Consider the following 109,677-nt stretch of genomic DNA (forward strand, 5'->3'; position numbering starts at 1 on the left):
GATCCCAGGAGACCGCGGGACTGCTACGGTCGCAGGTTCGAATCCTGCCTCGGGCATGGGTGTGTGATATGTACTTAGGTTAGTTAGGTTTAAGTAGTTCTAAGTTCTAGGGGACTTATGACCTAAGATGTTGAGTCCCATAGTGCTCAGAGCCATTTTTTTGATCCCAGGAGGCGTTGGTATCCATGGAAACGAGGCGGCCGATATAGCGGTCAAGGCTGCAGTCTCTCTTCTTCAGCCTGCTGTTAGCATGGTTCCCTTCACTGATCTACGGAGTGTTTTATGTCGTCTTTTTGCTCTTCTATGGCAAGCAAATTCGCCTACACTTCACAATAATAAATTGCGGGATGTGAAACTCGTCGTCGGGAGGAGGTAATTTTTACTTGACTCCGGATAGGGCACTGTCTTTTTAGCCATCGATATCTTTTAAGCGGCGATCCTCCCCCACTCTGTCCCCACTGCTCGCAACTGTGGACAGTGAGACACCTTTTACTTGAGTGCCCGTATTTTACTCCGTTACGCGGCCGTCTACAGCTGTCTCCTGATATATCTTCCATTTTAGCAGATGACACGCGCTCAGCCGATCGCGTCCTAGAGTTTGTGTCAGTGAGACGACGTCGGTCATTTGAAGTTCTTTTTGGGGTTTTGGTTTCCTAAGCTTTCCTTCTGTTTTTTAGTTTCCCCAATTTTTGAGTTCAGCTCCCAGTGCTGCTGATTTCCATTTTTTTTTTTTTTTTTTTTTTTTTTTTTTTTTTTTTTTTGCCTTTCCCTAAGCCACAGACTGGGCGCTAATGACCGTAGTAGTTTTGTGCCCTAAAACCAACACATAAAACTACCACTGGGAGATCTATACACACATAAAATGATTAATTTCTTGGTGATAAGCCCTGTCAATTCAATAGCTGATATTGCCAAGTGATTGTCTTCACTTGCTGTACTGAGGTCATGTCTTGATTTGAACTGTGTTCCTTTTCTGATATAAATGCATGCTTCTCCACCCCTTGAAGCAGTTCTACAGAAAGAGTTTGCCCTTTCATAAGATAACACTACGGCAGGATTTCTGTCTCTCTACACCAGTGCGCATTAACACAAACTACAGTGCAGTTCAAGGACTGGGGCTCAACTTCTATTAGTTGTTCGGGATTTGAACTTGTTCGGGATTTGAACTTGTTCGGGATTTGAACTTGTTCGGGATTTGAACTTGTTCGGGATTTGAACTTGTTCGGGATTTGAACTTGTTCGGGATTTGAACTTGTTCGGGATTTGAACTTGTTCGGGATTTGAACTTGTTCGGGATTTGAACTTGTTCGGGATTTGAGCTTGTTCGGGATTTGAGCTTGTTCGGGATTTGAGCTTGTTCGGGATTTGAGCTTGTTCGGGATTTGAGCTTGTTCGGGATTTGAGCTTGTTCGGGATTTGAGCTTGTTCGGGATTTGAGCTTGTTCGGGATTTGAGCTTGTTCGGGATTTGAGCTTGTTCGGGATTTGAGCTTGTTCGGGACTCGCATTACTCACAGCAAAATAAGCTATCACCTTCTAGTCGAACATCCCATATTTTCTATTTACTTATTTATACAGGGAACATTTCAGAATGATACAGGATTTATTGTAATACAAGGAAAAATAGATAGCCCAAGTGTACATACACATAGAATGTAGCCTATAGAAATGTTCTTCTGTGAGGATAGGTCAGATGGTCTGCTGTGGCCTTGCTGAAGCACTTATCCTGGCATTTGTCAGAAATTTCTGAAAACTTAAACAAGGATAGCCAGACAGAACAAAATCCGCCCTTCCAAATATGAGGTTATTGTCTTAACGATTGCACTGCTTCATTCGATTGCTCTATTGCGCAACATTCTCTTGATGATCCATAATCTTCACAAGACAAACTGCAATATCAAATATAGTTTAGTGCTCCGTTACGGTATATATTTTGGACACCTGCTGGCGACTTCAGGATCACAAGCATGCTGCAGAACCGCTTACAATTCCTCCAGTCCATCCAAAAAAGTGCAGGCTCATAAACATGCTATTAGCTTTATGCACGTCTGTCTTCCCTTCAGTCTGTGTAAGAGTATCAGTAGCCCTCCATTATGAGTAAAATGTTGAACTCATGAGTGACAAGACGAACATATCATGCACTACAGATCTTGGCATATTTTCTTGTAAAAACAAGTTGTAATAAAGTGCAGTGATGTGATAATGTGTTCCATTTCACCTTTACTTGCTATCTCTTAATGAGTTCTCTAAGTGATATTTCTATGCTATATACATGTAAAGTATGTTTCAGATGCCCCATTTAAAGAAATATGTTTCATCTCCTTTTCCCATCATCATCGTCGTTAATCCCCTTCTGAAATGGCCTGTAGATCTTTCTAATTTTTCAATCTCCTGGATTTTCTTTCTTTCATTGACTACTATCGTAACTGAGGCATATAAGGCCTGATGGAAATACTTATTGTGTTGTAATAGTTTCATCTAAGTCTGCATGGTTTTTCAGTCCTGTGATCCTTCCTTTATGGGGTGTACAGTTCAGTCTTGTTTTCTGTGTTATCTCCCCCAGGTATTTGAAATATTCTAGTTGTTACCTTTCTGTACTTCGTTACTAGTGGATCTCTGTGGATTTTCTGTCCATGTTTTTCGTATTTTCATAAGAGATCTGTAGTCCAGTTTTAGCAAGGATTACGTCTAGTGTCTCTGGAGCTTCTTTGGCTTCTTTCCTATTATTTATGATTGCTGTATCAGCAGCAAAGGCCAGACGTTATATATTGACGGTTCTATCCTTGGGCCCGCATATTTACCCCACTGAATCCTTTGTCCCACATCCTGATTATGTTATCCAAAACAGGCCATCTCCCTGTCCCACTCCTGGCTTAATTTCGAATGGTCCGGAGATATCTCCCACAAACTTCACTTTGGATGTTACATCTGTTAATGTTTCCTGGATTAGCTTTTCCGTCTTGCTGTTCACCTTCATTTCTTTCAGTGTGCAGAATAAAATTTATCTATGGAGTCGTAGGCCTTCTTGAAGTCGACGAATGTTACTGTGGTGTTCCTGGACATTCTTGTTCTTAATATTGTTCTCGTGCACTAGTTCTGCTCATTGCATGATCTTCCTTCTCTCTGAATTGAGGCTCTACCAGATTTCACAGGAATTTGGATAGAACTTTGAATGCCACAGACAGTAGAGATACTCCTCTGTAATTACTAGGGTCTCCTTTCTTGTGGAGGGGGTGTATTATGGTTGACTACCACTCTTCCGGTAAATTTTCTGTTTTGGAGATGCGTTCGATGACTGTATTTTGGGTGTAATGTTCTCACGGTCTAATTTCCCTGTCTCCGCAATCTTTCCAGATTCTCCATGTGCTGCTATTTTACAATATTATTTTCAGGATCCCTTCGTATATGGGTTTGGAATCGAGATTAGCTTCTGGCATTTGGAAATCTAGCCTTTGCATCGGTTTCTCAGTTTAGAAGGATGTTGAACTATTGCTCTAATATTTCAGTTCTTTCTAGGGTTTATATCCAGTGTTCCGTCTTGTCTTTTGAAGCATAAGCTCGGTGGCTGACATCCAGTCACATTTTCCCTGACTGTTGGGTAAAAATTTCGTGTGTTGTTTTTGTTGAAGTACTCTTGTATCTCTTTGCCTGTTATTTCCGTAACCTCTTTTCTTCTCAACGGATTATTTTCGGACTGGTCTCCTGTATTCAGTCGATTTCTTTCTTTTCAAGATCTTCTGGCTTAATTTTTTTACAGGTTTGTATTCACTTCTATTGCTTTGTCACATGTGATGTCAACTACGTATGTTTTATTTATCTCGTTGGTTTGCCCAATTTTATGAGTTCCTTCATTTTTTTTCTGACAGTTCCGCCCAGTCGTTACTGTGGATTTTCTTAATGTTTTTCGGTTATTTCCTTCCTACTTCTTGTAGGTACTCTGGATCTGTTCTGAAAGTTCTGTTGGTTCTCTTGATTTCTGTTGGATACAAATTTCGCTTTGGTGTAGGTGGTGACCCGGTTCGAACAACCCTTTCCTTGATTTTGTATTCATAATTTCTCTAGTGTTTTTCGTAGGTATCGCTGTGTGGTCTGTTTGAAATTCTATTAGGGTGGTGTTGGGGATTTCGAAGTTGGTAATTTCTCGTATAGTTTCTACAATTGCATTGACATGATTTTGAGGTAGAGATTCCTGCAGAAGTTCATTAGACCCCCTCCATTCTTGTTTGTCCTTTTGTAGGACGTGTTTTTCCTGTTTTGAATGTTTTCGTTCCCTGCCCAACTGGACGTTAGTCTCCTAGTAACTGTCACGTGGTTCGTGAGCACTTCGTTGGCTTCTTCCCCATCTCCCCTGAAATCTTCTACCATCTGTGAGTTTTCATGTGGTAGTTATCTGCGAGGTCATGAGCACTTAGTCTATAGGCCTTGTTTTCAGATCGTATCGTGAGGTAGATTTTTGTTCTGATTTTCACGTGAAATCTGTTTGAGTTCAGTACCAATTTGTTTACTGCAAATCCAGCTCCGAAGAGTTTGAGATTATTTCCAGGAAAGTCTAAGTGTGAGTTCTGTACTTTTCCGAGTCAAAGTTGTTCCCGATCTGAAAATCGTACTTCCTAGATTTCCAGAATTTCGATATTGAATTTGTCCGTTCTGTTTGTCAGTTGTTTCAACATATCTGGTTTCAGTAGGGTGTTCATGTTGTGTTTTCACATAAAATATTCTTAGTTGTTAGGGTTTTTGAGATACTCGGATTCTTATATTAACGATATGCCTGATCCCAACACAATCAGATGATCGGCTCTTTTACCGGGTGTTACCGACTTGAGCCCGGGATAGTTGATTCTTTCCCATTGTTCTGCCATGATGGCTGGTTTGTGTTGGGTCTGTGAGGTCGCCTGTGATTGAATCTTCTGGAACTCAAAACTCCAGTCGAAGTGATCCCTGAAGATTCAATTACAGCCGAGCTCCCAGTCAACAGACGCTGGCCAGAGTACTGGTGACTACGACACAGACTTGTCTGGATTTTTGGGTTTCAACCGTAACTCTAGAAAGGGGCCCCACAAGCTGCTATCACCTGGAGCCAAATGTACCCAGTTTTCTTTAACGTGGCTGTTACTTCTCTCCACTCTTCCTCACTTTCAAGGTGAGATCCTGGCTTTTAGACTGAGTTCCTTTGCCAAATTGACACAATTTTATTTCTCGATAGAAAGAGCGATTTTGAGTTTGCCCCTCCTTGGTATGTTCAAACTGACTCTTACTCCGCGATTAGCACCGTATAAAACTGAGATGATACTAAATTTTCCGTGATTTGCGCAGCAGATTTTTAGATCCTGAAAATAAACTCTTTCATAATCGCAGCACTCAGTATTTAGATCTTGTTCACAAGGCTTGTAGAAGACATGTAAATGTGGTTGGCACTAGGACGATATCTTCATCGGAATGCAAACGCACTGACGCACTCAATTAAGTAGGAAAAAGTAAACCTTTTTAAAACAAACTACTGCTAATTGTTTAAGAACGGACTTTAATTTTAGTTACAAACTTTACTTTAGCATTGGTATGTAGTACAGCTATTACTTTACGAACTACTGTACTTCCAAACTGAGATCGTAAATAAGTTTAATAACACTACGTGTGGAACACGTAGATATTTCGCAAATGCTGCGGAACCCTGGATACGAATAAACAGAAAATCATACATAAATTTTTTTCACAGCATTATGAACTGTCCGTCCGGTCACTGAAATGTTAGTAATCTTTCTGTAGTCTTGGTAGCTGTCTAACTACAAACTGGTTATAGAATGTGAGTCATGTGATATGAAGACGTTACCGTCGCAAGTAAATGTGATGGAATAGTGAGAGCAGACGAGATGCCACATACACGTCTCACTGAAGTGAAAACAACAAATAAAAGGGTGTAAACCCTGTTACTACAAAGGAATTCATGAGTCAAGATTTCCAAAACCGAACGCAACTTCAAAAACGTTAAAAACATATGTTTTAACAGAGCATAGAGGAAACTGTGTGATTGTGAAACTTGCGTTCATTGTTGTAGCTTATGTGACAAACTAAAGCTATGTGTCTTCATAATTTCCCTGGTAGTGATCACATTCACATTACACGAACATCTATATCAGACAAAGAGGCATATCTCACTCACTTACCAGTCGTACAAATTAGGTGCGTCGGTAAGAGATTCCTGTCATATGAGACACGTACTATAGCTAATTCCGCGTATGGCACACACTAGACATGTTTCCCGGTGGAGGATTCGTTTGACCTGTCGCCGTTTCATCAAACTTTTGCGGTTCCCATTCGAAAGTCACTTCCTTACCGCTGCTACTAGAGTAGTTGTGCAGAATCAACTGTCATTACAGGTGCCTACCTTACACCTCCATGTGGCAAGCGGACGTTACACCACGACACCGATACAAATCTGAACAAAGTGACAGGTGAAAAAAATTGGCACGGTAGCTATTTGAACACGGTTCGCCCGCTTACCCACTACGCCATTTTATCTGTTGCTCTACGCTACACTTCCTGTTCTTGGATCTTCACGTCTTCAATTATGCCGTTTTTTCAGTATATCATCTTCCTGTTCTCATGCTTGATTTATGTTCAGTATTTGTCGGTCTGTCCACTAAATCTGAGGAGCGGAGGGATGGGAGTTTGTCTTGTTAAGACATAACAAGTGCTGCACTAGTACATGTGCTTCTCAACCGAGGTTCAGTTCTTCGAGCCTATATGATATTACTAAGAGAGCGCCAGCCGTCTTAGGAGGGTAATGCGGTAAACTAGGGCACTACATGTGGTGAAACTCGAACGCTGTACAGGCAGCACTAAAGACATTGCGCCCAAGTTTTAACTGTCTGCCACTTCCTGATGGAATGTCCATTTTTTAACTGTTTCCTTTCCCGCTTGGGTTTTCCACCTGAGTTATCGTCCTTTTAACAATTGACGCGTGGGCTGTCAACCGCGTTTTACTTTTTATCCGCCAAAGCAATATGGCGAAGGCCATTGAATTTTTAGTTTAGGACCTCTGTTTCTGTATCGTCTTTTTTAGCCCTTTTTCCACAAGCCTGTTTCAGCTGTCTTCTATTATGTCAGTTGGGACTTACGTATAGTCGTTTTTAACTCCTCTGTCTTCATGTTCTATAGTTTTGACTTGGGCGCGTATGCCCCCCCCCCCCCCCCCCAGTTGTTTTTTCGCCCTAAAGCAAAACAAAACCAAATAATCATCGCTACAGCAGATAAGTCATCTGGACTGGGTTGATGGTGATGTGATGGAGAACATTTTTGCTTTTTTGTTATGTCAATGGAAGCTCTTCAATGTTCACCCATGTATGATTAGGGAGATGCGTGCTGCAGCCTCTCTGTCGGCATAGTCTTGCAATGACGAAACAAATCCTCTAACGTAACATTTAACCCACAATTCTGCTGCCCATTTCACCATTGTTTGTTCGGATATGGGAGTATGGATAACAGCATCACAGGACATTACTGGCTGTCACGTCGAAGCTGACCTTTGTCAGTTATGACAAACGAACTACATACGTCGAATAAATGGCCTGCTTCCAGTGGTCTTGGTGTATCAGAGGTTTGACCAACATAGTCCATGATCAATGGCTGAGCTTAATTTCAGCTTGTATTAAGAGTATATCTCTCTTCCCAGTCACAAGAAGTTCTTAATATTGTTAACAGGCCACGTATGGAGTATCCTTCAGTTGTATTTACATACCAGATCGTTCCAATCATAACAAAGGAGCAGCGCAAGTAAATTACATATCCCTCTTCATCTTTTTTGCATGCTTACTCTGCCGTTATGGCTCACTCCAGTCCTCAGTCAGCAAGTGTCACAAAAAATCGGAAGCTTTCGGTTAAATAGCATATGTATTCGTCACAGCATTTATCTGCCTGCTGACTATAGACGTCGAAGTAGCAGCAACTACTCAGCTGCTGAACGCAAGCGAGCGGTATTTGCAGAAAATGTGGGAACCGAGCACACAATTGGCACCCAGACCATTTTAGCGATAAGAGTCTGCTCTTTCTTGTGCTGGACTAAATGACTCTGACAACAGCATTTCTTCTCGTAGGCAGAATGTAGGTACACGGGGAGTTGGAGAAGTTACGTATCTGTCCCAGTTTTTAAATCGTCTTCCCTAATGTTTTGCTTTCCTCGTGACTTTTCTGCAAGCCATATGTGGCATTTCTCGCCACTCGTTCGGTACGACCCTCCTCTAATGACCACATCGTCGACGCACGTGCGACACCCCTCTTGACTGCAACGCTAGCTGAATCGGACTTAGTCCTAGCCGAGACGCAACCTTAAGCTCCCAATGCTGCTCAAATGTTCCGGGGATTTAAAAAAGTAAGCTAGATTGCAGTCCTAGGATTGAATCTTCAGGTGATGAATCACAAATTTTGAATTGAATGCGGATGAGGGAAACGCTCATTAATGGAATAAGAGGCACATTCAAATTTAACTTAATAGTACGTTACAATCAAAGCAAGACAAGTGCAAGGTAATGAAACAAAATTTTAAGCTTTACTCTGTATGTACAATAAAGTTACTTAAGAAAAAGGGCAAGTTCCGTTGAAGCTAATATTAGGCAAAATTATGAGAGGGGTATCTAGGTGGCAGGGGTAAAATACAGGGAGCGAAAGTCTATTTACAATTTGTACAGAAACCAGATGGCAGTTACAAGAGTCGAGGGACATGAAAGGGAAGCAGTGGTTGGGAAGGGAGTAAGACAGGGTTGTAGCCTCTCCCGATGTTATTCAATCTGTATATTGAGCAAGGAGTAAAGGAAACAAAAGAAAAATTCGGAGTAGGTATTAAAATCCATGGAGAAGAAATAAAAACTTTGAGGTTTGCCGATGACATTGTAATTCTGTCAGAGACAGCAAAGGACTTGGAAGAGCAGTTGAACGGAATGGACAGTCTCTTGAAAGGACGGTATAAGATGAACATCAAAAAAAGCAAAACGAGGATAATGGAACGTAGTCGAATTAAGTCGGGTGATGCTGGGGGAATTAATTAGGAAATGAGACACTTAAAGTAGTGAAGGAGTTTTGCTAGTTGGGGAGCAAAATAACTGATGATGGTCGAAGTAGAGAGGATATAAAATGTAGACTGGCAATGGCAAGGGATGCGTTTCTGAAGAAGAGAAATTTGTTAACATCGAGTATAGATTTAAGTGTCAGGAAGTCATTTCTGAAAGTATTTGTATGGAGTGTAGCCTTGTATGTAAGTGAAACATGGACGGTAAATAGTTTGGACAAGAAGAGAATAGAAGCTTTCGAAATGTGGTGCTACAGAAGAATGCTGAAGATTAGATAGGTAGATCACATAACTAATGAAGTATTGAATAGGATTGGGGAGATCAGAAGTTTGTGGCACAACTTGACCAGAAGAAGGGATCGGTTGGTAGGACATGTTCTGAGGCATCAAGGGATCACCAATTTAGTATTGGAGGGCAGCGTGGAGGGTAAAAATCGTAGGGGGAGACCAAGAGATGAATACACTAAGCAGATTCAGAAGGATGTAGGTTGCAGTAGGTACTAAGAGATGAAGAAGCTTGCACAGGATAGAGTAGCATGGAGAGCTGCATGAAACCAGTCTCAGGACTGAAGACAACAACAACAACAGTGCCTGGTCACCTGTTAGTTGAAGCTAAAGTGAAAAGAGAGTCATGGAACTTAACGTCTGCTGCAAATGCGTGTCCTAAACCCTGATTGATTCTACCTTTGAACTTCCTGACTTGCCGATGCTGCATACACGCTCGCCGTAATGTTTGTCACGGTGTGATGCGCTCGATGATACGGAGACGGTATGTAATCCGCTGTTATGACCGCATGATGGAACTGGACGTCGCGTTGCACGTGTCGAAGTCATGCCCGATCTGCCACCGTGAAGTTGTTTCCTTTCTGGCGTGCCGGAAACGAATCACCATTCTCCCTTGTTCTGAAATTGCTTTAAATTTCTTCCCCTTCACATGGTGCGAGATCAATCAACGTCTCCTACGACCATATGACGTAACACGGCAGTTCACCAGATCAGTGCCGTTCGTATATCTTCCACCCTCGCTATATTCCGCCAGAAAGCAGGAGGCTGGGTGAGATGTTTGTACCACACAATCCCTGCACTACCCATTCTCTTACTGTGTTAGCCGTCCGTGGAAAATATTCAGACTACAGATGTCACTGCAGGGGTGAATTCATCACGCCGCAGTTTCGTGTCCCAGAACGAGGGCTCTTTCATACAAAGCAGGCCGCGGCCGCTGTACCAGACAATGGCCCGCATATTCCCGGATCGTCTCTAGCGAGGCCCTTTCACTAAGCAGCTCTCCGCCGTTCCATTAAGCTCGTTTTACACGAGCGACTTTCTGGTCAAAATAGACTACCCGAAGTGCGTGCGCCTTTCGTGCCTGCGTGAAAATCCGCGACCAATCACGACACGTGTCAATGACATCAGTGACCTATAGATTGTGCCGAGTGTGTTGTAAATTCCAGTGTGTGCTGCACGCTGTGTGTGCTGTCTGACATCGGGCGTTCTAGCCTGGTAGAGCTCACAAGTATTATAGAAATGGATTTCGTGTCGTCTTAATCTTTATTACGTTGTTGCTTTGCTTTTGTGGCACATCGAAAGTTACACAAGGTCCTGGTGTTTTTTCCTGCTAATATGGTCTACGAGAGATGAAATGTCTGAAACCTACACTATGCGTAAATAAAAACTAAATAGAAAAACGTGTTTTAATGAAAATTGTTTGAACAGTGCAAAAGTGAGAATTATTGAACGAGATATTGTTATTTAATACTTAGCAATAAAACAAGATACAAAGCACAAAACAAAAAGGCGTTACTTCCTGGGTTCTGCATATTGTCTGATGTAATATTTTCTCGCGCAAATAAATGTGTGTGTTCTGAAATTTTTGGATGATTCTTTCCCTATTCTTTTAGTTCTTAGGATTGTGAACAATTTACAACACGACTTCTGACAAGAACTTACACTATGAATTCTGCTCTGATCACTAACAAAAGCTTTTGCCATAGCTTCTTCCTACATATTGTTAGTACATATAGATTTTCCGTAAAAACAATAGTCCCTCCTAAAATCAGCGTCACAACTCATATGCCAAACTGCACAGCAGACAGCTCTCTCAACTCCGGCAATTTCGTCGCCGACGTGTAAACAAAAATAACTCAAAACAGACGAGATCCATTACGGGAATAAAACGCCAAGGACACTACAGTAGATGCACTTGTCTAGTCAACTGACAAGCCTTTCGTGTAAAAGGGGCTTTAAGTGCCCCGTTTTCAGCGGTCACAGAGCTCATGGCTCTCCTCCAGATCCAGAAGGAAAAGTACACAGCACCGAGTTTGAGAGGTGTAAATCATTTGGCCAACCACTGTACGTAAGCATATCATATAAGTAGACCTCACAATCTACTTTACAATCCCATTGTACAACCAAACAACGATGGTGCAGACATAATTACGAAAAGGGACCGGCCAATTGGCATGCAGCTTTTCACACATTAAACCCTAATCTTCGTTCTTTTAGCTCATACAGCCTTAAATTGACGGGCTTGGCTCGACGGGCTTGGCTCGACGGGCTTGGCTCGACGGGCTTGGCTCGACGGGCTTGGCTCGACGGGCTTGGCTCGACGGGCTTGGCTCGACGGGCTTGGCTCGACGGGCTTGGCTCGACGGGCTTGGCTCGACGGGCTTGGCTCGACGGGCTTGGCTCGACGGGCTTGGCTCGACGGGCTTGGCTCGACGGGCTTGGCTCGACGGGCTTGGCTCGACGGGCTTGGCTCGACGGGCTTGGCTCGACGGGCTTGGCTCGACGGGCTTGGCTCGACGGGCTTGGCTCGACGGGCTTGGCTCGACGGGCTTGGCTCGACGGGCTTGGCTCGACGGGCTTGGCTCGACGGGCTTGGCTCGACGGGCTTGGCTCGACGGGCTTGGCTCGACGGGCTTGGCTCGACGGGCTTGGCTCGACGGGCTTGGCTCGACGGGCTTGGCTCGACGGGCTTGGCTCGACGGGCTTGGCTCGACGGGCTTGGCTCGACGGGCTTGGCTCGACGGGCTTGGCTCGACGGGCTTGGCTCGACGGGCTTGGCTCGACGGGCTTGGCTCGACGGGCTTGGCTCGACGGGCTTGGCTCGACGGGCTTGGCTCGACGGGCTTGGCTCGACGGGCTTGGCTCGACGGGCTTGGCTCGACGGGCTTGGCTCGACGGGCTTGGAACATTTAAATCAGTAATTACTATTCCTATTGTGGAAAATTAACTTAAACAAAGAGACTTGAACTCTAAGCAGCAACAGTGTGTTGACAGGCGCTCCCACCAATGGAGAGGGCAGACTCGTTCGCCACCCCGACTACCCTGCAGCGGCAGTTCCTGTCTGCTGTGCTGGACCGCCTGTGGCCAAAGCTGGAATGGCAGATGGCCAGCAGCGCGGTGCTGGACGTGGGCTGCGGTTCCGGTGACGTCACAGCGCTCCAGCTGCTACCGCGGCTGCCCGTCGATGTGCGCGTCGTCGCTGCCGACCTGAGAGACTCTGCAATAGCCCATGCTGCTTCCAGATTCGTCGGACCGCGTCTTTTTTTCCTTAAATTGCACATAGGCACGCGTCGCATCCAAAATACAGCTGTCTGGCGCCTTGGACCATACTCGAAGGTCTTCTCCTTTTTCTCTCTGCAGTGGGAACAGCGTCAGGGGTAAGCATTCTCATGATACCTATATTATTAGAAACCATGTCATACTTAAACAGTTCCACTTACTCAGGTGTGTAAAGAATTTTTCACCGAAAATTAAGCCTCGGGCATGGATGTGTGCAATGTCCTTCGGTTAGTTAGGTTTAAGTAGTTCTAAGTCAAGGGGACTGATGACCTCAGATGTTAAGTCCCATAGTGCTCAGAGCCATTTGAACCATTCTGAACCGAAAATTAAAAATTGGGACAATAATGGTAAAGACTGCATTCCTTTACTACATACAAGTCCAAAACTTGTTTCATCTAGCTAAGGAGAGGAAATGTGTTTCCATAACCAATGAAAGACAACGATCAATGTTATTTTAGAGGCGAAATTAAAATATCTAAATATTTTTTAGATTGTTTTTTTGCGCCAAAAATTTTGACAGGAAATGCAGCGTAGTTCTAATTTACAGTTGGACTGGGATTTAAGAAGTCAGGTGGAATTGACGGAACGCAAGCTAGCCCCCACTCGTTGAGAAAATTGACGACTTGTTACTTCTAAGTCGTGGACTAGTTAACGACCTGACGGCAAAGTATGGCTCTACAATCAAGGTGCGTCGTCCACTGCCGTGCACCTGCTCTAATAATGGCACTAACTATCTAATATCAGGTTTTTCCGAAGTACGCTTAGCTTTACACCGAAAGTCCCGCTGTCAGTTTCAGGTTTATCTACATTTCTGTACAAAGTATCAAGATTTCCGTTGTCTTTTAGGATTACTTCGAGCTATGGGACTTAGTTCGCCCACAGCATTAGGCGTGCATACTCAAAAGACGGTTAAGGTTAAAGGTTCTATCTGCATAGCACACTGGGAAGCTGATGCACGGTAAGTTTCTTAGATGAGAGTATGAATCCCTTCCTGGAACTCAGCCTATCAACCGCTGATAGCTTCCAGTTTGAATAGTACATAGTGCTCTCTTCGTCTGCAAGCAACAACTAGAACCAATGTTGTAGTTTCAAAACGTCACAATTCACCGTAAAGAGTTACTGATAAAAATTCATTTATTATACTTCCTAATTTGGTCCGGGAACCATCGTCACGTATCCTGTATAGCTATGGAAAGAACGCTTGAAAACCATTAAAGACTTAACTATCAATATGACGCTAACAGGTGTACATGATGGCAAAAAACTCGCAGCATTATACGTCACACATTCATTTAAAAACTTTATACCTGGATTCAAGACACTGCAAAATCAGTGGTTCCCCATTGGAACTAGAAGTAAGACGTATAACGTAATGTAACAGTATGTCAATGCATATCGTGAAGTATTTAAGTACATACATTAAATAGCAAAGAGATCCCTTCGCTGAAAACGTCGTCTAAAGTAAATTAAAATTATTTAGTAATCAATGTGAGTTAACTATATTTTATGATTTACTTTAGACAACGTTGTCAGTCAACGACCGTACATGAGATGCAACTGTTGTTCTAATCAGCTGTATGAGGTGGGGTTTGAGCTATCTGGGTCTGTTCTATACGAAATCCAGGCACACTCCGAGCATGTCAGAAGCCTGAATAACCACCTTCTTGCAACGCGGACGTGCAGGAAGTGTCTGCGAGGTACTGGAAGGTACAAGCAGGGGCGTGGAACCTTACTGACTCCTGTGCCGTGGGTAGCTGCCCTGAGTTTCACGGTTGAGGACCAATAGCGTGAACAGCCCCACCGGTCGAGGTGGTCCCACGGATTCTCGATTGGGTTTAAATCCGGGGGATGGAGGTGGGTGGGGGTGGGAACCTTCGAACCACGCACTTACATTGCGAGCTGTGTGACACGTTGCATTGTCCTGCTGGTATATGTCATCGTACCGAGAAAAACAAACAGCAAGTAAGTGTGAACATGGATGGATGCTCACTCACACACACACACACACACACACACACACACACACACACACACACACACACACACACACACACACACACACACTTGTCTTAATAGACTGTGTCTTCGAAACGACGAGATCACCCAGGAAATGCCATGGAACCATTCCTCAGACAATAAAGCTTCCTCCTCCGGTCTGGACCCTTCAGACTGCTGTTACAGGGCCTTATATACCAACGGCCATCTATCTGATGACGTGTAAAATATGATTCATCTGAAAACGTCACCTATCGCCACTCCGTGGAGGTCCATTTGTGGTATTGGCGAGCGAATTCCAGCCTTCGTCGCCGATGAACAGCAATCAGCGTGGCTGCGTGAACCAGGCGCCTGCTGCAACGACATTCGGCTGTAGCTCCTTCGTTCATCTGGGTGGTTTGTTGGTCAGCAGTTTCAAATCTCTTCACCCGTACACGTCTTCGCAGCCGCCGTTCACCCTTGTCATCTATAGCCGCTGGTGTACCACAGTTGTCTCGGCACCGGGTTTGGATCAGTATACTTCTCTTACGGCGGCACGCAAACAGTACAGACTTAGCCCCTTCTGGAATGCTTCCATCATCGGCCCGAAAGCAAATGATCATGCCCATTTGTACTTCAGATAAATCGCTCTGTTTCCACTCTACGTCAACGACCGCACTGTTTTTTTTCTGTAGTGTTTTTTTATCAATAATAATAATTATACATCATAACCTACTTCCTTATATGATTAGTGGGTCTTACTTTCTAAGTATGTTAGACACAATTAGCAGCTAATTACAGTGTAGTGGGTTGTGAGCTACAGCTATACTCTAATTACAATGGGCAGCTATTCTTACACTTATTAGTTTTTAACTTCTGAGATTTTAACTAACTCTACTGCCTGCAGCGTCACAGATGTGTCAGAAACGTATATAAACCTACTTTAGTGCTTTGCCCATCGAGCTAATCCCGATGGGCGTGCCCTTGACACTGGGCAGGCCAGGATGTTATTCGCTGCAGGTTCCGAATACTAGGTTCCGAATACTAGGTTCCGAATACTAGGTTCCGAATACTAGGTTCCGAATACTAGGTTCCGAATACCAGGTTCCTAATCTAATTTCTGCTAACTAATTCTAACCTAAGTCAATTCCGGTGCATTGTCTAGTCCTTGATGTTATTCCCCACTCCCCCCTAATCCCGCACGTGGCGGATTCCAGACTGTGAAGGTCGGCCTGTCCACGCGCAGGCGGTATGGGAGTAGGGCGCGTATTTAGTACTAGCATTTCTCTAGTTTTATTGTAATTTGTGTTGATTAGTTTATTTCCCCCATGTATTCTTTTAGCACTTTTCGTGATACCTCGTCTGCAAGTTTATTTAGTGTTTGAAAAGTGTCTCGTTGCCTTACGAGGTGGTATGTGTCATGGTCAGGTAGTTGGTCACGTAGTGTGGAAGCAACATCATTGAAGAGGGGACACTCGTAAATCACATGATCGGGAGTGCTCTCCGGTTCACCACATTCACACGCGGGTGTGGCCCTCTTCCCGAACCGACATAAGTATGTCGGGTAGGGCCCATGTCCAGAGAGAAAATGTATTAGTCCTCTGTTGGGTTCAAAGTATTTCATTTTTAGTCGTTCCCTAATGTTTGGAATCAGTTCATATGTCCTACGCCCTGTTTCGTCAGTCTCCCATAGTTCTTGCCATAGTTGTTCTCCCCTTTGCCGAATCTCACCCTTGTCCCTAGCCCCAGTGCCTAAAATCTCTTCTATCTTCGTTGCATTTCCCTTCTTAATCCAGAACCACGCGGCCTGCTCTCTGATTTTGATGTCCAGGGGGCAGAGCCCCGTTATGACCAATAGCGCTCCCCCTGGTGATGTTCTATAAGCCCCCACAGATCTAAGTATCATGTTCCTTTGAACCCTTCTCACTGTCATGGCGGGCACAACCCTCGTGAGCTTGTGTGCCCAGACTCCCGAGCCGTAACCCACTATTGATGTTAATATGGTATTATGGTAGAGTCTTATGAGGTGAGAGGAAAGATGAAATCTTTTATGTCCGATGGATATGAGAGTGTTCAATGTTTGAAGGGCTTTCTGAGTTACGGTTTCAATGTGTTTCCCGAAGTTCCACTTCTCATCAATGATGATGCCTAGGTATCGTGTGTCACGTCGCCGAAGGACCGGCGGCGCTCGATTCGTACAGTCGGGTTACAGATTAATTGTCCCTTCAATAACAAGTAGGTAGACTTGTTCGGTGATATCGTCATTTTAGTGTTTTGGCACCATAGTTGTAACTTGTTTAGGGCACTTTCTATTTTGGGTTCCATGTCTTCGCGGCTACGGCCCGCATCCCTCCACCACGACACCCCCCCCCCCCCTTCCGCTCCCTCTGACATACTTGATACACTCTACGCTACTAATGACGCCACCTGCTGCCTTTCAACGGTTTTTGCACGTTGAGGTCGAATGTAGGCGGTGGTCACATTAATGTGGCTGCAGTGTGCGCATTCAGGCAGTTCAGTAGGCATGCAATGTAGTGTATTAGTTCAAAGTGTTAAAGGTTTAGTCAAATCACATTAGTTGCGCACTATATCGAAGTTATTTTAATCAGCAAGTATGTGATGTTTTATTTTCAATGACCCCATTTTAGCAATAACGACAAACTTAAATGTCACTACATTCCTAAATATTGTCAGCCTACAAATTATAGGTTTATTCTTTCTTTCTTTCACTACCGCCTTTATCCCGCATTGTGCGCAGGGTCGGTATGGTTAAGTGTAAGGGGTGGCCGGATGCCCTTCCTGCCGCCACCCATACCCCCCAGGACGGAAAAAGTGTAACACAGTGCTGCTACATGCAACGTATTGAACGTTAAAGTCTTACGTCGCACGTATTCTCATAGTAACGTCTTACACGTATCGTGTACAATAATAAGATAGTAGATACTATTCATAACGTACTGTAGTTATCGATATATGCAGATCTCTGAAACATCTTCGGTTAGACGCCATAAAACTTTCCTGGGTGTGGTACCGCGTCATAATGTATAAAACTACTGCTGCTGGAGGAAAACTTAGACTTAATCAGCTGGGCAGTCAGGAGTAAATGAAGTGCCTGCACTGGCAACGTTGTAAGTTGTCTAACATCGAGAACCAGTCCCTAGTACATTTCTACTGCTGACTACGTAATTTCCATTGCTATTTGGCAACAGGTAACAGTTCTTAAATGCTATGTACCTAAGGATTTCGTAATATATATTCTCTCTTAAATCACTTAGTGTCGTATCTAAATCTCCAGTGTCGAACCGTGGATCTTATATTTTGACACCACTGGTTTTACTTATATTTTGCCGTGTATGCTATTTCGAATAATTTGTGTGTGAGAGAGAAACGTATATTGTGAGACTTTGACAAAGTGTGCACCAGATAGTGGTATACAGACAGTTAAGTTTGGAATGCTTTCCATGTGACTTCTCAGTTGGTTTGCGGATCTAAACTGATTGTATAATAGTTTTATCAAGAGTTCTTCACAGTGAATTTTGATTTTTTAAAGTATTAAGTGTTGGGTACCAACTACTCAAAGCAATTCAATAGTCATTAATAGAAGCTAACTGAATGTTAAAAAGAATGGTATGGTGGTGTTACACACTTATGTCTACCTTTGTCTCGGAAAAGTTGCGACGGCGACGCACCGTAGCATAGAAGCCCTGAGGCCTTGGCAGGTCAGTGGAGACAGTTGGCGCCACTTCTACACACACGTTGAGCTCCGTTCAGTAACATCCCACATTAGTTCGATAGGGTTCGTATCCGGCTATTTGAGGTGGCTATCTCACAACCTGGAACTCGCCACTGTGTTCCTCGAAACACTCAATCACACTCCCGGCCTTCTGACACGGTGCATTATATTGCTGAAAAATGCCACTGCCGTCGGCAAACACGATCGTCATGAAGGAGTGTAAGTGGTCTGCAACCAGTGTACGATCATCCTCGGCCCCCATGAAGCCTTGCACGCATGGACTGTGCGGCTGGTCCCGGCGGAGGTTAGTCCTCCCTCGGGCGTGTGTGTGTGTGTGTGTGTGTGTGTGTGTGTGTGTGTGTGTGTGTGTGTGTGTGTGTGTGTGTGTGTGTGTGTGTGTGTGTGTGTGTCCTTAGGATAATTTAGGTTAAGTAGTGTATAAGCTTAGGGACTGATGACCTTAGCAGTTAAGTCCCATAAGATTTCACAGACATTTGAACAAGCCTTGCACGAGCTCCACGGTACCCATGGATGCCCAAGTGAATGTCCCCCAGAGCATAATGAAGCCGCGGCCAGCTTCTCTCCATCCTACAGTAGAGATTTGAAGCAACTGTTCCCCTTGGAAGACGACCGACTCGCTCCCTCCCACCGGCATGGTTGAGGTATCGGGATTCATCACACCACGCAACAATCTCTCACAGCGCCAGCGTCCAGTGTCAATGGTGAAGTACACACTTCAGTCGCAGTTGGAAATGTAGTGTTAGTACTGGCACATGTGTGGGTCGTTGGCTGCGGAGTCCCATCGTTAAGTGTGTTCAGTGCACTGTGTGTTAACACACACTTCTACTCTACCCAGCATTAAAGTCAGATGTCAGTTCCGCCACAGTCTGCCGCCTGTATGTTTTACCTGTATGCTCAGCCTGTGACGTCAGACATCAGTAATGAGGGCTGGTCGCCCAACCCCACGACGTCTGGACGTCGTTCCACCTTTGTTTCGCCACATGCTGAAGACTCTCGCCACAGCACACCTCGAATACCCGACGAATAGAGCAGTTTCCGAAATGCTCGTGCCAAGCCTCGGAGCCATCACAATCATCCCTCTGTCAAACTCAGGTAGACGTCGTGTCTCTTCCATTCTACACAAGGACAGCACGCTCACTTACATGCATCGTGCGTATGTCTGACTAGCATTATTCGTCGCCAGGTGACACTGCTATGCCTGGACGATTTCATATGGATACTAGGCTGGTAGTCATAGTGTTCTGGGTGATCAGTGTACATGGGTAAAAAGAGGGAAATGGTATGGTGCGGCAGACAAGCTACTAAATGGGAGTAATGAAAATGTAGGATCAGGAAGATTCCCTGTTATTAACGCATCAGCTTTTTGAATTATCCAAAGGACAGAAAGAAAAATTGTGAAAAAATTGTGAATATGAGAGGTGAATAGACAAAGTTCTGCGCCCATTTAGCATTTCCCTCATTTCACCTCATAAAAACCTCTGTTGCCGAGTTGCGTCGTGCTATTCCTCTTCGATCCAGTTCACCATCATGGAATCCGTTTAGCCACTGATGCCTTCCACACTATCGTGGTCAATAGCCTTCTGGTTGACCGTGGGATACCTCCCCTCCTGGTTTGCCGGTACCAGCTCCTGGTTTCCAGTGTCATCACGAACTAGGTGTACCAGGGGAAGGTAAAGGTCAGCACAAGGGCTGTGGTGTGGAAGGGAAACCCCATGGGTAACACAACAGCAGTACCATTCACAGTTAAAACTCTTAAAAAGAAAATTTATGTAACAATTGGCAAGCTTAATTTGATAAACCAACATTAACTAATTACATGTATTTTCTTTAAATCTCTCAGCTTGAACAATCTGATATATTTAAAATAACAATCTCTTTAAAAAGGCTAAAAATAATTTAATTAATGAAGACAATAATTTTCTTAAATACCTTGTATCATAAGTAGCTTTCACAAATACCAAGAAAATATTCAGAATAATGGTATTAATAAGTAACATATTTGCTTTACATATCTAGCAATTATTAAGGCAATCAAAATCCTCAACTAATAGGAACTCCCTAATTTCGTGCCAAAATTTAAGGCTCACAAATATTGACGTTAAGATAATGATTGATCAAGTTTATAACATCAATAATACCAACACAATTAAGACCATTGGTCACTTCGTCTCAGAAAAAAATTCTCATGGCACACAACTGGCTAAAATCATAGAACTAACATTGAATAAATATCTGGTAATAATTTACAGAGATTAAAACGTGATTAAACGATTTTCGTGCTTGCACACAGAATGTAAAAAAATGCTGCTAGGCACACACTGAAATACATTTCAGTTGCAAGGTGGTAAGTTAATTAAGCGATGCACTTTAACAGACCATTAAACGTAATAATTTTAACACAAGTGTTATGTACATAACTTTGTCCATAATAATACAAGGTGCCCACCTCCTTCGTCACAACAATATTACAAACAAGTTTACCGCATTTGGCAGTTTCCTCCCTCCATCAACTGACGGGCCCAGACCATTTGGACCACCATATGCAACTTGAAATGCTTTCCCAACAACATGGAGGGAAAGGTGACCAATTTCAGGACCCGAGGAGCAGCGCACTAAAACAGGCTAAGTTTATAACATTACCAAGGAGCATCATTTGGTCACACCAAAGCTTATATTGTTTAAAGGGGCGCTTCGTATATGAGCGTTGACACAAGGTTAAACTCCTTATCTGACAAGAATGGAACCTGAAAGTAGCAAGTTCCTACCAGTTGCACTAACAAGGTCCAATGCATGTAATTACAGCAAGCGCTACACGGTAATGGAGCACATATAGTTGCGAATACTAACGGCTTAGCCCATGTAATTCAGCTGCCCAAGCTGTACTAGTCACACGCAGACTTAGGCTTGAGACTGCTACACTTCTGATACCTTAAACCATCATACACAGTATCAAGGATTCCTGAGAAACATTCACAACCAGCTTGTGAATCAAATCGCCACTTTACAAACATTCGTTACTCAGATTTGTCTGATCCGCAGCAAGGATAACCGTTTTGAGTCGCTGGAATTGGTCTCATTGGGCGCCGTACATAGTGGTGGCAATAGACAAGAGGCCGCCGTTTCACAGCTCCACGGACTACCTCAGTGAAGGACAATCGTATGCGACCACGGCAGCAGCAGCCGATTGACTACGGGCCGATCTCTATACCTCATGCAGGCCACAGCACTCCTCATCTCCCTCTCACAACTGCCGTCTGCACTCGTCTCCCCGTTCGCGCCACAACCCCAACCTCTCGTGCCTAGTTTCTCTACTCACTCTCTCGAAATTCTCGCAAAGACTTCCTTGCCGATGGAAAGCGTCCCGTCGGACTGAGCTCCACGGCTAACGCTCATCTCCTGCTCAACCTTCCTATTCTACTTCTTTTTGCGGCTTCGGGACGTCGCCTTCACGCTGGGTTTACCGATTGGGCTCCGCCTTGCTTATCTTTCCTTGTCCTCTTCCCCACATTCTCTCCCGACCACCCCTCCTTGGTTAGTTCCTCAGCCCAGATTCGAATGGAGCGGTTCTAGAGTCTGAGAGTCTCCATTGTTTGTTCTGCCTCCTGTTATGGGAGTTACAGGACGCTAAAGTTTCTTCACATCGATGGCCCTAAATCCGCCGATCATGTGGGATATGCCTTCGCATCCTCTGTTGGCATGGAACACTATACCTTGCCTTCCATGTCTGGGATGTTTATCATGTTACTGATGTCCATCTATCAGGCGATCTGCGTTATCAAACGGTCCTCCTTTTGACTTTTTTTATGTCCTTCAGGGTTTTCTACTCCACACTTTGGTCTCTGCCATTCATAACCTTCTCGTCGATCTTGGCACTCAGTTGGTAGAGCTCTTGTCTGCGAAAGGCAAAAGTCACATGTTGGAGTCTCGGTCCGGCATACAGTTTTTAATCTGCAGGAAGTTTCATATCAGCGCAAACTCCGCTGCAGAGTGAAAATCTCATTCTTGGCAATGCTGTTTATTGGTTGGTTTCCTTTTCCACAGCCATGTACGTATCCCAGGTAATGAACTTGCCGATTGCTCGAACAGTCCACGGGTATACTGCCGGTTCATAGTGTCCAACGGGCATAGAATTTCGGCGATCAGACATGTCGCCATCGTCTGGTGCGCTGACGAACTGAGCTCCTGAGGGCGGGCGGCCGATTTAAATCCCCTCCCCCCGCGGGCCGCTGTCTTCGCCGTCTGCGCCCGCGCGCCGGCGGTCGCGGAGACGTGGGCGTCTGAATCTGTCGTAGTGTCGATGTGCTTGCTACGTCCGCCCTGGCCGCCAGTTCGTACTTCTTGCTGAGAGTCTTCTTAATTACATTCAGTGCCGGGTCCCAAGCCTTGCTGAGATTGTAGCCGCAATCTCGGTTGATCCTCCCTGGTGCGAATTTCGGTAGCCTCCCTTATTACGCTGTCCCAATATTTAGAGGTCTGAGCCAGGATCTTGGTACGCTCATAATCCATCTCGTGTTTCTCGGACAAACAGTGCTCTGCTACCGCCGACTTATTTGGATATTTCAGTCGAGTGTCCCTTTGATGTTCTCGGCAACGATCTTAGATGGTGCGTACTGTTTGTCCGATATGAGTTTTCCCACACTCACAGGGAATTTGGTATATACCGGCCTTCCTCAAACCGAGGTCACCTTTCACACTTCCCAGTAATGCCCGTGTTTTATTGGGCGGGCAAAAGACGATTTAACTCGGTGTTTCTTTAATATACGGCCGATTTTCCCCGCTAGTGCGCCATTGTACCGAATAAAGGCAGTGGCTACCTCTTCTTCGGTGACTTCATCCGTAACCACAGGTTGTGCTGTGGTGGTGGGACGGAGAGCGCGTCTAATCTGCCATTCCGAGTACCTGTTTTTTCGGAATACGGTTTTGAGGTGTTGCAATTCCTGGGGCAGATTCTCTGCGTCTGAGATGCTGCGCGCCCTGTGTACTGGTGTTTTTAGTACTCCATTCCTCTGTGAAGGGTGGTGGCAGCTGTCTGCATGCAGTTGCAGGTCAGTGTGCGTTTTCTTCCTGTACACACCGTGACTCGGGGTACCATCAGCTCTTCTCTTGACCATGACGTCAAAGAATGGTAATCTTCCTTCTGCTTCGGTCTCCATAGTGAATTTGATGTTTGGATGTATGGAGTTTACGTGTGTAAGGAAATCCAGGAGCTTGTCCTTACCATGGGGCCAGATGACGAACGTGTAATCGACATAACAGAAGAAACAAGTGGGTTTCCAATTGGATGACGCCAAGGCTTCCTTCTCCAAGTACTGCATGTACAAATTCGCTACCACCGGAGAGAGTGGGCTGCCCATTGCGACTCCATCCGTTTGCTCATAGTATTCCCCATTGAACAGAAAATACGTTGAGGTCAAGACATGCCTAAAGAGTTCGGTAGTCTTCTCGTCAAATTTCAGACTGAAATACACTGATACCCTTATGAGCTTCGACGTGGTTTCACTATTCACCAGGATGCCTCTGAGAGTCAATCGAGCTTATTGAGCATAAATGGCTGTATGCCTCTGTACGAGCCCTAATCTCTCTTATCTTTGTGTTCTTTCCACGAAATGTAAGTTGGCGGCAGTAAAATTGTACTGCAGTCAGCCTCAAATGCTGGTTCTCTAAATTTCCTCAGTAGCGATTCACGAAAAGAACGCCTCCTTTCCTCTAGAGGCTCCCACCCGAGTTCCTGAAGCATTTCCGTAACACTCGCGTGATGATCAAACCTACCAGTAACAAATCTAGCAGCCCGCCTCTGAATTGCTTCTATGTCCTCCCTCAATCCGACCTGATAGGGATCCCAAACGCTCGAGCAGTGCTCAAGAATAGGTCGTATTAGTGTTTTATAAGCGGTCTCCTTTACAGATGAACATAATCTTCCCAAACTTCTACCAATGAACCGAAGACGACTATCCGCCTTCCCCACAACTGCCATTACGTGCTTGTCCCACTTCATATCGCTCTGCAATGTTACGCCCAAATATTTAATCGACGTGACTGTACACTACTAATGGAGTATTCAGACATTACAGGATTCTTTTTCCTATTCATCTGCATTAATTTAAATTTGTCTACATTTAGAGTTAGCTGCCATTCTTTACAGCAATCACAAATCCTGTCCAAGTCATCTTGTATCCTCCTACAGTCACTCAACGACGACACCTTCCACTGTATCATCAGTAAACAGCCGCACATTGCTATCCACCCTATCCGAAAGATCATTTATGTAGATAGAAAACAGCGGACCTACCACACTTCCCTGGGGCACTCCAGATGATACCCTCACCTCCGATGAACACTCACCATCAGTTATAAGGTTTTGCTTTACTCCTGAAGCAGGGGCATGGTGGCTGTGGCTGGGGCCCCTCTTCCAGTTTCCTGGAACTGGGACCCATGACCGCTCTCCCTTGCAAAGACGCTCTTTTATCCCTCTGTTTTTTCAAGTTTTTAGATTTGGCCTACCCTTTCATGCCTTCTCCCTTTATTCTTAGTTTCCTCGCTTTATAGTTTGACCCCTCTGACTGGATCCGCCCACTTTCAGCGGACACCTCTATCTTACGCAAGTAACTTTCGAATCAAGAGACTGATGACCTCGCTGTTTAGTCCCATAACCCCGTCAATCTATTTATATCAACATGTCACAGATGTTAGCGGACGAACCTCATGTGGTTACGTCTGTCCCCGGTTTTCTTCGCAAAAGTGGTTTGGCCTTGCAGGCCTCAGTACCTGAATTGCCCTCCGGAAATGGAGTCCCTCGGTTAGCGTTGGCGTCGATTATGGAGCCCTTGGCCTTACATCCATACTGGCCACATTCTCCCCCCCCCCCCTCCCTTTTCCATACATTTTGTTTGGACTTTTTGTGCCATTTTCTTTACCCTTTCCTTGTTTATTCTTCCCCTGTTGTTGTCCCTGTTGACGTGATCTTGGTATAGAGTGGAGACTTGGAAGGGTCGGCGGCGGTGATGCTGGTGGTCCAATGCGTTTAGCGTCTCTGGGGCGCCCCTCAACTCGCCATTTCCGCTCCTTCTGTTCTTCAATCTTCCTGCTGCCCAGAAATTCCTTGTAATTCTTTGTTTGCTCGTTGTCCTTCCCTTTGACTGTGCTGTGCTATTTTTGTAGTTCCTCCCTTGGTTTCTGCAACCTTAGATCACGGGACTGATGACCTCCCTGTTTGGTTCCATCCCCCTCAATGCACCAACAAACCAGAAGTAATCACCACACACCTTAAAGCAAATTGTCTGTGAACATATTTAAAAATATTGACAATTTTCGTAAATTTTACACGTCTCTAACTGAAAAATGTGAGCGCTCTGTTGGCTGAAAGGTGGAAAATACCAGCGTTTCTACTGCATATTTTTATATACTATTGATCACTTGAGTTCTCACGTTGACACTTTTACAATTTCATATGAAGATACTTTGAGTATATGTTAACAATAAGTTCAAAAATGGCTCTGAGCACTATGGGACTCAACATCTTAGGTCATAAGTCCCCTATAACTTAGAACTACCTAAACCTAACTAACCTAAGGACATCACACACACCCATGCCCGAGGCAGGATTCGAACCTGCGACCGTAGCAGTCCCGCGGTTCCGGACTGCAGCGCCAGAACCGCTAGACCACCGCGGCCGGCTAACAATAAGTCTTTCTGAAAAGTAGACTTCAGTCATGTATTTCTTGCCACAAGATTCTATTCTAGAAATATTTACATCCGATAGTCAAAGTTAAGGTTGCTTTTTTATAATTAATAAGTATGTATTGTCCTTCCTGTTGATAGTAAATCAGTGCTTCTAATCTTCTTTCCCCCAAATAGCACGCTGAAACATAACAGGAAATTTCACATCTCTAGCTCAAATAGGTTATTGAATAAACATATCACAAAATCTATTTCTCCTGAAATTCAAAGATAAACTTGGTCTAAAGCTCTCCTCTGCTATAGTACACTGAAGGTGCGTTATCTTCTTGGTCTATAAGCTCATCTTTTCTTTTCATGTTTCTGCTTGTTACTCAGGTGTCATTAGTTACCCTGAGGATCAACTTTGCAGCTTGGGCTACACTCATGGAATCAATTACCAACAGTGACTGTCTCATATTAAACCCATAATATATTCCTAGTCACTCTAGATCTTCACGCCTGATAACACTGCCCACATTAAAACAAATTACAGGCATAATAATTTAAGAGAATGACAATGGCAGCAACTCTTACTACAGAAAAGTTTATCGGGAAACCAACACTCGCAAACCGATGATATACGAGAGCAACATAAGAGCGTAACTTCGAACAGGACTGTCAACTTGCAAAACAGTTGCATAGTATGTTTCTCAAACAGCAGTCTGACAGCATTGCCATGCGAAAGCAACGAAAACATTGGAGTGGATGCAAACCGACAGATTTTTAAACTACTTCCTGATTTCCAGTTCATTTCTTTTCACCAGCACATTGTTCAAAAAAACTGTAAACACCCATACAAGATGAAAAAGGAAAATCCATTTTTGAAGCAGATTCACAGGCAAGTTACCTTAAGACATTTGCCGCACTGGGTGAAGAGACTATTAATTCTTGTTTCATAGAACACGGTCAGCTGCTCAGGGACCCACAACCGCACCCACTCTCTCGTCGGACTGAAATCTACGTCCACGCATCTTCCTCCATGTCGCCAAACATGTGAAAATCACACGGTGAAAGATCGCTGAAGTGTTGCCTTCGTCCGATAGGCAGTGTGGGAGTGAGTGTTCGCGTGCAGTAGGATGATTCCGTCAGACAGCGTCCCGAAAGACCGAGGTCAAACGACAAAGCCAGTAGCGGAAATATACATCTTCCCCGCCAAAGAAGTGGAAAGCCGTTCACGCAAGTTCAGGTAAGGTCATCATGACCTCCTTTGGGTACACGGGCCCTCTGCTCGTAGGTTTCCTCGAATGTGAGGACACTTCGGAAACTACTACGCGCCATTCCGTGGTCTCGTTGTAAGGGTTGTTCAGTTTTCATTTGACTGTCCCCCACACACAAGCTGGTCACGTGTTCAGTGAGCACTAGACGAGTATGTTGTCGCCACACAGATATTTTTGCTCGACGGCCTGTAGCAGCTTACCCAAACATTCCTGGCCTTAAGCCGCGTCCAGGGGCTCCCTCCAGCTGAGCGCTGCCGCTGGTTCTACACCACGCCGCCATGCCATTCCAGCAGCCACCAGGGAAGGTCACTCCACAGCGACCACACTGACCAACTAGCCGTCATCGTGAGAGCCTTCGTCTCCCCCGACACTTACTTTCCCCGGATGCATTGTCCCTGAAACGATATTCTTCCGTGGAACTTATATTACGATGATGTGCCTAGCGATGACCATCACGACATACGTCACAATAGACCTTCACTTCATCATGTTCCATTGAGATCAGAAGGATGTTTCAGTAGGTCCCCATTAGAATTTACATTATGTTGAGCGTTGATCTACTGTGTTGTGACAATAAAATATGACTTACGGCCTGGGAATCGTCAGTCTTCAGTCATTGCGCGTCTGCCTTGCAGCTGCAGGACACAAAACTGCCAGATAGCTTTTCGGTCCGAATGGTTTCATATTTCTCAGTGGAAATTCTATCACCTGCCAACATGTTGCCGGTGATACTTGCCTACATGTGAAAGCGATAGCTACACACCACACTGGATGCAACAGTGAAAATATTCGATTGTAAGACAGGAAAAAGACAAGAATGTGTGCTTGTATAGGGCACTAGATTTTAATAAACATGTACCAAGGTGTGGCAAGAGTTTGTTTGCGTAGCCATCCTCCGCAGCAAGCACAGAAACATTTTTGTAAATAAAAAATGTCTTCTCTTGCTGCACTGTGTTTAATTTTCCCAGACGCGTTTCGCCTATCTTTCGCTTTAAGGCATCGTCAGTGGGATCTATAATGATACAGTTAGGATACACTTTCGATTTGCTACGTGTCGTTCGTAGATGATAAAACAGCGACAAGTGAACTGTTTTATAATCTAAGAGTAAAACTTAGCAAATCAGAGGGTCAGAGGTACATCGTAACTGTATCACTAAGATACCATTGATGATTCCTTAAAGTGAAAGGCGAAATGCATCTGGGAGAATTAAAAACAGCACAGCAAGAGGGTTTTTTTTTTTTCAGAACAGGCACAAGCTATGGCAGATTAAAATAGTCAGGTCTGATGACTAGTGAAAAAAGTGAACCATACTTGAACTAAAAGTTGCTAATTTGTGGAATTGGAAATAAACGAGCAGTGTCCTTAGTTCCACTGTTCTCTCTGCTGGAAAAATCCTCAATGTACGTTTGTTTGTTTGATTGTATAAAAACTTTCTATTTTTCCTTGCAGACGGGCAATAAAGAACATCAGTAAACTTCTCTGTTCTGGTGGTGAAACTGTCCTTGTACTAATGAGTCGTACTGGTTTATTTGGAACATACGCGAATGTGGCAAAGTCAGCCAAGTGGAGCAGCTACTTGAAGGTAAGCATTGTAGCTACGGAAGCAGGCCTAAGGAGTTCTATGCAACGAATCACAGCGTACTTGGCTTTTCCTAAATAGTGATACCATACGCAAAGATCTGTAGCGCTTTCTCCAGTTTAAAATAGCTTCAGAATGACAATGTAATTCAATTTTATTGCTTACTTGTAGTAAAAATAACAATGTAAAAACTGTTAGTTACAGATGTACTTGTATCAAGTAGTGAGCAAGGCTGGTAGCAATTACTGTTAAGCAGCAACTGTTTACAGAGCAATGAAATATTGACTGTAAAAGTCCAGTGCAAAATAGTAAGTCTACAGAATTTTTAAATCTAACGGAATGTAAGGATTTAAAATCGTATTCCAGAGGGACAAGATACAGATCGATACTGCCTGCAGGAAAATTAGAGACGTTTGGGGAAAAGAGAAGCAGCTGAATGAATATCAACAGCTCAGATGGAAATACAATCTTAAGGAAAGAAGGGAAAGGTAGGAATAAGATATAGGGAGTCTATACAAGTAAGATACACTTGAAGGCAATATTATGTGAAGGGAAGTGGACGTAGACGAAGATGAGATGGGATATAGGATACTGCGAGAGGTATTTGACACAGTTCTGAAAGATCAAAGTTGAATCAAGGCCCCAGGGGTAGTCAATATTCCGTAAGAGCTACTGAGAACCTTCAGAGAGCCAGCCATGACAAAACTCCCCCATATGATGATCAAGGTGTAAGAGATAGGCCAAATTACCTCAGATATCAACAAGAATGCAGTAATTCCATTTCCAAAGAAAGCAGTTGCTGACAGGTGTGAAAATTATCAAACTATCAGTTTGATAAGTCATGACTGCAAAATGGGAATATTATGTACGGAAAAACTGGTAGAAACCGACCTCAAGGAAAATCAGTTTGGATTCCACAGAAATGTAGGTACACAATAGGCAGTACTGACCCTACATCTTACCTAAGAAGGTAGGTTAAGGAAAGACAAACCTGCGTTTATATGATTTGTAGACTCAAAGAAAGCTTTTGACAATATTGATGGGAATATTCTCTAAAATTCTAAAAGCAGCAGGGGTAAAATACTGGGAGCGAAGGTTATTTATAACTTGTACAGAAACCAAACTGCAGTTAACAGTTAGGGTCATGAAAGGGAAGCAGTGGTTGAGAAGGGAGTGAGACAAGCTACAACCCTATCTGCGATGTTATTCAATCTGTAAATTGAACAAGCAGTAATAGAAACCACAGAAAAATTTCAGAGAGAAGAAATAATAACTTTAACTTTTGGCGACGGCATTGTATCTCTGTCAGACAGCAACGGACCTGGAAGAGTACTTGAACGGAAAGGACAGTGCCTTGAAAGGAAAATATGAGATTAATATTAACAAAAACAAAAACAAGGATAATGGAATGTAGTTCAAATAAACCAGGTCATGCTGAGGAAATTAAATTAGGAACTTAAAGTAGTAGCTGAGTTTTGCTACATTGTGATGAAAAGTATCTGGACACCAGGCTGAAAATGACTTAAAAGATCGTGGTGCCCTCCATCGGTAATGCTGGAACTCAATATGGTATTGGCTCACTCTCAACCTTGATGACAGCTTCCACTCTCACAGGCATACGTTTCATCAGGTGCTGGGAGGTTTCTTGGGGAATGGCAGCCAATTCTTCACGTAGTGCTCCACTGAGGAGAGGTATCGATGTCGGTCGGTGAGGCCTGGCACGAAGTCAGCCATCCAAAACATCCCAGGTCAGGACTCTGTGCAGGCCACTCCGTTACAGGGATGTTATTGACTTGTAACCACTCCGCCACAGTTCGTGCATTATGAACAGGTACTCGATCATGCTGAATTCCTCTTAAACAATGGGAAGCAAGAACGTGCTTAAAGTAATCAATGTAAGCCTGTGCTGTGATAGTGCCGCACAAAACAAGGGGTGGAAGCCCCCTCTACAAAAAAACACGACTACACCATATCACCACCGCCTCCAAAATTTTGTTGCCACGAGAGCACGTTGCCACGAGAGCACGTTGCCACGGGAGCACGTTGCCACGGGAGCACGTTGCCACGGGAGCACGTTGCCACGGGGCACGTTGCCACGGGAGCACGTTGCCACGGGAGCACGTTGCCACGGGAGCACGTTGCCACGGGAGCACGTTGCCACGGGGGCACGTTGCCACGGGAGCACGTTGCCACGGGGGCACGTTGCCACGGGAGCACGTTGCCACGGGAGCACGTTGCCACGGGAGCACGTTGCCACGGGAGCACGTTGCCACGGGAGCACGTTGCCACGGGAGCACGTTGCCACGGGAGCACGTTGCCACGGGAGCACGTTGCCACGGGAGCACGTTGCCACGGGAGCACGTTGCCACGGGAGCACGTTGCCACGGGAGCACGTTGCCACGGGAGCACGTTGCCACGGGAGCACGTTGCCACGGGAGCACGTTGCCACGGGAGCACGTTGCCACGGGAGCACGTTGCCACGGGAGCACGTTGCCACGGGAGCACGTTGCCACGGGAGCACGTTGCCACGGGAGCACGTTGCCACGGGAGCACGTTGCCACGGGAGCACGTTGCCACGGGAGCACGTTGCCACGGGAGCACGTTGCCACGGGAGCACGTTGCCACGGGAGCACGTTGCCACGGGAGCACGTTGCCACGGGAGCACGTTGCCACGGGAGCACGTTGCCACGGGAGCACGTTGCCACGGGAGCACGTTGCCACGGGAGCACGTTGCCACGGGAGCACGTTGCCACGGGAGCACGTTGCCACGGGAGCACGTTGCCACGGGAGCACGTTGCCACGGGAGCACGTTGCCACGGGAGCACGTTGCCACGGGAGCACGTTGCCACGGGAGCACGTTGCCACGGGAGCACGTTGCCACGACCATACCCACACCCTGCCATCGGATCGTCACATTTGTACTGTGATTCGTCTCTCCACACAACGTTTTTCCACTGTTCAATCGTCCAATGTTTACACTCCTTACACCAAGCGAGGCGTCTTTCGGCATTTACCGGCGCGACATATAGCTTATGAGCAGCCTCTCGACCATGAGATCCAAGTTTTCTCACCTCCCGCCTAACTGTCATAGTACTTGCAGAGGATCCTGATGCAGTTTGGAATTGCTGTGTGACGGTCTGGATACATGTCTGCCTATTACACATTAGAACCCCTTCAACTATCGGCAGTCTGTCAGTCAACAGACCAGTTCGCGCTGTACGCTATTGTGCTATACGTGTTTCTTCACATTTCCGCTTCACTTTCACATCGGAAACAGTGGACCTAGGGAAGTTTAGGAGAGTGTAAATCTCGCGTACAGAAGTTTGACACAAGTGACATCCAATCACCTGCCCACTTTCGGAGTCCATGAGTTCCACCAAGCACCCCATTCTGCTCTCACAATGTCTAATGACTACTGAGATCGCTGATATGGAGTACCAGAGTAGGTGACAGCACAATGCACATAATATGAAAAACGTGTGTGTTTTGGGGTGTCATGATACTTTTGATCACGTAGTGTATTTCAGCAACGAAGTAACTAATGATACGTGAGTTAGTGTACATAATACGTACTCTGGCAATGGCAAGAAATGCATTTCTGAAGAAGAGAAACTTTTTAACATAGAATATACATTGAAGAGCCATAGAAATTGGCACATCTGCCTGATATCGTGTAGGGCCCCCGCCAGCACGCAGAAGTGCCGCAACACGACGTGGCATGCACTCGACTGAGGTCTGAATTAGTCCTGGAGGGAATTGACATGAATTCTGTAGGGCTGTCCATAATTCCGTGAGTACGACGGGGGTGGAGATCTCTTCTGAACAGCATCCCAGATATGCTCAGTAATGTTGTCTGGGGTGTTTGGTGGCCAGCGGAAGTGTTTAAACTTAGAAGACTGTTCCTAGAGCCATTCTGCAGCAGTTCCGGACGTGTGGGGTCGCGTTGTTCTGCTGGAATTGCTCAAGTCCTTTGGCGTCGGAATGCACAGCAGACATGAATGGATGCAGGTAATTAGACAGGATGCTTACGAACGTGTCACCTGTCAGTCGTATCGGGACGTATCAGAGGTCCTTTATCACTCTAACTGCACACGTCCCTAACCATTACAGAGCCTCCACTAGCTTGAACAGTCCCTGCTGACGTGCAGGGTCCATGGATTCATTAGGTTGTCTCCATCCCGTACACGTCCATTCGCTCGATGCAATTTGAAACTAGACTCGTCCGACCCGCAACATGTTTCTAGTCATAAACAGTCAACGTCGGTGTTGACCACCCCAGGCGAGGCATAAAGCTTCGTGTTGTGCAGTCATCAAGGGTACACGAGTGGGCCTTCGACTCCAAAAGCCCATATCGATTATGTTTCGTTGAATGGTTCGCACGACGACACTTGTTGATGGACCAGCATTGAAATAGTCAGCAATTGGCGGAAGGGTTGCACTTCCGTCACGCTGAACGATTCTTTTCAGACGTCGTTGGTCCCATTCTTGCAGAGATATCTGAGATCTGATATCTTTCCGGATTCCTGATATTCACGGTAAACTCATCGGTACCTCGGAGTTGCTGTATCTCATCGCTCGTGCGCCGACTATACCACCACGTTCAGACTCGCTTAAATCTTGATAACCTGCAATTGTAGCAGCACTAACCGATCTGACAACTGCGCCAGACACTTGTCAAATATAGCCGTTGCCGACCGCAGCGCCGTATTCTGCCTGTCAACATATCACTGTATTTGAATACGCATGTCTATACCAGTTCCTTTGGTGCTCCAGGGTAGATTTAAGTGTTCAGAAGTCTTTTTGTAAAGGTTTTTGTATGGAGTGGTGCCATGAATGCAAGTGACAGCTTGACCAAAAGAAGTGTTCGCTTGGTAGGGCGTATTCTTAGACATCAAGAGATCATCAGAGGGAAGTGTGTGGGGATAAAAATCATAAAGGCAGATCAAGAGACAAATACAGTAACCAGATTCTGAAGAATGCACTTTCCAATAGCTATTTGGAGATGAAGAGGCTCGAACAGCATAGAGAGCTGTATCAAACAAGTGTTCGGATTGAAGACCACAATAACAAAAGCAGAAAAATTGTTAGAGGCATAACTTGACCAGTTATGCTAATGTACTGATAAGGACAAGATGCAATAATCTCTTTCCATCCTTCCGTAGTACTGAGTCGACATGATCTCTGAATTGTTGGAAACAATGCTCACCCATGGCCGCTGGGCAGTCACTCGTAATCCATATAGTTTTGTCACAACTGTTCCCAGGCGATGCGACAAAACATGGTCCAACAGGAATCATCGCGTATTTGGAACTTCTAGTGAGGCGACAAGAGTTAGTTAATATTTGTTTTGAACAGCTTCTTGGAAAAGTTGGAGAAATATTTCATCGTCAAACATATAAATGACGTACTTCGTATAACTGCAGGAATGCGCGTGGACAAACATGGGCTATTCATATCAAACTCGTAGCATGACGCTCGGCTAAGAAGTTCAGACCGTCGGTCACCGTGACTCGTAAGCCACGTTACAAACTACTTCTAGACCAGAAAAAGTACTATAAAATCTCAGTTACAAGGGAGTGCAGAAAAGATACGCCTCCCAATTTTTTCTTTTCCCAATATCTGTTGATGTACTGCACGTCATGCACATTCCTCGGTCGACTTCCCCGCTTCGCTGACGCAAGTAGCCATCCTATGCCGCTAGAGGGCTTCGAACTGTAGCGTGTGTCATAGGGGTGTGTAACGTAACTATGTCTGTGCGTGAGAAACCCTCAGTAAAACTGAAAGCATGAATGCATTGAGGTCGTCCACACAAGGAGCACCACCTCCTCCTGCGTAATGCCAGACCACACACGAGCGACGAAACATCTGCAACTATGGGACACCTTGGGTTCAGTGGCATCGGTCATCCTCCATATCGTCCCGAATAGACCACATCTGATTTGCATCAGTTTCAAAAACTTACAGGACGCCTTCGAGGACTTCACTTTGACCTTGATGAAGCGGTGCAAGGAGAGGTGTTGGATCCGTAAACAAAGTCAAACATTCTGCAGTTGACGGTGTCAACAAACTGGTTTCTCGTTGACAGAAACGTCTTTGTCGCCTGGGTGGCTGTGTCGGGAAATAAATATGTAGACATAAGAAATGAAGATGATGGATGTTCTTATAGTTACATTTAAAAAAAAAAACTTTAGAAGTTTTCACATACAAAATTCGGAAGAATTACTTTTCGGCACGCCCTCGGGTGTAATTAGTGAACTACTGGTTTGCCCCAAACGAAAATTTCCTCTGGGTCTGTGAGGCTTCTTTTTAAATGGGCTATTGGACGTAAACCATCATAATATTATACCACATACTCTAAGAGAAACCGACGTTAGAAATAGAATACCTGTATGTTCGTGAAGTGTTCAACGATTGTGTAAATTGAAACGAAGTGTTGTCTAAAAACATCTCCACATTAGCGTTGCACATGAATAAATGTATTATTGATGTACATTTTTCCAGGTAGGAATGACAGACGTAACAAAGACTAGATTTTGATTCTGGTAGATATTCACTGTAAAAGGGGATGAAGCTGCTTCTTAGCTCAGTACTAATTGTCGACAGTGCGAGAACCTGAGTGAAGGCATAAATAAGAGATCTCGCGATTATCTTCCGAATTCGGAGGAAGTGTCAAGTGTAGATGTTGTGTACGGGTTAAGATAGTGGAAGTATTATACGATATAAATAAAGGAAGAAAGGGGGAAGGTTTAAGCCAGATGGGTACAATGCTAGCGCACTGCCCTCGAAAGTAACCAAAACAGCCACAGAGTTCGGCGTCCACATCCTACTCAGTGAATACTGTTACCCACTCTACACTGCCTGACAAAAACTAGTGAAGTGCACAGAAGACATGGTCCGACGTCAGTGTAACTTCATAAAAGTACTCGTCGGCGGGTATATAAATGGTTAGAATTACGATTCTCTGACAAATAGGATCAGCACCAGAGCGCATTAGTGTTTTCGTGTTCACTGTTATTACCAGGCTTGGTAGGGTATATGGGGCTTGCACAGCATCTGATGCGAAGTGATCACAGATGGACGCAAATACGTCTCATACCCATGCGAGACAGCGTTCTCAGCACGTTGCAGAGTTTGAATAGGGTCTCACTGTAGGTGTCCATTTGGCCAGCTGGTCGAATTGTGCAATATCCAGATTTTTGGCGCTTTCCGATGTTGAACTCCCACGGAAACGTGATAGCAGGCATAGTATTAAACATTTTGGTCAAGCACTTTTGATCATCACAATGGAGGATAGACATATTGTGCACGACGCAGATTGTAACCCCCTTCCCATTTGCGTCTTCCAACCGAGAACAAGTACTGGACTCCCTGTAACATCGTGTCATCCCGCACCACATGTCAGAGACGAGCAGCAAACGGATTAAGAAAACACAATCACATGAGTAGGCTGCCATTAAAATCACATCACAAATGGCTGCTTTTGGAGTGGTGGTGTGATCTGGAAGCAAGGATTGCTGATGAATGGCGTCACATTCTGTTCAGCGATGAACAGCAGTCTGCGATATCCACGACGGCCGTCATCGGTAAGTATGGCGGCGAACGGTCGAGGGGTCCCATTCTTCGAATGTTTTGGAGAGAAACAGAGGCGTTACGGCGCCATGACATAGCGAGCTATCAGGTATGACTTCGTCACGTCTGGTACTGATAAAGTGAACCCTGACGGCACAAAACCAAATCACGGAGTCCTCATGTATTACCTCCCATGTGACAGTATCTTGCTGCAATTTTGCTCGTACACACATGGCTGTTGCTCTTAAATGCCTCCATGATATTAAGATACTCTCGTATCCAGAAAGGTCCACAGATCTGTACCTAGCCGGCCGCTGTGGCCATGCGGTTCTAGGCGCTGTAGTCCGGAACCGCGAGACTGCTACGGTCGCAGGTTCGAATCCTACCTCGGGCATGGCTGTGTGTTATGTCCTTAAGTTAGTTAGGTTCAAGTAGTTCTAAGTTCTAGGGGACTGATGACCTCAGATGTTAAGTCCCATAGTGCTCAGAGACAGATCTGTACCTAACATCATCTGCGTGACCAGCTCGGTCATAAACTCCGTCTCAGTGTCAGTAACAAGGATGTCAAGGACCACTTGAAACAGATGTGGGTCAGCTTGGTTCAGGAAAGAATGCAGCGGCTTTGACGGAGGGAGTAGGGGGCGGGAGCGGGGGCGGTGGCCTAACGTCATATTGATAAATGGAAACACACTGCCGAGTTCTTCGTAAATTTGACTGTATTTTATCATTGAAATATCGCCCCATGAAATAACGTATCGTTTTCCTATCCCCTTCTAGGTGTTACATTTCTTTCGTCATGCAGGATAGTATAGTTTCTGTTGTATTCTCATCTTTCAAACTTTGATAAGGTATTAGTGTCTGTACAGTGTAGAGTGGTGCAACGGACAACATTCGACTCAATATTATTTCATTGCGGTAAAACTTTGCTGATTACAGGATTATCAGCAGTTCCTCTCACCGTACCAGCTCTCAGATAACCTGCAAGATGATCTGAACATCCACCTGCAGCAGGCAGGACTCGCTGTAAAAACGTGTAACGAACAGGAGATAGTGTACGTGACTGAAAAAGAGTCATGTGCAAAAGGTAAGTGATATTCTAAGTTTCAACCACTATGTGCAACATCTTATGGAATGCAGACGTTATGTTAGATCCGCTCATGATGATTGTTCTTACTGAATCGAGCATCTGCCTTAAGCAGTTTGACACAAGCACCAGATGTCTTACATACTGGAAAATGTAATTAACCTTGACCTCCAGCTTACTAACTTTCTGATCAAGACACAGAAAGGAATTATGGACAAGTGGGGAGATCACAATGATATGTTAAAGTCGCCTTCACCCACAAAGAAAAAGAAATATAAATAAAAACCCCCAAGACAAATACACTCTTGGAAATTGAAACAAGAACACCGTGAATTCATTGTCCCAGGAAGGGGAAACTTTATTGACACATTCCTGGGGTCAGATACATTACATGATCACACTGACAGAACCACAGGCACATAGACACAGGCAACAGAGCATGCACAATGTCGGCACTAGTACAGTGTATATCCACCTTTCGCAGCAATGCAGGCTGCTATTCTCCCATGGAGACGATCGTAGAGATGCTGGATGTAGTCCTGTGGAACGGCTTGCCATGCCATTTCCACCTGGCGCCTCAGTTGGACCAGCGTTCGTGCTGGACGTGCAGACCGCGTGAGACGACGCTTCATCCAGTCCCAAACATGCTCAATGGGGGACAGATCCGGAGATCTTGCTGGCCAGGGTTGTTGACTTACACCTTCTAGAGCACGTTGGGTGGCACGGGATACATGCGGACGTGCATTGTCCTGTTGGAACAGCAAGTTCCCTTGCCGGTCTAGGAATGGTAGAACGATGGGTTCGATGACGGTTTGGATGTACCGTGCACTATTCAGTGTCCCCTCGACGATCACCAGTGGTGTACGGCCAGTGTAGGAGATCGCTCCCCACACCATGATGCCGGGTGTTGGCCCTGTGTGCCTCGGTCGTATGCAGTCCTGATTGTGGCGCTCACCTGCACGGCGCCAAACACGCATACGACCATCATTGGCACCAAGGCAGAAGCGACTCTCATCGCTGAAGACGACACGTCTCCATTCGTCCCTCCATTCACGCCTGTCGCGACACCACTGGAGGCGGACTGCACGATGTTGGGGCGTGAGCGGAAGACGGCCTAACGGTGTGCGGGACCGTAGCCCAGCTTCATGGAGACGGTTGCGAATGGTCCTCGCCGATACCCCAGGAGCAACAGTGTCCCTAATTTGCTGGGAAGTGGCGGTGCGGTCCCCTACGGCACTGCGTAGGATCCTACGGTCTTGGCGTGCATCCGTGCGTCGCTGCTGTCCGGTCCCAGGTCGACGGGCACGTGCACCTTCCGCCGACCACTGGCGACAACATCGATGTACTGTGGAGACCTCACGCCCCACGTGTTGAGCAATTCGGCGGTACGTCCACCCGGCCTCCCGCATGCCCACTATACGCCCTCGCTCAAAGTCCGTCAACTGCACATACGGTTCACGTCCATGCTGTCGCGGCATGCTACCAGTGTTAAAGACTGCGATGGAGCTCCGTATGCCACGGCAAACTGGCTGACACTGACGGCGGCGGTGCACAAATGCTGCGCAGCTAGCGCCATTCGACGACCAACACCGCGGTTCCTGCTGTGTCCGCTGTGCCGTGCGTGTGATCATTGCTTGTACAGCCCTCTCGCAGTGTCCGGAGCAAGTATGGTGGGTCTGACACACCGGTGTCAATGTGTTCTTTTTTCCATTTCCAGGAGTGTACAAGGAACTCAATGTGATTGCTCTGAAATTATTGGCAAAGCTTGGTTAATCCACTCAGCTGTTACAGTTCAATGGTTCAACAGTTTCTGCTCAGTAAACAGAAAATCGCACACAAGCAGCATTGAACTGTGCAAGTAGACGAATTCGGGTGGGATCGTTTCTCTGTCAAACGATAATGCAGTGGCATTCGAACTTGAAACGTTTCCCCCATGGGGCTCTCAATTGTGTTGAGAGTACGTGCTTGGCTACTGTGGGGCCCCGGCCTTGGTAGCATTACTTTCTTAAAGTGCTATAAGCTTACACTGCCGTTCTCCATTTCCTCCTATGTCTCTCCATCAAATGGTTTTCTAAGTGCAGACCCCACTTGGACCTGCTTTATGATTTGTGACTCGAATTTCCACTGCCAACGTTCCCCATTTTTGCGTTTGACCTGCCACTAATTTTCAAAATTCTCCAAAAGTGCAGTTCGCACAGGTAAGATCGCCCAGTGCAGTGTGCTCTCCATCTTTGTGCCTTTCCATCTTGGTACACTTCCCTTCTAAGGTAATACACCCAAAACCAAGTACACTATCCCTCTCACGTGTGTGTGTGTGTGTGTGTGTGTGTGTGTGTGTGTGTGTGTGTGTGTGTGTGTGTGTGTGTGTGTGTGTGTGTGTGTGTGTGTGTGTGTGTGGCAAATACCTGCATGGGGGTAGCCCCTGGACCACACAGGGATCAATCTGTTGGTTCCTGAGGTGAAAGCATCGCTTGTATGGCAAGAAGTGTTTGCCCATCATGGCTGGATCCCAGGAACTGAGCACTGGATTACTGACCAGATAGCCATTGCTGAGGCTGGGTAGCGCCCATTGTGAGAGCCTGTTTTGAGGGCACCATGATGGATGAGCCACAAATTAAGTGGATTAAGTTACATCTTGCTGGTAGCCATAGCGCTCTAGCAGTCTCTATGGAAGGTAAGTCCTCATTCAGTGCAGAAAGACTGACCCTAACGTTTTGCCTTCACTGGCTATGCCTTGGGAGAAATGTAAGGCTGTGGCAAGCAGAGTAATACCCCTTGCAGCGCCTGATTTGCGCAGCGCCTGATTTGCGCAGCGCCTGATTTGCGCAGCGCCTGATTTGCGCAGCGCCTGATTTGCGCAGCGCCTGATTTGCGCAGCGCCTGATTTGCGCAGCGCCTGATTTGCGCAGCGCCTGATTTGCGCAGCGCCTGATTTGCGCAGCGCCTGATTTGCGCAGCGCCTGATTTGCGCAGCGCCTGATTTGCGCAGCGCCTGATTTGCGCAGCGCCTGATTTGCGCAGCGCCTGATTTGCGCAGCGCCTGATTTGCGCAGCGCCTGATTTGCGCAGCGCCTGATTTGCGCAGCGCCTGATTTGCGCAGCGCCTGATTTGCGCAGCGCCTGATTTGCGCAGCGCCTGATTTGCGCAGCGCCTGATTTGCGCAGCGCCTGATTTGCGCAGCGCCTGATTTGCGCAGCGCCTGATTTGCGCAGCGCCTGATTTGCGCAGCGCCTGATTTGCGCAGCGCCTGATTTGCGCAGCGCCTGATTTGCGCAGCGCCTGATTTGCGCAGCGCCTGATTTGCGCAGCGCCTGATTTGCGCAGCGCCTGATTTGCGCAGCGCCTGATTTGCGCAGCGCCTGATTTGCGCAGCGCCTGATTTGCGCAGCGCCTGATTTGCGCAGCGCCTGATTTGCGCAGCGCCTGATTTGCGCAGCGCCTGATTTGCGCAGCGCCTGATTTGCGCAGCGCCTGATTTGCGCAGCGCCTGATGACGATTCTTTCTCGGCCACGGAACCCATATTCTTTGTGGGGAAACACACAAAACAAATTTGGCTAAGTGGTAGTCATCTCTAAAATGAAAAATGAGTCTGTTTGGATCAAAACAATGTGCCCTCCCCAGTCACAGGTGCTGCTTGCGTGCAACAAACTCGGTAATGTACTGGTGACAGTCACTCTCCAAAATAGTCTGAGTATGGTTCAGGGCATCATTTTTCACTGAGTCCTGCTCTTGAAATCTGATGTTCAGCTAGGTGCCAACTTGGAGCGATGGGGTGTACGTAGGAGGCCAAACGACCATAGGGCTTCTACCGCTATCTTGGCCTTTGAGGGGGATTCTTTGCCTGAAAAAGTCAAAGTGATGGTTTACCAACGTGGTGCTTAAAGTGTTTGAAATTCGGGCACACATCTGTGCATTGCAATGCTAGCTCTATCTGCAGAGATTTTGGATGACCACTGCAAGTGAACGCTCCTTGTGAATTTCCCCCATTTGTGTATCTGTGGAAACCACCATTCTCGCTGCTTACCCCATTGCACTGTTTTCCAGAAAGAGATGAAAATAAAGGACTCTGAACAAAGTAACTTATGAAGAGGTCAAGAAGTAGTACGAATGGTTGACCCAGCATGTATAGCCGCATCATTTGCTGCAGCTATGACATTGTCCCTTTGCCGACGGTACCCCCACCCATCACACCTCCTACAGATGGACCTCAGGGCTGCTCAACCAAGCCTGAACCACCCTTCTTGATGGTTTGAGACTCTCCTCCTGCCGCTTCTCCCGCCCCTACAGCTACTTCAGGGTCACTGCCTTCCCACCCACCAGGGCCATCGGTCCTCACCTTCAGCTGGAGCCAAATCACCTTCCTGTTGCTTCTCATTCCTAGGTTTCTGCCGGTCTACAACTGGACACGAGCCAGTGGCTGAATTAGCCACAAGCTGCTCGTTGCACTAGTTTGTGATCATCATAGTTACCTAAAACTTATTCAGAGAAGCCATTACATTAATCCAAATCATCTAAGGAGAGGAAAGGTAAGAGGTAGCACTCCAACGAGAAGGTGATTGTGGTGGCCCCCACGCCACCAGATCCAACCTGTTCCAATCCTATGGCCGAGGTGGAGATTTCGGTGACCCGAGGCCCTGGGTCCAACCACAACATGGAACCCAGAAAAGTGTGTGTGTGTGGGGGGGGGGGGGGGGGGGGTTTGCCGCCATAACCCATTGGCAGCAGGGGACCCTATGGTACAAATTTCATCCTTCGTCCCTTCATGGCCACATAGCACATCAACAGCATTATTCTCCAGTGGAACGGTAGAGGATTTTTCCACCATATGGCTGAGCTATGGTTTATTTTAAGCAATTCCCCTGGCTTCTGCATTGCTCTTCAGGGGTCTTTGTTTCCTGCAACATGGACCCCAGTCCTTTGAGGATACTAGCAATCGCTTCAGAATCATGCTGCCTAAGTTTATAGGATTTACAAAGTGATCTTTTATTATAAATATTCTGTGTTAATCTGAACGCAGTTGCCATTTCTTGAGAGCGAACTTTGTTTGCAGCTTTTTCCAGACAGTTTTCTTGTATGATTTCCCCCAAGTATTTAAACTGAGGAACCCTTTTCTTTCCATATTTCGTATTCAAACACTTTGGTGCTTGTTTGTTGCATATCATATATTTCATTTTTCCGAATGATTTTTGTAGTCCTACTTTTTCTGCAACTTCTTAGACTTTTAATTTGTGTTTGAGCTGTGGTAACATCTGTAGTTAAAATTGCCAGATCGTCTGCAAAGGAGAGGAAATCGACTCTAATATTAATTCTACCTAACTTGATTAAGTGAGTGATGTATATTTTGATTCGACTTTTGCTCCCACCCTTCTGTAATTAAACAGTAGTGTGGAGAGTCCATATCCCTGTCTAATCCCAGTCTTTACACCAATTGATTCAGAAATTTCTCCCATGAATTTAACAAGCTTAATCAGTGTAAGAAGTTTATTATGTAGCCCTTGTTCTTTTAAAATTTGGAAAAGACATTCATGATCAACTGCGCTGAAGGTCTTTTTAAAATCCACACATGTACAAACTGTATTCTTACTAGAAATCCTTTGGTGCCTAAGGATTAGTTCAAATTAATGATTTCTTCTGGAATTATTTTTAAATTAAGAGTTTGTTCTGGACAGGACCTGTTTGGTCTAAAACCTCCTTGGTATTCACCAATTTTAGGTTCTAACTGTTCTCGGGCTCAATCAAGTAAATATTGCGATAGAATTTTGCATGTGACCAGGAGAAGAGAGATTACTCGATAATTATTATAATTGGTTATATCCCATTTATTATGCAGTGGATGAAGTAGGGCAGTTTTCCAGTCCTCAGCTATTTTCTCTCTTTGCCACAATGTCCTATTAGTTGAGTGTTCTCTTTTATAGTGTAAGGGCCAGCTGATTTTAGTAGTTCTGCAATTATGCCATCTTCTCTGGATGCTTCATTGTTTTTAAGTCTCTTAATTTGTTTAGTTATTTCGATTTCGTTAGGTTCTGCAGTGTTGGGGTTGGTATTTTTAGTTTGCTGTTGTTGGAATTTATTCGCTGGTTCTGCACAGGTTAATAGTTTTTCAAAACAATTAGCAAGTACCTTACAGTTTTCCTGGTTTTTAAGACCCAAATTGCTGTTCTCATTTTTGAAGCAAAGATTTCGAGGCTGGTAACTGGTTAATTCTGTTTTGAATCTTTTATAAAGATTCTTGCATTGTTGTTTTGGAAGTGTTTTCCAATTTCTAAAAGTTGGGTATTTTTGAAGCTCCTTTTTGTCTGTGGGATTCATTTAGAGTTAGAAAGGTGGTGTATGTATTTTCAGTTTCGTTACTAAAACATTTTTAAATGCGTAGTATGTAGACTTCACTGCTGTTTAAAAAACTGCGTTCCACCAAGGGTGTTTGTTTCTTTTAAAATGGAATTAAATTTTTTTTTCTGTTTTGATGAACATTCCTTTTAGGATTTGCCAACAGTCGGACTGTTATTTGTCAAGTTCACTTCTTAGAGTTGGGATTCGTTTAATAGTGTCAAATTTTGGGATAAAATTTTTTGTTGTGAAGAGTTTTTCAGGCTGAAGTTTTTTATTGGCATTATATAATGATCAGAATCAATATTAGACCTTTTCCTAACCCGGACATTTAAAATTTCTTTGTAGTTAGGGTATGAAAGTGCTACATAATCGATTTGAAATTTTCCAATGAATGTACTGTGGGCACACCAAGTTTTTTGTTTAGTAAGGTTCTTTTTAAAATGTGTTGACATGATTTTAAGGTTAAAGTTTGTGCACGTTTCAACAAGTCTTTGGGCACTTTGGTTGCTCCATTTATGTGCAGGAAATCCACCCACTGTTTACTTAAATTTTTTCTGTTTAGCTAATTGATCATGAAAATTACCCATTAAAATTTTAATACGGTATGAGGGAATTTTTCGAGATGATTCATTCTAACGAATCCCAAGCTTCATTAACTAATTTAGGTTTTTTGCATTTGTCCACATTGATTCGCATATGGGCCTTAAAGTGTGTGCTTTATTTGCTCATTTCAGAGAAATTGTCATTAGTCTATTGTTAATGGGCTGTAGCTCCATTACTGAATTTAAAATATTTTTTGAGACCCCAAAACAACTCAAAGATGTGGTGTATTATTAAGTATTCTTTTATCAGTTTTACTTTAAAAGACGATAATTGCCGACAGCCATGGTGTTCCTGTCCGTCATTCGTGTTCAAGTGCCAAATTTTGAATATTCTGTTCTTTTCATGTATTTCCCAATTTATGAAGTTAACTTGGTTGCAAAAGCGTTTCTATTGCCAGCTAGCCTATGGTGGCGGCAGTTCTCCGTCTGCCAAACGACTAAATGGTCGTAACCATCACACCAAAGAGGTGCCACGTTTATCAATAGCGCAAGGAAATATGACGTACGTTAAATAGTGGCCCCTGTGTGGATCACCTAAAGAGAGGACTGAGTCGACATAAAATAAATTTAATGCCTTCAAACCCACAAAAAAATGATATCTTAGAGAATGAGAATGAGTGTCGTTGAAAAATTGATAAGATTTATTAACGAATATAAAGGTCAAGAGAGAACAAAGATATATCTTGTGTATCTTTGGCCGCATACGCAGTGTTTCGATCATCTGGTTTAAAAGGGTGGAGCAAGTGCTGGAGCGCTTGTCACCTCGGCTCACTCTAAAGATGGCTGGAAGGTATTCTGCCGAAATATTAGAAGAAGCTGAATTTATGCGGCTGCACGCCCATAACTTTATGGAACAATAGAAACAGAAATTTTAACTGTATGACAGTTCATTAACAGGAACTCAGGTTGGTTGGCAAAAGACTTGAGGAACCTAACTGGAATTTACATGTAGATCAGACTGGTTACTGAGAGTGGAAGAGTGCCAATCTAGGCAAGCACACTCTGCTGTCTCGTTCCAGTGATTGGTCTCTCGCGTCAAGATATAATTAAGCATCAAATGGACACTGGGAGTGACTACTTAAGAGTACAAGGCTGCTACAAAAAAAGATGGTAGTGGAAACGATTGATTGGCTTCTGAATTTGCCGAAGCTGCGCAACATTACCGATATAGCCAGTGAAACACGAGATGCTGCCGAAGCTGCTAGAGTCGGTTGCGCGTCGTACTGTCGGAGATAACCCCACGTCTGCCGGTGATTGTTTCACGTCCACGAAACTATGAAGTTTCGCCCGGGTGTTCGGACGTGTTTACAATTAACTGCTCTCCCCATAGAAACGGAAGAGCTCTAGCGGCTGCATTTCGCAATGATCGAGAAGCAAGTCCTAGCCTCTACCGTTGCTCAAAACCTTCCAAAAAAAAAAAAAAGCTGTTTCCCCTGATGTTCTTGAATAAACCTATCATGGCCCAGCAATGGTTAACACACAAATCATGTTTTCTAGCAAGGAGACCCAATCTTACACAACTAATCACTGCAGTGCAGTACACTACACTCTCTGTTCTCCAAAAAAACAGCACGTAATGCTTAGAGGTCCTGCAACCTCACCCCCAGTGCATTTCACAAGATGAGGGAAGCTTCCTAGTGAAAACAAGCTCCGTCTCGTCCATAAAGCGATTTAATGGGCGGCGTTTTGGTGAGGCACAGCGGCATCTAATAAACGTAGCATCCAGAGAATTCATCCCGTCTCACAAGGTTACGCTGTCGTTATAAGCACATTACCCGGGCGGCAGACCGACGCCGCTTTACCTGGATTTGTACATAGGATAAGGAGACCAGACTCCCACAGCATGTCCACTGGCTATTAAGGCGGTTAGGCCGGAACCAGGATTCCCGGCGCCGCCAGCCTCTAAAAAAGTGTCATTTCACATTCAGCCAGGGCGATCCCACCCTCTTACTTCGGCCACCTTCGGAACACGGCCGACCGCCAGAATGGTGGCCCATAAAGCACTGCCCTGCAAGGCCCACTGCCAGTTTCGGTGACGACAGAGGGATGCTAGCAATGAGAAGCTTTCCTGAACTCGCTTGCTGCTTGGGGAGAGTTCTAAAGCTGCCCATGATGCAATGGTCACCTCCAGTGTGCTAAAATCTGTCTCTCTAACAAAGTTTAATTCCACAACGCTGCTCAAGTCATGCAAGTGCAGTGAAATCAATCAATGGTTTACCCTAACCCTAATAGTGCATCAGATTAATATCAATCAGGGAAAATTTAGATATACCAAAAGCAAATTAAATTGTATGATAACCACCAAAACAAAATAAAAGGGGAAGTGCCTGACAGGTATTACCACGGCAGTGGCCTGCCCGCAAGGCACCGCCATGTTTCAATATGTTTAGTGTATTTGTTTTGGTTTCAAGTCTCCCTCTGAAACTTCCTGGCAGATTAAAACTGTGTTCTGGACGGAGACTCGAACTCGGGACCTTTGCCCGCGAAAGGCAAAGGTCCCGAGTTCGAGTCTCGGTCTGGCACACAGCTTTAATCTGCCAGGAAGTTTCATATCAGCGCACACTCCGCTGAAGAGTGAAAATCTCATTCTCTGAAGACTTCCTCTGTTGAATCACACTACATTTTAACCTGGGCGCCCCAGAATCCGAAATACCAATTGCGCCAGTAATACTGGTAGAGGATTGACCACCTGAGGTAACAATGTGATTACCAAAATACTCAATGATGATTGTACCTGGAATCAGGTGAGATTGACAAGACTCACTGAGTGAACTCAGTGTGTTTAGACTGGAAGGGTTAGTTCCTTAATATAAATTTCAGCCGCCCCACTGGTGAACATACGCTGACCACTTTGCCAATTGCTACAAGACAGATGCAGTGTGGATTTGGTTTTGTTTTACTTTGGTCTGGTACTGCTTATTCTGTGTTCGCAGCTGTCCACCGTATCTCTGGAACATTCACTAACTGCCACCTCTGACCTGTTCAGTAGTCTAGGCAAGGTCGGGTTCTTTTCCGAAAGTAAGTTAAGATCGGTCGTGAAATGGAAACCACTATAAAAATGCGATGAAGCTTTGCACAGATGTGTTGGGTAGTGTCTCTAGTACCCCCATTGATCGCGGCATGTCGTTCTTCTTACTTCTGAGAACACAGTGAGCAAGTAAAGATGCCTATAAAATCATCTCTCGCGCCAAGAAAGAGGCCTGGAGAGAAATTTCGCCTGAAGCTGTACAGCCTACGTAACTGTCATGCGTTTCCTTATTACAGATAATTCTCAGCCGCATTCTGCATGGACAATGGATATGCTCCAGCAGCTTTTTCGATGGAAAGTGTTCGATCACCCACAGTACAGCCTGTAAATTGCTTCTTCTTGGTTTCATCTCTGCTCACATGAACTGCTGGCTATGAAGACAATATTTTGGTACATACAACGAGCTGTAGACCAGCGTAGACAATCGGTGGAAAGCACTGGCGGCTGCCTTCTATGTCGAGGGTATTGGAAAATTAGTAAAACGCTACGCAGGTGTCTATCTGATCGGCGACTGTGCAGATAAGTAGCTGGGAGTTGTAGCAAACTGTTGCAAATAACACGTTCTTCATTTTCACAGTGGTCTCCATTTCGCGACCAGTCGGACTTACTTTCCGAATAGCTATCGTATATTTGGTTCATTGCAAAGGTTCTTTGTTTGTGAAAGGTTCCCTGTAATGTTGGGAGTTTCCTGTTCTAATAAATCATTCTAATAATTTTCATATCCTGTTCCACGCCAAATAGTTAATGCAAAGTTTTATTAGGTGTTTATTAAAGGTGGAATGGCTGTCCATACTGCCAGCTCATGTGTTTTTTATATGTTGGTTGGAAATTTCTGCGTTTCATTCCAGAAGAATTGATTTGAAATTTCGACACTTCATCTGGTGGACAGCAGGTCCTTGGTAATGGTCTGGTTTACCGACTGGTCCTTGTAAATGCGACTGGAGTGTTTCTCTTGGCCTGTGTGCTATGTGTAATGCATGTTTCTTCAGTATAATTGCTATTATCTGCGTTTTATTTTTGTAAGTTAATGTGTCACTTTTCGTCACTTCATGATCGTCCCTGTTCCTTGTTTGTGCATAATATAGTGTCTGTGTTGGTTGTAAAGTTTTGTGGTGCTTATGTCCTACTTATTCATTTTTTGTTGTATTTTGATTTGTGGGTCTCTCTTTATCATAGGGTTGTTACATTTATTTTGGCTATGCATCATATTGTTTTTAGTTTATAACACTCCTACCTGCTACTGCTGTACCATAACCTCAAAACTGAAGGCAATTTGTAAAACAGAATTATTTTGTTGGATTGATAATGGTATAAAGCAACAGAACAGTGTTACCCTCTGAGAGGAATTTTGCTAGGTTGACCATGTTGTCCCTAACGGAGGTGGCTTATCGGAAATGAAAGTCAGAATTACGTAAATATTTGAAGAGTAACAAAAAAAATTTTGCCTATCTGCACTGTTTAACTTACAAAGAAAACGGTCGCCAGCCTAACTAGGCAAGAGAATGATTAACATTCTCGTTCAAGAAAATAGTTATTAGTAACTTTAATGCATAAACACAACCTATACTTTGTCACACGCGAGTGCAGTGAACTCTGACACATACATATGTTTACCGTAAGATTGAAGCTAACAACTGGAGCAGCACAAACTATTTGAAACATATGAGATAGTGAAACACACTATTACTTTCAGGGCTTAAAGAAATTATGGTTTCACTAATTAGTGGTCTTTCCGTTACTTGTTACCGCGCATTAATACAATAGACAAACTGTGTATCTTGTTATACTATTAATATGCACTTCCAATACACAAGAGAGACAAACACTTAGCAATCATGAACATATAGTTTTCTACTATTCCAGTTTCCCACTTTTACTACAGCGAAACACAATGTTGACAGAATTGCAAGAAACTGACTCACCTTTTAGAATTTACTACAGACAACAATGTGATCATTTACTTTATAAGACTCAGTCTTAAGGACTTTTAATTTTGAAGTTGGCAACAGCACTTTAATAAGCAGTTTTAATAGGAATATTTTCACCAAACAACATTTACTTTAACTCACTCTCTTGCCACATTAACTTTTTTTTACTATGTTGAAGAGGCATTAATGAGCAAAATACTGGGCTTTAATGTTCTTTTAGTAAGGACACTCGGATATCACATTAGCTCAAACGGAGAGGAACCTGAGAGGTGTTATGATGAGAAAAATCAGGGTAGGTACATAAATTCAGATATAAATTACCTTATATTCGAGCACCCTAACACATCCATTAAACTGATCCTTCACTGTACATCATTGTAGTATTCCGATGTAATGATTGCGCAATGTGGTGGCAACTGCATGTTGTTAGGTGGAATTGCAGGTAGAACTGCTGGACTCTGTCATTTCTTTGTGGCGATGATTGATACCAATCCCAGAATATTTCCAGCTATTTATCCATTCTTCCGAGGCATTTGAAAGCGGCAGGAAAACCCTCTCTCGGAACCATCACAATATGCATCTGTTACATGGCAGTGCACGGACTCACAGCTCGTCGCCGACTCACAGCTCGTCGCCGACTCACAGCTCGTCGCCGACTCACAGCTCGTCGCCGACTCACAGCTCGTCGCCGACTCACAGCTCGTCGCCGACTCTCAGCTCGTCGCCGACTCTCAGCTCGTCGCCGACTCTCAGCTCGTCGCCGACTCTCAGCTCGTCGCCGACTCTCAGCTCGTCGCCGACTCTCAGCTCGTCGCCGACTCTCAGCTCGTCGCCGACTCTCAGCTCGTCGCCGACTCTCAGCTCGTCGCCGACTCTCAGCTCGTCGCCGACTCTCAGCTCGTCGCCGACTCTCAGCTCGTCGCCGACTCTCAGCTCGTCGCCGACTCTCAGCTCGTCGCCGACTCTCAGCTCGTCGCCGACTCTCAGCTCGTCGCCGACTCTCAGCTCGTCGCCGACTCTCAGCTCGTCGCCGACTCTCAGCTCGTCGCCGACTCTCAGCTCGTCGCCGACTCTCAGCTCGTCGCCGACTCTCAGCTCGTCGCCGACTCTCAGCTCGTCGCCGACTCTCAGCTCGTCGCCGACTCTCAGCTCGTCGCCGACTCTCAGCTCGTCGCCGACTCTCAGCTCGTCGCCGACTCTCAGCTCGTCGCCGACTCTCAGCTCGTCGCCGACTCTCAGCTCGTCGCCGACTCTCAGCTCGTCGCCGACTCTCAGCTCGTCGCCGACTCTCAGCTCGTCGCCGACTCTCAGCTCGTCGCCGACTCTCAGCTCGTCGCCGACTCTCAGCTCGTCGCCGACTCTCAGCTCCACCTTTTCTACATAGGCCAACCATAATTTGCGCGCGCTACACAGTTCCGTTCCTGAGGGGAACCACTACACCTTTTACATACAAACTAACTAAGAACCCTAAGTGAGGATCAGCAGTTTACATAACAGCAACCAAATACATTAATTAAAACAGAACATTTGCACATATTGAAATTTCTACAAAAATTATTCACACAAAATTACAATTATGTACAGTAAGTTTTGTTCCCTCCAAATGGGACAAAGAGTTTAAATGAAAGATACACTACTTTGCATTGAAACAAACTACGACATCAAAGTTTTAACAAAGAAAAGAGTATACAATTTTGTGTTATCGATTCAAACACATTTACAGAAGCTCAACGATGTAACATTAAATAAAACAAAAGCAAAATAAATCAGTAGAGTAATAGAGTTATGGTGTTAAAAGTTCTTTGGCATAGTTTTCTCAACTGAACAGGACTTCCAGCCTGTGTATTATACGTTAAAGAGCTGCTAGTATGTGGTTTTGCAGACAGTTTCATATGGGATATGTATTGGTGTATTTTGCTGTTGGCTTTCTGTATATTTCAGGTATTCTGACTGCTGTCTGTTGTTGTGCCCAAGAAGTGTATTTGTTTTCCTCTTTATGTCTGAACTGGATATTCTTATGTACACTGTTCATGTCTTCCTGACACAGTCTCTTCTGGTTCGTCTACCATACAAATTATATCATCCACAAACTTACACCAATTAAGTGTCATTTCTTTCTGATTTTTGTAGGAAATATTGCTTTTTTTTATATAGCTCATGCAAATTTCTGTCAATGTTGAGGATCACGCTAGAAGGCTGTCTTTCTGTAGTACTTCTTTTCCAGTATAAAATAATTTTATGATTTCATGACTTTAAGGATTTTAGTTATGTCTCTAATATTATTGGTTTTATCTGTCAGTTCACTTCAACTAATACTGTCTACAATTTCCGTCCGAATAAATCAGCTAAGCTGCATGTGGAATGGGTAACATTTTTATTTGCATTTCTCACTGTTCAGTTGCTTATTGCGTAATATTCTCATTATTTCCTGTTCGCCCCTCCCACCTCGCTCAGTTCACCAACCAACCAACCATCTTTTTGGTTTGCCATGTAGTATCATGCTGCATTCATAAAATGTGAGATGACTCGTGGAAATTTTCATTTGTGTATTTTCGATTGGCTTCTGAACGTCAGTGCTTTCTTTGTTTTTCGAGAAAAATGACTTTTTGTCTATCAAACTTTTTATTTTTTCAAACCACAATGCTGTCCCTTTCAAAACAGTTCCCTTTGGCAGCTATACACTTGTGGAATCTTTGTTCCTAGTCTTTATAGCACCTCTGAAAGGCTTCAACTGGTAGCTGTATCAACATGTCGGACACATTCTTTTGAATTTTCTCAAGAATCCCAATACGACGTCTTTTTAAGACCATCGCAAATTTGAGAAAAAGAGAAGTCACAACGACACCCACAAAGTGAATAGGAGGGCAGTGGAACAACAGGAATGCTTTTGAAGTCAAATAATCAGTGATGGAAGTGGCCGTGTGATATGAGGCGTTGTCACGTTGCAGCATCCACTTTTCTGCAATGTCCGCTTGCGCTCGATTCACACTTCCCCTGATCGTTTCAAGGACATCTTTGTAAAACGTTTCGTTGACAGTTTGGCCTGAAGGTCTGATCTCACATGAGCACGCAAACGTTCGTCGTTTTCGTTGAAGATCTCCCTGAGCAAGGTTCCTCTTAAATGTGTTCTCCGCCTTAGAAAAATAATTTGTGCCAGCGAAGAACATGTTCTTGGTAAGGAATGTCATCAACACGCCTGTTTCAACTTTTCAAAGGGCACACACGTTGATTCCTGACGTTCAACAAAAAACTTCACGGCATAACGTTGCTCTAAATTCCAATATTCCATTTTCGTAACAACAAAAAGCTAACTTAGCTGATGGCACTATCAAAAATCACGTGGTTCCTGTGCGGAGTTGAAACTCGGTTTAAGCGTCTGGAAGAGATTAAAACATCATTCTATACAAGAACAACAACACAGCTTTGCCAGGTCGCTCACAGTGTTAGCCTCATACACCTTGTATGTGACATATTGTTTGTCGTTCTCCGTGAATATAAACCATGTTTTACGTCCTTGACGTTGTTGTTGGTGTGTCAGGAAATATACCATGGGACAAGATTTCAGTTCAGAGACATTCTTTAAAGAGCTGAATTCTTTGGTTTCGTTTGTATATTGCTCTTCATTGAATAGTGCTGTTGTTCCCTCTGGTGATCGTGATGTTGCTGGAATGCATTTTTTTCTTTTAGTTTCTTTGTGGTATCTATCTGAAGTTTCCTGCTGTGGTCTTCCTTTGGCATGATTGATTCTCGTTTCATTCTTCACTAGTTTTCGGATTATACATATATAGGAGTATATTCTTGTTTCTCTTACTCTGTTAGGATTTTCTCTCTTTCTCCAATTAAATTTTCCGTGTACTGGTAGTCGGTCTCATTGATGTGGCGGGGCCCTTTTTCTAACAGTCGTTTCTTTCTTAGTTAATTCTTCAACGTCTTGTTTAGAAACTGTTCGTGTTTTTTTTTTCCTGTGATGTTTTCTTTATCATGCTAATCACCAGTTCCGTTAATAATAATAATAATAATAATAATAATAATAATAATAATAATAATAATAATAATAATAATAATAATAATAATAATAATACCCGTGGAGGCCCGGGAAAAGAATAGGCCTCCGGTATGTTCTGCCAGTCGTAAAAGGCGACGAAAAGAACAAACCAATAATAGGGCTAACCCCTTTTAGTGTGATTAGTTGGTTCAGGACAGAACTAATAAAGCCTTGGACAAGTGCTGTCATGGTCGGGGACGACGCTTGAACCCTATGCCCGTCCACAATGGTAACAACACTGCTAGCCACACGGAAAATGATTTAAATCGGAATAGAGGTGTTTTGCAGGGTATGCTTCCTGCAACCACTCTAGAAGGAAAACAGACAGAGGATGAGATGGTCAGATGAAGTTAACTGACACCTCATGTTCTGTTATTACCAAGCAACAAACTTAGGAACGAACACAACTGGATACAGATCACAAGTATACACAACATTTATTACCAGATACCCAAAATTAAAATTTTTAACAGAACGACTAGCTGATCAGATCCGTGTAATAATCAAAAATAACAGGATACCCAAGTCAGAATTAGAAAACATCAAACAACAAGTACAACAAATAATGGAACAAAATAATGTACAGTCAGAAGAAGAAGAAAATACAGTAACGGACTCAAACATCCCAGAGCAAACACAGACAGAACAACACGCATCCATTAAACAATCAGAGGACAACGAAATCTTAAGACAGCCACCACAACAAGCACAAATAGAACACGAAGTGACACACATGTTAGATATAGAAGAGAAATTTCAGCTGACATATATAGAATACAAAGACACAAATACAGACATTAGACCATTCTTGCATAGACCACCAAATAACCCACAAATCGAAACAACAATATCAACACAATCATACACAACAAAATAAATGAAAATACAACTATGGAAGTTACAACTACTGGTTTATATAGGAGCACTCACTACACTAAATATACACACTAGGCAGAGATCAGAACCAACCAACACACAGAAGAAACCCACAAAACCAGCATGGTAACACAGGCTACAAATCAGAATACAAAAACTGACAGCTAACACAATTTATAAGAAATGAAGTATCAGACAAAAAAGGAAAAAGGTGAGCTAAAATCTCACAAGAAGAAGCGATAGAGCAATTAGATGAAAAGAAGCAGAAATAACAAGCATTGGCCAACCGACTTAAAACATACAAAAAAAGTGAAAATAGAAGGAAACAAAACCAAACATTCAACACAAACCAAAAGAAATTTACCAGACAATAGATAACACACACATTAAAATAGACAATCCACCAAACATAAGACATGGAAAACATTTGGAGCAACATATGGTCAAACCTGGTACAACATAACAGGCATGCACAGTGGATACACGCAGAAACAGACACACACAAGATGATATCACAAATGCCTGAAGTGATAATTTTGCAACATGAAGTCACCCGAGCAATTAATTCTACTCACAATTGGAAAGCCCCTGGAAAAGATAAAATAGCAAATTTGTGGCTAAAGAAGTTCACCAAAACACATTCACAATGGATAAAAGTCTCACATTCACATCTAACTAAATTATTTAAGTTACATTGCAAACCCATACCCATACACATTCCATGATACACTTACACATGGAATAACTTATCTGAAACCTAAAGATCAAGCAGACACAGCAAACCCAGCTAAATATCGCCCCATAACATGCCTACCAACAATATACAAAATATTAACTTCAGTCATTACACAGAAATTAATGACACATACAACACAGAACAAAATTCTAAATGAAGAACAAAAAGGCTGTTGCAAAGGTGCACGAGGATGTAAAGAGCAACTGATAATACATGCAGAGGTGACATATCAAGCTAAAACTAAACAAAGGTCGCTACACTATGCATACATTGATTACCAAAAAGCATTTGATAGTGTGCCCCACTCATGGTTACTACAAATATTGGATATATACAAAGTAGATCCTAAATTGATACAGTTCCTAAACATAGTAATGAAAAATTGGAAAACCACACTTAATATCCAAACAAATTCAAATAATATCACATCACAGCCAATACAGGTTAAGTGTGGAATATACGAAGGAGACTCATTAAGTCCTTTCTGGTTCTGCCTTGCTCTGAAACCACTATCCAACATGCTAAATAATACAAATTATGGATATATTATTACGGGAACATACCAACACAAAATCACACATGTGCTATACATGGATGATCTAAAACTACCGGCAGCAACAAATCAACAATGCAACCAACTATACAGATAACGGAAGTATTTAGCAAAGATATAAATATGGCTTTTGGAACAGACAAATGTAAGAAAAATAGCATAGTCAAGGGAAAACACACTAAACAAGAAGATTATGTATTGGATAACCACAGCGACTACATAGAAGCGATGGAAAGAACAGATGCCTATAAATATCTAGGATACAGACAAAAAATAGGAATATATAATACAAATATTAAAGAACTAAAAGAAAAATATAGACAAAGACTAACAAAAATACTGAAAACAGAATTGACAGCAAGAAAGACAAAAGCTATAAATACTTATGCCATACCAATATTGACCTACTCATTTGGAGTAGTGAAATGGAGTAACACAGACCTAGAAGCATTCAATACACTTACACGATCACAATGCCACAAATATAGAATACATCACATATATTGAGCAACAGAAAGATTCACATTAAGCAGAAAGGAAGGAGGAAGAGGATTTATCGACATAAAAAACCTACATTATGGACAGGTAGACAATTTAAGAAAATTCTATATAGAATGAGCAGAAACTAGCAAAATACACAAAGCAATCACTCATATAAATACATCGGCTACACGATTGTAATTTCATAACCACTTCTACAACCCTTTAGATCACATAACATAAACAGATACGAAGAAAGTAAATTGGAAAAAGAAAACACTACATGGCAAGCACCTGTATCATCTAACCGTGTCACACATCGATCAAGACGCATCCAACACATGGCTAAGAAAAGGCAATATATACAGTGAGATGGAAGGATTCATGATTGCAATACAGGATCAAACAATAAACACCAGGTATTACAGCAAGCATATTATTAAAGATCCCAATACCACAACAGATAAATGTAGACTTTGCAAACAACAAATAGAAACAGTAGATCACATCACAAGTGGATGTACAATACTAGCAAATACAGAATACCCCAGAAGACATGACAATGTAGCAAAAATAATACATCAACAACTTTCCTTACAACATAAACTTATAAAACAACACGTTCCCACATTCACGTATGCACCACAAAATGCACTGGAGAATGATGAATACAAATTATACTGGAACAGAACCCCTAAAGCAGATAAAACACCACCACATAACGAACCTGACATCATACTCCCCAATAAAAAGAAATTAACACAACTAATCGAAATATCCATACCCAATACAACAAATATACAGAAGAAAACAGGAGAAAAAATTTAAAAATATATGCAACTGGCTGAGGAAGTCAAGGACATGTGGCATCAGGATAAAATTGACATTGTACCAATTATACTACCAACTACAGAAGTCATACCACACAATATCCACCAGTACATCAACGCAGTACAGCTACATCCAAACGTATATATACAACTACAGAAATCTGTAATTATTGATACATGTTCAATTACCCGAAAGTTCCTAAATGCAATGTAACATGTACCACACAGTTAAAAGGAAGTCACGCTTGATCAAGGTCCACGTCACTTTCCATTTTTAACCTGACCTAAAGTCTGAGAAAGGATAATAATAATAATAATAATAATAATAATAATAATAATAATAATAAATGCAAATAATGTCGCACACATTCTTGGCATCGAGCAATTTGATTTCGCTTTTTAAGAAAGTTTCTTCTGCAAGCTTCCTCCTTGTTGCTATGAAGGAACTGTTGCGGCCTTACACTGAGTAACTTGGAATTGCATTTTACGTTTTACTGAACCTGACATGCTTGAAAGGTTGTATATCTTGAAAGGAAAATGCCTGACATGGTTGTAATATCTTCATTTTTATGTTTTTCGTAGTTCTTCCTTTTCTACATTCTTTGAGTGGGTCCATCAATGGAACTAAATGAAGGCTGTTTTATGTCACGTACTTTCCTCTCCTCCATATTTCCATATTTAGAAACATGTTCAGTGGGCTTTAATACATCTGTTTATACAATAAATTTGTCATGTAATGTTCCATACAAATTACTTCACAATAAGAATACAAAAGTCTTGTAAAAACCAGTGCTGTTTGTGTACGTTTGGCATATGTGTGTATGTATGTATGTATGTATGTATGTATGTATGGTTGTCCAAAGAAAATATCATGCTTATAAGCGAATCAAAAACAGCCTTTCCATTGACAACCTACACCTAAAGGAATACATTCGATATCTAGTCGTCAGAATATTCTGCTCTAACTTGCTTTCGAGATCGACATTGTTGGCTAAGTACCCTGCTACAATGAAACAAATATATACTGTTAAATTATTTTCAAACAGAAAAATGCAAGATCGTATACAGTATGTTAAATCCCACTCTTACGCTGGCATTGAAATCGGTAGAACATCTGCGATTTTTCTCAAAATCGTGTCCCTGTTTATCCGACGGACACACTAAACTGGTCGACATCGATAAGCCCCCTGAAACAAAATGCCCCTACCCTGACCGGCACTGACAGCAAAGAGCCCAGAGCAGAAACAAATGGAACTTAACACGTTTACTGTGACAGTTTCCCTATCTGCCGAGCCATGTATATCACCGATTGATGCTGCAAGAAGAAGTCATTCTGCAGCGTCGATCTGCTTGGTGCTGTTTGCTGCCGTGCAGAGGATGTCCGTTTCGTACCTATAAATTGTACACACAGTGAAGGTAAGAGACCGTCTGCAAACTCCTAGAGCTGAACTACTTTTAGTATGACACAGATCACGACCCACGATTTCTGTTTGCTCATAAGCCAGGAACAGAAAGTCAACTCGTGTATTGGTTCGTGAGAAAGTAGTTCATATGCCGCAAACTCCACAGAGAAGCAAAGAATCGTCGCCGTGCTTACAGAGAAACTACTTACCTCTCTCCTGACTCTTAACAGATGCTCTTGTCAGAGAAGTCTAAGTTGCTCCTTGCGCGACGTGTCCCCATTAGACACCCGCAGGACAGTCTCTGTCTCCTATGCCAGTTTCCAGCGAGGCTTGTGGCGTCCACGTGTGCTCGCTCTACAATGAAACCCTGCGCCCATTACAAAAGCAGTGCCTCTCACTACACAGGTCATGAATCTGCCAGTCAGTCGCCTGCAGCTCATACTCCGTGCAGAACACTGTTCCAGAACCTTCTAAAACTCCTCCCACGACTGAGAACTTTAGCAATCAAATTCACTACTCTGCTGTGTGGTGTGAAATGTGGCCCCGCCACCTCTTGTGAGATGATTTGCGAAATGCTTACTCGTGTCAGCCTTTCGTGACCACTGCGCATTGCTTCATACTCAAAGGATACCCCCTCCCCTCCCCTTCCCTTGTAAGATGCTATCGCTCTCCACCCCCGGCTTCCAGCAACTGGCTGTTCCCACAGATATTTTTTAAGGGCTGGAGTGCGACCAGCATAAGGTCATCGGGCCCACCGTAGGGAGACCGTCTGCTGGCTATAAAGTTGTTGCCCCATCTCTGTTCCCTTTAGAATAATATATCACTCTCGGTGAAAAACACGTTTTCTCTTCTACACTCCTTCTTGCGTATCGCTGCTTTCACAGGAAAGCCTAATGACCACGGCACAGTGCGGTCAGCGTCCAGCTCAAATGTCAGGCATGCAACACTACTGACAAATATCAGTACGTGGTGCTACCCAGTAACAACCAAAGAAACGCTCAATTACCCAATCACCCATCGGTAGTCACTATCCCATATCGAATAAAATATGCAAACAAAAGGGTATACTACATGTATGAAGGAAAAATACCATCGCCTTACAAACTAATATTGTAAGACACTACTTTTTGGAGTAAAATGTTTGCAACATTAAATTACTATGTTGTTCTACTTACAAATTTGTGATTTTATGAAAACAGCTTTGCTGATCACCTAACAAAGCTCTGGCCTGAAGCTTCTAATAAGAAATACAGTGTGAAAATTATTCGAATGATAAACTGCAATACAAACGTGCTAACATTAAAAGAGATTTTTCACATACAAAGAACCCTTGCAATGAACAAGGAAATAGTGACCAAATCAACAACTAATCATTATATTGGTTACTGAAACAATAATGGAAATGTTAAACATACCCAGAATAAATAACAACTTAATGTCTACTTAACCTGCCATCGCCTACACATTAAAAAACGCTGAAGTGCACTGACAGTGTCGGTGGCTCTCTTATTGTTTGCAAAGGTTGGAAATTCGTTGAGTTGGTTGTAGCCAATCAGTTAACTGCATTCGGCAGTCAATGGGAATCGCTGAATCTGATTTTTCGGCAGAAGATAAAAACTGATTAAAATTGTTTTCGATATGGAGAACGTCAGACTACTTTTCACTGATCTGGTTGTTATGAATTTTAAGTTTTTCCACTGATTTTTCATTTTCCTTTAGTGACTGGAAAATAGAGACTAATCTCTAGCGTAAACAGCCGCCTAGGGTAGATTCGAATGTGACAGCTCGGTTGTGAGTTGATGAAACCAACGAATCTCAACCTGAAAATATTACCGTAATAGATTCATGTGTAGCAACTCGTATTGTAACCTAATTTCTCTTATTTCAGATTTTAAAGAAAATCCAACAGTGTGGTTAAATTACAACCTTCTAAAACAAAATACTAATAATCTTTATTTACGAAGCACACGAAATTACGAGAGAGATCTCAATGGCTATCTGCACCTGACTCATGATTCGTTTTCAATTCCCGTGAGTGAATGTACAAACTAACAGCAGCATGCAACGGAAAAGCTACGGACGTCATAAATGCACTTTCACCTAAATAACTTTATTGTAGATTCCCTCTACATAGTACAGCGGCACCAACAGGATAACACATAATAAACGAATATCAAATTATATTCATACACCTCACCACAACCCGCGAACGAAAATCACACTGTGGCAGTTGGCAAAACACACAGCCTACAGAGTGAAAATTAAGTATTAAACTGAAATGTGTGGAAATGGTCAGCATTTCTGCATAGAAAGCAAAAGACCCAGGTCCGTGGCATAAATTTTAATTCATTTCTTCAAAAAAAAAAAAAAAAAATGGTTCAAATGGCTCTGAGCACTATGGGACTTAATTGCTGTGGTCATCAGTCCCCTAGAACTTGGAACTACTTAAACCTAACTAACCTAAGGACATCACCCATATCCATGCCCGAAGCAGGATTCGAACCTGCGACCGTAGCGGTCGCGCGAGTCCAGACTGTAGCGCCTAGAACCGCTCGGCCACTCCCGCCGGCTTCATTTCTTCAACTTCCATAATTATCGTAGATAAATATGAGACTTAAATGTCTCGGGGATAATTTAATAAGTCTTTCATTCATTTGTACAGACGGATCACATCTCAAAGAACGTTTGAAATAAATTTTAGAAGGCTGAAACGGCCTGTAATTCTTGATCTGCTGTTCGGAAAGTGTTTAGAGAACGCAGAGTTCAGTGTGTAAAGAAGAGTGGGTGGTTATTTTAGAGACATTGAGCAAAGACTTCAATGCTTGCCCTTCTTTTTTCACAGAAACGCTGGCGGCGATGAACCCTTTCCTCACCTGCATCCCTAGGGACGTGAGAGCGACCTTCCAACGGGATTGTGAAGAGGCGGCGTTCAAGGGTGGCGCCGCGACTGCTCGGAAGCTCAGTAAGAGCAGGACAATGTACACGCTAACATATAACGCCCTAGTCGCACACGCACTCAAAACGTGAAGTGTTCACTCGATTCCAAGCTGTTCCCAGGTGAAGGCATGCACATGCGGGAGTCTATCTCAGAACTGCTGAGGAAGTCACTAATACTCGTACTTCAAGTTAAACGCATGCATAAAAATGTCGATACAAGTAGATGCATGATTTGCTTAAACAGTAATGGGCTAGCACGTAATGTTGGCAGTTTTTTGTGGGCATTGCAATGGCGAACATTGTGTCTACTGCTACGTATTTTAAGATGGAGCATGCGGTGGGTCACGTATTTTGTGCTGTTTGTGTTTGAATGAGAGAATTCCAGTTATCGGACAGAGGGCAACGAGTGATGAGCACACTGGATTACTGTTCATGAGGACGACGTCTCAAATACCTGTCTAGCTATCCAGATTTACGTTTCCATGATTTCCCTAAACCGCTCCGGCTAAATGCGGGGATGATTGCTTTGATAAAGTCATTGGCGATTCTCCTTACGTATTGTTCCGTAATACGAACCTGTATTTCGTCTCTAATGACCTCTGTCGACAGGACATTGCACTCTAATCTTTTCTTCCAACCATTAGTTCCCGAGGGCTGTACCTCGATAATTTTAATGTTGATAAACTGGCTCGCGTGAACTGACTGTCGAGGAACCTACCGTAAAACTATTGTTATTGCAACTGTTCTAACGCAAAAGTGGCCGTAAAATAGGAGAGCTGACAGCATTAAATTAATCCAACTTGCTACCACAATAGGATTAAGGCACTTCAGACGTGCGAAAAGTAGACAGTACTCTTCAAAAATTCTAAAAATAAACTCCTCTTCCAACTTCATGTACTGATTATTAAATAAAAATCAAAAATCTGTACACTGTTGAAAATAAATCACTTACTCACTGATAAAATCTCATTAAAAGATAAACGAAGAAATACTGAAGAGATCCGCTATGTACACTGACAGGAAAAAAAAGCGCAATACCAGGGAGTTGCGCGACATAAACGAAACTCTGAAGGAGATTTTCTACATCTGAAAGATGTCTATTCAAATTTAGAGCAATACATGCTGTAACGGTCGTGAGCGACAGTTACGTTTGAAACTGGATGTAGTAAATCGTCGTTAGTCAAGAATGCCTTCAAGGCGACAAAGACGCCATTATAAACGCCTTATTGAGTTGCAACGAGGTTGTGTAATAGGGATTAGAGAAATCGGATGTTCCTTCTGTGTGATACTGCATAAAGACGCGACAGGAATGTAGCTACTGTGCATGATTGCTAGCTGCGGTGGTCACAAGAACGAACGGTCGCAAGAAGACGGCCACGTGGCACTCGGAAACACAGTGAGCCAAACATCTGTTACAAATGTTACTCCAAGGACAGCCCCAAGACACACGTCCTGTAGCGCGCATTCTAAACCACCCCCCTTTGTTACTTCAGTGGTGTCAAGCGAGAGTTCATTGGAGTGCAGGGTGGAGGTCTGTTGTGTTTTCTGGTGAAAGCTGTTTCCGTCTCGGTGCCGGTGATGGCCTTGTGTTGGTTGGGTGGTCAGTTGAGGGTCTGCATCCATCCTATCTCCGTGCTAGACACACTAGACCTACACCTTGAGTTACGATCTGGGGTGCGATTTCGTATGGCACCAGGGGCACTCTAGCGGTTCTCTCACGCATCCTCATTACAAATTTGTACGTCAGTTTGTTGGGTCGAGCTGTTGTGCTGCCATCCATCAACAGCATTCCACGGGGTGTTTTCTAACAGGATAACGCTAGCCCACATACCGCTGTTGTAACTCAATATGCTCTACAGTGAGTCGACATGCTGACTCAGCCTGTTCCATCATCAGATATCTCTCCAATCGAGCACATAAGGAACATCATCAGGCGACAACTCCAGCGTTACCTACAAAGAGCATTAACCGTCCCTGTATTGACCAACCAAGTTGTGGTGTGCATACTGTAAGACCTTCGGTACACACACCATCAGATTGACTTGTCGCTCTAACGAAGTAGGAGAGTGTCAGCAATATGTCTCGTGGTCTTATCGTGGCGTGTTTATCTTCTGCCGTTAGGTCAGACGATAGAAATGCCACTTGCACGCTTAGAGTAGCAGGTTGACAGTGACCAACTTTAAACAGAACTTGATTAATTTTCGCACACATTTATTATAGTAATAAAAAGAGTAGACATTACGTAACTTGACAATTGACAATCTGAAGTTCCTTTGGTCTTGGTACATTAATCTTATTGTCACATATCTCTGATCCTTGTCAAAGTGTCTGTACATTTATCTTCATGGCTATGTGCAGGAATCATCATCATCAGTTATCTGCTATATTAGCAGGTCCTTTGCCTCTCCATTTTCTGCGATCCATTGCTTCCTTCTTAAGGCTGCTTTATGTTGTACCGTCCATCATGTCATCCAGTATCTGGAATCTCTTCCTTCCTCGCTTCCTTTTCCCTTCTACATAACCTTCTAAAACTGTTTTTATCAGTCCATCATTCTGTCTTAATATATGCCCAATCCAATTTCTTTTTCTTCTCTTTATTACATCTAGTAACTGTCTTTTCTCTCCCACTCTTCTCAGTACCTCTTCATTTTTTACTCTGTCCATCCAACTTATTCTTTCCATCTTCCGCCATGTCCAGATCTCAAAAGCCTCCAGCCTTTCTCTGTCTTTTTTCCTCATAGTCCATGTTTCAGCTCCATATAGAACAACACTCCATACAAGACATTTTATGAGTCTCTTTCTGAGTTCTCTGTCCAGACCGCTGCAGAAGATTCTCCTTTTCTTAAAAACGCCTCTTTTGCCATTGCTATCCTTGTTTTAATTTCTCTGGTGCACTTCCAGTCGGTGTCTATCCTGCTTCCAAGATACTTAAAATTTTGCACCTGTTCTAGTGTTTCTCCATTCAGCACAATTTTTATTTCCTTATTTCCTCCTATTGCCAATACTTTTGTTTTATTTGTGTTAATTTTCATTCCATATTTTTTTCCGTTAGTTGCAATGGTGTCCACCAAATCCTGTAATTCTTTTTCCTCTGTGGCTGGAAGGACCATGTCATCAGCAAATCTCAAGCATCCTACTCTTCTTCCTCCAATTTCTACTCCTTTGTCATCTAATGAGCATTGGTCAATCATATTTTCCAAGTACAGGTTGAAAAGAGTAGGTGATAAACAGCATCCTTGTCTTACTCCTTTCCCTAGTCTGATCCAGTTTGTACTTTCTCCTCTCACTTTAACTGAAACTTTTTGATTAAGGTATAATGAATTTATAAGTCTTCTGGTTTTCCAGTCCACTCTCTTTTCCCTCATAATAGTCGCCAGCTTGTCCCAAACCACATTGTCAAATACCTTTTCTAAATCGATGAAGCACATATATAGGTCTCTTCCTTTTTCAATAAACCTTTCTCCCAAGATTCGTAGGAGCCCTATTGCATCTCTGGTACCCGCATTCCGTCTAAAGCCAAACTGCTCCTCGGCGAGATTCTCCTCTATTACTTTTTCAAGTCTTTTATTAATTGTTCTTAACATCACTTTGGCTGCATGTGAAATGAGGCTGATTGTCCTGTGCTCGCTGCATTTCTTGGTTCCTTGTTTTTTCCGTAATGGAATCATTACTGTTGTCAAAAAGTCCTCAGGCCATTCACCACCGTCATATATTTTATTACATAACCTCAATATTTCTCTTATTCCATTGTGGTTCAAGCATTTTAGTATTTCTCCCGGTATTGTATCTGTACCTACTGCTTTGTACAGGAATATGGTAATCTTATTAGGCACAGACTAATGCAGACTGACTAATCGGAGGTCTGTACACTGGTTATAATACCTCGCGCGTTCAGGTATCACTGCGCGAGTGTGATCCATGAGGAGAAAAGGTTCTACGTTAGCAGCAATCTCATTGGCTGCGTTACATATTAATACGCGGATCGGCGGAAGCAGAATTTGGTCCGTCTCTGACAGCGCCATCTCGCAGTGCGGAGACGGACGAGCGCTGCGCCTGCGCTGTTGTGCTTAGCGGGGCGCGCTCTATTGGGAAAGTTGTGTACGCGCTGACTACGCGGAACTATGTACACAACACAAGTGCAACATGCAACACTTAAATGGAATTCCATCCAACAGACGGGTATCCGGCACCTGTACAACACAATGCATCAACGTTTGCATGCTTGCATTCAACATTGTGGCGGTTACACCTGTTACTAATTTACCAGTAGCTAACATTTGCAATGGCGCATACATTAACATGTGATCTTGCAACGTTAATCACTTAAATATGTTACCATGTTACCCAGACAAATGTATTTCAAACATTTCAACTCTACATTGTTTTTTAATGTTGCAATTTTTTTTCTATCGGTATGTATCTTGAAAATGCATTTACTGGTGCTGCTCTGTTACAAGAGATATCTAACATTCTTCAATGGGAGACTTACCGTTAACTTCACTATCATGAGCACTTACACTGGCCTGGTGCACAATAGTCAGTCATTCAGTCAATAGCGAAGACACGACGGCGAGTGCACAAAACTTCAATCATCTCTTCATTTGGCACAGAAATAGCATCTGCAAGCTCTGTGTCATCTGGATAAGTGTTTCCTCGCCTCCACTGCTTACAAGTTTCACGTCCAGGTGCTACGTTCCCTGGAATGCGGCATGTCTTGCAACTCGGACTTTCTTCCACATAAGATTTTCCGAAAACAATTAATAAAGGGATTTTCCGCTCACTCACTATCCTTGTCTCGAAATTCAGAAAACGTGTTCAATGCTTCATTTCAGTACCTCATTTTAACTCTTTTCTGGGGAAGAAGAATGTGAATGTACTGCGAATATAACGGGACCGTTAGAAGCATACGCCGCTGACACACTTGCCGGTCAATTCTTGGAACGAGAGAATATTCTGAGGATGGACAGGTCTATCTGTTCCCTCGACTTAAAATCCCATCGAGCACGTGTAGAATGCATTAGGGAGACGTATTTCAGCATGTACACATGTACCGATGACGATCCAGCAGTTGTCAAAAGCACTGGTGGACAGGAACGCCCTACCACAAGTACTTTTACCAACCTTGTGACCAGTATGGACCACATTGTAGAACATGTATTTCCGTCCGTAGTCATCGCACATCCTTTTCAGAGCTATGTCCCGCTTCTTTGTGAAGTCCAGGGGACCATCATAAACCCCAGTGACTTAAGTGTAACTACTGTCCTCTAATTACTGTTATTTCTGTTCATCACATAGTTCAATGGTTCAAATGGCTCTGAGCACTATGGGACTTAACATCTGAGGTCATCAGTCGCCTAGAACTTAGAACTACGTAAACCTAACTAACCTAAAGACATCACACACATCCATTCCAGTATTCTCAAAAATTTTAGAAAACGTAATGTACAGGCAGCTTCACAACCATCTGATCACAAATAACATATCAAGAACACAGTTTGGATTTCTGAAGGGTTCTGATATCGAGAAGGCTATTTACACCTACAGTGAAAATGTACTTAATTCATTAAATAACAAATTACAAACAACAGATATTTTCTGTAATTTGTCAAAGGCATTTCATTGTGTGAACCACAACATCCTTTTAAATAAATTAGAGTTCTATGGTGTCACAGGTAGTGCTGCAAAATGGTTAAAGTTATACCGCACTAACAGGAAAAAAAGGGTGTCAGTGCAAGGGACTAGTGAATTAAGTCATCAGTCATCATCAGAATGGGAAGAAATTACATGTGATGTCCCACAAGGATCCATCTTAGGGCCATTGCTTTTTCTTGTGTACATTAATGAGCTCTCATAAGTTAAACTGCGAGAAGTAGAGTTCGTTTTGTTTGCCGATGACACAAGTATTGCAATAAATAGTATGTTGAGTGTAGTTCTAGAGAGATCTGATAATATTTTCATGGATATTAATAAATGGTTTAAAACTGACTCACTGACATTAAACTTCCAAAACACTCACTACATGCAATTCAGAACCTGTAAGAGGTTTCCACCCAGCATATGCATAAAGTATGAAGAAGAGCAGATAGAAGAGATTGACAGTCTTAAATTCCTGGGATTACAACTTGATAATAAATTCAGTTGGGAGAAGCACACCACAGAACTGCAGAAACGCCTTAACAAATCTGTATTTGCAATTAGAGTGTTAGCAGACATAGGCGACATAAAAAGAAAAAGCTTGCATACTTTTCCTACTTTCATTCCATAATGTCATATGGTATAATATTTTGGGGTAACTCTTCAAGTCGAAAGTTTTCAGAGTCCAAAAGCGTGTAATACGTATTATTTGTGGAGTAAATTCACGGACGTCCTGTAGAAACCTCTTCAAAGAACTGGGTATACTAACTACTGCCTCTTAGTATATATATTCCTTAATGAAATTTGTCCAAAATAATATCTCTTTTTTCCGACAAACAGCTCAGTTCATACATACAATACCAGGAACAAAAATGATCTGCACAATGACTTAAAAGCACTTATTTTAGTTTAAAAAGGGGTCCACTGTTCAGGAACACTCATCTTCAATAATTTTCCAGCAAACACAAAAAATTTAGTTTCAAATAAAGATCAGTTCAAAAGGAGCCTGAAAGACTTACTAGTGGCCAACTCCTACTACTCTATTAACGAATGTTTTGATAGGAACAAATCATGTATTGTATATATTCATACTATTAGTATTTTTATTTCAGCTTAAAATTTTTTTTAAGAAAGTTGACATGTTTCACAGCCCCGAGGATCTCCTCAACACGGATCTATGGAACGAAAAACTAATCTAATCATGCCCGAGGCAGGATTCGAACCTGCGACCGCAGGGGTCGCGCGGTTCCAGACTGAAGCGCTTAGAACCGCTCGGCCACATCAGAGTGTTCCTTTAAGTTACCTCCTCTACTACAGCAGTTCTTCCTATGTATGGCCCAAGTTTCATAGGACTGTTACTTAGTAGAGACACATTAGGCGGAAGTTACTTTCGTCCGTAAGTTTTGAACACCATTGCATATAAATGTTTTGTGCCTAATCAAGCCTGGTGCAGCCTATATAGCGGAGGCTGCGGTGGCTTGTGTCGATTTTTATAAAGCAGATGCTCATATGGCCTCATGTGACAGAGTAGGTACCTTTACATCTGGATCTGATTCCCCATTAAACCGTAGGGCTCGCTTTTACCGGTACTGTTCAGCGATACAGAATTAATATTATTGGTTGATTATCAGTTCTCAAATGTAACGTTAGGCGCTTAACGTATCACTAATATCACGAGGAACAGACCTGGGGGGAGACCTGGAGGGGGGGGGGGGAGAGGAGAGACCTGGGGTGTCCCTAACCGTTCTTTCCACCAACCTGTTGTCTTCTCAACTTGTGTCCCCAGCGCAGAAGACAGCTCGTCGGTCGTGGGATCTTCTTCGGCGGAGGCGGCTATGCTCTCAACTTGAAACTGTGATTGTGCTTCTTATGGAATGCCGCTTGCCCAGGTTAGTATCTGTATCTACAGAGGGCAAGATCTGTAGGACTGACAATCATGGTAGGTTACACATCTGATAAATACACTCCTGGAAATTGAAATAAGAACACCGTGAATTCATTGTCCCAGGAAGGGGAAACTTTATTGACACATTCCTGGGGTCAGATACATCACATGATCACACTGACAGAACCACAGGCACATAGACACAGGCAACAGAGCATGCACAATGTCGGCACTAGTACAGTGAATATCCACCTTTCGCAGCAATGCAGGCTGCTATTCTCCCATGGAGACGATCGTAGAGATGCTGGATGTAGTCCTGTGGAACGGCTTGCCATGCCATTTCCACCTGGCGCCTCAGTTGGACCAGCGTTCGTGCTGGACGTGCAGACCGCGTGAGACGACGCTTCATCCAGTCCCAAACATGCTCAATGGGGGACAGATCCGGAGATCTTGCTGGCCAGGGTAGTTGACTTACACCTTCTAGAGCACGTTGGGTGGCACGGGATACATGCGGACGTGCATTGTCCTGTTGGAACAGCACGTTCCCTTGCCGGTCTAGGAATGGTAGAACGATGGGTTCGATGACGGTTTGGATGTACCGTGCACTATTCAGTGTCCCCTCGACGATCACCAGTGGTGTACGGCCAGTGTAGGAGATCGCTCCCCACACCATGATGCCGGGTGTTGGCCCTGTGTGCCTCGGTCGTATGCAGTCCTGACTGTGGCGCTCACCTGCACGGCGCCAAACACGCATACGACCATCATTGGCACCAAGGCAGAAGCGACTCTCATCGCTGAAGACGACGCGTCTCCATTCGTCCCTCCATTCACGCCTGTCGCGACACCACTGGAGGCGGGCTGCACGATGTTGGGGCGTGAGCGGAAGACGGCCTAACGGTGTGCGGGACCGTAGCCCAGCTTCATGGAGACGGTTGCGAATGGTCCTCGCCGATACCCCAGGAGCAACAGTGTCCCTAATTTGCTGGGAAGTGGCGGTGCGGTCCCCTACGGCACTGCGTAGGATCCTACGGTCTTGGCGTGCATCCGTGCGTCGCTGCGGTCCGGTCCCAGGTCGACGGGCACGTGCACCTTCCGCCGACCACTGGCGACAACATCGATGTACTGTGGAGACCTCACGCCCCACGTGTTGAGCAATTCGGCGGTACGTCCACCCGGCCTCCCGCATGCCCACTATACGCCCTCGCTCAAAGTCAACTGCACATACGGTTCACGTCCACGCTGTCGCGGCATGCTACCAGTGTTAAAGACTGCGATGGAGCTCCGTATGCCACGGCAAACTGGCTGACACTGACGGCGGCGGTGCACAAATGCTGCGCAGCTAGCGCCATTCGACGGCCAACACCGCGGTTCCTGGTGTGTCCGCTGTGCCGTGCGTGTGATCATTGCTTGTACAGTCCTCTCGCAGTGTCTGGAGCAAGTATGGTGGGTCTGACACACCGGTGTCAATGTGTTCTTCTTTCCATTTCCAGGAGTGTATATCATGTGTTCTTATTATTTAAATAATCACCCATTTTACACTGTCTTTTAAGACACTCGACATAGCTTTCGTAATCATAAGGTAACTTTTCTATCCAACTTCCGACAGAGAGTACAACATGTCCGGCTCTGAAGAACGACCGTAACACAGTTAGGCGTCCATCCCTCTAGGACGCCCGAAGCAGTCTGACTAGCGCAGCCAAAGTACTCCGTCTCCCAGGTGCGCCAAAGCGCCCCAAAGATGTCCGAAGCACTTAGGTTGCAATATCACTACTCTTTTGTTTCTCAAAACTAGTGAAATTTAATAAACAAACACGGTATACTCGCATGGTAACTGTGAGAGATTGTCAAACTAAAAACTGGTTTAAAGACAAGGAAAAGTATATAAATAATTAATATGAGAAGTTAGGTGTTTTGACGCCTAACACCCGAATGTGCCGACCAATCAGAAGCAAGTTCAGTACAACTGGTGGACTCTCCCACGGTACTGGTCCCTACTGTACCACCTGTCGCTTGTAACTCACTCCACATTTGTTCCATAACTCAGCGTTTATCAAGCTGCATCAATGCGAGCTTCTAGCAAAATAAAATACTGGTGGTCGCAGCCAGGAATATCACAAGATTTAGAACATGATCTTACCTGACTCTTTCAATAGTACCCGATTCAAGTGTTCGGAAGAGCAGAAACAAAAGGCGACACTCGTGTGGTCGGAAATTCGGTGCCGTTCTCCATACACACATTCAGCTACTGAGTAGTTGAGTGAAGAGGATGTGCAAGCACTGCGCTACTCTGAGGGTATGGGGCACACCGATGTTAGATTAGGCAACATTTCATAAGGCAGTCATCGCACATTGAAAGAAAAGATTTTGTCTGAAAGACTTCAAGCAAACTAAATAACGTAACATGGGGCAGGAAAATAAAACAGTAGTCTCACTGTAGTCGTGTAACCAGCAGGTGTCGCAATTACTTTCTTTAAACAGCTGAGTGCAAACTCTGAGCTGGGGCAGTGGGAGCTTCATGAATAACAGTTTATAATTCCTCTCGTAGTATGGTACATCCGCCTGAAGCTGTGACGTATTTTTGGTTTAAATATTTAGATTGTTCTAGCTGTGATTGATTTTATAAATTGATTGTTTAAATTACTGTAGTGTTATAAAAAAAGATTAATTCAGATTTTAATTGTAATTGAAATAAGTGATCTATTCATTTGTAAAAATAAACATCACATCAGTTGCAAGTGTATAAAGAATTTACAGTTACTTAAACTCATTATCGAAGAGTGGAACCTCGCAGAATCCCTTTTCAAATGTTACAGTTTGTACGATTTAGTTCTTTGTGATTAAAACACGGCATTTTTTCTGTCTTTTTTTATATAAACACCCAACTGCCGAAATTAATGCCGTTTAGCCTTTTTGATTTTTCCTTTATTATTAAGAACGGTCTCGTAAAAAAGAAAGATAACAGTAGGTAAGGGTTTTAATTATCGCGTGTGTTTACTTGGCATCCTAACCTTGAAAAGCAATAATAAATGTGGCATCAAAAAACCTGGTTTCATTAGTCTGATTTGTTCTTCCTTTCAATTTTCATTGTGACTTTATTGGTAAAGGTAGCAACTAACAAGCCGAAATACTGTGTGTCTTTACGCATTAAATGCAAAGTTACACTAATAATGTCAGTTATGACGCATTCTACTGACAGTAGAATAATTCTGTGCAAGGTATGCGAGCAGTCAGTGAACTAAGGAAATAAAAATTTCATTTCTCACCATATCGGAAACACGAAACAAAAAAATCACTGCGCTAGGCTACTAGCAAGATTTCTTTGTTTCAATTGCAGTATAGTCGAAAATGGAAATTTCTTTTCAAATTTATGTGCAGCTTTCATTGATGATCGGACCCCTTTGTGGAAATTACAGCATCCTATATTAAGAGAGATTTTGGAAAAGTACGTGAACTAATGGCCCAGCGAGTAAAGTACGCGAAAATGTTACCAAAGTGAATCTTACGGTGAAGTAAGAAAACTAATTAAACGCGAAGTAAAAATACAATCAGATTTCAATTGTTGAGTCAGTTGATCCTATGGGCTGTTCTGTTGCCAATGACACTGTTGGACCATTAGATCCTTCAGAAGGTGAAATAATAAAAGCATTCTGCTTACAACAGCGTCTCGAAAAAGTTAACAATGCAGTAATAAGACGGTTATTTACCGGTTCATTATAGTTAATGCTTGTAGAAATTTATAAGACGGTGTATTTTTCGTCTCGGACGCTGCACCATACGTGACAAAGGCTGAGACAATTTAAAATTACGATTTCTAATCATGCTTTATGTTAAGAGCACATCACGTGGTCTTAAATGACTGTCAAGAGAGATGAGCTTGTTTCAGGATGTCGACAAATTAGTTTTCAGTGCTGAGATGATCTTTGCGAAAGCTCCGCCATAGATTCAGACAGTTACTAAGCTTGAAATTTTCCGCGAAGAACCAAAGTGGTCATCGCAATGGAGAATGAAGCACGGTATCTTCGCGGCCGAGTTTGGATCCCTGCCACAAGTGATGCGCAAGTTTCAAGAAACAGGACAGTGTTTCACGAAGTCAGCAAAAACTGTCAATGATCCAGTGCAGAGATCGAAGACTATGCTAGATAAACAGAGTTAATTAGTTCCATATGGTGACACAGTGCAGTTGCAGTAGAAATTGACCCTACAATAATTGTTTAATTTGCTCCAGTCACCACTGCAGATTTTGGGGTCATTTTCTCAGATGAAAAATAGTCAGGTTTTTCTGTGCCGCCTTTTATTGCCTATTTTAGCTATTTTAAAAAATGGCTCTGAGCACTATGCGACTTAACTTCTGAGGTCATCAGTCGCCTAGAACTTAGAACTAATTAAACCTAACTAACCTAAGGACATCACACATCGATGCCCGAGGCAGGATTCGAGCCTGCGACCGTAGCGGTCACGCGGTTCCAGACTGAAGCGCCTTTAACCGCACGGCCACACCGGCCGGCGGCTATTTTAAAGCCATTTTGCCTGTCTATTTTAATGATTTATAGCGCCTAAATTTCTGTGTGTCTACCCATTCCCCTTGATTTCTTCCTCTTCGAATCATATACGTCCAGCGTTATTGCCAAATATAATGGTTGAATATATACAGAATGTTCAAAGGAGAGGCAGTCATTCTTCACGGATTTTATGCAGAACAGCAGCACAGCACTGTTAGCAAATCATTGGAAGTGCGCTAAGAATGCCTTTCTCTACTGAAAAAAAAAACAAAAAAAAAACGGTGAAACAGTTCAGAAAAACTGCAAAGAAGTGGTTCGGAATACATACTCTCGTAAGACTAAAAACATACAACACGAAGGAATTACACGAATAGGGCGGAAATCCGTAGAGCCGATGTACATGTAAAAACAAAAATACAAAAAACAAAAAAATTAAAATTTCAGAAAAATTGGATGATACATTCAAAAGAAAGAGCTTAACAAATTGAGCAAGTCAGAAAGGCGTTGGTCCATCTGACACTTACGCAAGTAGTTATTCGGCTTCGCATTGATACATAGTCGTTAGACGTTCTCCTGATGAACAGCGTGCGAAATTCTGCCGAACTGGAGCGTTAGATCGTCAAAACCCGGAACTGGTTTGAGGGTTCAAAAATGTTCAAATATGTGTGAAATCTTATGGGACTTGACAGCTAAGGTCATCAGTCCCTAAGCTTACACACTACTTACCATAAATTATCCTAACCGCAAAACGCAAAACCGCAAACGCGCATGCCCGAGGGAGGACTCGAACCTCTGCCGGGACCAGTTTGAGGGTTCCTCACCATAGTGCTCCAAACGCTCTCAATTGAGGAGAGATCCGGAGACCTCATTTGACAAGGTAGGACTCGGAAGCACGAAGACAAGCAGCAGAAACTTCGTAAGTATGTGAACGGGCATTATGTCGCAGAAATGTAAGCCCAGGATGGCTTGCCATAAAGGACGACAAAATGGGGCACAGAATATCGTCGACGTACCACTGTGTCGTAAGGGCGCTGCAGATAACAACCAATGGTGTCCTACTACGAACAGGAAATGGCACTCCCTGACCATCACTCCTGGTGGTCAGGCCGTATGGTGGACGACAGCCAGGTTGACATCCCACCGCTGTCAGACTCGTCTCGTCTCCGGCCTAGAAACTCATTGGCTGTAGAAGAATTGTCTTCGAACCGAGCCCCGATGACCAGCAAAGACGTCTCTGAAGACACCCTGGGCAGTGGTGGTATACCAAACCGACTGTCATCCACCATACAGCATGACAAACAGGAGTGATTCTGAAGTGGCGTTTCATTTCGGACCAATTTGGTTGTCATCGGCGGTACCCTTACAGCACAACGGTACGTCGATGATATTTTACGCTCTATTTTGTTTTTCATGGCATAGCATCCTGGGCTTACATTACAGCACACACGGCTGGAGTTACCGTTGCTTGGTTCAAAAAATGGTTCAAATGGCTCTGGGCACTATGGGACTTAACTTCTGGGGTCATCAGTCCCCTAGAACTTAGAACTACTTAAACCTAACTAACCTAAGGACATCACACACATCCATGCCTGAGGCAGGATTCGAACCTGCGACCGTAGCAGTCGCGCGGTTCCGGACTGAGCGCCTTAATACGGTTGCTTGTCTTCGTGTTTGCTGAACACCACCTTGGTCAGAAAGATAGGCGGGTCTCTCCTCAATTGAGAACACTGTGAACATTCTAGGCAGGGCCCTCGAACCAGCTCTGGATTTTGACAATCGAGACGAGCAACACACACTTCTGAGAGAGGAGGCAACCATGTCAGTGACAGTGAAACCATACCATTCTCACAAGAAGTAATCGCGACGGCAATCAGACAAAATACATTTAGAAACATTAAAACAAATCGTAACACAAATCACACCTTTCTTACCAACATTTTCAATGAGGCACTGCTAATAGGCAGAATTCCAAGCCTCTGGGAAACTGCTAATGTGGTAATAATCAGGGAATCAAAAGACAAAGAGGCAACAGACGTCAAAACGTATCAACCGATATGCCTCTTACATACTCCCGTGGGGACTGGGTGTTTGTGTTATCATCATTTCATCGTCATCTTCACCATTTGTGACAGTGATTAGATTGGGTTGTGAAAAAAAATTGACTTTGTAAAAATTGGGACTTTGTACTGGCGCTGATGACCGCGCAGTTGATCGCCCCCCACACACCAAACATCAACAACACTCTCGCCAAGGTCCAGCAAAGCCTCATGTGTGACCGCTTCCAATAGCACAGACGCCTCCTCGACCTAACGCCCCATCAATTCGGCTTCAGGGAAGGTAAATCAGTAGGAAACGCCGTCAACCAAACACTGACAGTAACAAAATAAAATCAGAGAAAAATACGTGGCCGCCATACTAATAGACATAGCAGGCGTTTTTGACAACCTGTGGTGGCCATCCCTCTTCGCCAGGTTAAGGGAGATAGGGCTATCAACTTCCCTTTACAATAGTCTCATCGAATACTGCAGAGGCAGAGTGGTGGAGTGGGGGCCTCGTACACACAAAGTTGTCACAAAGGGATGTCCACATCTGCCGACCAATATTTTGGGTCATCATAATCGAGCCCTTGATGAACCCCCTGGACAAAGACGACAGGGTAAGAGGTGTGGTGGCTTACGCAGAAGACCTGCTCGTAGTGGTGTCAGCGTACAGGAGAGTAGTACTAAGAGACAAAAGGCACACTGCTGCTTCAGAAAACGAATAATCTGTGCAAAGAAAAAAAACTAAAAATAGCGCCCAACAAAACTGTAAATTTGCTGCTCAGAGGGACACTAAAGAGGAACCCGATTCTAAAATTGGACAAGAGGAAGCAACCCATACGTTACCTAGGTCTGTATCTTGACGGAAAACAGACTTTCAACGATCATATGAAACTGACAATCGACAAAGCCTCCAAAACTATGCACAAACTAGCAAGACTGAACACAACTCAGTACAAATCGCCTATTATGATAGGTTGTAGTTGGTAGCTCCAATGTTAGACGCGTTATGAGGCACCTTATGAACATGGCTGCCTAGAAGGGGAAGAAAACCAATGTGCACTCCGTGTGCATACCGGGGGGGAGTCATTCCAGACGTGGATCGGGTCCTCCCGGATCCCATGAAAATCACAGGGTGCAGCCAACTGCAGGTGGTGGCTGACTTCAGTACCAATGATGTATGTCACTTTGGATCGGAAGAGATTCTCTCTGGTTTCGAGCGGCTATCAGAAGTGGTAAAGGCTGCCAGTCTTGATAGCGAGATGACAGCAGAGCTCACCATTTGCAGCATAGTCGACAGCATCGATTGCGGATCTCTGGTACAGAGCCGAGTGGAGTGGCTCAGACTGTTTTGCGACGATGTAGGCTGTAGACGTCTCGACTTGGGCCATAGGGGGGTTGGGTTTCGGCTGAATAGGTCAGGATCCACTACCCTCAGGAGGTGGCTACACGGGTAGCAGGGACCGTGTGGCGTGGACTGGGCGGTTTTTTTAGGTTAGGGGGTCTCGGGAAAACACAAAGGGCTTCAGTCACGAAGGGTGCAGCCCGAACACAGGAAGAATGTAGATACAGAAACATCGGTATAACAGTTGTAAGATTTCGTAGCTGTGTTGGAAAAGTACCAGAGCTCCACTCGTTAATCGAAAACACGGATGCTCAAATCGTAATGGGCACTGAACAGGCTAAAGCAGGAGATAAGTTGAGCAGAAAGTTTTGCGAAGAACCTAACGGTGCTCCGAAAGGATACGCTAAACACAGATGGCGGGGGCGTGTTTGTTGCTGTTAGAAGTAGTTTAGATTGTCGCCAAATTAGATAGTTCCTGTGAGTTAATATGGGCAGAGGTCATGCTTGACAACCGGAATAAAATAACTTATCATGGTTGGGATTCACAGTAATATAATATTTCTTAAGACATCATAGTCGCCGTTGACTGTACGAAATATTTATTATTACGATTGCAATTTCGGCCTTAGGTCCATTTTCAAGTAACACTGCAAAAGTTACATTCTGTCAGAATATAAGACTATATGACATGAGTCTTATATTCTGACAGAATGTAACTTTTGCAGTGTTACTTGAAAATGCACCTAAGGCCGAAATTGCAATCGTAATAACAAAATTTTTCATACAGTCAGCAGCGACTATGATGTATTTTAAGAAACGGACTAAAAAAATTGGATCCTTTTATCGACCTCCCAATTCAGATGATACAATTTCTGAAAGGTTAAAAAAAACTTCAGTTTGATTTCAAACACGTACCTGACTCATACGATTATAGTTGGTGTCTTAAATTTACCCTCAATGTGTTGGCGAAAACATGTTTAATTCCGGAGGCATGCATAAACCATCATCCGAAACTGTGCTAAACGCATTCTCTGAAAATTATTTCGAGCAGTTAGTTTATGAGCCCACACGAATAGTAAGCGGCTGTGAAAACACACTTGACACCTTAGCAACAAATAATCCTGAGCTAATAAAGAGCATCAAAACGCATACTGATATTAATGAACTCGGGGTTTTCGTAGCGAGATTGTATATTATAGGCCCCAAATCATCCAAAAATAAACGAAAAATATACCTATTCAAAAAAATCAGATAAAAATTCTCTTGGTGCCTTCCTGAGAGACAATCTCCACTCCTTCTAAACTGACAAATAAGTATAAATCAGATGTGGCTTGAATTCAGAGACATAGTATCGGCAGCAATTGATTTATACCAAATAACATAACAAACGACGGAGCTGATCCTCCTTGATACACAATACGGGTCAGGACACTGTTGCAGAAATAACGAAAAAGACATGCCAAATTTAAACGGATGCAAAATCTCTAAGATCGGTGATCTTTCACAGAAGCTCGAAATTTAGCACGGACTTCAATGCGAGATGCTTACAGTGGTTTACACAACGAAACTGTCTCGAAATCTGACAGAAAATCCAAAGAGATTCTGGTCGTATGTAAATTATGCTAGCGGCAAGACACAATCAGTGCCTTCTCTGCCCGATAGCAATGGATATACTATCGACGACAGTGCTGCCACAGCCTTCCGAAATGAATTAGAATCAAGAGCACCTGCCAACATGAGTGAATTAGTAGGTATCGTCGGGGTAGAGAAGGTACTTAAATGACTTAACAGAAGTAAGTCTTTGATCCAGACTGTATACCAGTTAAGTTTCTCTCAGGGTATGCTGGTACAATAGCTCCACACTTAATCATGTACAACCGTTCGCTCGACGAAAGATCCGTACCCAAAGACTGGAAAGTTGCACAGGTCACACCAATATTCAAGAAAGATAGGAGGAGTAGGAGTAATCCACCACATTACAGTCCCATATCATTAACATCGATATGCAGCAGAATTTTGGAACATACATTTTCTAACATTATATATTTCCTCGAAGAAAACGGTCTATTGACACACAGACAACACCGATTTAGAAAACATCGTTCTTGTGAAACACAACTAGCTCTTTACTCGCATGAAGTGTTTAGTGCTATCGACAAGGGATTTCTAATTGATTCCATATTTCTACATTTCCATAAGGCTCTTGATACTATACCACACAACCGGCTTGTAGTGAAATTGGGTGCTTATGGAATATCGTCTCATCTATGTGACTGGATTTGTGATTCCCTGCCAGGGAGGTTACAGTTCGTAGTAACTGACGGAAAGTCATCGAGTAAAACAGAAGCGATTCCTGGCGTTCCCCAAGATAGTGTTCTAGGTCCCTTGCTGTTGAACTATATAAGCAGTCGTCTTAGGTTGTCTGTAGATGACGCTGTCATTTATTGACTGGTAAAGTCATTAGAAGATCGAAATGGAATGCAAAAAGATTTAAAAAAGATATCTGTATGGTTCTAAATTTGGCAATTGACCCCGAATAACGAAAAGCGTGGCGTCATCCACTTGAGTGCTAAAAGAAATCCGTTAAACTCGGCTACACAATAACTCAGTCAAATCTAAAGGCCGTAAATTCAAGTAAATAGCTTGGAATTACGATTACGCACAACTTAAATTGGAAGGAACACACAGAAAATGTTGTGGGGAACGCTAATCAGTGACTGCGTTTTATTGGCAGGACACTTACAAAATGTAACAGATCTTCTACGGAGACTGCTTGCACTACGCTTGTCCGTCCTCTTTTTAGAAAACTGCTGCGCGGTGTGAGATCCTTACCAGATAGGATTAACGGAGTACGTCGGGAAAGTCCAAAGGAGATCAGCACTTTTTTTATTATCGCGAAGTAGGGGGGGGGCGGGGGCGGGGGCGGGGGTCACTGAAATGGTACGGGTACGGGTTTGGGGTGAACATGATTAAAACAAAGGCGTTTTGCGTTGCGGCGGAATCTTCTCACGAAATTTCAATCACCATCATTCTCCTTCTAATGCGCAAAAATATTTCTGCGCCGACCTACGTAGGGCGACATGATCGCTATAGTAAAATAAGGGAAACCAGAGCTCGCACTGGAAGATAGTTTTTTCTGGCCACGGTACGAGATTGGAATAATAGAGAATTTTGATGGTGTTTAGATGAACCATCTGCAAGGCACTTAGACGTGATTTGGAGAGTATCGATGTAGATGTTTAAGGGGTATTCGAATGAAACCAGGTCACTAGTTTAAAGTAACAGCAACGATTTTATTAACCCAAAAATGTAGTTATACACAGAACACAAATTCAAAAGTAGTCATATTTTGACTAAAGTTCAGTCTTCATCACACCATTTATGTTTCAATGACATAGGTAACCGGTTTCGGTTATTTTTACATAACCATCATCAGACCCACGGCTCCCTTAGGATGGTAGGCGGAGCTCTCCTCAGCTGCTACGAAGTCAACTGATGTGATCAAGACTGAACTTTAGTCAAAATATAATAATCTATTGATCACTGTATTCCAAAAATGTTTACAAAAATTGTCAAAAGTAGTCGCCAAAACTGTTGGCACGTTTATCCCATTTCAACACTAGTCGGTCGATTCCATCCTTGAAGCTAGTAGGCTGCTGTCGTATCCAGGCCTGGATCCAGTCACATTTCGTCGTCCGTTGCGAATCGATTTCCACGAATAGCTTGTTTTAGAGGTTCAAACACTTAAAAACCACACAGTGTAAGGTCGGGACTGTACGGTGGATGAACCAGTCCAGGACGAGCATCGTCTTCCAGTGACTCGCGCCTCTCAAGGAATCGTTTGCGCCATTCCACAACACTTGAACGACTCAGACTGCACTCACCGTACACAGCCTTCGTCCGTCGATACATTTCACGGCCACCAACTTTATTTCCTTGACTCTGCTAGTTAACTTACCTTGTGTACCACATAAGCAATTCGTAATTCAATAAACTTTTTCACACAGATACCCAGGGAACTGTGAAGACAACAGGCGTCGGTGTAGTCGAGGTGGACATTTCTGTGAACGTTAAGATCTGGCTTGAGGTTCTGCCAGCACGCACTGCTTTATAGACTCAAAATATACAACGATGTGCCGACTTTCTACTAATTTTTGTCATTCTATGACGGGGGACTAAATGATTTAGTAGTCATTTTAAATAGACAACTGGCAAGTAAAGTATTTAGACCACGAAGAAGCAGAAACACTGTATACTTGGTGACCATTTACAAGGATCTTCCCAGCGTCTTACACACTTTCTGCCAGTTGTGGACACTTGACTTACAGTCCCAGTTAAATCCATGTTCGCAACATCATTTCCTGATGTGACGCAGAATTGTTACGTTTCATCACATTCTCCCACTGGAAGGCTTCAGTGATTGTGTAATCTATACAATGGGTAGGTAGTCACCGTAAGTCTGTGTGGAAATTAGACAGATAAGTAGTGTATCAGTGCCCGTAGTAGATTTAAAGGAACAGTTGTAAGACTCCCCGCATCTTTGGCAATTGCGTGTGAAGTGCCGCCGTCGCCACTTCTTAGGTAGTTGTATGACCTAAAATTGGAAGGAAACGAAGGTTACCTACCCACTGTACCAATACGAGTCACTATAACGAGGTCAAGCATCTTGGTCAATTGTGAGTGTTAAAAGGAGGAAAACAGGAAAATAGTTACCAAATCCCTATGACAGTATTCGCCAAGATAACGATCTACGATGACGTCATGGCAACGTGAGCAAAGAGGAATCAAGTCCCTCCCCCTCCCACCCCCCCTTCCACCTCTTTATATAAATCCATTTGCACAATCACTGTCATATACGTTATGTGCACCATAGTGAAAGGATCACCATAAAATTCCAGCAGCAACAAAGAGATCAGCCAGTAAGAAAAATATCTGTACATCCATAGTTAATGTAAATATTATTAATAACCCGATTAGTTTTAATATTACTGATATTATAAGAGTCTGTACGTACTATTTCTTGTCCGACAGTACAGCGCGCAGCTGTTACGCTAGCAGTTATACTAGACCATGATGAATAGGCGTTCGTCTTACTGCTGTGTACGCGACCATAGCAGCCTGCTACCAGCCTTCCAGATTTATCAGCACTGTCGGAACCTCGTTGCAGAACATTATTATTAGCCAATATCTATAATCCGACTGCTAGCAGATCAAAAAGCCTGAGTTACGCTTGATTCCTGACAGTGACTTCGACATAATAATTGTAGTGGAGTATCTTCAGCGGCTCGGTACTCGGGTGCAGTATACGTGATAAAAGTTGGATTATGTATGCAGCGTAACGGAATTGAGAGATGACGTAGTGTAACATGTCACTTAATCGTTTTAATGCCTATATATTTGGAAGGAAGGAGTCTATAGACGATATGTTAGAAGCAATGCTGGAAATAACTTCAGGAGTACAAAAGTGTACTTCAAACACATGATTTTGTATGTATTGTACATTAGTGATCGAAACAGGCAGATTATGTCGCCAGGGTCTCTACGATAGAGCACACATTACATGTTTACAGGCTATTGACATAATCTTAGCGTAATTGTGAGACAGTGAAAGCAATTCATAAATTTCTGTACTCCACCAGTGCCGAAGTCTGTAACAGTCGACCCCATGAGCAGCGAATCTATAGAAGTTGAAGACACAAACGGAATTCCCATGTATGTAAAACGCTCCCATAGGGTTGAACGTGATTCGGGCCGAAGTTGTCTTTAGAAAGCAGTTATACGCAGGATATTGTAAGCAGATAAATTCGACTGTTATGCAGAGAGAGAGAGAGAGAGAGAGAGAGAGAGAGAGAGAGAGAGAGAGAGAGATAAGCATTACTGGAGCACACTACTCTAAGTAAAAATACACGAATAAATTACCGCATCATGATGAATTAACAAAAAGTTTCCACTATACATTATTTAACAGCAAATATGCACTTGCTAAATACAAAGTAAATGCTCTCTGCATTATTAGCGTGTGTGACATCATGATAGTACATAAAGGTTATCCATGACTGAACGACGATCGACATTGCTGGACTACGATCCACAGAGCCCCGCTTTACTATAGAGCGCTCTTCTGCCACCTCTGCAGCGTCACTCGCCGCCTCCGCTGCTGCTCAGCCACCGCCGCGACTTTCCGCAATGGAGAATGTGTTGCTACCGGCCACTTCGCGTGTCCACAGCAAAGCCTCTCTAGACTCAGCGCTGCACATTTAAGTGCCGCACTAGTTGACGATAGACTGACGCCACCACGCTAGAAACACAGATCATCTCCCTCCCACATCCCGAGCCTTCTACCAGACTCCGACCGTGGTAGGTGGTGGCAGGTCGCTACAGGAAACACACGCTTGCCGCTGCGCCTCTAAGGCATTGACCCATAAAAGATGGTAAACCCCTTCCCACCCACATACCGCTCCCCGTGGGCCAAGAACAACAATGCCTCCTCTCATCATTAGAGCCTCGTCAGTTTTGTTACAGACTCCATAGTAAGAGGAAGCAGCAGAGGTAGCCTAACTAGAAAATGACGGTGTGTGTCTAATACTGATGTTCCATACTGTTGCTGGAAGGAGTAACTACCAAGGAGTAGACATCTGGACCGAGTTATGGCATATTCCTTACCAAAATACCCCAATAACTGAATTTCAAAAGTAGCACAGTACGATAATTTAAAAAGTAAACACGTATCCCGAGTTAAACAATTCCGCAATGCCACAAATGTGTGACGTCACTATGGTGACGCCTAAAATGAGTCTTTTTAACACCATGACATAACTGTGGGCGTGTAACAGCAGGAATTCGAATATGGTAGTTTACTAGAAGTACAGTATGTACACACTAGCTACAGAATACTGTAAAAAATTTCCCAAACTTGTACCGTTACCAAATTACGTCACAACACCAAGCTACCCCTGTCAGTTGAGTATCACATGAAATTTAGTACGTAACACAGATTTGCGTCATCCCATCAGCTGTATAGCGGCTATCTGAACATAAGTATGTGTATGCCTACTAGGGACTATTAATACTGGATTTGTCTTCCAGCTGAAAGAAAGCATATTTGAAAAAGAAAACTCACGAATGGCAGTACACAAAAGTTGATTTACAACCGGACGCTTGAATTCGATGTCGCCGCAATGATGAAACTGCTGCTCTTACTATTATTTCGAATCTCTCTCTGTTCCACTCCATAACGGAACGAAGGGAAAAAAAGTGATCGTCTGTACGCATCTATATGAACCCTGATTTCGCTCACGTATTCTTTCCGTTCCTTTGGTACTCTGGTGGCGGTAAGAAAGTCCTGTAGCCCGCCGCGTAAGCCGATTCTCTTTATTTTATCTTACTGGTGTCACACGATTAGAGTCTTCCCTGCAAGGATTCTCATTTCAGTTCATGGAACGTGCTGATCCAAACTACAGGCAGTGAATCTCGGCAAACCTCTGAATTGCATCGATGTCTGTCTCCATCATATTGTAAATTGTCTAATCTTTGTTAGCAGTGGCTCAGTTAATCGTTCGCGACCAGCACCGTTCCTACAACCGACCTTCCATACTCCTTCCATTTTACGTCACTTTAGAATGGCAGTGGAAAGAAAATCTCCTGGTAAACCTACGTAATATCCCGTTGTAATCATTTCCATTACGTGATCATTCGTATGAAAGAGTATATAAACCATGCGAGTGGTCTTGTCGTGGATGCTGGAAATGGGTTAATGTCCACATGCTTTATTTTCTTGGTTTATCATGTCAACACTCATTGATAGCAATCTCATCGATTTAACCTTCATCCAATTTCACATACTTGTAAATCAGCGGTGGCAGTATGTATGTATGTGTGTGTGTGTGTGTGTGTGTGTGTGTGTGTGTGTGTGTGTGTGTGTGTGTGTCGCGACACATTCTGTGTGAGACCACTTATAAACATGCATATGAGCTGATTGATTGGTCGTCGAGATTATTTTCTGTCTGTATATGACTTGTGCTACGTACAACGTTTTGAACAGAGCCAGTGTGTTGACGCATTCGCCCGCATCTCGTGGTCGTGCGGTAGCGTTCTCGCTTCCCACGCCCGGGTTCCCGGGTTCGATTCCCGGCGGGGTCAGGGATTTTCTCTGCCTCGTGATGGCTGGGTGTTGTGTGCTGTCCTTAGGTTAGTTAGGTTTAAGTAGTTCTAAGTTCTAGGGGACTGATGACCATAGATGTTAAGTCCCATAGTGCTCAGAGCCATTTGAACCATTTTTTTTTGTTGACGCATTCAATCCTTTGCATGATATTCAGAATGACTGTAGTTTTCCATCAGAGAACTTCCTAATGTTCCTAATATTTCTTCGTAGCGATCAATTCGGTACTGATTTGACAGCAGAAAGTCTGTTGTTGCTTGTGGAAATTTGAAATGTTGTAATACACTCCTTAAGTATCTATGGTTAACTTTATGGAAAATTGTCTCTAAAGCCGTGGTCAGTAGCCCTAATAATTATGCCGGCCGGGGTGGCCAAGCGGTTCTAGGCGCTACAGTCTGGAGCCGCAGGACCGCTGCGGTCGCAGGTTCGAATCCTGCCTCGGGCATGGATGTCTGTGATGTCCTTAGGTTAGTTAGGTTTAAGTAGTTCTAAGTTCTAGGGGACTGATGACCTCAGGAGAGCCTAATAATTATGCCTAATGCTGTAATGTGAATGCCGCATCTGTCTTAAGGAATAATTTCCAGGTGAGATGTTTTTGTTGGGTATGCTACACTTTTGTCCCAGCCCAGCGACATCTGAAAAAGTTTTAATCTTGCTGTCGTGGCACGATGTATGATTTTTCGAGTCTACGCGAAACGTTATCGGCTTGAAAACCGTTAGTTTTTTCTTTTTTTTCAGTGGGAATAAACACAATTATTAAGGGCCATTTGAATATATGTCCGTGGCGTTGTTGCTCACTCATTATATCCTTGAACTCTTCCTTGATGACTGATCAGAAAGTTTTGTAAAATAGCAGAGATTTCGGCATTTGGCACGATTTTTATTATGTCTTCGGAATTGGTTCTGACAAAATAGTAATACCTTAGCCCGCTATTTATAATCTTGAAACAGCTGTGCTGTGATTGTACCACAGATGGTCGTGCTCCATACGGTCTTTGGAAATGATCTTTCTCCCCACCCCCCTCCTCTCTCTCTCTCTCTCTCTCTCTCTCTCTCTCTCTCTCTCTCTCTCGGCTACCTTATTCATTCCTCCCACACCCTCTTGAAGATAGGAGTTAGGTTGTACGAACACAGGTGGTCAAAAACAATCTGGAAGGCTTGTAAGGTGGTTGCTGGGGAGGTTGTGCTATGAAGTAATTACGAAAACAATTGGGTGCTGTGCGGCGTTTCCGACTTACTTAGCATAGAAGTTAGCGAATCGCATCGTTGCACATGCAAATTCAAGCACTTTGCACGGGCTAAAATTCGGTAATTCAGACATCTGTAGGTCTGAGAGTCACTACTTGTTGAAAAGCTCATCACAAGTTAAAATGTGGATTTTTCGAAAGTGATAAATTTAAGCTAAGTGAACAAGAGCTACGTTTGTTCGGTATGAGGAACCGAACGAGGAACACGTTTGATAACCCCACATCTGACAGGCTACTTGAATTTGTGCTCGCGACGACGTGATCGGCTGACTTCAATCCTAAATAGCCCGTAAACGGCGCAACGCATCGAACTTTGTCCTTAACAATTATGTCGCAGTACTATCTCTTCTGCAACACCATTACAAGCTTTTCGCCCATTTCTGACAACCCTATGTATTTCTTTTCTTTTTTTTCTTTTTTTCTTTTCTTTTCCTTCTTTCTTTCTTTTTTGTTTTAAATCACTTCCTTGACGTACCTCTCCGTTATCTACTTTCGCTCGCAGTTGACGAGTTAGAAGGTAGTAATTCTCGAAGATCTTTCTCCTGTCGTCAATTAGCCTGAGCTTGGTAATGAACCCAAAGTGTGATTCATAACGTGATAACGTGCAGGCTTTCACGGCCGGTCTTCATTAGTTAAAACTTCCGAGCTGAGAAGCCGTGGTCGACCTATCAAACTTCCTGATGTTTCTTTGCCAACTGCGGGCAACATCTTCCAAGGTTAGTCAACGACTGACTCACCCCGGAAGATGTTGCCCGCAGTTGGCAACAAAAAGTCAGGAAATAGTAGTTTTATAGATCGACCTCGGCCTCTCAGCCCGAAGTTTTAACCAAAGGGTGATTGTCAGTAAACCTACATATTAGCTATAATTTCCCGAATCCACCCAACGCAGTCACGTCGCGAGACGTAGGTGGGAGGAAGTAATATGCTGCAGCCGAAGAGACGATTTGGTTCTGGCTAGGATCCATAGTTGACCCATCTAGCACGGCTAAATGTCTGCACTACAGCTGTCAGCTACCATGTTCTAAAGTGGTGAATGGTTTGAGCTCGACAAATCGATTCCTTTACGTATTTTCTGTTTCGGAACAGAACTTCGATGCGTGATATATAACATTAACAAGGTCCTGGAGTGACGAAAAAAAAATGTTTGCCATAGGGAACGGCTTAAGCTGGTTACTTTTCTTAACAACTTATGGAAGAACGTTGTTTATATGAACCAGTCCTAAATCGGTAATATCTAGATATGATTGTTAAGAATAATAACCTGGATTCAATCAAAAATACATACATATCCGAAGTTTCAGTGCGACACTTACGTACGGTATAATATTCGTACATGTGTCGCCTTTGTTGGAGTCTGCATTGTTATAATTTACACCACCACCTGCACACACACAGACACACACACACACAGAGAGAGAGAGAGAGAGAGAGAGAGAGAGAGAGAGAGAGGGGGTGGAAGAGGTTGTTTGGTGCAGGGTACAGTGAGTGTAACTTTAAAATTAATGATACTGCTTGGCGGCATTTAATACATTTAGACGGGTTTCGACAAGACCATTCAAAAAGTCCACTCCACAGTTATAAATTGTAATTTCTAGTACGATAACACCATGATCATTAGCCAAGAAATATGTAACAGTCTTACTGTTGTTTGCGATAACATTACCTGATAGTCTTTCTCTTGCACATAGAAGTCGTGGTTTGATGACACACAGTCACACATCTCCGTTTTGTTAAAAATCCTTAGCAAATATTGCATTACTTCAAATCCATATGCTAATTATCATCTACATGAAGTTGTTGCAGTAGTCCATGTGAATGTCGAACGATGCGAGTAGAAGTAGATGATTATCTGGATCAAAGGTATGTCCTGTCTACTTTACTCATTACGATTACTCATTTGCGCATGAATCGTGGTGAATTTTCAACCTGTACCCTGAATAGAGTTGAAGGTGTCTCCATTATGTGGTTTATGCACTGAAGGAGACATGAACTATCAACAATATATACCAGGTACAAAACACTGCAAAATCTTTTATCCGAGCATTGATTAAATATGTTTCATCCAATGATCTAGGTATATCGTTCACATAGGACTGGTATGCGTTACCCTCCAAACATTGGCCAGAAGAGTAACGCCTCTATAATACGGTGTTTCGTAGGTACACAACCCGACATGTACAACGCATTAAATAGGTGTGTTCTTTTCACTCCACTCGAAAGTCACATAGATCTGAAAACCTACCGTTTCTGCTGTGATCTTGTGATGGATGTCTATACGGCGGTGGTCAAATTACGATTGAAAAAAAAAGATCTGAGAGGGCGCTAAAGGTGCTTACCTTTTCGCAGTCCGTCTTACTGGAGAGACACTGACAGCGGGCTAGTCGCCCTCTACTTAATTTACAAGCACATACTTGAATCTGTAGGCAGAGACGGCACAGTTAATAACGCTTTCTCTGTCCACATTGCCTACTGCACATGCAGTATCTTAGTTGACGTATAAAAGATATTGTTTATAAATAAAACTGCTAAGTGTTTGATTTTTTTGTGATGCTGCAGGAGAAGACTGGAAGGAAATTCAATATTGTCTACATCCCCTGCAGTAACTATTACATCTGTTCTGCCACCAAACTGCTTGTCGAATTACGTTGTGTTTTATATATCGTGCTACTAGAATACTCGCGTCGTGTAGAGCCCACCGTAAAGTCAATTGGCTAAGCGCTTGTCAAGATGGAGTATGTGGATTTTCATTGCTCAGGCGTTTGTGCTACCATGCCTGTGGTCGAGATGTTGGCGGCGTTTGTGCCACCATGCCTGTGGTCCAGACATTGGCGGCGTTTGTACCACCATGCCTGTGGTCCAGACATTGGCGGCGTTTGTACCACCATGCCTGTGGTCCAGACATTGGGGGCGTTTGTGCCACCATGCCTGTGGTCCAGACATTGGAGGTCGGGTCTAGATTTATCCCTCTTCAAAAAGATGTTGCTGCTAGAAAAGCATGCATTGATGTCCAAAATCTAGGTGTGGGGATTCGATTTTGCTTTTCATGGTTGCTCCTGGATTGCAATAGATATTACCAGAATAATCCACTGCTTATGACCACATACAACACATGTAATGGTCCTGAGCGTTTTAAGTTCACTAGCATCACCTTTCCTGGGAAACTTTAGAATCTCCCAAAATTGAAGAGGCAGAGTCAGGAATATTCAGTTCATATCTACAGCTTAGGGGCAGATAATAAAATCGAATCACAAGATGATGAGCACACTGTACAAAACCAAAAGATCTAAAACATGAAATAGCTGGACCACTCTCTTTCTCAAAAGTATCTCGTTATTGTCCCAAACATATAGATTGGTTGCTATTCTCTGAAGCTGAGACGCAACAATATATCTGGATCAAAGGTATGTCCTGTCTACTTTCCACCCAAATGAGTAAATATGGTCATAAACGCCATTTTTTCCATATACATCTAAAATGATTTACTAAGAGCGAGTATTTTGAAAAGAAATCGCATTATCAGTAATCAGTGTGTATGCCTATGGCTACCAAGGCAAATGAGTTCCTAAAGTTTAAGAACGCCAACGACCAGTAGCACTGCCCTTTGTTTATGTGGATTTCGAGTGCCTACCAGCTCCTGTGGCACACTGTGAAGACAACCCCACTGCCTCTCACACAACGACATTTACAGGGTGTATACGTGGACAAGGAAAAAAAATTCCCGGATTTCTCCCGCATTTCCCGGTTAAAAATACACTTTTTTCCGTATTAAGTGACAGTATCCTTTTGCTCGGAACTGTAAAACTTATCAATTTATAGAGATTGCAACGTGCTTTTGTAAGCCAGTCGTAGTTCAAGTCACGTGACCTCGCCAGCCGATACAGCGGATATTCAAAGCAAAAGACACGTCATGTCGTCAGCCAATAGCATTATCACTGTTAAGTAGTGCGTACACACAAATAGGAAAAGCTAATGGTTTAAATTAATATACATAGTGTTGCTACAAGAAAAGCAAAGCTTTCACATACTATATTGGTATCAACGATTAATAAGCTGCAAGAGAAGCTTAACTTTCACGTATAACGTTGATCTTCTTTGTGCGTGTTACACTTTAAGATACATCACACAAATGTTCCAGTAAAATTTTTAATAACGACATAAATGTATGATCTTCTGGGCCCGAAATTTTTCTAAATGGTCATCCTCAAAGAGTTGATTTTTAAACGAGAGTCAAACGCTCTGTGACTAAAGAAATTCATCGCACATAGTTCATCTTGGGTAAAAGGAAGTTTACTTAGAAAGTAACGCTTTTCTCAATCATTCGTAATATTTTCCTGCGACCTGTTAGAAAGAGGTTCGTTTCAGCCGTTGCCAGAGAGCGCCAGTTACAGGAGTCACACCGCTTGCGCAGCTACGATGACGCAAGAAGCCCGTATGTTCGTACGTGTAAAACATTAAAAGATATTGAGTCATAAAGGAAAAAAGACATCAGAGAATATTCCAAGAGCATCGGAATTTCGTGAACCATAATAACGTGCATAATTCGGTTTAAAGTGCACATTCTTACGTCCAGATTCGGTTGTAAATTTTCTTGGCATACCAGTACTGTATTATTTCATTTTTGGTTCTTTATTATGGCATAATGCCATACTTGCAAGAAGACGAAAACATGTTCTTTTGAAATGCAGAGAACAGTTGAAACTAGCCAATAGTGTGGAATTAAGCATTTCGTTACAAATAAATTGACTGCCTCAGCGGAAAAGATTTATAAAAACCACTTTTTTTTTAGCAAACAGGCAAAAATAACTTAATTGTTCTGCAAGGCGATTAATGCTTGACTGAATTTGCCGCCCGGGGCAGATACCCCGGTTCGCTCCTAGTGAATATGGTAGCGTGCGCACGACAGTAAAATTTTTCCGAATAGCATCATGCTGCTATTCATATATAGCTAACAGACACACTTTAGTAGCCAGAAGCGGGAGAAGGTACTACACACACACGCGACGCAACTGCGCATGCGCATCGGCCCGCACGCAATTGCTCACACGAATCTAATGCAAACAGTTGCGACGTCACGCTCATCGGAGGCAATTTGTTGTTAAGAAGCATTGCATAGTCTTCCTAAAGCCTCTGACACATTTTGCTGCTGGCAGATGCTTGTATGAGCACTGTGTTTTGTTGTTGTACATGACACATTTCCTTTGCAACTTAAGTTTTATTTTAGTTTTTTTTCTCTCGTTCATGGTTTATTGCTGCAGTATTATTCTGCAGTAGCGGGATACAGTAATATCCTTTGTGTGACAAAAATTTAACTGAAAACTAAAACAAAAAAATCCCGGAATTCTAAAAAAATTCCCGGGTATTTCGCGGTTTTCTCCGGGATGAAAAAATTCCCGGGTTTTTCCCGGATCTCCCGGTTGTCCCGGGTCGTATACACCCTGATTTACCTTGTGGGTGAGTATCACGTTGTGTGCTCGAATGATTCCAGACTTAACCAATCTGAACCATATGTTAGGGATAATTCTGCAAGATGGTTGTTTGCTGATCTCGAAAGACTTGCGCTGAATGTTGATCGGATTTATCACAACAATATTCCCATGACTAAACATTGGGAGAATGATGCCAGCTCATTGTCATATTTATGGGCTGCCCTTGGGATAGAAACGTAGAGACGATTGTTATCTGACGGGGACGTTCCGCGGTGCAGCCCACAAGGCACGTAACTTGATACACTGCCTGCCATGACACATACTGGTGTTCAACAATTTGAGTGAGCATGATGCTCACTTCCTTGTTGAACACTTTGGTGATTCCCGTTTAAGAAGTGATAAGGTTAGTGCCTTGCCTTATAACGTTGAAAAATATGTTGCACGCTCCAAATGAATCACACAAAAAACGACGCTCCATTTGCTGGATTCCCTACAGTTCATGCACGCACCTCTTCAGAAATTTTCTGAGACAATGTGTCAGGAGAACAGGCGCACCACTGGAGCTGCACATCGCAAATATGCGAAGCTTCAGCTTGTGACGAAGAAAGTGGTCTTTCTTTACAAATATCTGGATGCAAAGGAGAGACTACACAAAACGACATTGCCCGGCATAGCTGCAGTCACCAATTATCTTACAGGCACTTCCATAATGGATGTGCAGTATGGGCATACAGTGAATGTTTGGCAGGAATTTGACGCATGCCCAACTATAAATGGACAGACATATAATGTAAAGAGGATTAAGCCGTAAATAAGCGAGGAGGATCACAAGCCTACTGACAATTTGAGTTACGTCTTATGCCTGGATGTGTACAGCCTGTAAGGGGACGCCATGCAACAATCTCTGGCGACTGGAGAATTCCAATGGCTGAACGAAAAGGAAATCGCCAGACTCAATAAGACCAAAGACGTGGCATATCTCGCCCATCTGCATGATGTGCACAGTGACTTGCTCTGTGTCTGGAGTGACTCGTCCCACACAATGGTTCCATCCCCAAATTGCTGACGGTGCTGAGGAACCAACAGACACATCGTGCATTACAGAGATCTCCAATAATGCCTCAGTTTTGGGAATGGAAGTTCTTAAAGTCGCCTCTACCACCTCCTTCAGTCATGCTGGTTGAAAGAGTATACAGACGTCAGTATCCAAAAGTGAGCTCCTGCGACATATGGTTGCGGAAAGGATTTTTTTTAAATTAATGAATAATTCAATTTTCGGGAAACCTGTGGAAGAACTGAGAAAGGGTTGCAAAATTCATTTTGTTTACTATTGGAATGGACGTTGTGGTGCAAGAGACCACAGTGCAAGATCAAATTTTAAGCAGGCCACTATCTTCCATCAAGGATTAGCCACTAGTGAGATGGCTAAAGTTTCGGTGGAGTTCACAAAACCTGACTGTATATGTATATTGGACGTTTACTAGCTCCACGTGTACAACTTCCACTGTGAGCTATTCAAAGGAAACTTTGACGATCCAACGTTACTTTATATGGGTAGGGACAGCCAGAGGCTGCATTCCATGTGAAGTAATAATGTGTTATCGCAATGCATTCAACAGATCTGGATATGTAGCTGATAATCCTTATATTACACCTCAAAACAAGAAGGTTAGCGGCCTTATGAAAGACGAGGTGAATGGGTAAAGGAGTATGGAGTTTCTGGAACTCGGCTCTAAGAGGTACACATACTGTACAGTTAGTTACCGGTGCCACCTAAAGTCTGGCTAAGAGTGTACATTGTGCAGCCTCAAAGGCTCTAACAGTCAAAGATTACAAGAGGTGCTTGCTCGAGAGTGTTGGCAGTGCTCCATCTCGACTCTGCACTTCGTGCGCCAAGTACGTTTTCGAGTGCAAGGCCATGAGGTGCATACTGCACTGCAACTGAAAGTCATTCTGTAACGGTTGCAACATGACGACAAAAGGCTCACCCACGACGACAAGATCTGCACCCTCCTGTACTCACACTCTTCACCTGGATGACAGGGAGAGTGGAAGTATTCATGTTACATGTCTGAGGGGAATATGCACTATTTGTCATAGGTGTGTGTATATTGCATATCATGTACATGTTTGTGTGATTGTGGTTGTCTTCTTCATCTGCTGCTGGTCATACTAGTTAGTCTCTCTTTTCCCCACGTATTCTATATGTGATATAAAAATATGTAAATAACCAATGCGAAACGTAATAGCATACCTCTGATGTATCTCTATTTGTAAATAGAATTTTCTAATAAAGTACAAAAACTGTATTGAGTAATAACTCTAAAAAATGTATTGTGAAAAATTATTGTCAATAAATCAGTTTTTTTTTTGTTATGTCTGTTTTTTACAAAGAAAAACTGTGCCTTACACTACGAGGTACAGACATCGAATAACGAAAATCACGCAACTGGAGTTATGCTGATGGGGAGGGGAGAGCGAACGTGATTCCTATTGGCCCAGAAGGGACGCGACCTCATCCTAGATCGTTATCTTAGTGAGAACTTACTTAGCAGTTGCGTGACCTTCATTTTCCTGGCTTTTGTAAGAGACGCAATTGACCAAGAGGCGTGATGTTGTTATCTTGGCTCGTATTGATAGTGTGTGTGGGTGACCTTTACTTTCCCGCCAATTTTATGTCATGTAATTGTCCGAGAGATGGCAGCAGCGGCACTTGAAAAACAATTTCCCGAGGTGGATGGAATCTTTCAATAGTCCCTCTAAATCAAGTACGAGGGTTGGAACTTTCATAGCCGCAACTATTTATTTACAGCTCATACAAAATAGATACGGATTTTAAAGTTTTACTGACCGTCAAAGTAGTCACAAGCATTTTGTATAACCCATTGTCAGCTATGTGGAAGTCGTAGGATACTCTTAGCAGCGCCACTTGTGTTGACAGTTCGAGTGGCGCGGTCTATTGCCCTACGAATTTGTAGTAGTTCTTAAGCGAATGCCATGAAGTGTTTTTTTTTTCAGTTTAGAAATCGAGTTGGACTCACGAGGGCTTAAGCCAAGGGAGTGCAGTAGGTGGTATAGCACTTAGCAGCCCCATCCGTCAAACAAATCAATAACAGCTTGCACTGTACGTGCTTGAGCATTGTCCTGCAATGTCTATAAGCTGGTCGTAGGTTGTGTTACAAAAATGAACAGCATAGAGACAGAAGTGATGACACTTTTTGCAGGACCTGGGCATAAAAATGTAAATGTCATGTGACTAGGGCCTCCCGTCGGGTAGACCGTTTGGCTGGTGCAAGTCTTTCGATTTGACGCCAATTCGGCGACTTGGCGCGTCGATGGGGATTAAATGATGATGATTAGGACAACGCAACACCCAGTCCCTGAGCGGAGAAAATCTCCGACGCAGCCGGGAATCGAACCCGATCTGTCCATGCTTATGTCTGTACCCAACAATCTCCTCGAATTGTATGATACATAGCCAGTTCTTCCCGGTTTGATACAGCAACGTTGCGGTATATTAATATGATAAATTTAAAGAAATTATTTTTTACATGGCGTGGCTTTCAGGTGCAAAATTTTCCATTTTAATTTTTGAATTCTTGTTCCACTTGTGTAGGCATTTTCTGGTTGTCTTACTTAATTTACCAAGTACGTCACTTACAACAAAACAGACAAACTGCATACCAATTCTTTTATAGCTAACATAATGCAAAAGTTTCAATTACTTCTTCTCAATAGCAAACAGCACTCCCAACATTTAACTGCTTCATCGCTTTCTTGGCGCCGAAAACGTCCTACCTTAACAGAGTCAATGCACCATTCACATGTCAACTAATAGTGATCCAAACTTTACAAAAACTACACAGTAACTTTTGTAGCTCGACATCATTTTTCTTTATAATGACAATATTTATTTGAATTTTATTTAGCCTGGCATATTCCAGTGGTACACGTAATTTCACTAGCCTGCCACTGAATTCAAATATTTTATGTTGTTTTGCTTTTTAACATGGCATTCATTCAAAAATATATACTTCATCTGTGCAAAAGGATTGTGTTTCTACAATTCTATTTAATACAAAATTTCATTATTTTAATCTCAGATTTTATCGAGGCTCATCAGTTTTAATAGAACACATAACTCATTTTGTAATGCATTTTCACTGAGATACATATAATCTAAAGTTAACAATTTTTAAAAATATGTAAAATTAAAAACCAAGTATTTACGTTCCATATGAAATAGATTGATTTTTCAGTAGCTTATACAAGAAATACTCATTCTCTACGTTTAGCAAGCCCTAACCTCAGATAAATAGCTTTCTCAAGATGTGTTATTTTATTACAGATATGGTCGAAAATATAGATGTAATTACCATGCATAGAACTTTAAAAAAATATATTGAACAGCAGAAATAGAAAATTACATGTTTCTACGAATATAAGCCCAAAGAATAAGATTTCGATGCATATTTTCTCATTTGTGGCATTAGTTTATCGACATCTAATCATGAAAATTATTTTAACGCCTGGTATTCAGTCTACGTCTTAATAATTTACGAAGGCAGCTCTCTGTGCATATATGAGGCACTTGGGGCAAGTGGGATGTAAGGTGGTCAGAGGGAAGGTGCTGCAAGCCACTTGCGTATGCCTCCTGTCACCACAACAGAGCCATAGTCAGTTAAGCCTGGTCACTAAAGCTACTTTTCTATGATATCTGAGTGTGAAATAAGGAAAACAGAAAAATTCGTGCAAACTGTCTGGCAAACACACTTTCCATTTTCGAAAGCGATGTTTTGATGTTAATAATTTAATATTTAACCTGAGCTTAGTTTGTTGGTGTCCAGAAGAAAAAGAAAAATCATTGGAATATTTGATTTATTGGTACATGATTACATCCAAGTTTCATGCTTAAAGTAAACAATAAAATCTAAATCTAACTGGACTGGAAGACAATAAATAGACACACATGCAAGTGAATGTTGTTTTTTAATTTCAATGTTTGTCGCTCAAATTCAGATACGCTTCATTAATATACTGATTATACAATAGCTATACTAATTAACTCGCTAAGTGAGTTGCCAGACTTTGTCAGTCTTGATGTGTTTTTACCAGGTTTCAGCATCTTTTCATACATTCCAGGTATGTTTCTCGTTTCTTCCTTAGATATTCATTTCACAAGTGTGTTGTAGTACTTTCTGAGCTTCAGGTTTATTTAAAAGCCTAACTTTGGCTAATCAAATTTGGTCTGACGATGGAGCACAGCCTGTCAAACTTCAGAAACTACTAATAAATATCAAAGTATTCAAAGCTTTTATTTTGTAAATATAGTTTCTTTCTGCTTGGTACCGAATCACATTTAAAGAGTTGTCGTGTTTTCTAGGCCACGACACTACAGGACGTTGGGCAAGAGACAAGTAATATGATGGACTAACGGTTGACCGCTAGTTCTAAGTACCAAGAGAATTCCACATTTGTGAAGTATCCATTTGTACATCTTGCACGGGTAAATTATATTATTAAAGGAACTACGAACTGATACACGTTTATGTTTTAAAAACTTCTTTAGGCAAGAGGATTCTTAATGCTCCATAATTTTATCTAATACTATGAACAGTTCTTTGTTAGAATTTGTTTTCCCTTACTGCTGAGGTGACTGGAGGCTCACTGTGGAAATACTTAGCAATTCCTATAGTTCAAAACAATATCTACACAAAATGTATTGTCAGTTAGGGATGTATTTGACAAATAATTTGTGTGCAATTACGGAATCTGTGGCGATTTAACCTGTTGAAACATTCGAACTGACCCTCTGTCGTAACAAGACGACTACAGTCATCAGCTGAGCACAATTCCATATATTTTACTAATTAATTAACGTAGTACTCTAGTTTGTGTAGTGGTTTCACAATACTAAAGCGAATTCATTACAGAAGAATGGAAAAACTAGTAGAAGCTGACCTTGGGGAAGATCAGTATAGATTTCGGAGAGATGTAGAAGACGTGATGCAGAACTGACTCTGCGACTTATCTTACCAGATATGTTAAGGAAAGGCAAATCTACGTTTACGCATTTGTAACTTATCGAAAGCTTTCGAGAATGTTGACTGGAATTCTCCCTTTGAAATTCTGAAGGCAGCACCGGTAAAAAACAGGAAGCGAAAGGCTATTTACAACTTGTACAGAGACCAGGCGGCGTTATAAGGGACGAGGGGTATGAAAGAGAGGCAGTGGTTGACAAGGGAGTGAGACAGGCTGTGCCCCCCCCCCCAATGTTATTCGATCTATCTGTCCACTGAGCAAGCAGAGAAGGAAATCAAAGAAAAATTTGGAGTAGGAATTAAAGTTCAAGGAGAAGAAATAAGATCTGTGAAGTCTATCGATTACGTTGTAATTCTGTCAGACACAGCAATGGACTTGGAGGAGCAGTTGAATGGAATGGGCAGTTGTCTTTGAGAAGATGAACAGCAACGAAAGCGAAACGAGGATAATGGAATGTAGTCTAATTAAATCACATGATGCTGAGGAAATTAGATCAGGAAAAGAGACTCTGCAAGTAGTAGATGAGTTTTGCTATTTGGGCACCAAAATAACTGATGACAACCGAAATAGAGAAAATATAAAATGTAGACTGGCAGTTGGAAGAAAAGCGTTTCAGAAGGAGGGAAATTTGTTAACTTCAAATTCGGACTTAAATGTAAGAAAGTCTTTTCTGAAGGTTTGGATTGCAGCCATATATGAAGTGAAATATGGACGAAACACAGTCTTGACTAAAAGAAGAGATCGGTCGATAGGACACATTTGAGACATCAAGCTGCGCGAGTAGCCGACATTCTGTCAGAACTACCAGCAGCCTTGGGAGAACCAGCCATGACAAAACTCTTCCACCTGGTGAGCAAGATATATGAGACAGACGAAATACCGTCAGACTTCAAGAAGAAAGCCATAATTCCAACTCCACAGATAGCAGCTGCTGACAGGTGCGAAAATTATCGAACTATTAGTTTAAGAAGCCATTGTTGCAAGGTACTAACACTAATTCTTTACAGGAGAATGGAAGAACTGGTATAAGTTGACCTCGAGGAAGATCAGTCTGGATTCCAGAGAAATGTAGGAACACGCGAGGCAATACTGACGCTACGACTTCTCGTAGAAGACAGGTTAAGGTAAGGCAAACCTACATTTATGTCATTTGTAGTCTTAGAGGAAGCTTTTGACAGTGTTGACTGGAATACTCTCTTGGATATTCTGCAGTTTGCAGTGGTAAAATACAGGGAACGTGAAGTTATTTACAACATTTACATAAACATGGCGGCAGTCGAGGACCAGGGGAGGGAAGCAGTGGTTCAGAATGGAATTAGACAGGGTTGTAGCCTGTCACCGATGTTATTCAATCTGCAAACTGAGCAAGTAGTAAAGGAAAGCAAAGAAATATTTGGAGTAGGAATTAAAGTTAAAGGAGAAGAAATAAAGACTTTGAGGTTCGTTGATGACATTATAGTTCTGTCAGAGAAGGCGAATAATTTGAAGAGTACTTGAAAGGAATGGACAATGTCTTGCAAGGAGAATATAAGATGAACACCGACACAAGCAAAACAAGGATAATGGAATGTAGTCGAATTAAATCAGGTGATGCTGAGGGAATTATATTAGGAAATGAGACACTTAACGTTGTAGATGAGCTTCGCTATTTGCGCAGCAAAATAACTGATGATGGTTGAAATAGAGAGTATATAAAATGTACGCTGGCAATGAGAAGAAAAGCGCTTCTGAAGAAGAGAAATCTGTTAACACTGAATACAGGTTTTAGTGTTAGGAAATCTTTTATGAAGGTATTTGTCTGGAGTTTAGCCATGTATGAAAATGAAACATGGACGATAAAAAGTTTATAAAAAAAGAGAATAAGAGCTTTTGAAATGTGGTACTACAGCAGAATGCTGAAGATTAGGTGTATAGACAACGTAACTAATGAGGTGGCACTGAACAGAATTGGGGAGACACTATTCACTAAAAAATAGATCGATTTTTAGGACACATTCTGTGACATCAATGGATCACCAGTTTAACATTGGAGAGAAGTCTGGGACGTAAAAACTGTAGAGGGAGATCAAGAGATGAATACAGTAAGCAGATTCAGAGGGATGTACGTTGCAGTAGTGATTAGGAGATGCAGAGATTTGCCCAGGATAGAGCAGTACGGAGAGCTGTATCAAACCAGTCTCCGGACTGAAGATCGCAACTGCAACAACACATTTATTAATTCAAACTTTATTTCTTGATTGCTCTTCGAATGAAAATTGTCATTGGTAGAAATGTTTAGTGAATCTTTCAAAGGGACTGTACTCAGCGAAGTGTATTCTAACTCTGGTTAGGCTTGTGCCGTATGAAATGTAATTCGGAAAGAAACTCCCGCAGTGTGATGGAGGCATGCTGCAGTTCGTAATGCGCACAGTTGCCAGTAAACAGTTCGTATCAGTGTGTTGTCATGGTAAGACACAATTGGTCAGCGCAGCATGTGAAGCTTAATGTAATCACTCAGCATGTATGATGCAGTTGATTTTTTCTCGTTCCAAAGGGTATAGCGTCAGATGGATGCTATTTAGTGTGCAGCTTTCTATAATTATGACTTCAAGTAAAGAGGCCTGGATGCCATAACAAGCAGGCGACATTTATACTGTACAGGATTGTGCAATACTACTGAGCACTGACGAGCCTAGCATATATAATCCACCGATTGACATCAAAAGGCAAGAACTGATTTGTTTAGATCATCTATTGCAACACTGAATCCAATTTCTTAGTCTATATCCTATTACATATGTATGAATGTCGTTAAGAAACGAACTAAACAGACGGTAATTCTAAATCCATAATTATCAGTGTTGCTTCAGAGCTTTGATTGTAATGGCAAAACTCCAACTCCCATTAATTTGGAATTTTGAGGCATCCATCCACGAACGCCTCTCACTGCCTATTTAAAACTGCTTACGACTTGGTTCAGTTTCAACGAATGTGGTCAAATCAGTACCTTCAGTACAGGTAGTGTATGTAGTGTTTCTGCTAACTAAAATCTCAGTCAGAATACAAATATGTCAGATCCAAAAACAAGTTTCAATTCTTTAATGTCAACATCTAATCATATTTCTAGTAAAAGTAACTTTCAGGTCCATTTTCTAATGATAGCTTTCTTGTTCTGTCCAGCTTTTGTGTGGTGTCCTGCCACAAAAATTGTGTCTTTAATAGATGATTGGAAAGCAGGTAACAAGTGAAGTGCTTAGATTAACGACCATGAGTTAAGTGTGTGATGTGTCTCCAGAATTAAGACAGCCTTCCCAAGAATAAGTGTTGTAAACAGGTCTTGATAAAACTATTTCACCCTATGTGTGAGGTAGATAATATGGCAAAGTATCCTCAGACTTCAGCAACGATGATTCCAGAGAAATCAGGTGCTGACATGTTAAATATTCCCAAGCTATCAGTTAGATAAGTCATGGTTGCAAAATAATATGTGACCGCATTGTCACTATGTACAGTTCTATGAAGTTTCAGCCACTGTTACAAGTGGTTTTCGTCAGGGTGTTTTGCTGACTACCGAATAAGAAAAAGTATAGTTCTTATGTACTAATGAAAGAAGCTGTTTTCGGACCTGATAGGGTACAAGGATAAGGAGTAAGAGCGTCAGATGTCCTTTACTGGTGTTTCATTTATTTCTTGTCATTCCACAAACGCTGACCTCTGGGGGAGATCAGTTTGTGTTCAGAGTAAATGTATGAACATGCGAAGCAATATTGATGCTATGATGTATCTCAGAATATTGGTTAAAGAAAGGCAAACCTACGTTTATATCTTTGCAAAAATATTAGGAACAACAGCGACCGCAACGAACTAGTAATAGAATATTATACAGAATAGTAGTGATCGCATACAAAACTTCCATCCATAATTTTTGAATTTAATTACAAATAACTTTTTGTAGAAATTTTCTGCATTGGAGCTAAAATATATAAGAATAAGCTTATTATAAAATAAGAATGTGTATGTTATATAATTAAAATTTTACACAATATACCGGGAAAAATGTAGTGTACCAGCCGAGAGCATTCAGTAACAGATCAGTGGACTGTATTCCACGGGATTTTTGATGAGGTAACCAGCGTGTCCTACAGCTTATCTTCTGTGCCCACAAAGTCCACCGAAATGCAGTCCAATAATGTGGCTTGTAGGCTACACTTTTTCCAATTATATGATGTAAAATGTTAACATGTTTAACATATAAATTGTTATTTTCTATTAAGCTTATTCCTATATATTTTAGGTCCAATTAAGAAAAATTTAACAAACAGTTATTTGTAATTAAATTGAAGACAATGATTAGACAGCATCCATTACGTATTATTAGCGTGGCTGTGCTACTGACGATGTTGGTCAATGGTTATATGGGTTTCTTGCAGTACACGGCTCTGCACAAAATGTTGGTGGTCGGCACTGAAGGACGAGTTCAACGAACTCAGTCATGAAGATCATAAGCAGCCAAACCGAATACAGATTGGCCGCGGCGTAGCGTCTTTGATCACTATCGATAAGACGTCCACGTCACTAGATAACCAGAGGCATCCTACACGCCGTCTTTGATGAATACTAAGTCCCACAGAGGACAGTCTAGTAACGTGTTGCCATTGGCAGATCAAAATTTTAACTGTATAACATATAAAATGTTACTCAGATACAACTTAACGATACTATCCAGTATAGTAGTAAGGTCTATATTCAAGCTGTTTGACATGTATTGCATATGATGCATCATATTGGCGTGAGGCTAGGGGCGGGGCTTCTACTACTGAACTCCATGACACCGCCACATAATCGGCAGTCGACATCACTGGGTGGTATCCATAGTTCCTGCTCTGTGCCATTATCTCCACACTTCATCACTGGGTATAACATTCTATAATTTATGTTTAACTCTATGTTTACTAGATTACATAATTCCCTCTACTCTGTTGTATTTTAAATTACACAGTATGAACATCAGATCACACATATCCCTCAGAAATCTGTCACTGCTTGTGAATGAAAGTGTTTTTATGTGAGCAAGACTATTCTCTAGAGCATAAAACCTACGTTTACAGCATTTGTTGATTTAGAGAAAGTTTTGACAAGGCTGACTGGAGTACACTCTTGAGATTCTGAAGGTGCGGGAATAAAATACAGGGAACGAGAGGTTAACCACAGCTTGTACAGAACCCAAACATTAGTTACAAGACTCAAAGGGCAGGAAAAAGTAACAGTCCTTGAGAAGAGAATGACATAAGGTTGTAGCTATGCCCATATTATTCAATCCATGCAATGAGCAGTAGTAAAGGGAAACACAGAAAAATTTGGAGGATGAATTAAAGTTCAGAAACATTGTATTTCTATCAGAGACAGCAAAGGACTCAAAAGAGAAGTTGAAGGCAAGGGATGGTGTGTTGAAAACAGGTGAGCATCAACAAAAGTAAAACAGGGGTTGTGGTACGTACTCACATCAAATCAGGCGATGTAGAGGAAATTATATTAGAAAATGGGACACTAAAATTAGTAGATGAATTTTGCAATTTTAGCAGTAAAATAACCAATTATGGCAAAGGTAGAGAGGATATAAAATGCACACTGGCTACAGAAAGGAAAGCATTTCCGAAAAAGGGGAAGTATTGCAACACGTCCATATGCTCCAATGATCATCCAACAGCTGGCATCCACACTAGTGGATGAATCGGATGCCTTACCACAAGAACTCCTTACCAATATCGTGGCCAGCATGGGAGCACATTGCAGATCATGCGTTACTCTCCTAGGTGATCACATACCCTATTACAAACCATATCTCACCTTTTGTAATGTCCAGATGACTACGATGAATCGTGGTGACTTGAGTGTTATTATTGTCTGTGGATAAAAGTGTCATTTTTCTTCATCTTGCGGTGCATTTCCTGCAGTTTCCTTCTTTACTACACTTTCGCAGTTCTTTCTGTGTATGGTCCAAGTTTCGCTGAGCATTGTTACTAAGAGGGTTTAGGGCCACAACAACAAAACTAGAAAACTGGCCATTTCGACGTATCTCCTTCACCACTTTCTTAATGATAAAGCTGGGAAATTGTTAAATGAATGCAAATAAAGTCTAAGAACCGTGAGGTATCATGATTACCAGCAACATGAATTTGGTGGTGGTGACGATTGTGGTTGTACTGCTGCAAAATTTCTTTTGCCTTCATATCAAAACATGCATTTTGTAGATACGTTGTTATGACTCTAAACACTCAACTTGTCAGTGACACGTCATGTGAAAGTCACTTTCGACTATTTCACACCATTGCAGATGGGTAGATCACATAACTAATCAGGAGCTAATGAATCAAACTGGGGAGACAAGTAATTCATGGAACATTTTGAGTAAAAAAGACCTCGAGTTGTAGGACACATTCTGAGGCACCAAGGAATTGTCAATTTGGTACCGGTGAAAAGGGTGGGGTGAGGGGCAGAGGTACTGTAAAGATGATGGAGGGAAACCAAGGGATGAATACAGTAAACAGGTTCAAATGGATGTTGGTTGCGATACTCGGAGATAAAGAGGTCCGCACAGGACAGACTAGCGTGGGCAGGTGCCTCAAATGAGTCTTTGGACTGAAGACCACAATAACAAATATGCTACAATTATCTTACACTGAAACTGTTGGGAAGCGTGTTAGGTAAAGTGACGATATGTGGGCAGGTAACTTGTATACCAGTCTGCAGTAAATCAGCAGAAGTCATATTTAATTACAAATTTAGAATAGGCATCCTTAAAAATAAAACAATAAACCATTAGATTTATGAAAGTCAGGTCACTATACTAACAGTGTAGAATTTTCACATGAGTAATAATAAATTCACAAATAGACTATCACCATAGTCCAGATAGATATAAGGCTATTACAATCCAATAAATGACTGTTGTCTCAAGAAAACAAGTACAGTGTGAGCACTGAGTTTGCTGAAATGATGTTGTGAGCGACTGCAGAAGATGCGGTTATCGGAGCTGGGCTGACAGGAGATTAGTAGCTGGTTTGCTAAACGTCAGCTTGAAGGCGTTATGTTACAAAACAGGTATAGAACTGAGTGCTATTATCTCGATATTGGCTGAAATACACAGATGAATATTGGCTGGAGGAAAGGAATGAAAGTGAAAGACTGCTGGTAGCATTTTGCAGAGAGCATAATTTATTCAAAGCTAACACGTGGTTTAAGAATCGAGGAAGCATGTCGTGTACCTGGAAGAGATCTGGAGGCAATGGAAGGTTTCAGATTGATTGTATAACGGTAAGACAGAGATTTTGGAAGCAAATTTTAAACTGCAAGGCATCTCCAGAGGCAGATGTGAACCACAAAATATAGGTTACGAGCTATAGATTAAAACTGAAGAAATTGCAAAAAAAAGTAGGAAATTTAGGGGGCGGGATCAGGAGAAACTGACAGACTCAGAGGATGCTTAAAGTTTTAGAGGGAGCATTAGGCAATAGTTGACAAGACCCAAGGAAAGGAATATAATAGAAGACGAATGGTTAGCTTCAAGAATGAAATATTGAAGGCAGCTGGGATTCAGATAGTAAAAAAGACAAGGCCTCGTTGAAATCGTTGGATAACGCAGGAGATACTGAATTTAACTCATAAAAGGACAACCAAAGAGACCTTTGGAAAAAGAGAAGCAACTGTATGAATATCAACACCTCAGATGGAAAACCAGTCCTAAGCAAAGAAGGGAAAGCTAAAAGGTGGAAGGAGTATATAGAGGGTGCCTACAATGGAGAGTAAATCAAGGCAGTATTGTAAAAATGGAAGACGACGTAGATGAAGATGAGATAAGAGGTATGATACGGCGAGAAGAATTTGATAGAACACTGAAAGACCTAAGTCAAAACAAGACACCAGGAGTAGACGACATTCCGTCAGAACTACCGATAGCCTTTGGAGAACCAGCTATGACAAAACTTTTCCATCAGGTGTGCAAGATGTATAAGACAGGCGAAATATTCTCAGACTTCAAGAAAATGTAATTGCAAAATACTTCCAGAGGAATGGAAAAACCGGGAAGCTGACGTCAAGGAAGATCAGTCTAGATTTCGGAGAAATGTAGAAGACGTGATGCGGTACTGACCCTGCGACTTATCTTAGAAGATATATGAAGGAAAGGCAAACCTACGTTTATAGCATTTGTAGACTTAACAAAAGCTTTTGAGAATGTTGACAGGAATACTTTCTTTGAAATTCTCAACGTAGCACTCGTAAAAATACAGGGAGCGAATGGCTACTTAAAACTTGTATAGATACCAGGCGGTGCTATACGAGTCGAGGGGCATGAAAGGGAGGCAGTGGTTAACAATGAAGTGAGACAGGCTTATAGCTTATCCCAGATGTGATTCGATCTGTACAGTGAGCAAGCAGTGAAGGAAACAAAACAAAATTACGAGTAGGAATTAAAGTTTAGGATTTAAAGTTCAACGAGGAGAAATACAATCCTTGAGGTTTGGCAATGACATTACAATTCTGTCAGAAACAGCAAAGGACTTGGATGAGCAGATGAAAGGAATGGGCAGTGTCTTGAAAACAGGACATAAGAGGAACAGCAACAAAAGCAAAACGAGGATAAAGGAATGTACCTGAATTAAATCAGGTGATGCTGAGGACGTCAGATCTGGAAAAGAGACACTGGAGGTAGTAGAGGGATTTTGCTATTTGGGCAGCAATAGCTGACGACGACCGAAGTAGATAGGATATAAAATGTAGACGCAATTGGAAGGACAGCGTTTCAGAAGAAGAGAAGTTTGTTAACTTCAAATGTATACTTAAATGTTAGGAAGTGTTTTCTGAAGGTATTTGTCTTTAATAAATAGTATAGGCATGCAGAAAATAGATGCTTTTGAAATCTGGTGCTACAGAAGAATTCTGTAGATTAGATGGGTAGATCACGTAAGTAATAAGGAGGCACTAAATAGAATTGAGGAGAATAGAAATTTGTGGCACAAATTGACCAGAAAAAATGGAAATGAGCTTTTGGCGTCATTGGCCGGGAGGCTCCATGCGGGGCAGGTCCTGGCGCCTTAGTGCAGGTCTTAGTACATTCGATGCCACATTGGGCATGAAATGATGATGAAGACAACGCAACACCCAGTTCCTGAGCGGAGAAAATCTCCGACCCAGCCGAGAATCGAACCCGGGCCCATAGGACAGCAGCCCATCACGCTGACCACTCAGCTATCGGTTCAGACACTTGACCAGAAGAAGGGATTGGTCGATAGGACACATTTTGAGACATCACGTGATCACCAATTTAGTATCGGAGGGAAGTGTGAGGGGTAAAAATTGTACAAGGAGACCAAGTGATTAATACAGTATGCATATTCAGAAGAATGTGACGTCGAGAACAAATTACTAATAGTCGTAGGTTTAGCTGTCTGTGACGTTACGGTCCTGTAACACAGCAGTAGGAGCCACTGTTACACGGATTAATGTGTTTCAACAGATGGAAAACCTCTATACAAGGTTAGTACACAATGGAAGGAGCCAGCGCGGTGCAGCGCGTGATAATAGGAAACCTCCACTCAGAGCAGCTACGTGACCGATCTGAGGATCGGAAGACAGCCAGAGAGATGGTAGTTTCCCCAAGCATTAAAGCATTATAGCAAAGTCACAGGAGACTATATAAACAGCAGCTTAACAGCATGTCAGGGAATGCGATAGTATTCAGCCTCCGACGTCATCACTGCGCTACTCTGCCTCAGGGGGCGGGACTTAGATTCTCCTGGCACTTGGTTGCACAGAGTGGTAGTTACATGTTACTAACTCCTCCCACAGTTTAGTTCGGATGTCAGTGCCTCATAAGCTTGAGTAATGTTTACTCCAACTCTCTCTCACTTCTTTGTTACAAGCTTATTTACAATCACACTGAGTTCCCTAGTTTGAAGTTATTCCAGCTTTACAGATTCTGCTCCAGAACTACGAGTTGGACGAGCCCACTCCACCTCAGCCAGGTTAGTGTCTAGCTCCCTCTTCCTGATCCGCTCGCAGGAAACAAATCAGACACGATATAAAAATTTGGTGCCAGTTGTGGGGTTTGGGCATTATTTGCCAGGTTTGAACAAGATTTGGCGTAGATTTGCCAACAATTTAGTTCGGCCTATAAACTTGAGGAATAGGTGTGAATCTTCTTATTTCAGATAAAGCTCAGCCCGAAGTTGAGATTGACTGATGGCTTCGAGAGAGAAATTAGTCGAGGCAGATGTTCAGAGGCAAGGCCCGCCAATCGAGCGAATTTGACCAGGCCACTGCATCGCGGGTTGATTACGGGCGTGAGGGCACGCCATTCCATCCACGCCACCCTTAGAAGAAGACGACATCCGAGGCCATCAGGTGGACAAGGTAGTCCACCAGTAGCAGCTACATCGCCAAGAAGACAGACTTGCGGGTCCGCCGCAGCCGACGACGCACAGCAACGGAAGAAAATTTAAAGTAGAATGTGAGACAAAGGTTTAAAATAACATCATGTCTAATGAACAAAATGTTTCTGATAGTCAGGCAGATCCATCCACACCTCCAAAGCAGTATATTAACCTCAGTGAGGCTATTAAATTGCTATCGCATCCTTTTGATGGAAATGAATTTTTGGACAACTGCGACAGTACTTTCGACTTGGTAGCATCAGAGCAGCACGATGTTTTGTTGAAATTTGTAAAGGTACATATAGTTGGGGCTGCTAGAAGCAAATTGCTTGTGCGAGCTCTGAGTGCCGCTTGGCCTTCAGTCAGAGCTATTTTAGTAGAAAATTAGGCATGTAAGAGAACGCTAGACTATTAAGCATGTAAAATGTTCATGAGCAGACAGGAACCATGTTAAAACATAGCCCAATGGGGTTCGCAAATAGATGCACTTCAGCACCAGTTCCGTGAGGCAATAAAAGAGGTGATGACGGAATCAGAGTTAGTGTTCAAATTAGGTCGTGCAGTATTCATACAAGGCTTATATGACACCAATATTAAGACAATAGTAAGGGCTGGCGGGGAGTCAATAACACTCTCCGAAGCAGCAGATATTGCATCAACAGAAGAAAGTGTGATCGCGTCTGCAGGAGAGAAACCAATGGAAAGGAGAGCTCACAAAATAGAATCTCATAAAATTCGAAAGTATTTTAATTGTGGAAAACTGGGGCACATAGCAAAGAAGTGTTATGATAATAAGAGGGTACACAGTATAGGCACGGTACCAGTACAGATCAAACCGCGAAAAGAAGGGTGATAAAGAACGTTTTGCAGAAAAGCAGAAAGAAGGTAAGGTTTATGGGGAACATTACGACCCAATGGACAAATATTGTGTGTTTTAAGTGTAATCAAAAACGTCATTACGCTTGACACTGTAAGAATTGGCCCTTAATACGAAATACATATGGGGTACAGAGAAACTAAGAGGAGGCGCAATGAGGAAGTCACATTGCGACCTATCTGGCAAGATATTTAAGGTAGACTGCACTAACGGACGTGAGTATATCACGGTAAGATGTGAAAAGGGCATACGGAATCCAATGAAACTTTTGATAGATAGTGGGGCACAAATAAGTCTATTGAAAAAGAACAGTGTACGGGAATCAGAAAAATGCGATCCTACTAAGAGTATTAGAATTAAAGATACTAGTAATGATGTTGTTAAAACGGAAGGCTCCTTAGAAAATGAGTTACAGGTTGAAAAAGATGGACCGCTACAGTCGCTGGTTCGAATCCTGCCTCGGGCATCGATGTGTGTGATGTCCTTAGGTTAGTAAGGTTTAAGTAGTTCTAAGTTCTAGGAGACTGATGACCTCTGATGTTAAGTCCCATAGTGCTCAGAGCCATTTGAACCATCTGAAAAAGATGGAATTGTGAGACACCAGTTCCATGTAGTAGGGGCAGAAGTGGATCTGCCATTAGACGGACTTTTAGGCAGAGATTTTCTTGCAAAGCATAAGGCAGTTACAGATTATGGTACAAAAGATGTTATGATTTGTGGAAAACGATTTAAGCTGCGAATGGCGCAAGAGTCGCGTCGAGTAGTTGTCGTTAAGAGAGCGTTAAGAAGCGCTAGTAGAATTGTGAAGAGTACCGCGGGTGCTAGCGAGATAGAGACACAGCGAAATGTTT

General features: G+C 42.9%; 2 protein-coding genes across 2 annotated transcripts; one reads left to right on the plus strand and one right to left on the minus strand.

Moving 5' to 3' along the window:
* Window positions 1-11,570: 11,570 nt before the first annotated feature.
* LOC126188658 (uncharacterized) lies at window positions 11,571-12,251 on the minus strand. Its single transcript, XM_049930262.1, has one exon. It carries the CDS (start codon window positions 12,249-12,251, stop codon window positions 11,571-11,573), a length of 681 nt encoding a protein of 226 aa, XP_049786219.1.
* Window positions 12,252-12,348: 97 nt separating this feature from the next.
* LOC126188659 (juvenile hormone acid O-methyltransferase-like) lies at window positions 12,349-80,781 on the plus strand. Its single transcript, XM_049930263.1, has 5 exons — window positions 12,349-12,719; window positions 28,733-28,865; window positions 37,368-37,515; window positions 61,171-61,290; window positions 80,675-80,781. The coding sequence occupies exons 1-5, from the start codon at window positions 12,349-12,351 to the stop codon at window positions 80,779-80,781; spliced, it is 879 nt and encodes a 292-aa protein (XP_049786220.1).
* Window positions 80,782-109,677: the final 28,896 nt, after the last annotated feature.

The sequence above is a fragment of the Schistocerca cancellata genome, chromosome 5, assembly GCF_023864275.1.
Source record: "Schistocerca cancellata isolate TAMUIC-IGC-003103 chromosome 5, iqSchCanc2.1, whole genome shotgun sequence".
Taxonomy (NCBI): Eukaryota; Metazoa; Arthropoda; class Insecta; order Orthoptera; family Acrididae; genus Schistocerca; species Schistocerca cancellata.

What these genes read in the sequence shown, in the direction of transcription:
- LOC126188658 (XM_049930262.1), bottom strand. Translation starts at nt 12,251, where the DNA reads ATGTTCCAAGCCCGTCGAGCCAAGCCCGTCGAGCCAAGCCCGTCGAGC.
- LOC126188659 (XM_049930263.1), top strand. Translation starts at nt 12,349, where the DNA reads ATGGAGAGGGCAGACTCGTTCGCCACCCCGACTACCCTGCAGCGGCAG. An exon ending in CAGTGGGAACAGCGTCAGGG is followed by an intron (nt 12,720 to 28,732) that starts GTAAGCATTCTC and finishes TTTTCCTTGCAG; the next exon opens with ACGGGCAATAAAGAACATCA. An exon ending in AGTGGAGCAGCTACTTGAAG is followed by an intron (nt 28,866 to 37,367) that starts GTAAGCATTGTA and finishes TGCTGATTACAG; the next exon opens with GATTATCAGCAGTTCCTCTC.